The sequence below is a fragment of the Panthera leo genome, chromosome B4 (genome assembly GCF_018350215.1).
Source record: "Panthera leo isolate Ple1 chromosome B4, P.leo_Ple1_pat1.1, whole genome shotgun sequence".
NCBI lineage: Eukaryota > Metazoa > Chordata > Mammalia > Carnivora > Felidae > Panthera > Panthera leo.
The window spans coordinates 49036865-49181043 of record NC_056685.1 but is presented as its reverse complement, the minus strand read 5'-3'; the positions used below and the strand labels follow the sequence as shown (position 1 = coordinate 49181043).

Below are 144179 nucleotides of genomic sequence, written 5' to 3'. Positions count from 1 at the left end.
GCCTTACCTACTTAGAATTAGGTAGAAAAGACCAGCACCCTTACCATGGCCTACAAGGCCCTCCACCCACCTCTTCAATCTCCTCTCTCTCAAAACCCTTTTCTCATTTATCCTCTTGCTCCAGTCAACCCCTCCAGGTAGCCTTTGCTTGCTGTTCTTTCTGGAACACTTTTCCTGTGGATCTTCCCAGGCCACCTCCTTTTCATCATCCAGGTCTTTAGGTAATATACCTATAGTATCTTTGAAAACCAAAAAGCAAAGAGAACAAAGTCTGAGAAAAACAACAGACTATCCAAGGACTTGGAGACAACTGCACGAGGTGTAACATACTCATAATGAGAATACCTGAGGAGAAGAAAGACAGGAAGGAACAGAAGAAATATTTGAAACAATAATGACTGAAAATATCCTCAAATAATTATCAGACACCAAACCACAGATCCAGGAAGCTCAGAAAATACCAGAACAGTACACCTAGGCATATCATTTTCAAACCAGAGAAAATCAAAGATAAAGAAAAAAATCCTGAAAGAAACAGGAAGGTGAAAAAAATCTTACCTATAGAGGCACAAAGTTAAGAATTACATCTTTCTTCATCTTGACATTACTAGTAGCCTTTCCATACCAGAAATTTGCTAATTCCCTATTGTTGGATTATTGCTGGGTTTCTTAGAAAAATATTAAATGGCCTTGAAAATTCTGGTGCCAACCATGTACATTTCCTTTTCTTCTTGTGGGAACATATCTAATATTGTCAAGGGTCACTGTGCTCTTACACTAAGAAATTTGCGTATTTGCACTGTGGTAAAATGAGTCACTTCAGCAAATCCTTTGACTAGAGCTTGTGCAGTTTATGAACTGTGTTCCTTTTTAAAAAAATATGTCTTCATAAGAAGTCATATGAGTGACAAACTCATCTGTTTACCTTCTAAATAGGGCAATAGGAAGGTGTAAAAAAATTTTATCATTTTACCCCAGGAAAGTTTTATCCCAGTTTTACCCCAGGAAAGGTAGCCTGGTCACATCTGCAGATGTAGAACTGTGTCATCTTTCTATCTCTGCTGTCTTGCAGGCCATGGAGGAACAATGCCAGCTCTGCATGTCTGGATCCTTTGGACTTTTAAGTCTCTCACCTTGAAGCAGATGGCTAAAGGCAGTGAAGTCTGGAGCATTATTTGGGCACTGAGTTGGATAAAGAATAAAGGGCACATGGAAACCTTTCATGAGCCTCTGTCTCTTGAAAGATGGAAGTCTCTGTCTCATTACAATTAAAAGAAAGAACCAAGGCTCAGTGTGGTTCATGCAGTGGAGTGATATCCAAAACCAGCAGAACCTAAAACGTGAGCATTTAGGATTTTTTTTTTTTAATATTTACTTATTTTTGTGTGTGTGAGAGAGAGAGACAGAGCATGAGTGGGGGAGGGGTAGAGAGAGAGAGGCAGACACAGAATCCGAACCAGGCTCCAGGCTCTAAGCTGTCAGCACAGAGCCCGACACAGGGCTTGAACTTGTGAACCACGAGATCATGATCTGAGCTGAAGTCGGATGCTTAACCGACTGAGCAACCCAGGTGCCCCTATGTTGTTTTTTAATCTTTTAATCATTATAAACAATACGACAATAAATATTAATATGTGGTGTTTATATCTTTAACATTTGTTCAGTTATTTCCTTAGGATAAATCCCTAAAAGTGGAATTTCTAAGCCAAAGAAAATGCTCTTTTACAATCATTTGGCACACATTGCCAAAACACCCATTTGAAGGCTATACCAGTTCATATTCCTACCAGTGGAACATAAGAATGCTCATTTCCTACATCTTTACCAACAGTGGGCATGGACATTCTTTGTAACTTTTGAAGAATTAAATGTCTAATATGAAACAGATCATGTTGCTCCTCTACTTTCAAATCTCCAGTTTCCCCATTGTCCATAGGAGTCAATTTCAAACTTTTAGGTAGCAGGACCTCTTCACGGTCTTAAAAATTATTAAGTGCCCTGGGTGGCTCAGTTGGTTAAGCGTCCAACTTCGGCTCAGGTCATGATCTCACAGTTCAGGGGTTCGAGCCCCATATTGGGCTCTGTGCTGACAGCTGAGAGCCTGGAGCCTGCTTTGAATTCTGTGTCTCCCTCTCTCTCTCTGTCCCTTCCCTGATCATGTTTTGTCTCTCTCTATATCAAAAATAAACACTGAAATTTTTTTAAAAATAAAAAATAATAATAAAAAAATTATTAAGGGCCCCAAAGAGGTTTTATTTACATGGGTTATATATATTAATATTTGCTATGTTATAAATTAATATATTATTATATTTAAAGTTAATATAAACAAAAATTCGAATTTTTTAAGTCATTAAAAATAAACCCATTATGTGTTAACATAAATAATATGTTTATGAGATAACTATTTTTAAAAAATCCACTAGTAAGACATATGGTATTGCTTTACATTTTTGCAGATCTTTTTAATCACTGGCTTGAAAGATATTCTATTATAGTAGAAGCAGAAGTCTCATATCTGTTTCGGCATTCAGTTGGTTGCAATATTGCACATCATGTAGCCTTTAGAAAACTCTCCTGTACACTCATGAGAAAATGAAAATGATACAAGTAAACAATGTCTTAGTATTATTGTGAATGTATTTTTGGCTTCATGGACCCCCTGAAAGGTTCTTAGAGACCCTAGACAGTACTTAGAGAACCATAAAGTCGAAAGGATCAACTCTAACTCTTTAGCATGCCCCAAGTCCTTTCCTCACTCAACCCTAAACTTTCCTCGATTATTCTCTCTGTCACGCTCATTCTTACCACGATACAGAATTCTGACTCTTTCCCAAACACATGAAGCATTTTCAGTTCTATACGCTTTCATAAATACTGTTCTCTCTTCTAGGAATGCCCGTCCCTAGTAGTTATGTTGAGATTCGAGGGAACCCAATAAATTATAACCCTCCCCAAGCTCTTAATAAACTAAGACATAAAAGAAAAAATCAAGCAGAGAGAGGACCAAGTATCACTTTTATTACCAATAGGGCTGATTGCAAAGAAAACAGCTAGCTTACTATATGGCAGCAATGAGCTTCTTGATATCTACCCCCAGAACTTTACAGATACACCTGCCCAGATGCAGACAGGGCAGGGCAAAACTTCAAGCCTCCAACAGTCCCCCTGCTCCATTATTACATTTTGAGAAAGGAGAAAAGGCTCACTTCTAAGAGGAGAAAGGAGAAATGTGTGAGCTACAAGCAACCTGCAGTTCCTTATCTCAGAGCCAACAAGTAGCTACGTCACTCTGTCTTAACTGGAGGAAGAGGACTGAGGGAGAAACTGGGAGAAACTAGGGGGAGTGGTGTGGCTTTCTTTCTGTGAAAGAAAATAGTGGGGAAGAAACTTGCCCCACTCCACTTCCGCACACACACCCCACAAACAAGCTCTATCTACAAAACCCCTTCTCACACTCAAACGTTACCAAATGGGTGACACTTTACCTTCCTGACATATTCTCCTATCTGCTTACATAACATTTTGTGCACATAAATAAATTCAACAAGTGGTATTAAGACTATTACACGCAAGGCACAAAGAATACAAATACAAGTAAGGTACTATTTCTGCCTTCAAGAACGTTGGGGAAATGATACCCATGACAGCATCTCTCATGTAGCTCTCAGATTCTTATCCCCTGCATTTATTCTGTCAGTATATTCGGAAGTACCAAGTACCCAGGCACCCTTTCTCTATGAAATAATTCACACGTGTCATTGCACCATCTGAAATCTGTCTCCATCATTTGACCCTGACAAATCTGTACTCAACTTTCATGATGCCCCTGAAATCTTTCCAAACTACTCTTGCTTCTTATCAAGTTCTAGCCAGACCAGTGTCACCAGTAATTACCCCTCAAACCTAACAATCCATTTTTTTTATCCTTCCCATTTCCATGGTAATTCTATACTTGGGTGGATGCCTTCGTGTGTTTGTGTGTTTTGTATTTATAGCTATAATGGCAGAAATGTGCAGTAGCACAGCTCATTATATGAGGATTTGGAAAGAACATGGGTCAAATCCGAGATCCTAAGACCCAGCAATAAATATAATAAAAGCCTGATATAATATGTTTAACCTATAAGGAGGGCACCATTTCTGTCCCTGAGCAGCTCATTAAAGAGATTCCACTACTTTGCTGTTTCTCCCCATCGCCATGACAGCCTGCAAACTCCTTGGGAGCACGATCATAGGCAGGATGGTTAGAGTAAATGACTCTTGGCGGGCCTGTTTCACCCCCTGAGATCCTATAATTCTGGTGAGTTTCCTCTTCTTGGAAGTATGGCACAAAAATGTCATTTTACCAAAGTACCCAGCACGCAGTCTGTCACAGTAGTTAAAAGTAGAGGTGCTGAAACCATGAGTAACTGGCTTCAAATCCCAGCTCTATGTGTGACTTCAAAACAAACCATTTCTCTATGTTTCCATCAAATCATCTGTAAAATGATAATCATAATCATACCTGCCTCATAGGCATGCTGTGAGCATTAAATAGTTAATATATATAAAGCCCTCGGAACAGTGCCTACAACTTACTAAGTGTACAATTAACTATCAATTACTCGTTAGTATGAGCAGATATGTGTTCGGAGAATTCTACAATTCCATGAATTCCCAGTAACTTAAAATATACATTTAATGGGCACTCAGGAAGTTCTGTAGACTGATCTTGGGGCTGAATTTTATAGTCTTATCCAAATTCTTTTAAATACCCTGTCTCACTAAAATTAAAAAAGAAAAAGTTCAGGGGCGCCTGGGTGGCTCAGTCGGTTGAGCGGCCGACTTCGGCTCAGGTCATGATCTCACCGTCCGTGGGTTCGAGCCCCGTGTCGGGCCCTGTGCTGACAGCTCAGAGCCTGGAGCCTGTTTCGGATTCTGTGTCTCCCTCTCTCTGACCCTCCCCCATTCATGCTCTGTCTTTCTCTGTATCAAAAATAAATAAACGTTAAAAAAAAAAAAAAAAAAAGAAAGAAAAAGTTCAAATTAGAAAGGCAGTTTGTCTTTTCTGAAAACTGATTCCCAGCATATAGACCAGGTATATATATGCTCAATCTACCAATGAAATCCTATTATAAGACCATGTTTGCATAATTCTATTTGAAAATATTCATATCCATTTTTAGAGCTTCAATCAAGCATTTACACAATATCTGTAATATCTCTTCTTTGCAAATCTTGCTGTAGGTGTGTCAAATGTTCTAATCATACCACCAGGTACAGACACTGACTGCAGTTTAAAAGATATAATCAAAGAACATATTAAATAGTTCCATAAAGCTTAAAAAGTGAAGCTAACTGTCAACCATGGAATGGCTTAAAAAGTGGGTAAATTTGGCACATTTGCTCTTAAGTCATTTTAAAAGCATTAAAACATATTTCAAAGATTTCAAACACACAATTATTTTTCTGCCACTCGAAACATGAAATAAACATCGCTTTAAAAAGATATGTGTTTTTTTACCTATCAAAACAAACAACTTAATGAATAAAAATTGTTTTCCCAAACCATTTTTCATACATTTGCAACTCATCCAGTAAATCCCAGGTCTGAAATTACAGAATGGCAAAATGTATCACTGTCTGTCCAAATTAAAATGCAAGAAACTCAAGGTGTGGTTATCCTATGAAAAACTACTCTAAAAATATGTATCACTTTGGAACTGCATTCACTAGCAAAACTGCACTTTTGCCTGCGTGGATGGCATTATTTTATGCTTATTTTGGGGATGGTGTTATTTTAAATCATATCTTCCCTGTATTTATCCAAAGTTATAATTATCTTTTAAATTAAAAAATAACTCTGGATCACCTACTCTTTATAAGGTATTTAGCTGGATAGCATAAGGAGAGTTCAGCTGGTTACAATAAGCTTACCCTTCAGGGTCCCCACTTAGGGAGGTCAGAAAGGTAATGCAAATAAATAAATCAAGTACAAGACTATCTGCTCTGTCCCTGTCCCTTTACAAGTTCCAGGCCTAGTGTGTAATCATGATGAAGGCTTAGACCTCTGTCCTAGACAACTCTTGTTTGAGTTGTTTGCCGTTGCCTCCAACTTCTTATTCTACAATCTCTTAGTTTAAAATCTGTTTCCCTATACCTACCCCAGGCTGGTGCATTTGGTAAAAGACATACTTAAAGCCTCTTTGTTGACTTGGATTTTTCTCCACTCTTGAGTCCCAGACTTGCAAAGCTCCAGGTAAGAGCTGTGCTGCTCATTCTGCATTGTAGGACTGACACTACTTAGCCTAGACCTCTCCCCATTCCTTCCTTCCCCCTCTCCTTACAATCTGCCTGGCATAGAAGGGAACTCAGAAAAAAATACTAGACAATAATTTTATTATAAAAACGACATACAGAATGATAGAAACCAGTCACAAGCTTGAGAAATGGCTGCTCATGTGGCATCTTTTTTGATGCTGCTTAGTGATGGCTTCAGTGATGCCCCGTAGGAAGAACTAGAGCAGAAGCATGTTTATACTTATAAAAAAGATTAGATTTTTATTACCAAAATAGGATATGTTTAAATGTGTGATTTTCTACCTTTTTTTAAATAGTGTAATGATGATGGTAGAGAGAAGAACTGGATCTTTTTTTAACAGTTTTCTACATGCCAGACACTTTCCAAGTTCAGTTTCATCTATTATCTCCTTCCATATTCCAACTGGAAAGATGTTTTATCTGAGAGGGAATACTAAATAAATGCTAGCTGCCGGAGGCACTATAGCTTCAACCCCCCATTTGTTGGCACTGTCCGGTTTAAAATTATTATTGCTTTTGCTAATAATTTCAAAGTGACTCAGAATTTAATTCACCCCAATGAATAAAGAAGATATGAGATTTATATATATATTATATGATATATATGTATATATAACGAAATATTACTCAGCAATCGAAGAATGAAATCTTGCCATTTGCAACAACATGGATGGAACTATATAGTGCGTTATACCAAGTGAAATCAGTCAGAGAAACAAATATGCGATTTCACTCATATGTGGAATTTAAGAAACCCAACAAATGAACATAGGGCAAGGAAAGAACTAAGATGAAAACACAGAGGGAAGCAAACCATGGAGACTCTAAAATACAGAGAACAGGGAGGAGCCAAGATGGCAGAACAGCATGAAAGTTTTTTGTGTGTCTCGCGTCCATGAAATACCACCAGACCAACACTAAACCATCCTGCACACCTAGAAAACTGATCTGAGGATGAACACAACAATCTGCACAACCTGAACCACAGAATTCGGCAGGTATGCGGCACAGAGAGGTGAACTTGGGGAGCGAGAAGGCACGGGAAGGGAGGTGCTTTTGCGAGCAGAGAGAGGACGGAGACTGGGAGTGGGGGGGCAGAATACGGGGAAAGCACCCCTCCCCAAAAGCAGCTGGAGAGAAAGTGGAAAATTAGAAACAGACACAGGGACTAAAAAGGGGAAAAGGAGAAATTTTAAATTCCATTAAGACCGTAAACAAGGGGAGTGCAAAGTCTCCAACTCCGCAGCTCCATACCTGGCAGTGCTCTGGTAGGAAGGGCCAATCCCCAGGAACAGAGTGGGGTCCGGGAGGTTCTCAGGCCACACGCGGAAAAGCAGTTCCACTGCTGGAAGGATGTTTGGTAGACTGTTGAAGGCACCTGGTCCCAGCAGACCCCAGAGAACGGCCACATTCACTGGTGCTGGAACAAGGGCGTTAAGGGTGAAGCCTGGTGCCAGATGTGTGTGGTGATTTTCCATAATCCCTGAAACGCTGCTGCTACACTGTTTCGCAAACTTTCTCAGGCAGGCTGGCACCTGGCCGCAGTCTCAGGGCACTGGCAGCAGCAGAATCCAGCAAGTGTTCCTGGGTGCAGCCGACATCCGGCCATTGTTCGTCCATTGCTCGGTGAGACCCTCCCGCAGAGGGGCGGAACGGGTCAAAGCCACAGTCCTTTGGAAGGGGCCAGAGAAAACAGCCGCATGTGACACAAAACTCGGGAAAGAGGTTCTGCCTGGGGCCAGGTCACAGACAGTGAAAAAGCGGGGAGTGGACGAGAGCTGAAGACAGAGTACGGGTGCTCGATTGCTGATCTGGGAGAACAGACTGGGTCTGTTTTCACCGCTGGCATCATTTTCACCGCTCCCGCGCATGCTCCCGCGCATGCTCCCGCGCATGCTCCCGCGCATGCTCCCGCGCATGCACACCTACACGCACCTCAACACTCCAGCCCAGTAGACTAGCAGCACCATCTAGTGGAGAATGGAGCTGTTACACTGAGCCCCGCCCAAATGGGCCAACCTCGCTCTTCAAGGACACAAGTCTCACCACCTAATTAGTTTATGGACTATAAAGCACTACATAGTCTGACTTCTAGGGGAAAACGAAGTAATTTCAGTCCTATTTCAATCTGTTACCAGGTCCATCTATTCAATTTTCTTTCTTTTTTTTTTCTCTTTTATACTTCTTTTTCTTGAAAACAGAGAGAAAAAATTCATTTTTATTTTCAATTTTTATTAAAAATATTTTTCTTTAATTTTTTTACTATATTTTTTAATGTTGTGTAAATTTTTTCAAATTCTATTTTACTTCCATCATTTTATTTTAGTCTACTACAGTGTATTCACTTTTCAAATTTTCAAACAATTTCTTTTTTTTCTTTTTTGTTTCTTTTCTTTTTCTTGAGCACAGAAAGAGAAAAAATTCATTTTTATTTTTAATTTTTATTAAAAATATTTTTAATTTTTTTCTACTATATTCTTTACTTTTGTGTAAATTTTTTCAAACTCTATTTTACTCCCATCATCTCATTTTAGTCTACTTCAGTGTATTCATTTTTTAAAATTCTCAAACAATTTCCTCCCGCCCCCCCTTTTTTTCTCTAATCTGTCAAACCACTTTCAACACCCAGACCAAAACACACCTAGGATCTAGCATCATTTATTCGATTTGTGTGTGTGTGTGTGTGTTTAATTTTTTAACTTTAATATTTTTTCATTTTAGTATTTTTAATTTTAATTTTTCTACCTCATTAATTCCTTTTCTCCCTTCAAAATGACAAAACGAAGGAATTCACTCCAAAAATAAGAGCATGAAGAAATGACAAGCAGGGATTTAACACAGATACAAGCAAGATGTCTGAACCAGAATTTTGAATCACGATAATAAGAATACTAGCTGGAGTTGAAAATAGATTAGAATCCCTTTCTGCAGAGATAAAAGAAGTAAAAAATAGTAAGAATGAAATTTAAAATGCTATAACTGAGCTGCAATCACAGATGGATGCAGCGGCACCAAGGATGGATGAGGCAGAACAGCAAATCAGCGATACAGAGGACAAACTTATAGAGAATAATGAAGCAGAAAAAAAGAGGGAGATTAAGGCAAAAGAGCACAATTTAAGAATTACAGAAATCAGTGACTCATTAAAAAGGAACAACATCAGAATCATAGGGGTTCCAGAAGAGGAAGAGAGAGAAACAGGGGTAGAAGGGTTGTGTGAGCAAATCATAGCAGAAAACTTTCCTAACCTGGGGAAAGACACAGACATCAAAATCCAGGAAGCACAGAGGACCCCCATTAGATTCAACAAAAACCGACCATCAACAAGGCATATCATAGTCAAATTCACAAAATACTCAGGCAAGAAGAGAATCATGAAAGCAGCAAGGGAAAAAGAGTCCCTAACCTACAAGGGACGACAGATCAGGTTTGCAGCAGACCTATGCACAGAAACTTGGCAGGCCAGAAAGGAGTGGCAGGATATATTCAGTGTGCTGAATCAGAAAAATATGCAGCCAAGAATTCTTTATCCAGCAAGGCTGTCATTCAAAATATGAAGGAGAGATAAAAAGTTTCCCAGACAAACAAAAATTAAAGGAGTTTGTGACCACTAAACCAGCCCTGCAAGAAATTTTAAGGGGGACTCAATGAGGGGAGAAAAAATGAATACACACACACACACACACACACACATAAATAAATAAATAAATAAATAAATAAATAAATAAATACCAGAAGAAACAAAATTTACAAAGGACTGGAGAACACCACCAGAAACTCCAACTCTACAAGCATCATAATGGCAATTAATTCATCTTTCAGTACTCACTCTAAACATCAATGGACTCAATGCTCCAATCAAAAGACACAGGGTAACAGAATGGATGAGAAAACAAGATCCATCTATATGCTGTTTACAAGAAACCCACTTTAGACCTAAAGACACCTTCAGATTGAAAATAAGGGGATGGAGAACCATCTATCATGCTAATGGTCAACAAAAGAAAGCCAGAGTAGACATTCTTATATCAGACAATCTAGACTTTAAAATAAAGACTGTATCAAGAGATGCAGAAGGGCATTATATCATAATCAAGGGGTCTATTCACAAAGAAGACCTAACAACTGTAAACATTTACACACCAAATGTGGAAACACCCAAATATATAACTCAATGAATCACAAACATAAAGAAACTCATCCATAGTAATATCATAATAGTAGGAGACTTCAACACCCCACTCACAGCAATGGACAGATCATCTAATCAAAAAATCAACAAGGAAACAATGGCTTTGAATGACACACTGGACCAGATGGACTTAACAGACATATTCAGAATATTTCATTCTAAAGCAGCAGAATATACATTCTTCTCCAGTGCACAAGGAACGTTCTCCAGAATAGACCATATACTGGGACACAAATCAGCCCTAATAAGTACAAAAAGATCGAGATCATACCGTGCACGTTTTCAGACCACAACACTATGAAACTCGAAATCAACTACAAGAAAAAATTTGGAAAGGGAACAAATACTTGGAGACTGAAGAACATCCTACTAAAGAACAAATGGGCCAACCAAGAAGTTAAAGAGGAAATTAAAAAGTGTATGGAAGTCAATGAAAATGATAACATCACAACCCAAAACTTCTGGGACACAGCAAAGGAGGTCATAAGAGGAAAGTATATAGCAATCCAGGCCTTCCTAAAGAAGGAAGAAAGATCTCAGATACACAACCTAACATTATGCCTAAAGAAGCTGGAAAAAGAACAGCAAATAAAACCCCCAACCAGCAGAAGAAAAAAAATAATAAATATTAGAGCAGAAATTAATGCTATCGAAACCAAAAAACAAACAAACAAAAACAAACAAACAAAACAGTAGAACAGATCAATGAAACCAGAAGCTAGTTCCTTGAAAGAATTAACAAAATTGATAAAGCACTAGCCAGTCTGATCAAAAAGAAAAAGGAAAGGATCCAAATAAATAAAATCAAGAATGAAAGAGGAGAGATCACAACCAACACAGCAGAAATAAAAACAATAATAAGAGAATATTATGAGCAATTATATGCCAATGAAATGGGTAATCTGGAAGAAATGGACGAATTCCTAGAAACATACACACTACCAAAACTGAAACAGGAAGAAATAAAAAATTCAACAGACCCATAACCAGTAAGGAAATCGAATTAGTAATCAAAAATCTGCCAAAAAACAAGAGTCCCGGGCCAGATAGCTTTCCAGGAGAATTCTACCAAACATTTAAGGAAGAGTTAACACCTATTTTCTTGAAGCTGTTCCAAAAAAATAGAAATGGAAGGAAAACTTCCAAACTCATTCTATAAAGTCAGTATTACCGTGATTCCAAAACCAGACAGAGACCCCACTAAAAAGGAGATCTATAGACCAACTTCCCTGATGAACATGGATACAAAAATCCTAAACAAGATATTAGCCAACCGGATCCAACAATACATTAAAAAAATTATTCACCATGACCAAGTGGGATTTATACCTGTGATGCAGGGCTGATTCAATATCTGCAAAACAATTAACATAATCTATCACATCAATAAAAGAAAGGACAAGAACCATATGATCCTCTCAATAGATGCAGAGAAAACATTTGAGAAAGCAATACAACATCCTTTCTTGATAAAAACCCTCAAGAAAGTAGGGATAGAAGGAGCATACCTCGAGATCATAAAAGCCGTATATGAACAACCCAATGCTAATATCATCCGCAACGGGGAAAAACTGACAGCTTTCCCCCTAAGGTCAGGAACAAGACAGGGGTGTCCACTCTCGCCACTGTTATTCAACATAGTATTAGAAGTCTTAGTCTCTGCAATCAGACAACACAAAGAAATAAAAGGCATCCAAATTGGCCAGGAGGGGGTCAAACTTTCACTCTTTACAGATGACATGATACTGTAAATGGAAAACCCAAAAGATTCCACCAAAAAACTGCTGGTATTGACTCATGAATTCAGCAAAGTTGCAGGATATAAAATCAACACACAGAAATCAGTTGCATTCCTATACAACAACAATGAAGCGACAGAAAGAGAAATCAAGGAATCGATCCCATTTACAGTTGCACAAAAAAATGGGATCGTAAAATACCTAGGAATAAATACCTAGGAATAAATCAAACCAGATAGGTGAAAAATCTATACATTGAAAACTATAAAAAGCTTAAGAAAGAAATTGAAGAAGCCACAAAAAATGGAAAAAAAGATTCCATGCTCCTGGATAGGAAGAACAAATATTGTTAAAATGTCGATATTACCCAAAGCAATCTACATATCCAATGCAATCCCTATCAAAATAACACCAGCATTCTTCACAGAGCTAGAACAAACAATCCTAAAATTTGTATGGAAAAGACCCTGAACTGCCAAACAATCTTGAAAAAGAAAACCAAAGCAGGAGACATCACAATCCCAGACTTCAAGCTATACTACAAAGCTGTAATCATCAAGACAGAATGTTACCTGAACAAAAACAGACACTCAGATCAATGGAACAGAATACAGAAACCAGAAATGGACCCACAAACGTATGGCCAACTAATCTTTGAAAAAGCAGGAAAGAATACCAATGGAATAAAGACAGTCTCTTCAGCAAGTGGTGCTGGGAAAACTGGACAGCAACATGCAGAAGAATGAACCTGGACCACTTTCTTACACCATACACAAAAATAAACTCAAAATGGATGAAAAACCTCAATGTAAGACAAGAAGCCATCAAAATCCTCAAGGAGAAAGCAGGCAAAAACCTCTTTGATATTGCCCACAGCAACTTCTTACTCAAAACATCTCCATAGGCAAGGGAAACAAAAACAGAAATGAACTATTGGGACCTCATCAAAATAAAAAGCTTCTGCACAGCGAAGGAAACAATCAGCAAAACTAAAAGGCAACCAAAGGAATGGGAGAAGATATTTGCAAATGACATATCAGATAAAGGGTTAGGATCCAAAATCTATCAAGAACTTCTCAAACTCCACCCAAAAAAACAAATAATCCAGTGAAGAAATGGGCAAAAGACATGAATAGACACTTCTCCAAAGAAGACATCCAGATGGCCAACCGACACATGAAAAAAAAAATGCTCAACATCCCTCATCATCAGGGAAATACAAATCAAAACCACAATGAGATACTACTTCACACCTATCAGAATGGCTAACATTAAGGACTCAGGCAACAACAGATGTTGGCGAGGACGTGCAGAAAGAGGATCTCTTTTGCATTGCTGGTGGGAATGCAAGCTGGTGCAGCCACTCTGGAAAACAGTATGGAGGTTTCTCAAAAAACTAAAAATAGGGGCACCTGGGTGGCTCAGTTAGTTGGGCGTCTGACTTCGGCTCGAGTCATGGTCTCATGGTCCGTGGGTTTGAGCCCCACATCAGGCTCTGTGCTGATATCTCAGAGCCTGGAGCCTGCTTCGGATTCTGTGTCTCCCTCTCTCTCTGCCCCTCCCCTGCTCATGCTCTGTCTCTCTGTGTCTCAAAAATAAATAAAACATTAAAAAAAAACCCTAAAAATAGAACTACCCTACGACCCAGCAATTGCGCTACTAGGCATTTATCGTGCAAGGGATACAGGTGTGCTGTTTCGAAGGGACACATGCACCCCCATGTGTAAAGCAGCACTATCAACAATAGCCAAAGTATGGAAAGAGCCCAAATGTCCTTTGATGGATGAATGGATAAAAAAGATGTGGTATACATGTACGATGGAGTATTACTCGGCAATCAAAAAGAATGAAATCTTGCCATTTGCAACTACGTGGATGGAACTGGAGTGTATTATGCTAAGTGAAATTAGTCAGAGAAAGACAAAAATCACATGACATCACTCATATGAAGACTTTAAGAGATAAAACAGATGAACATAAGGGAAGGGAAACAAAAATAATATAAAAACAGGGAGGGGGACAAAACAGTAGAGACTCATAAATATGGAGAACAAACTGAGGGTTACTGGGGGGGGGGGTTGTGAGAGGGGGGTTGGGCTAAATGGGTAAGGGGCACTAAGGAATCTACTCCTGAAATCATTGTTGCACTATATGCTAATTTGGATGTAAATTTAAAGCAATAAAATTTTAAAAAATAAAAAATAAAATACAGAGAACAAACTGAGGGTTGCTGGGGGGGGGGGTGGTGAGTTAAGTGGGTGATGGTCATTAAGGAGGGCACTTGTTGATATGAGCAGTGGGTATTATAAGTAATGAGTCGCTGGGTTCTACTCCTGAAACCAATACTACAATGTATGTTAACTACCTTGAATTTAAATAAATAAGTTAAAAAAGAATTTATATTTACCCCAAACACGGTTAAGAACTCTCCTTATTTTGGGGCGCCTGGGTGGCGCAGTCGGCTAAGCGTCCGACTTCAGCCAGGTCACGATCTCGCGGTCCGTGAGTTCGAGCCCCGCGTCAGGCTCTGGGCTGATGGCTCAGAGCCTGGAGCCTGTTTCCGATTCTGTGTCTCCCTCTCTCTCTGCCCCTCCCCCGTTCATGCTCTGTCTCTCTCTGTGCCAAAAATAAATAAAAAACGTTGAAAAAAAAATTAAAAAAAAAAAAAAAAGAACTCTCCTTATTTAAATGTAATTGTTTTAAATGTAACATTGTTACAAATTCCAACTCATGGCCTCAGTCAAAGGCAGCAGATCAAAACAGGTGGTCCACTTGGGGCGCCTGGGTGGCGCAGTCGGTTAAGCGTCTGACTTCAGCCAGGTCACGATCTCGCGGTCTGTGAGTTCGAGCCCCGCGTCAGGCTCTGGGCTGATGGCTCGGAGCCTGGAGCCTGTTTCCGATTCTGTGTCTCCCTCTCTCTCTGCCCCTCCCCGTTCATGCTCTGTCTCTCTCTGTCCCCCCCCCAAAAAAAAAAAAAAAAAAACGTTGAAAAAAAAACAGGTGGTCCACTCAAGGGAGGCAGATCCAGAACTTCTAAGGATTGATGGAGATAGGTGGTGTATGGACTCACAGCAGGCGTTTCCCTGGACCCAGTATGGCATCAAAGAAAAGCAGAGAAGATAAGGCTAAAAGAAAAATCATACAGCAACCCACAATTTGCAAGAAGCAGCCTATAGTTGAGACAGGGCCGGACGACAGGACTGCATTGTGAATAGCCCTAAAGCCACTGATCTCTGGTAGCTAGGGAGAAAAATTCATTCAAACACAGATTTTGTGACATAAGGAACTTATGTGTCTTAAAACATCAAGAATCCCTGCCAGCATAGAAAATGGACATGCCATCTCTCCCACACAAACATCTGGCAAGTACCTGGTCTAGAAAAAAACCCAAAAACCAAAAACCAAAACCAAACAAACAAAAAAAAAAACTTATCTCATTCAAAAATAAACATCCATGCAAAGCTACACCAGGAAAAAAAGAGATCAAACAAAGATAAAATGGAAGGCAAAGAACACACAACAGAAAAAAAATTTTCCATAGAACAAACAAAAATTTGGAGCCAAAAATATTGCCATAAACTTGAAAGAAAAAAGACCTAAACAAAGCTCCCATACCTATAAAGCAAGAGCCCATATTGGATATACAAGAGCTCAGGGAAGATACTGCAAGACAACAGAAAATGAAATATGATTTGGCAGAGTACAGGAATCAAACATTTCACTGGCAGCAGCCAGAGTTTGCTAAAAACATGGAAAGAAACAAGTATGGCAGGAAAAGAAAAAGTGAAATTCAATGAAGTAGAAAAAAGAATTCAGAATTATAAAATATTAATAGCTAGACAAGACAGTTAAAAAAGTCCTTAACATATGCAATAAGTAAAAACCTAAAGAGGTTAAAAATAATAAAATAGGAAAAAAGTTAAAGATATACTTCAAAGGAACTTTTCAGAAATAGAACTCATGCCTCTGTAGACTGAAAGGACTCACTCTGGGAAAAATTTACATAACACATTCAACCCTGAATCATGTTTTAATAAAGTTGCTGGAACTCAAAGAAAAAAGCTGTTGTGCATTAAGGCAACAAGTTCAAGTCGGATTATTATTTTCCACAGCAATGTTCAATGCTAGAAGGCATTGGGGCAATAGCATAATAGCAAAGTCCTCCGGAAATAAAGTATGCAATCCAAGAATTATACACAGCCAAAGACTCATTAAAGTATAATGAAAATGAACATTTTTTGAGCTTGCAAAAACTCAGGGAATATACCCTACGCCCTTCCTGAAGAAACTACTACAGGCCAAGTTTTGAAAAGCAAACAGAGAAGTGGAGTACTGATCCTAAGCACCGACCTCATTTAACTGTAGGACTGAAACTAAAATAATTGTAGAAATTATGGTCACAGAACAGAATTTCAATGTTATGAACTCTAATGGTGTAGAAATAATATAGTCAAGATTTGGAGGGGGAGAGGACAGATGGTGGGTAGTAATGTCAATATGCTGATTTTCTCATCTGGTAGAGCAGAGGATAGAAAGATTATTGAAGCTGATAAATCATGGAATAGAGCGGTAAGTACATTTCAAAGTCTAAAGAATATGATATGAAAAATTATATGATCAGCAAGAATCAGGTGAGTTTGGGAAGATAGGGGGAGGAAGTGGAAAACCTGATTTCCTCATTACCCATGATAGGAAGTCAATAGATAGCTGTCTAGAGATATAGAAGGGTCGCTGTCATATATTGCTAGTGAGAGTGACTATAGGAAGGTTTTCATAGGGCTTCTCTAGCTCTGTTGTGTGGGACCAAAAGACAAGGGGCAGCTTTTGCAGAATTCAACTCACAAGAAATGGAAAGACCGCTGAGGCACAATGAATCCTTTCCTAGCACAAAATATGAACTGTGTTTCAAGTACTACCTTGTTATATTGTAGTTGACAACTGTCATGATTAGTGACCATCCAACATCTTTTTTTCCCAAATGTTTTTATCTGTTTTTGAGGGGGAGGGGACAGGGGCAGAGAGAGGTGGGTGTGTGTGTGGGGGGGGGGGGGCGGGGCAAAGGATCCAAAGCAGGCTCTGCACTGACAGCAGGAGCCCAATATAGTGCTCAAACTCACGAACTGTGAGATCATGACCTGAGCTGAAGTCAGATGCTTAACCGACTGAGACACCCAGGTGCCCGCCATCCAATATCCTTTGAATACCATGTGCCACTTTCCCCAAGAAGACCAAACTTGCTTTCCCAGCTAAAGTACAGGCATATGACTGAGGCTCCAACAATAGACACAACCACATAGGTCTTTGACGCCCAAGAAAGTAATGTGAGGAATCCCTCTTGGGCCACTGGGATAAAATAGGGCTCCATCTTCCAGAGACAGCAAAGGCAGCAGGTTCCAGTAATCCAGTGCCCAGGGGTGGTAGCAGTGTCTTCACCAGAGCAGTTCTGAAGAGTGATTTGGGCATTATTCCTAGCTGGAGGCCTTCTAGGTAAAGGGGAGTTCTGTTATTTGCAACTATGAACCTTGCCTGATAATGCAGAACACACACTTAAAAGCAAAAAAACAAATTTAAAACATCCTTTAGTTTTAAGAAGACCAAGGACCTAATGTTTTCATTAGCTCCTAGTCCAGAGATCACTTACCCAGTAGCTTCAAATTAAGAAGCCAAGTATCTGTGAAATGTCCCTTCCCTAGAACATTTTATCCATTTTAAATATAAGTTAAAGAATGAGCTCTGTTAAAACAGGTCTTAGTTTTATGTGCAATTACACTGGAAATCACCAAAGTCAAAGCATTCCAAATGGGTAAAATCAAATACAGCTGAATCTTACTACCCTGGCTTGCTGAAATCCTTTGGAAGATTTTGTGGATAATGATTCTAAACTCATCTAAAATGTTTATCCTAGGCTCCAAAGCTTGCGTTTAAGCCCAAAGTAGAGTCAAGTTCACTGCCTACTGTGAAAGGATTAAGGGATAATGTCATTTCCATTGCTCCCTCCTTGTTCTTGGCTACAAAAAGCAGAAAAATATACACATTTATCCTGCAGTTTCATGATTAAGAAGCACTGCAGCTGGTGGATATTACTAATGAAAACATGCATTTACTTTGGAATCTAGGTATTGAATACGAGGCTTTCTAGTCCAGTGGTTCTCAGAGTGTGGTTCCTGGGCAGTAACATTACTTGGGAACTTCCTGGAATTACAAATTCTTAGGCCCCACAGCCAATGCATTGAATTGGTAATTCTGGGGGTGGGGCCCAGAATTCCATGTTTTATAAACTGTCTTGGTGATTTTCATGCATACTAAAGTCTGAGAACCACTTTCTTTGGAAGAACAACTAAACCACACCAATCAAAGGAGAATCTACTTCTGAGAAGGGAAGAGAAAGATGTGCCTCCTTAAGAACACATTTCAGAGTATTAGAGTTCTCCCTAGAACTCTCATGTAGCATTTATAAACTTACTTCTCATGTAGCATCAACTCATTTCTTCTTCTGCAGAGGGGATATAGGACTTTCTGTTACTATGAGCAAATATACAACTTTTCCTGGGACCATTAGACATCAAGTACTCTTCTATTTTCTCCTTGGGCTAAATAATCCTAGTTCCTTTCACCTTTATTTATAACCACTTATCACTTAAAACTCTTCATCATCCTTCTCAAACTCCAGAAAAAAGTAAAACCTCATTTTACCATTCAAGTGGATTAAAACACATTTTCTGTCATTGAACCATAGAAAATAATGCCACAAAACCTAGGTTTCTATTCTACCTATATTTTAAAGTAGAAGATGTACTTCTAAAAAAGAAATCAAATTTTAGGTCCATCATTTCAAGATATTCTGATTCCTCCCCCTCACTCTATTCTTCCTAAAAAAAATTAAAAAAAAAAGTTTTAGTTCATTGTAAGGTCACTAAGTATTTCACATATATTACATTAAACATTCTGATCCTCATTTGCCCTATTAAATAAGAATTGACCAGATGGATATTCCTCTGACTCTCTCTCCTGAGCAGGTTTTAGTTAATTAAAAATGATTATTTTTACTACGTATTTTATATATTGGCCAGATGTTACCTGTGGTCATTTCTGGAAAGGATCATTTGGTGGTGGTTATAAAATATATATTTTCCTTTGGGAAGCAAGCCTCTTGAGCACGATCAGGAAAACAAATGTAGAAATTGATTTCACCTCATACCTTTTTCTTAGTGCCAAAATGGGCATAATGTTTCATTTCCTTAGAAAGTACGATCTATGCAAATTCTTTCTTCTATCTCCACTCTGGCCCTATTTATGTTGGGTCAAAAAATTATCAGGTTAGTAGAAGAAAAATTAATATTGGTTTCTGTCTGTACTGGAAGTGTAAGTTATTTTTTCCAAAGAAACTGATTTGGTTTCTATAGATTTGGTTTATGTAAGACATCTATATATGGCATAGCAAACTGTTCTGCTCCAACAGGACAGAGACTGTTAGATCTCTGTGTATAGAAGATGGGACTTTCAGATAGTATATCCAACAGTTTTGGATTTTCTACAGGTCTCCTTAGAAGCTATTTTTCATGCAAACTCATTTGCCTAAATTTCCCGTTAGTGCTGAAATAATCTAGAATGAGGCAGAGATACTGTAATTATGAGATTGTTTTGTGATTGCACTAGTCATTTTCTCCCCATTTGTAGACAAACCAGAATCAAAACAAGCCCCTCTCTTTTTTGTCCTTAAAAAAATAATAATAAACACAATAAAGCAACATTCAACTGTTTTTTTTTTTTCAACTTTCTTTTTTAGAAAAAATTTCAGTGCTTGAGGTCACCCAAAGTTCAGAAAGCCTACTGGATGAAATTAACCACACCATCATTTGGGCTAAATGTAGATGGGTGGTCTTCTCAAAAACACCATTTAGAAGATTATTAAGAGTCAAAAGTGAGTCTTTTTAAAGTCTGAATTTCACACACTGACAAAATATGTTAGGTGTGGCAGGGTGTATAAACAAGAAAGAAACTTTCAATTCCAATGCCCTGGCTATGTTTTATAAAATATTTCATGGCACAATATGGACCTAAGGGGGCACCTGGGGGCTCAGTCAGTTGAGTGTATGACTCTTGATTTCAGCTCCGATCAAGATCCAAGGGTCATGGGATCCAGCCCACCCTGGGCATGGAGCCTGCTTAAGACTTTCTTTCTTTCTTTCTCTCTCTCTCTCTCTCTCTCTCTCTCTCTCTCCCTCTGCTCCTCTCTCCAACTTACAAGTTCTCTCTCTCAAAAAAAAAAAAAAAAGAATAAGAACTGAAATAAATAACAATATGGACTGAAGGTCTAGTCTCAGCTCTGACTTTCTACATGGTCTTACTTATTAAGTGACTCCCCCACATTGTTTCTTTTCTTACATAAAAAATGACAGAAATACATATACTCTAAAGTCTCTTGAAGCCAACAGATTATATGATTCGTTGTTTAAAAAGTAACTTTAAGGCCTAATATGGTTTACTGAACAACTGGGACAATTAGGGTGGGGGTTGTTTTATTAACTTAGAGGCTTTAAACACAAGACCTGGCCCTCACTTCCTGATTGTTACAAAGCATCTGCTACCTATGTTCTGAAGTACACAAATCTGCTCGTAGTAAATCACAGTCACCTCGAAAATGACCTCTTCCTCTTATGTTTTCATAGCAATCAACATTTACTAGGGTCTTTGCATTAAAGTCATCTGTGTTACATTTGATTTCAAGAGCCAGGTAAGGGGCAGACATTCCTGATGAAGAGCCTGATAGTCCTTGGAATAAATTGTCCCCCAAAATATTAGATTATGAACCTTTAGATCAGGCCATGCTCATCAGCCTCTAATAGGTTTGAGGGACTCACAGTCTTAATTTCCTATGTGAATCTATAATTGTCCGCAGGGGTCAATTTCAGTGGACGCCTCATATAAATTAGAATTGAAGATAATGATGCCTGTTCACTTGATCAACTAAAATGACCAGCTGGGTTTAATGGGAGGAAAACAGAAACCCCTGTGAAATTGGAATAGCTTCAAAGGTGATAGAATGTAATTATTTTTCTGCAAAGTTTCTTCTCTAAAGGTGACTGGCCATTGTGCTGTGGGCACCTGGGCTGGTATGTTATGAAGGTGGATATGGTATTCAGAGCAACCAACCGTATCCAAAGGCGTTAAGTTAAGAGTTAGCTTTCTGCTAAGGCAAGGGGGAAAGCGGATTTCTTCTCCGTTCTTATTTTAGTCATTTCATTTACGGTTGGAGAGGTGCCGTGGGGACTTGCCTAATTGATTCCCGAGAGGCAAATCCTAATTTAGATTGCTCCAAAAGTGTTTTCTCTTTATAGCCATAAAACATTTTCTAGAATTTGTTGTAATTACCCTCAGGGTAATATAATTTTAGGTCTGAAAGAACCTTGATGTCACCTGCCCAACCCCTTTCTTTTATAGATGAAGAAGCTGAGGTCCAGAGATGTGAACTGACTGAACCAAGGTCATAGAGCTAGAAAGAGGAAGAGGCTGGCTAGAATTCAGCAATGGGATGAAACCGAGACGGGTGCCCAGTGTGGGGTTTCCCACTTACGAGTAGCTGGAGACTCGTTCAGGGAGCATAAAAGATTCTCTCTATGAAAATCCCCATTTAAGAAGACGTAGGCACTATAATTCGGTAGAGGTGCCAGCAAGCAAAAATGGCAGAGATGGAAACCTGGAAGAGACAAAGAGCAAAGGACCGAGTAGACCACAAAGTAGATAACCATCCCCAGAGTGGACAGTGAGCTCTGTGTGTGCTGAGGGACAGCGATACATGGCACGACTGCACAGACTCAGGAGCCAGACTGTCTGTCCGGGCTTGATTCCTGACTCTGCTAATTTTGAGCTCTGTGATCTCTGACAAGTTGCTTAAGCTCTCTGTGCCTCAGTCCCTCATCTGTATAAAAGGATGATAATATCAGTTCTGTTTTCGGGATGAAATAAGGATTAAATACATTGATCTATGTAAAGAGCTTAGCACATATTAAATGCTCCGTTAGTGTTTGCTGCTTTTTCTCCAATCACGATGCCAGAAAATCTTAAAAGTTTCAGAATATATACATAAGTTGTACTCACTAATAATGTTACTAAGGTGCTTTATGATATAAATATACAAAGGCTCTACTAGAGACATTCACAAAGTCATGGATAAAACCTTTTTGTATGTTTAACGGATTACTTGTTCAGTATGTACTATTAGAATTTATAGTTCCTTTCCAAAACAATAAACTACAGAGATTTTTTAAAAAGGCAATAGCCATAATGTCATATAACAATGACAGACGTTTCGTTAGCAAAACAATTAATAAAAGAGCGTATCTGTTGTAAAAATTAAAGACAGATTTTCATGGCAGGAAATTAGTGTCAAGTCAGTGAGTCCTGGAGTCATTAGAGTACAGCTGGCAGCTCTGGAATGCTCCATTTTCTTTGGCTAAAGCACATTTCTTGGGCAGTTTAGCATTTTTTTTCCCCTTAGAATTTAATGTCATCAAAGTTATCATTAATATTTTACTCAGAATTTTTTAAGAGGAAATCTTCACAAAATTAACAATGCAGATCATTAAGTAATTAGAACCATTTCAGATGTGCCTGAAAAGAATACCACGTATGGATTAGTTGTTTTTTCCTTTTATTTTTTGAATTAAATTCAGTGAAAGCTTGAAGGGAAAAAAAACAAACAAACCGTCAGTTACCTATTCATTCCCTCATACTTTAAATAATTTTAGCAGTTATGTAGAAAAACACATTTTAAACATCGTTGTAAAGAACTTTTCTGGAATCGGTCTGATTTAGGACATAGGAAGATCGTGATAGGCTGCATATCTTCCAGTCACATGATGGTAAATCTGTGAGGAAAATCAGAATTCAGTTAATTAATAATGATTATATAGCATATATATCAGTTAATATTTACACTTTTAAATAATAATTAATAATTTAATTGATGTTTCATTCTAAAGCCCTACATTATTATGCACTTCAGCAGACTCTGCAGTCAGCCTCCTTCAGGTGCAGGTTTGCTTGGAAGAAAACAGAACTTTGGGTACGATGAGGTAAATCCGATGAATTCTTATCTCTAGTTCTCATAGCCCAGTAGGGGTTATTCATTTCTTTCTCAAAAACACACTTGCCAATTTGTGCCAAGGACAACGGATTATTACTCACCTGCCTCTCGATGTCAGAAAGCAGAGTACTGGCACCTATTCGAAAGAGTTCTGGCGTCAGCCATTCGTCTCCTAGCTCTTCTTTTATGAGAGAGAGCCAGGCAAGGGAATCCTTTGCACTGCGGATGCCTCCTGCTGGTTTAAAGCCGATCTAAAAGGGAAGGTGGGAAAGAGAACAATGTTTGTTACTGGAGTACTTTAAAAACTGGTAGCGCATTAATACAGGGTCTTGATTCTCTTTCTCTCTTTCTCTCCTTCTCTTTTTTAAAGTCTATTTCACTTTACCCAGCAAAAGAGCTTAGATCGCTGGCTCACGCCCATTCACAGTACAAAATGACTTCTCTAAGATTAATGGGAAGAATGTCACTGCTTCTGAGGAGACACTAATGAGCGTTAATAACCCTCATTAACATTGCACTTATTGGAAAGTCATAAACCTCAACCATCTAAACTATAGCTGTGAACTGGGGATAAACAAGAGAGGTGTCAATAAACAAGGAAAACAGATATCACAAAAGCCCATTCATTCTGCATTTCTACCAGTGAGCCTGGCTAGTCACCTTTCAGCCCTTCATCCTGAGGTGCAAAAGACACACACATGTATTCAAAATAAGAAGAGGGAATCAGTGAGGCCACACTAACCAAACTGGCAGCAATCAGGAAGGAGTGTTGACAGTTGTTTTCATCAATGTAACTGCAGGGACTTTCTTCTAAGTTGTAAGTAGAAAGAGTTATATAAAGCAGCCAGACCACTTAAATAAGTGCAGCAGAAAAAGACAGTGTAGGAACTCTTCACAGTTCAGTAGTCTTTGCAGGTGAACATAAAACAGCACAAGTCAGCCAGTATCTGATGTTTACAAATGATGTCCCCAAATCCATTAGAAATGGATAAATGTGTTCTATAAACAGTAAAACCTGCTTATCTGGATTTACTGGTCTCCAGAACTCGAATCCAGTAGTGTAGAGTATCTATAGATGGGAACAATCAAGAAAACACTCTATGGCCAAGTACTAAAGCTCAGGCATTTAAACACTAAGAGCTGTTGATTCGATAGGTAGCACCAACACGGGGTTAACTGCTAAAAGAATGCTAGAGAAGGGAGATGATAAATGCAAGGTCCCATAATTTACCCAAACTAGAAGCCTCAGAGTTAACCTAGACTCCGCCATTTTCCTCACCACACCAAACCCAATCAATCAATGGTCAAGTCCTTAATCTTCTCTCCTTAACTTCCATATCTACCACACACACTTCCTCTCTGCTTTCACTTCTGCCGTATTAGTTTAGACCCTCATTCATTCTCATATGGAATATCGGTCGGTCTCCTTACTGGTTTCCCTGCCTCAGGCACACATGGCCACATGACTAAGCAGCAGCTATACACTGATCCTAACCCTATCTGTCTATTCCTCTGGAGCCCAACTGGCTCTGAAAGAGTGCAGGGACATGAGGCGAGTGGGGGAGATAAATAGGATGAGATTATTTCTTGAGAAGAAGCCCCCAAAATCAATTAGCTTATATTAGCATACATGTTAATCATAGGAGCATTTTTGTCAATTAGGCAGTGCTGCATATAGATTTTTCCATATAGTTCAGTTGTGTCAGCAAGTCTGTTTGGCAATGTTTCTAAAGAGAGGTTCTAGCATAAGTTTATCCTTTTTTTTTTAAGGGAGAGAATATGGAAAACATAAATCTGCAATGAAATCAGTTATGAAATATTAAACCTCTGCTGCTCAGAGTGACACTAATCATGGTCTGGAAGACGGCCCATCACATTTTAAAACTCCCCTTAAATCAATGATGTAGAAAGTTTACAGTCTAACGGCTGCCCAGGCAACTTGTCAACAACCTGAAAGGATGCACCTGATTTGTAGACCGAGACACAGATCCTCACCGTGTGAAATCAAACGTGATTATAATGACTATGATTTGACTTGTATCGGTCCACTGTTGATAAAACTGGGGTGAACTTTGTTTGTTAGCTGAGGAAAGGGTCAATACAAGTAAAAGAAAAGTACTGGAAGACAGTGAAGTGTCCCTTCTACTGTACACTGACCTAGGATATTGAGCACTTAAAACTTCTACTGAAATTCTTTGCTTGTTGTCTAAGAGATCTCCTGGGAAGGGACTTGTTCATTTTGTATCCCTGTTAACACAGGTTAACATGGCACATAGTTAACCACTCAATCAATGTTTATTGAGAACACAACAGGATTGGGTCTCTAATGGTGAGTTTTAATCCTGACTCTGGAGTTTATGAGACACACAGATGCCTGAGGATTACTCCTGATCTAGAAGTTCTAGGGATGAGGGCCCAGGCATCGAACATCTTATTTTGTTGTACTTTGGCACAAAATAGGAACTACTGGTCTAAATGAATAGTAGTGGTCTCAGGTGGGAGGGCCAAAGAGAGAATTCTCTTTTTTAGAGCTAAACATTTTTTTTTTTTTTTTAATTTGGATCAATGCAGAAAGGCTACCAAGTAGAGGTTACTCAAATTGAGTCAACTATCATAAGTAAGGTCACAGTAGACAGCATTCTTATTTGTACTTTTTTAAGATATGAAGTTATTCTGAAGGAGAAAATTCTGGAAGAAGTTCATTTCCTCTGAAACCCAGAACATTCTGAAAAGGGGCTCCAGTTCCAAAATGAACTGAAGGTACAGTGACATATACAGTCATCACATCCAGTTGGCACAGGATTAAAGGTCTTTTTTGGGGGGGTTTCCATTCAGCAGTAATCCAGAGATCAGCTTTTAAAGATGTCTTCTGAGGAAGGGACAGTCTCATTACAAAACAAAACAAAATAAAACAAAACAACCTTTCTCTCCAGTGATATAAAAAAAAAAAAAATCCTTTGAGATAATTTGCAGCTAAACAAGCAACTTGAAGCTAAAAGGAAAATCCAAACTCATTTTAAAAAAACACCTCATACGCATTTTTCTTTTTAACTTCCTATGTTTCAAAAAAATATGTATTATTTTTCGAAAAGCTGACAAAAGCTAGCACATACCCTCCTCAGCTTAACAGTCTTCCAAAGAGCACATCCAACTGCCATAAAACGCAAAAATGGATATTTAATTCAAGAGCTATATAACGTCTAGCTACCTTTTCCCTGCTGTTTCACAGCATTTCATTATTTTGTTTAATAAGTTCATCTCCTCGAGAATTTTCTCTTCACCTCATATTATTAAAAGTAATAAGTTTTTCTGGACCGGGGGTTTCCCAACAGAAAAACCAATTTATGTGTGTCCTTCAATAATGACAGGAAAAGATTATTTCCCATTATATTGCATACTTTTCATATCACCACCACAGCTTATCATTCAATAAATGTTACTCTGCAATTCTTTCCATTCCTCAAGGAAGTTTAATTTCTGCATTAACCTGTTTTCGCTGGCCAACGCCTTACCAGAAAGCCTCTGTGTTGCAGCAGAATTAGTTCGTTAAAGAACCCATTTAGGAATCTCTTGTCAGTGATAAAATTGTCTTCAGTTAATAAAAGGACATAAAGTGAGTTTACATCTTGATCACACATACTTACTCCCACACTCACACTCACTTTCTGCTAATCGCACATTTTTCTCCATGAATGTGTTCTTTTGTAATGAAAGGTAAATTAAACATTTATCTTAATAAAGGTAACTCATTCACACCTTCTGCATATAAAGACAGTTTTTGTGGCTGTAACTAGTATTATAAATAACATTATCTTTACTCCGAAGAAAGATTTGCTGGCAATAATATACCTTGTTTCCAGTTTTCCAGAAGAAATCTCTAATGGCCCGTAGCATTACTATAGCTACCGGGAAAGTGGCATTTACTGTTTCTTTTCCAGTAGAGGTCTTAATAAAATCTGATCCTAAAACAAAAGGAAAAAAAACCCTCTATGTTAATTAAAATTTTATTTTTTACACATCTTAGTCAGCGGAAGAAATGAGTTGTGTACATTTTTTTCCTGAGGAACACAACTTTATTTTTCATTAGCTATCTGAAAAATTAAGAAGAAAATCCCTCTTTAAAATAATTCTATCCATACTTTCCACCCCTCCCCCCCCTTACTAGAAGATGCATGGAATTAAGTACCGAATGGATTCTGATTCCTAGGGCCCTTGCCTCCATCTTTCCATATCATCAATTAAAATCAAGTTGGTTTATTTAATGCATAACTAAGATGAATAAAAACAATTTTATGCCCTGTGCTTAATATCATTTATCACAACACTTTACTACAAAACTGCAGTGCCCACTCATTTTCCCCTCATTTTCTTATGCTCGACAGAAAGTACTCAGTACGGCTCTGACCACGCAAGAAGAATCACCACTAGCTTATTTGTACCGCGCTGTTCAGTAATGAAAGCTGTGTATCTTCCAACGAGATTAGGAATTTCACGAAAGACATCAACTATTTCATAACCTACAAATACTTTAAACAACTTTCTGTCTCTCAAATGCATCCTAAACCTATTGATGTAGTTTAACAGAATAGCCCAGGAGACAAAGAAATGATAATAACAGTTAAGATTCACTGTGTGTTATGCACTATTCTTTATTCTAGGTGCTTTACAAGTAATAACTCAGTCATTCCTCACAACACCTGCATAAGTTAAGTACTAATATGATCCCCATTTTAAAGGACAAAATTGAGATACAGAAAGGTTAAAATGGGGCTCCTGGGTGGCTTAGTTGGTTGAGTGTCTGACTTCGGCTCAGGTCAAGATCTTAAGGTTCATGAATTCAAGCCCCATGTCGGGCTCTGTGTTGACAGCTCAGAACCTAGAGCCTGCTTCAGATTCTGTGTCTCCCTCCCTCCCTGCCCCATCCCTTCTCGCACTCTGTCTCTGTCTCTCAAAAAATAAAAAGTTGAAAAACAATTTTTTTTTAAAAAAAGAAGACGAAATGTTAAATAACCTGCTTGGGGTCACACAGTTAGTAAGGGGACGGGGTAGAATTCTAACCAAAAAAACACAGCTTAACCAATATTATAGTGTCTCCAAGAAACTTACCTAGGGTCACAAAGTCAGGTAGCCAAATAGGGATTCCATCTTTAATGTGGTTATCTAACCTTGAAATACTCAACATGCCCACAGACCAGCAGCATGGGTACCATGGGGGTGCTTGCTAAAAATGCAGACTCTCAGGTCCTACACTAGATCAACTGAATCAGAATCTGAATATAAACAAGGTTCCTAGGGGATTCCTGTGCAAATTCATGGCTCTAGCCCACTGAGTCTGTGGGACCACAGGTAAGGCTAATGTCTGGGATTCTCCCAAGGTGCATCAAAGAAGTGGTCAATGGAAATGTTGGAAAGAAATGGCTAAAACTTTCCCCTTTAGTTTCAAATGGAAAGATACTTCCACAACTATTCTGTGGATGGGAAGGTTCAAATTGACACACCTTTGTAAACACACTGTGTGTGCGGCACAGTGGAAAATATAACAACAAATAATTCAAGCCCTTGCCCTCAAAAGCATACATTCTAGGTGCAGGTGGAAATGAAACATAAATCCTGGGTAATTACTTGATAGGCTAGAAGTCAGAAGACCTGGTTTTACCTCCTGAACCATCTTGCCTATAAAATACGCCTGAAAATTCTTACTTGCTTCACAGTGTTCGTTATACAAGGAATTAAAAGAGACAATCTATATGAAAGCGCTTTGAAAACTCTCAAGCATTATACAAATATAAATGAATCAAAGACTTAGGTAGGGTTTCAATGTGTAAAAATGTGATAGAAATTCTGATTTATGAAAGCGGTCATCAGAAGCCTTTTTTTTTCCTGTGGGTCTATAGACCCACTGGAAGAAATGGAGATATATCTGTCATGCATGCATTTATCTAACGAATATCCACTAAGCACTTACTATGTGCCAGACTCTGTTCTAGATGCGGAAGACAGACCACAAAACAAAATAATAAAGTTCCTACCCTTGTAAGCAGATTTTCTAGAGGAGAAAGACAATAAACAAATGAATATAGAACAAATGTCAGTGGAGGTAAGTGCTATGAAGAAAAAAGCAATGTAATGAGGTAGAGAGTGATGGAGTTGGGGAGAGGTAGCCATATTTAAATAAAGTTATCATAAAGGCATCGCTCAGGAGTGATATTCAAATACAGACTGAATGAAAGGTATCACTGAAAAGAACATCACAAGCAGGGAAACAGCAAGTGTAAAGAAAGGCCCTTAGGTAGGCATGAGCTGAGTTGATTAATAAATGAACAAATGAATAGGACTACAGAACCAACGTGTGGTCACTACCACCCCAGAAAAAAGACAACCAAGGAGAAGAGATTAAAGCCTCCAAAAAATAGATGTAAGAGGTGAGGGGAACATCTCCAAAGAATTCACAATGAGACCAAGACCAAGATGTGATTTCCTAAAGTGTGACATTGTCTTCTGATTCACTAGAAAGCTTTTGGGTACAACACTGGATATCATGTAAATTCTTTCAAGCATCTTAAAAGATTATTAAGATAAAAGTCCAAGGCCACATTTGGAGGCCTAAAAAAAGCTATGGTCACTTAAAAATCACACAATTTAAAGTTAACCAAAAAAGCCAAACTCCTTTGAAAGAGTCTGGAGGTAGGATAAGGGAGAAGACTCTCCTCCTAACATATTTGGGAGGAGCAGAGCAGAATACCTATCATGATAGCAACAAAAGTCCAGGAGTAGTAACAGTGGCCTACACATAGTGTCTGTCTCTCATTCTTGGTTGTACGGTAAGCACATTTGAGGGCAGGTGCTATATCTTTCTATGCACTCTGTATCCCCAGAGAATGACACACAAGCAAGGCTCAATAAATGAATTTTGGATGGATGGATAGATGGATGGATGGAAGGAAGGAAGGAAGGAAGGAAGGAAGGAAGGAAGGAAGGAAGGAAGGATACATGGAGGGATGGAGGGATGGATGGATGGATGGAAGGATGGATGGATGGATGGATGGATGGATCAAGCGGTAAATAGAGGGCCACAGCTACCAAGAAAAAGCAATCTACAATATTTCCTACCTTTAACTGACTAATGGGAAAGGAAAGACAGTTTTGAGTTTCATCCCAGTTCAGGTAACAAAACTGGACAGGTGACTCAGAAGAATACATTATTTTATTTATTTTTAAATGAATTTTAAATTTTAGAACAGATCTAAATCTACAGAAACATTGTAAAGCTAGTACAGAGAATCCCCATAAACCCTACACCCAGTTTCCCCTATTATTAAAAACTTTTATCCATATGGTACATTTGTTACAATTAATGAAGCAATATAGACATATTGCTATTAACCCAAATCCCTATTTTATTTAGATTTCCTTAGTTTTACTTAGAATCCAATTGCACCCAGGATAGTATGATGTGTACATCTGTCATATCTCCATGGTTTCCTCGTGGCTGTGACAGCTTCTTGGACTTGCCTTGTTTTGATGACTGTTAACAGTTTTGAGGAGCACTGGTCAGGTATTTTGTAAAATGTCCCCATTTGGGACTTGTCTGACATATCTCTCATTTTGATTAAACTGGGGTGATGGGTTTTTGGGGAGGAAGACCACAGAGGTAAAGTGCCATTCTCACAGTATCACATCAAGCGTACCTACCATTGACATGATTTACCACTGTTGATGTCGACTGTAAACACTTGGGAGACACTTGGGACAAACACTTGCCACGTTTGTCCACTGCAAAGTCACTCTCTTTTCTCTACTTTCCATACTGTACCCCTTGGAAAGAAGCCCTTATGTGAATCCCACACTTGCATGGGAGACTCGCCTGCTCCCATGTACATATTTATGATCATTTCTAGCAGTACAGACTCGGAGATATTATACTTGGGTTTATAATCCAGTTCATTATTTTCTTGCTCAAATGGTTCTACCTTTGGCCACTGGGAGCTCTTTCAGTTGCTTCCTATATACCTTTGACACACCTCCACCATGGAGCATTTTTATTTTTTAAGCACTTACTCTGGTATTGCCAAATGCTCCAAGCTCATCTTTTATGTTTTCTGCCCCAGTCTGAGAATAAGCCCTAGTTACTTTTATTAGAGAATGGTATTAGAACCCACCCCAAATCTTGGTGCTAGGCATACTCACTGTTACTGCAGGGGCTTGTTTCTGGCTCTCTCAGCTGCCTAGCAAAGAAATATACATGTGTATACTAACCCACTTATATATACACATCTATTAATAATTCCATGTTTAACTATATTACACTACATATGCATAATACTGATGTCTCCAACTCAAGACTCATCACCACATGGATCATTCTAGCCCCTTCCCCCTCTGGAAACTGCCATTTCAACAGTGAGGAACCTGGCACCTACCATCTGTCATTCATTTATTTAACTGCGCACATCCAGTATCCATGTGGAGCACTATCAGAATTGTTACCCACACCATGGGAAATAACTTTATCAACTACTCCACGGTGCTAATGTGCAGTTTCATTTGCCTTTAGCCTTACAGCCCACCCTCATTTATAGTGTTATGTGGGTCAGCACCTTTCTTCCCACCTCCTTTAGTAAGGCTGTTTCATACATGTGTAACATAGATTCTTTGCTCAGAGCCAGCATTCTATCCTGGAATCCCCTAATCTCCTAAATTATATATATATATTTTTATCTGTATACATTAAGGGTCACATTTTGTGAAGCTTCTAGTGGTTCTGACAAAAGTGCAGGGTCATGCATCAACCATTACAGTATCACACACAACACATTCACAACTCTGCTTCACATTTTCATCTTCCCCCACACGCACTGGCAACCACTGATCATAAACTATTGGAACAGTTTTGCCTTTTCCAGAATGTCATGTATTGGAATCATCCAACCTTTCAGACTGGCTTTTTCACTTAGCAATATGCATTAATAAAATGTTTTAATGTTTATTTATTTTTGAGAGAGGGAGAGAGAGAGAGAGAGACAGAGACAGAGACAGAGAGAGTGAGGGAGGGGAAGAGAGAGAGGGAGACACAGAATCCAAAGCAGGTTCCAGGCTCTGAGCTGTCAGCACAGAGCCTGATGTGAGGCTTGAACCCACGAACTGTGTCATCACGACCTGAGCCAAGTCTGACTCTCAACTGACTGAACCACCCAGGTGCCCCAGCAATATGCATTTAAGATTCACTGGTGTCTTTTCATGGCTTGATAGTTCATTTCTTTTTATTGATAAATAATATTCCATTGTATTCATGTACCACAATTATATTCATCCACTCACTTATTAAAGGATATCTTGGTTGCTTCAGTTTTGGGCAATGATGAATAAAACTGCTACAAACACTCATATGCAGGATTTTGTGTAGACATAAATTTTCAAATAAGTTGGGCAAATACAGAGAGGGCAACTGCTAGATTACATGGTAAAACCACATTTTGCTTTGAGAGAAACTGCCAAATTATTTTTCAAAGTAGCTGTATCATTTTGCACTCCCAATAGCAGTGAATGAGAGTTCCTGATGCTCTATATCCTCACGAGCAATTAGTGTCATCAGTTTTTGAATTTTATCCAGTCTAATAGGTGCACGTATAGATTACATACATATTTTTGTCAGATTATACCTAAGTATTCAATTTATGGATTGCTGTTACAAGTGATAGTTTTTTTGAGTTTCAAATTCCAACTGTTCACACTGCTGGTGGATAGGAAAGCAATAGACTTTTTATATTAACCTTGTACCAGGAAGCCTTGGTAAACTCACTTAGTAGTTTCAAGAGTTTGTTAGCCTGGGGGGGATTTTCTCCACAAATGATGATGTCATCTGCAAACAAAGACAGCTTTATATCGTTCTTCCTGTAAATTTTTTCTTGTGGTTGTCGTCACAAGTTATAACAAACTTGGTATCTTAAAACAATAGAGATTTATTTTCTCGCAGTTCTGTATGGCAGAAGTCCAAAATCAAGTTGTCCACAGGGCTGAACACCTTGTGGAGGCTCTAGGGCAAATCTGTTCCCGAACTCGCCCCGCTTCTTCTAGCTGCCAGCATTCCTTGGTTGCATCACTTTGACCTCTGCCGCCGTCTTCTCATGGCCTTCTTTTCTGGGTATAAACCTAATCACCCTCTACTTCTCTCTGATAATAACATTTGTGATGGTATTTAGGTCCCACTTGGATAATCCTGAATAATCACTTCATCTCCAGACTCTTAATCATGTCTGCAAAGGCTTTTTTGTTTTTCCCCAAAAAAGGTAATAGTCAGATTCTGGAGATGTGGTTAGACCTCTAGGAGCCATTATTAGCCTACCACACCTCCCAATTTGTATTTATCTAATTTCCTTCTCTTATCTTCTTGCAGTAGGTAGGGCTTTCCAGTACAGTGTTGAATAGGAATAGTGAGGGAGAACACTCTTGCCTTCTTCTTAGGGAGACCTTTGGGGATAGTGTCTAGTTGTTCATACATGTGTTAGCTAAAGTTTGTAGATTTTCTTTACCAAGCTAAGAACATTCCCCACTATTCCTAGTTTGATGAGAGCTTTTATTATAAACAGATGTTACAATCTGTCATATGCCTTATCTGTGATAATTGATATGACCATATGATGTTTCCTCTTTAGTGTATTGATATGGTCAATTACATTACACTGAACCAGGCTTGCATATCTGGAGTAAATCCCCCTGTGTCGTGGCATATAATTCTTTCTATACATTGTTGAGTTCATTTTACTAACATGTTGTTGAAGATTATTTTTTTGCATTATATTCAAGAGTGATACTGATTTATGGTTTTCCTTTCTTGCAATGTCTCTGTCTGGTTTTGGTATTGGGGTAATGATGGCCTCACAAAGTGAGCATTCTCTCTTCTTCTATTTTCTGGAAGACATTGTACAGAATTGATATTCTTTCTTCCTTAAATGTTTGGTAGAATTCATCAGTGAAACCATCTTTAGTCAGTGCTTTCCTTTTTGGAAGGGTTTAATTTTTCTCTAATAATTTATTAAATTATTAAATAATAAAATTATTTTATAATATTCTAGAATTAAAATACAGTTTTATGACATAGCTTATAACATAGTTTATATAAATATATACTTACATATTTACTATTATATATAATATTTACAAAATAAATTAAAATTAAAATTACTTCTTTGATAGATACAGGCTTATTTGGGATTATTTCTCCTCGCAGGTATCAATCCAACTAAATCAATAATCACTTTAAATGTTAGTGGTCGAAATGCACCAGTTGAAATCAGAGATTGATATGAAACAAGACCCTTCTATATGTTGTTTATAAGAAATCCACTTGAAAAATAAAGAATCAGGGGACACCTGGGTGGCTCAGTAGGTTAAGCTCAGGTCATAATCTTGCAGTTTATGAGTTCGAGCCCCTCGTCGGGCTCCATGCTGACAGTATGAAGCCTTCTTGGGATTCTCTCTCTCTCTCTCTCTGTCCCTGCCCTGTTTAAGTAGGCTCTCTCTCTCTCTCAAAAATAAATAAACATTAAAAAAAATATGAAGATTCAGAAGGTTAAAAATAAAGGGATGGAAGAAGATATAACATTAATCAAAGTAAAGCAGAAGAACCTATATTAATTTCAGACAAAGCAGACTTAAGAAAAAGGAACATTATCAGGGATAAAAAAAGGGTTTTACAGAATGATAAAGGGGCCATTTCTCCAACGAAACATAACAATCCTAAACATGTATACACCTGACAATAGAGCATCAAAATATATGAGGCATAATCTGGAAAGAACTAAAGAGAGAAGCAGACAAATCTACTATTATAGCTGGAGACTTCAAAACCCCTCTTTCAGTAATTGATAACTCAAACAAGTAGAATATGAGCAAAGATGTATTTCACTCGAATAGCTTTATCAGTCAGTTACCAATTATCATGATCAAACTGACATGTATAGGAAACTAAAAAAAAACAACAGTAGACTACATATTCTAAAATTCAGATAAAACATTCATCAAGATAGGGCTTTTTGTCTTACTTTTGTCTTTATTTTTACATCTCTTTTTCTGCCTTCTCTAGCTTTAATTGAACATTTTCTATAGTTCCATTTTATCTCCTCTCAGCATATCAATTATACTTTCTATTATACATTCTTTTAGTGTTGCCCTAGAGTTTTCAATATACATTTTTAACAAATTTAAGTCTATCTTCAATACTATACTGCTACTTCAATACCATACCGCTAGATACTGGGAGGTATCTTTTAACAAAGTATTCCTAATTCCTCCTTTCTATCCCATCCATACAGGATTAAATGCCCAGTACATTCTTACTATTATTTTAAACAGTTATCTTTTAGATTAATTGAGAAAGAAAAGTAATTTTATTTTTCATATATTCTCTTCTGATGTTCCTTTTTTTATATATAGATCAGAATTTCTGACATATATCATTTTCTGTCTCCTTGAAGAACTTCTTTCAGCATTTCTTATAGGGCAGTCCTGCTTGGCAGTGAATTCCCTCAGTTATACATGTCTGAGCTCCTTCACTTCTGAAGGATAATTTCACTGGATATCGATTTCTTGCTTGGGTTTTTTTTCTTCGAACACTATGAGTGTTCATTCTATAAGTACTTTATTCTACTCACTTCTTGCTGACATGGTTTCCAATGAGAAGTCTACTGTAATTATTTCCTTTTCTTCTATAGGTAAGGTGTTTTCTTTCTCTGGCCTTTTTCAAGATTTTCAATTTGTCTTTGTTTCCTTTGGTTTGAATATGATATATTTAGGTATAGTTTTTGGGGTTTTTTCCCCCCATATTTATCCTTTTAGGTGTTATCTGAGCTTCCTGGATCTGTGGTTTGATATCTGTCATTAATTTTGGAAAATTCTTGGCCATTAATTCAAATATGTTGTCTGCTCCATTTTCTCTTTCTTCTTCTAGTATCCCAATTATATATGTATTACACGTTAGAAATTGTCCCTCAGTTTTTATTGTTTTTCTAAATCTTTTTTTAAAGTTTATTCATTTTTGAGAGAGAGAGAGAGAGAGAGAGAGAGAGAGAGAGCACACAAGTGGTGGGGGGACAAAGAGAGAGGGAGAGAGAATCCCAAGTAGGCTCCCCACTGCCAGCACAAAGATGGATGCAGGGCTTGAACTCATGAAACATATCATGACCTGAGCCAAAACCAAGAGTCAAATGCTTAACTGACTGAACCACCCAGGACCCCACTGTTTTCTGTTCTGTTTGTTTGTTGTTGTTTTCTTATCCTTTTATCTCTTTATGCTTCAGTTTAGGAGGTTTCTTTGGATCTATATTCAATGGTCACTCATTGTATCCAGTCTTCTCATGAGCTCATCAATGCAGTCTTCATTTCTGTTCCAGTGTTTCTGATTTCTAGCTTTTCCTTTTGAATATTTCTTAGAGTTTCTATCTCCCTGCTTACACTAACTATCCTTTCATGTTGTCTATTTTCTCCATTAGAATTATTAACATATTAGTCAAAATTATCTTAAATATCTCTGATAATTTCAATATCTATATCATGTCTGAAGCTGGTTCTGATGTTTGTTTTGTCTCTAGAGACTGTGTTTTTTCTTGGGTTTTAGCATCTCTTGTAATTTTTTGTTGAAAGTCAGTATGACATTAGGAACAGACCTTTTGTGTCAGATTTTATGCTAATCTAATCAGGAACCAAGCTGTATTTTATGTTTGCTGTAATCACCAGTGCCAAAGTCTTCAAGCGCCATCATATCCTTGTTGTGGTCCATCCTGTTTACTTTGGGTTTCCTAAGTGTTCCTCCTCAGAGAGAGTCTCTGTCTTTTAGCTCTGTTATCTACAATCCACTAATTACTGGAACCCTGTTGGTGTAGTGATAATGTATAGGGGAGAACAAGTATTTCATAATCCTATGGTTAAACTTTTAGTGGACCAATGTGCCTAGATTGTACCCTTCACAAATGTGTATTAGCTTTTCTCTCCTACTTTGATGAGGCAGGAAGAGTGAAAGGGAAATGCCCTCCCAGGTGAGATAAAACTCGAGCAAATTCTTTTGTCCTGGAGAGCAGGTCTTTGTTAAGGAGAATGCTCTGTGTATATTTTGCAAAGATTATCTTCCCCTTACCCTGTGATAGCCAAGAGAAGAAACTTCTTGGCTCTTCACTGTGAGAACCTGGGGTTCCATGAGGTAAAACCCACAAATATGCCAGCACCCTGTGCAGCTTCTAACAAGTGGTCAAAAAATTACCACTTAAAGAGGACCTGGGTGGCTCGGTCGTTTGAGCGTCTGACTTCGACCAGGTCATGATCTCATGGTTCTGGAGTTTGAGCCCCACATTGGGCTCTGTGCTGACAGCTCAGGGTCTGGCATCTGCTTCGGATTCTGTGTGTCCCTCTCTTTCTGCCCCTCCCCAAGTCATCCTCTGTCTCTATCTCTCGAGAATAAATAAACATTAAAAAAAATTTTTTTTAATTACCACTTAAGTGTTCTTGCCAGTTTATGGCTCTTGCAGGTAAGTAAGCAGATCTTAGTTGACTCTCAGGAGTCGCTCTCTCCATATATCAGAGTGGGAGTTTGCCCTGAGGCCTAAGTTCTTTGCAAGGTCTGGGAAAAGCCACTGATTTTCAGTGTATTCATCTTTTTTTTTTTTCTCCTCCAAGAGCAGAAATGACAACTTCCAAGCTCTTTACATGTCAGGAAGTTCTTAAATATCAAGACAAGCCTTTATTGTCTAGATATCAGGTATAGATAAAGATACAAATTATATATAGTATTTAAGGTGTTTCAGGTACATGCCAAGTAACTTATGGTCAACAAAAATTGGAAAGGCCTGCAGAAATTCACTTTAGCTAAAATGATAAATGAAGGCTTCACGGAACAGATAGAATTTGGTATGAACCTTGAAGAAGACATAAAATGTAAAGACGAGAGGGCAGAAGAAAGAGTACAGCCATCAGAAGAAACACTGGAAGCACAGAAGGATGAGACACATCCTTAAACGATAATAAATGGATCCATCTAAGGAAACTCTGTGAGGGACAGGAAGCGTGACAGATGGCAGTAGTGATATTTGGGGGTAGGGGGTGTCGATGTGTGTTTTAGAACGTGTAACTTTTAGAGTCTGGGGTGTGTGGGATCTCGTGACAACAACTGAGAGTCAGAGACCACACAAGAGATTAAAATCGCAGTTCGGGCATACAGCTATTTCTTTATATCCAGGACTATGACCTAGCTTTAATTACACAAAATACTTCAGAAAGTACATTAGTATTTTACTACTGTCAAAAGAACAATGGATTTTCCAGTGGGACTAAGTGGGCACACACTTTTGTTTTACTCCTTATTTTAATATTGCTTCCCTTGCCCCTCCGCTAAAACAAAAAATTACCATAGAGAAATAAATGCTACATTTCAAATTATCCACATCACAGAGCACCATAAACTCTCCTCAGGGCTCATGTAAATCCAACATTAACCAAGCTCACCTCTGCTCAGCTTTGGGGGAAAACCCTTATGAGAAAATATCTCACAATTAAAATAGCTATCCATATAAATGTTCCTCCATCAGTGCCCACAATTTCAAGGAAATGACTAAACTAGGAGATAAAAGGCCTGAAAAGTCAAAAGCAACACATTAAATAGACTAGAATTCAACTGTGGTTAGTTGAAATTAACATTAATAATAAATTCATAGAATTACATTCAATTGTATTTTTTTATTTTCTTAATCTGAAATCTCTAGCACAATACTTTTTTTTGTGGTCTAAAGCAACTCAAAGCTTTTCTAAGGCCTATAATTACAAGTCTCCATGGTACAGTTTCATTAAAAACTTTCATTAAATAACAGCTGCCCTTGTATATGGTCTTCTAATCAATTTGGTCAAACAGAATGACTTCTAATCAGCTGTTGATAAAAATAGAAGATGAAATTTTAATTCTAATAGATTAACCACAAACTCAAGACAGTCTTCAAAATCCATCTAGCTCTATTCTCCAGTGGATTTAATGACTATTCAGCAACTCATTACTAAATAGAACAAGATGAACATTTTCCAGTTCATTAAAGAAATGTACTATGTATTTTTGCATTGTCCTCATGATTCGTTACAGGGAGTCTTAATTACAAGATAATGGATAATGGTTATTAAATGCAGACTGCAGTAATGAAGCTCTATTCATTTGCGAACCTCAGAGACTGCAAAGAGAGGAAAATAAAATTACTAGCTTCAAAAGATTAACGGATCAAATTATTATTCAATTTTGAAAATCTCATTCAGACTTCATAGAAACAAGAAGAGATTAAAAACTAGTATTAAGACCACAGTAGTACATTAAAAAAAATAATATCTTAAGGCTATTACTGCATAATAAGCTTCAGATGTGATTATTAGAAAAACATATAGCTAACAATGGGAAAACATACATTTTTATTTCCTGAACAAATCTTATTTATGAGATAGGAAGTTACTAGTAGGATCTTAAAGACAGTCTTGGTGAACACAGAAGATACATGCTCCTGTGTTACAAAAGAACAGCACAATGGAAGGTATTATTAACATTTTATACTTCGTTAATGAAAAATAGGATTTAAAATCAACTGCTGCTTGAGAAAGCTTGTCATTAAGTGGAATTCATGCCAACCCTATAATAAGAGCTTCTGGGCACATTATTCATTAGCACCATGTTTTCTATCGCTCTCTAAGAAACTACCTTAAAGTTAGCAAGAGAGTTTTGTATGGTAATTCTGGTAATTCTGACACTAATTTATACTTGCAATCTGCAATAGGACTTTTTTTTTTAAACAAATATAATGTACAAAAATATGAAGCCCCAAATTAAAACACATTCTTTGATACTGTATTCTTTTGATCAACATAGGCTTGAAAATAATTTGGGGTGAGATATCAAGATCCAGTGTTATGACTTAAGAACTGGCCAGAGTAAAGATGGAAGCAGAAAGCCTCTGGGGAGGTATCAATATGATGCTAATACTCAGTCTGGAGACAATTAAACCCACAAAGACAGCCTTACAAGATCCAGGGATAATAGCTAACTTTATGAAAAAGGGGGTCGGGGGTGTTTCCTAAAAGAGAGAGGAAAAGCTGAAGAAGGAAAGAAAAATAAATAACACGTGCTTTCTCAGTTCTTTCCTTTGATCTAAATAGTGAGCTCTGAAAATACTCCTCAGTTGGTCTAGTCCGTCACGTGAGAAATGCAACAGAACATCGTAATTAAGCAGTAAGGCATGTTCAAGCAGACTGGCAATCAGAAAGCAATCACAATCTCGGAGTTAGGAAATATCTCAAATACCCCAAGGGTAAGATTAGTTCATGATAACCACATTCTTCGCAGTTGCCTTCTCCTCAATAAAAATAAAAATGTGGCCATTTAAAATAATGCAGAACAGTATAATTCAAATGGAATACAAGGTGGGGACTCTGACTATATAATCCTTGGTAATTGACAGTAATGTCCCTGGGAGAATTTTCTAAACCATTATGTTAACCATACAAAGATGTGTGTTAGAACTGCTTGACACAAACAAGAGTCCCTGAGTTATGTCTAATATGACAAGAAGTTTCCTTTCACTTCTAAAACTTAGGTTATTTGAAATGAGTTTCATAACTGTAATAATGCTGCAGATGACGTTCCAATCAATGCAAACAGCATCTCTTTTAGAGTGAATTCAAATTGTTTAATCTTTCAAACAACTCTAAATGGTTTTTGTTTATTGTTTTGTTTTTTTATTTTACAAGTTCGGAAAAAGAAAAGGATTATTTAACTCAACTGTTTATGAGACCATATTGTCAGCATTTTGGACTAAGAGTCAAACTGAGACACAACAGAATGTTTTCTAAACCTAGCTCTATGCCTCCTCTAATTTTTAATATTGCATTAGTGCTCCTGAGGATATCTATAAATATCTACATGAGTTAACAGTTCAGACAGGAGCTCCCCATGGGGTGCCTGGGGGGCTCAGTCAGTTGAGTGTCCGATTTCAGCTCAGGTCATGATCTTACATTTGAGGGATCAAGCCTGGTGTCAGGCTCACACAGAGCCCGCCTGAGATTCTCTTTCCCTCTCTGTCTCCCTCTCTGCCTGCCCCTCCCTTCTCAAAATAAATAAATAAACATTTATAAAAAAGAAAAAAAAGAGCTCCCCCAAATCATGCTACACTTCTGAGTTCTCATCTCTCCTCTTCCCACTCCCCCTTTTGAGTAAGGGTATCAGGGAAGGAGAGCTGGGACAGGTGAGCCCCAGAAGGTCTGAAACTAAAACAAAGGTTCTCGGAATTAAGATAGTGGGGATGGTTGCAAAACTTTGTGAACATACTAAAAATCCCTGAACTGTATACTTTCAAGGTGTTTATCTTATGGAAATTTTATCTCAGCTTAAAATAAAAAACAAAAGGCAATGTGTTCATGAGAGAAAACGGGGGAAGGCAAAAAACTAATAAAGCGAACTCTACATAAAATTATCAATTAATTGACAAATCAAGTATATATAATCAACTGTACCCTTACCCTTTTCTTGAACACATTTTAACACTATTCCTAGTCCTCTCTGTAAGTGGTTCCTATTAGCTGCCAAGTAGGACATCCACAATCCAAGCCTCCTAACTGTCATCAACGATTACAATATAACTGTAAGCTGTTATTAGTCTAAATAAATATGGCATCCATTGATAATGCTTCAGCCCGTAGGTAAAGTTAACCAAAAAATACAGCATTTATATTCAAAAGCCTTAAACAATCTAAAGCATTACTTTTAAAGGAGAATACTTCAACAAACACATCATTACAATTCCTTAAAAATATTTTTGAAGAGTGGTATCAACACGGAGAGTATCATGCTGGCCAAAGAGAGAGAGAACTTTAACGAAAGGACCTTTCAGGACGAGTTCAATGATGCCTGGTGGGGGCAAGGTGGGGGATGCTGAGACTCTGCCCTTGCACAGTCTGTAGTTGCACTGTCTCATACAGTACTCACTCACCGATGTGGCTACTGAATATTGCAAAATGGTTAATCCAAACTGGAATGTGTTAGAAGAGTAAAATGCACAAAGGGTTTCAAAGCTTTAGCATACAAAAATGGAATGGAATGTAAAATATTTCTTAATTTTTATATTGATTATACATTGAAATGAGATATTGTGGATTTACTGGGTTAAACACAATATTCTATAATTACTTTCACCTATTTTTTTACTTTATTAATGTAGCTATTAAAATTTTTTTAAATTATGCATCTCTATTAGACAGCACTGGTCTAGAGCCTCAATGAGACACCAAAGTCTGTAATCACTCTGAGTAGGCTACAATTTGATGTCCTTTTATACTAATATCCTTTACATGTTGGTTTGCATTTATTTAGGGGGGAAAAAAAGGCTTACTTCTGCATAGGGGTAGAACAAGAAGATTTCTGGTGACAGCACTTAACTATTCTCTCTCATCCAAGCAATTCAGCTCAGCCCCCAAATTTGAATCCTCCCTCAGCCAAACAAAAGCTCTGTAATTAACTAAACCCACCTTTATTAAAAAGTGTACACTGGGGCGCCTGGGTGGCTCAGTCGGTTAAGCGTCCGACTTCGGCTCAGGTCACGGTCTCGCGGTCCCCGAGTTCGAGCCCCGCGTCGGGCTCTGGGCTGATGGCTCGGAGCCTGGAGCCTGCTTCCGATTCTGTGTCTCCCTCTCTCTCTGCCCCTCCCCCGTTCATGCTCTGTCTCTCTCTGTCTCAAAAATAAATAAACGTTAAAAAAAAAATTAATAAAAAAAAAAAAGTGTACACTATCCATTTGGAGAACATAAGAGCATGTCCCTGGAATGTCTTATACCCAATCCTGGTCACATAATGTACAGGAATGCTAGCACATGCAATTTTCTCTGCCTGGAACATTTTCAGTGGTTTCAAGGCTTCTTGTGGATTAGCACCCAAGGAAACTGGCCAGCTGGCCGGCCCTTCATCCTGTCTGTGATTGACCTTGCTTTCAGTTTTCAAACACAGGACTAACTCTAAAACTACACTTACAGACTCATGACTATTTATGACTTGTGCTCACAGCTCTGTGTTCAAATCGACCCAGCCGTTCTCTTTCCCAACCCTTCAATATCCTATTTATCTACCGAGTCCTACTATGTGCCAGTACAGTGGTATATCTATAGACACAGCAGCGTGTACAAGCCAAGGCTTTCCTCTACAGGACTCTGTACCATCAGAGGTGACACTGACTTAGCTATATAAGTTACATTTGCTTTCTCTTAGTCTGGCTACTTAAATTAAAAAAGAAAAAATCTTTATCTGTCTCCATCACCTTACCCTCTGTTTTTCAGAGAGCTTGTGGCATTGCCGAGAAGACAAAAATAAGATTCGTGAGATGAGGCTAGCACCCTATGATCAAACAAAAACACCAGAAATACCCACAGGCATTGTTATTGTGTAGGTATGATGGTTTGGATAAAATAGTAAAGTGTTTTAGAGTCAATATAAAGTGAAAACATCGATCTGTAAACCAAGTTACTGATGACAAATACCTCAAAATCACAATGCTTTCCTTTTTAGCCAGCCCCTGCAGCCGAACGTACTGATGTAGGGATTTACTATGTTAAGCAAATGTCCTCTGTTGATATGGTCCTTTTAAAGTCATCTTATCTTAAAATGACACAAGCATATCTAACATACTCTTTTTTCCTTCACATTTGCGGGGAGGGAAGGGGGAGATGGAACTGCAATACAGGGTAAAACGTGATTTGGTATCACTATACTTTGGCAAAGAAGAGTAAAATGAAGAAGCATTTTAACAAAATAACAAGCTAGATATGCTTCAAACAACTGAATTTCATTTTGATTGTGCTTTCTATTGTCACTAGCAAGTTTGGAATATATAGTATATATTAACATTAAAAGTCAGGTATGCTTGTGTGGAATCTATTAACTTGAGAGAAAATTACTCAAATTGAAGAAATAGCTGCTTAAAATGGATTTAGAAATACATTTTACTGAACAAAGCAAGCTAGAAAATTAGTCTACTTTATCAGGATTAGAAAGTGCTATGAATTTTAAACACAAAGCTTTTAAAAACAATGCAGAGCATATTTGAGATTATCATACCTCAATGTCATCATAAATCTTTTTTTTTTTTCCAACAGTTGATGATAAGTATGTAGAGTTACTTTTTACAGTGACCTGTCTTTCATAAAAGAAGTTGTGTTAATTTTTCTGTGGGGAGTTTTATCTCTTGGTGATTGTTTCTCTGTACCTGGAGACTCGTATCACATGCATCCCATTAGCAGATCTATAGATGGACACACCTTGAAAGGCTCTGAACAGAAAGTATTTACTGTGTGGAGCTCTCAGGCTGGCCATCTGGGTTACTGCACTTACCACTTACCAACCACTTACAAAGACAATGCTGCCCTCTCTCCTACTGTTCACAGTTTTCACGTTAAAATTCTGTCTCTATTTTTCAACCAGTCCTGCCTTCATTTTTATCTTTATTCCCCCTTTTCATTCAGCCACCACCAGAGGCCTTGATTCCTCAACAAAAGAGGTATGTACTGGCAAAAGAGAAAGTGTTAGAGCCCCCGCAAATCTCACCAATGGGTAAGGGTCTATAATCAGAGAGGGTCACCGCAAACTTTTCCCAGGTCGTGTGCATCACTGGGATATTAGAATCATTCACAATTCCTGAAAACACTTGAGGCAAGGAGAAAGGAAGGAAAAAGAGGTTTGTCAACGAGGCAGAAAGAACAGTCCTGAGCTAGACTCTGCAAAAGCCATGAACTAATGCAACATGCTTGCAAGCTGGATCCATTTTGAATATTAACTAGAACTCATCTAGGATCTCCCCGGATGTCACACATTTTTTTTTTAAAGCACTGCCTTGCCAATGAATATATATGCCTGTACTTCCCTCATAGCAGAAAGGTTGTGAGTTCCTTTTCCAAAAGTAAATAGAAATAGAAATAACATATAACCATACAGTAATGATGTATATTTCAGACAAATAGCTTACACTACACACTTAATACGGAGGTTTTATCTGTCTCTCGCAGAACTTCCTATTACAAAACTAATAGGTTTGATTAAAAGGCTATTCATTTTTAGGAGATTTCCCCCCCATCAGAAAACAGAATATAAATAGTTTCTTAACATGTATAAGTTAGGTCTTTACCTACCTTCCTTTTAAGCCTACATTTAAAATTTTTGATACATATTTAATGTTTTTAATATTACCTATATAATTGCTTTAAGTGTGGCATTTATTTCCTCCCTCTAAAGTACATGTTATATCATAGATATAATTTCTCCCTGGTATTTCAGGAAGCTATTAAATGTCAAAATCCAAAGTGAATACATAGGTAACTCAAAAATGTAAAACCTCATGAAGACAAAAATTCAGCTGTTAAGTTTATTACCAAAAATAGGAAATGGGATTCACAATGATAACCTATAAGGTAAAATGGCATTTAAAAAACTGGGTTAGAGACAGTTCACAGTGTCAACTTATGTTGGAGATCCATTTACTTGTGTTTCTGTCATAAATATCACAAATTTACTCTTGATAAAGAAGATTTTCTGGGTTGACCTGGCCTAGTTTTTTTTTTTTTTTTATATCCTATACATGGAAACTAAAGAGCACAAAAATTTAAAATTTTTTAAGCATGAGGAGCTAAAAAGTGTTGTAATACGGAATGGGCAGATAAGACAGGTTTAATCAGGGCATTTTTCATCTCAAAACCTCCAACTGGTTAAAGAATAAAACTTTAGGATCCATTCGCCAGGATCTGCATCTAATCTAATATTCCACTGTTCTCTTCTGCTGTTCACTCTAAAGTATCACAGACTCTAGCTAACTCTTATGATGATGATGGTGCTGATGACAGTAATTACCAGTGGTAGTGGTAACAGAATAGGCCCCCCTTTCTGAGAACTCACCAAGTGCTTGGTTCCAGAGAACACTTTATACATCTACACTCATTCCATCTTCATGATAACTTAAAGATCAGTACTCTTTTATTTTTTTATTTTAGAGGGAGAGAGAGAGAGAGAGAGACCAGGGGGAGGGACAGAGGGGGAGAGAGAGAGAGAGAGACAGAGTGACAGAGAGACAGAGAGACAGAGAGGGAGAATCTTAAACAGGCTCCACGTTCAGCATGAAGCCTGATGCAGGGCTCGATCTCATAACCCTGAGATCATGACCTGAGCCCAAATCAAGAGTTGGATGTTCAAGTAACTGAGTCACCAGATACCCCTAAAGACAGGTTCTCTTATCATCTCCAATTACAAATGAAAAAAACAGAGGGTGCAGACATTGAGGCACTCATCTATGACAATTTGTAAGTGTCATGAATAGAATTTGACACAGCCTTTTCTAAGCCCAGGCCATACTCCTGTCCTCCCAACCAAGACTAGTTACTGTTTTGCAAAAACACCCTCTACCGTATCAACTTTGTACTCTCTATTCTTTCTCTCCCTCTCAAAATCTTATCTGGCCCAGTTCCCTCCAATATGAAGTGGCATTGGGGCACCTGGGTGGCTCAGTCAGTTGAGCTTCCGACTTTGGCTCAGGTTATGGTCTCACAGTTTGTGGGTTTGAGCCCCGCATCAGGCTCTGTGCTGACCACTTGCTCAGAGCCTGGAGCCTGCTTCAGATTCTGTGTCTCCTTCTTTCTCTGCCCCTCCCCCGCTCATGCTTTGTCTCACTCTGTTTCTCAAAAATAAATAAATGTAAAAATTAAAAAAAATTATAATATGAGTGGCATTAACACTGCTTTCTTTCTGTTTTTTGAATATAACATGATGACTGGAGCTATGGCAGCCATTTTTCAACCATGAGGGAAATGCCAAGAGAATAACAGGTATCAATCCTGACACTGATGATGAACTAACTAGACTTCTCATTATGTAAGAAAAATAATGCCTTATTTATTTAAGTCACTGTTGTCAAGTTCAGTGCTGTTTGCCGCCATCCAGAATCCTAACTGATGCAGCCTCTGGACTATTTAGTTTTGCTCTGTTGACCTAGAAATCCAATGGTACACTATATCTGTTAATTTCCCAGAGGCATCACTCTCCACAACCATGACACAAAGTATCACATCCCCATACACTCTGCTTTGCAGGGCTGAGACTCTTTGTACTGCTTTGCAGTACTATATACTGCCAGCTATGCTCATCCAAGCCTCTAACTTCCCACTCCATCTACACTGGTTAATCAGACAGAAGTCAGAATCCAGTGGAATAAAATGTGGAAGGAAAAATAGCAAGTAAAAGGGGATTCAAGAGGGGCACGTGGGTGTCTTGGTCAGTTAAGCATCTGACTTTGGCTCAGATCATGATCTTGTCATTTGTGAGTTTGAGCCCCACGTCAGCCTCTGGGCTGACAGCTCAGAGCCTGGAGCCTGCTTCGGATTCTGTGTCTCCCTCTCTCTCCGCCCTTCCCCTGCTTGCACTCTGTCTCTCTCTCTCTCCCTCGTTCTTTGCCCCTCTCCCCCTTTTGCGCTCTCTTAAAAATAAATAAACACTAAACAAATTTTTTTAATTATAAAAAAGGGGGGATTCAAGAAAGCTGTTAGGAATTACTAGGAAAAGCCGAAAGTGAAAAGCCACAGAACAGCAGAGATTTCTTAGAGAAGCAACCATCCGAGAGACTAGTGCATGAAGCATCTATATACACCAATCTGTGTGAACAAGTTATTGAAGAAACAGGAAGGAACTGTTTTACCAACAGAAAATATAAGAAGCTCTACCAGTAGTAGAAAATGGAGGAAGAAACTAAGGCACAAGTCTTTCTTTTTTTTTTTAAGCTAAGCGAAGAAGCTACAAGGCCAGAATAAGTTGAGATATTTCTACACATGTCTGCCCCTCACTCCTCGGCCCAGTCCCTCACTTTGAGGGCCATGACTATCTCATTCATCATCGTGATATTGACCACGTGAGCTAGCACAGTGGTCATAGTATGAACTTAATAATTACACAATCCAAATGAATTCCGTATTAGTCAAGCTTTAGTGAAACATAATGTCCACGTTGAACACAAATGAACTCTTCAATGATTCCACAGCTGCCTACTTGTATAAACAAGCGGGTTTTTACTTAATTAATTCCTTTAATCAACACTTACATAGCACATACCAGGTGCTGGCCATTGCCCTAAGAGCTTTAAAAATAACCTGACAAATCTTTAAAAATAAAGCAGTTATCTGATGCTTCAGGATCCAAATGAGGCTATCTTGCTGAGAAAGTCTTAGAGTAACATAGGGAGAAAACCATATTTTTAAGGCTCAAGTACTCAAGAAGGAATCTTGAGAAATCCTTGATGGCAGCACGGGCTTATGCTTCCTGACTCTGGGACTCTTTCCTCGACCTATTCTGTCCCAACTCAAGTATTTGTGGCTGGCTGCTGTGTGCTCAGCAATAACTAATAAGCTTCCCTGACTGGAAATGGCTCCATTTTGAGAGAGGCAGACATATGTGCTAAGTAGCATGTACAAAGCGCTAGAGAGGGGAAGGAGAGTTAGGAAATACCATCAAGGGGCAATGACAGAATGGAGTTCCCAGGAGGGTATGATGGAAAGATGTGAGTGGCTGAGGAGAAACCTCAGAGGAACAGTGATTGGAGAGAGCAATTTAGTTCCAGGACATTCTAAACTAGGGCTCCTCACTAATTGGTAAAATTTGGGTTTTGATTACCCGATTTTAGTCCTAGATTCAGTCAGTTCAACTGAGCAAATTTATATTAAATTTCTTCTACTCTCCTTTTCTAAGTTATTTAGTCAAAATATTAACACAAAATATTTTGATTGGCAACACTGCTCTCAGCCCAGGGAGAAAATTTTCTCTTTTCTTGGAAGAGTTTCTGATTTTGGTTAGACAAATGACCTGACTTCTCTTCACTGGGAGGGAGGGGAGGACAGGGTGAGGAAGGGTTTGTAACCTATGGTTTCAATTCAATGAATTTTCTTTAATCAAATATTTTCACAAAGTCCATATCTAGTTCTCTTCACCTGTCAACTAGTTTTGTGCAAGTAATGTTACACAGTTACTAAATGTATTACTTCTTTCACATAGATTTAAATTTTAACAGGCTTAAACTAAGGACTAAGCATCTAATCATGGAATTTCATACATTAGCCCCAGGAACAGGAAGGGGGCAATTTTGCAGAGACTGCAAGGGAGGTGTTCTGTACTTGGACCCTTACAATGGCATGCCTATGCTTCTACAGCTACGTGTTAACTGTAATACTGTCTGCTTAAAAATTTATATTTCTAGGGGTGCCTGGGTGGCTCAGTCGGTTAAGCATCCGACTTCGGCTCAGGTCATGATCTCGCGGTCCGTGGGTTCAAGCCCCGCGTCGGGCTCTGTGCTGATAGCTCAGAGCCTGGAGCCTGTTTCAGATTCTGTGTCTCCCTCTTTCTCTGACCCTCCCCTGTTCATGCTCTCTCTCTGTCTCAAAAATAAATAAATAAATGTTAAAAAAAATTAAAAAAAAAATTTATATTTCTACAGACCATAATCTTCTATGTCTACAGGACTTGACAGAACCTAATGAGTATTCTTTGGTTCAAAATTAATAATGATACATGAGGAAAACTTTGCCATATTTTCAAATGTTTGATGTGATGGACTTAAACAAAAATACACAATTTTCCTTTTTGTAAACATACAGGGTCTTTTCTAAACACATGTGTGCTATGAATGTCTTGCTGGGATATCTATTACATGGTATCCCCAAAGCTGTGTGGCCATGAGACCCTTTTGTAAGAAAGGTTTTCATTGGCACACTGTGCCAAGGAACACAATTTGAAATCACTGTTTTAGCTGAAAAACTGTCCCCAAATACACAACCTTTCTTTATTCATCTGGTTAGGGGCAACCTGGTCTTTAGAATAACCTTTCAATTCTGGCTGTACTTTTCCAGTATTCCAAATCATCCAAGGCCATGTATTGTTGAGTTCATTACACTGGCTACCTAATGAAAATGTGTTATGAAGCAGACTGCATGAAAAGGAAGAACACAATCTTTTAACTTCTAAAACTCCTTATTTTAGCAAAATTTTATTTGAACTTTATAGGACATGAAATCAAATCCTCATTGCTGTTTCTTCTTTAGTCTAGTTATTTACAGACCAAGTCTTAAAATAGGTTCATTTCAAATTGTCAAATTATCAAAAGGTTTCTAACCCCTTGCACTAAGATGCACACATACAGAGATGATCTTTATAAATCTTGATTTTGAAAGCTCCCACGGTATCTCCATCTTAATTTATAGTAGGATTTCCCTTAGTTCTTAAAAAACATTTTTCATTAACATAATCCCGGTTAATTTTTGAAAAAAAGACTGTAACAAAGAACTGAAGTCCCACTAAGTCATTTGTTGCCGTTATACAGAGAATACATCTGCAAATGCCCTCATTCTTAAGAGGGGACACACAATTGCAACAACATGGATGGAACTAGAGAGTACAATGCAAGGTAAAATCAGTCAGAGAAAGACAAATATCACAATTTCACTCATATGTGGAATTTAAGAAACAAAACAGATGAACATAGGGGAAGGGAAGGAGAAGTAAAATAAAAACAGAGAGGGAGGCAAACCATAAGAGACTCTTAAATACAGAGAACAAACTGAGGGTTGCTGGAGGGATGTTGGGTGAGGGGATGGGCTAAATGGGCAAAGGGCATTAAGGAAGGCATTTGTTGTGATGAGCACTGGGTGTTATATGTAAGTGATAAATCACTAAATTCTACCCCTGAAATCATTATTACACTATGTCACTAACTTGGATTTATATAAATAAAAAAAGAGGGCATTGTATGAAGAGGGCATACAATTTAACAAATTACAGCGATTACTAATAAAAATTTAGGAAGACGGCCAGTTCTCTTCCTATGTCAGAGAATACAGCCTCCCCTTTCCTCACTAGCTTCATTTTTTTCCCCAATTGATTAACAAAAATTGAGAATTGTGGCATTTAAAAGCTATTTTTTATTAAAGATTCCATGAGGCATGAGACTTCTAGATTTACACATTAAAGAAAAGAAACACGGTTTCGTAAGGGAACAAGGTTGTCAGCAGTTAAAGCTCTTTTAGTTTAGTGTTGCCTTATGTAACGTCTCTGGGGGAATTATGTGTGCTTTTAATTTTTTCTCTGTATTTATATTTTGAATACTTGGTTTTAGATTCAGATTTAAATGATCTACATATATGAAACTGCTAGTTGACTACAGCAATAAACCAGTTATATTTTTCTACCTTCAATTATTAAATTGAACGGTTTAATACCCAAGTCTCCAACCTAGAAGTGGACTGCATTCCAAAAGTTTATAAATTCATGGCTGCCTGGAAATCAAAATGTACTTCTCCAGATAAACAATATTTCACCTGATAGTAAGTCCCAGGCCAGCACCCCAAAGCATGTTTTACCTTTACTGAACCTGAGTTCTACTAACCTTCCTAAGCATTATGCATAGCAATTCCCCTAAGAAAAGAGAGGAAGGGCCAGCCTACATCTGACCGTCCATCTCTACAACCCAACACCTCTATCATCTGCCAGGTTGGGGATGAATCACTCTGACCTTCAAATTATCAATGGGGTAATTTGGACAAGCAATCTCTAGATGATGAGGCAGAGAAGGGCGGTATCCAGGTTTGTGGGGGAGTGGGTGGTGAGGGCAGCTCTGAGGAGCAGAGGCATTTCCAAGTTCTCTGGCAACATTCTTGCTAGTCCCTGGTCATGAAGAAGAGCCACATTTATGTCAAGGTTATTAACACTAGGTACCACCTAGTATTTCTTTCTACATCCATAATTCCTCTAGCAAATAACCTAGTATTTCTTTCTTTTTTCTAAAATTTTTTAATGTTTTTATTTATTTTTGAGAAAGAGAGACAGAGCATGAGAGGGCGAGGGGCAGAGAGAGAGGGAGACACAGAATCCGAAGCAGGCTCCAGGCTCTGAGCTGTCAGCACAGAGCCTGACGTGGGGCTCAAACTCACAAACTGCGAGATCGTGACCTGAGCCGAAGTCAGACACTTAACCAACTGAGCCACCCAGGTGCCCCCCTAGTATTTCCTTCTACATCTATAATTTCTCTAGCAAACAGTTTAGAGTTTATAACCTTGTTGTTTAATGTGCCCCGTAATCAACCTAACTTTATTTAATTGGAGCTATTTGAGGCACTAAGGAAAGGGATGTTTAGTTCAAAAAGCCCACACTGGGATCTCCTTTCTAAGCTCCCAGAACACCCAAACTCTCAAGAACTTTGCTGCCAAATGCTTCCCTCTCCAATATCCCAGCTGTGGTTGTCTCTGGGGAGGAGGCAGGGTGGTCACCCTCAGTGTTCTCTCAACTCATTATATCGCCCTCTTAGGAAATTCTTCCTCCAATACCATTTACTCTTTTCTTGGCCTTCCTAGTTGCATTCCCCACTTACTACTCTACTAACACAGGGACTACCATGTGATAGACACAAACTCAGGCAGATCCTCTGGAAATTGATGAGGTCCAGGGATCCCATACATGTCTAGATTACTCAGCCATGGCACACCTTTAATAGCAACAAATACATCACACAAGACCAACACCACAAGACTATGGCTTTACAAGCACCTGTCTCCCTCTCTTTGTTTCTTAGCATGAATCTCTTTCCCATCTCTATGGGAGTCCCTCTTCTCTCGGAGCAAATTGTCTTGAATTAAAACCCTGAACTTTTCCAGTCTACCCCTGAAGGAACAACTAAAGAAAACAGTTAATGGAAAGGGATGGGTATAAGTGAAAATTATATTCAACTATAGGAAGTACCTAATCACCTCTTGGGAATCTGGTTAAAAAGCAAGGTGGGAAAAAATATAGCATCAGCCAGGCCTGGGTGTGTGCTTATGGATAGGAGATGAAAATGAGAAACGTACTTCAAAAATAATTTCAGCAGAAGAATATATTTAATAACTACTCAATTTAGAGAATACCATCTATAATGAAAATGTCTCAGCTGTTTCAAGGATTTTTTATTTTAAATTTTTGAAAGGCATTATAGTAATGAATACTATAACATGCAAACACCAAGAAAGGTCGAAGAAAATCTGCTTTTTAATTGCCTCAATGATCTAATCGATACTCCTAGGCAGAAACCTCAACGTCTGTGAATGCAACTATAGGTAACACTACAAACTCTGAGGTAATTTATATGCTTTTGCTTTTTATTAAAAAATAAACAGGAAAATTTTAATTATTCACTAGAATGTTAATATCAAACCAGTGTGATAGCAGCTAACATTCTACAAACAGCCTTTTGCAGGCTTTGTGTGACATGGGTGATCTAAATTCTTTCCAATTTCATTGACTATTCAGCGCCTCTTCTGCTGTCCCTGCCCAATTTAGCAGCTTTGTAGCATCGGAAACTGACTTTCGACGCCCCAGTTGATGATAAATTTTTTACAAAATGCATCCTATAACATTCATTCTTAGGCCACTAGCAAAGCAAAGCATCACCCCGATAATTCAAGTAAAAGCATGGATTTCCTTTTCCTCCTCTCCATTTTGCTTTATATGCGTTGTCTTGTTCATGTGTTCTAAATAGAAAAATAGACTCTCTCTCTCTCTCTCTCTTTCACCACCATAATAACCTTAATCAGATTTCCTTAAGAACACTATTTTTTTTCCTTGTTACAAGAACAAAAAAGTAGACGAAAAGTGGTGAGACTCTAGCACATTCTGTAGTAAGCCAGCCACGGAATGAACAGGTGGAGGTCTTCTAAGGGGCAGCAGAGACTTGGTTCCTGGGCTGGAAGGGAGCCTTGCTCGTCTTGAACTCCCTACCCCGGGGAAATGGCACCATTATGAGTTATTGCAGTGAGGGTGCAGAACGACACCATTAAGAGTTGTTTTGTTCTATCCCTCCCCTGCTCAGCACAGAAGCACTCGCAAAACACTACTCATTCTGCCCCGAGTGTCTCTCCCCAGCCGTCTACCCCTCTTCATGCTCACTGCACTATCTCAATTCAGTGCCACGTGATGATCAACTAGACGGTTATAACAGCTTCCTAACGGGTTCCCTGTCTCCAGCCTAAACACAGGGCCCAAAGGCCATGTTCCTAAAATGAAAATCTGAGTACTGCTCCACTACTACAAAGTGTCTGGAGTAAGAGTGTCTTACTGATCTTTATCCCTGGTCACAGGGATGTGTCACCTGACACATAGGGGACTTCAATAAAGCCTTCAATAAAGTAAGAGTGTCTTACTGATCTTTATCCCTGGTCACAGGGATGTGTCACCTGACACATAGGGGACTTCAATAAAGCCTACCGAATGAATAATTGGATGGATAAATTACTCAACCATTCATTTCTCAGGCTAGAAACTTTCCAAGGGTCAAACTTACCCTACTTGCAAACAGAAAACCCCAACTCTTTAGCATGACATTAAGCCCTGAGCAACTCACCAACTGTATCCTCTCCTATCCTGCCACTTCTCCATTAACTCTTCATCCCAACCATACTAGCTTTCTCACCACGACATGCCTTGCACATGTCTGTGTATAAAAAAGCATGTGCTGTCTGCCTGAAGTGCCTTTCCTCTACATCTATCTGCCCTTGGCAACACCTACACAATGTCACTTGCTTTGCAAACCCTTCTATGACTCTCCAGAGGTTAGCTCAGCTTGTGCAGTGCTTGGCCGAAGTGTTCCTATGGCTCCCAACCTGTTCCCAATGAGGCAATCATAAACCCTACCTTTCACTCCCTCATCAGACTAAAAGATACTGTCAGTGTTTTGAAGGGATGGGGTTATATCTAATTTTTCTCTCCCCTTTCTCTCTTATCATTCTCCCATGTGCAGAACAGCATCTGATAAACATTACTGTGCTCACCAAATACTTATCTCCAGGATAGGCCAATTCAAGAGAAAGAAATGTCCCCAGGCACCAAGACGGCAGAAAACCTTAGCCCTTCTCTTCTTGACTAGCCTCCGTCCCTCTCCCCTGCTTGCTCAGTCCTCCCTGCAGACCTCACCATCCCTCAGCCCTTGGTCTCCTTCCACTCTCTGGCACAGCTTAGAATTGGGGAGTCCCCAGTCAAATCCTACACCTAATACATTAAAGGTGGAAGGAGGAGAAGCCATGTGACTACTATCGAGGTGGTGAAAGGAATAAAAATGTTCTTGGAGTCTTAATTAAAAGCATAAATTCAGGGGCGCCTGAGTGGCTCGGTCAGTTAAGCATCCAACTCTTGATCTAAGCTCAAGTCATGATCTCACGGTTCAGGACCCGCACTGGGCTCTGCGCTGGCAGTGCAGAGCCTGCTTGGGATTCTCTCTCCCTCTCTCTCTCTCTCAAAATAAATAAATAAACTTTAAAAAAATATATAAATTCATGTCCTTCCACAACCACTGTTTCATGTTTTAGTTAGGACCTATAGAACTATTGATACAGGGCTGACCACTTATAATCTTGTTTCTATGGGAGTGCAGGCATAGGGTTCCAAACAAGCAATCTGCAAAGTAGCCAGCTGCTAGGACAATAGATTTAATTGTGGGCTCTCTATGCTCAAGGATATTCCCACTCTAGAATTTGAATTTCTCTCTCTAAATAATTTCTAAACTACCAGGGCGAGTAGAAAGAACTCGTCTTAACATCGGGGAACCCCGATTTCAGATAGAGGTTCTCATTCCTGCCTAGACAGTAGGAACACTCAAGGAAGTTTTAGAAAGTACTAATTCTTTTGGCTCCATTCAATACCAACTAAAATCAGGATCTCTGGTGGTAGGATCTTTTAAATGGTTTATTTAAAAAGCCCTTCAGGAAATCCTAACATACAGACTGGGTTGAGAACCTCCTTCAGGACTATTTTGCCTTTAGGATATTTGTCCCTGGATAAATTCCTTGTGAATTTGACCTTTCTGGGTCTCGGTTTTCTCACCTGTAAAATGAAAGCTTTGAAGTTAATGAAGCTTCTTTATACTTTATAATCCTTTCCAGTTTTCAAAGCACTTACAACTCTTATGAGTTAACTTTTAAATGTTTAGTTGCTCTATTCCTCTCAGCTTATCTGACAATGTACAAATCAAGGAAAAACAGAGATGAATTTGTAAAGACCTTTCTGTGACTTAGACAAAAGGAGTTGCAAGCAAAATTCCAGTTTTACAAGTGCGTTTCCCACATACTTAACCGGAGAGGACACAACTTATATATACAATTACTGAATTTTATGGATTGTTTCGAGCCATTATGTTAAATTTTTTAAAACAGAAGGGAGAAAAGTTCCATACTATAATATTTCACTGCCTCAGATACATAGCTACATCATTCTAAACAATGACTTTTTTTTGTATATGCTTCCATTAAAGTCATGACTGCAGAATAAGCTGATGATTTCAAGAACGCCCCCTCACTCCTTAAGTCTTTTTACTGAATAGCTTGCTGAGCAATTTAACACACAGGGTCCCTAATTTCTTCATTCTAGTGATGGCAATATAACCTTTGTCTTGCTTCAACTGATTTTTCTCTCAGCCAGCACATCTTCCCAAGTTTAAAAAGAATATTTTTCCCATTTATTTGGCTTATAAAGTAAACCTAGAAACCTGCAAATACTTTTTAAAAAGCAAATAGAGAAATATTCACCCATGCAGAAGAAAACAGAACGCAGGAGAATCGCTTGCTCCATTTTATAATATTATGGTACATTGTGTAGTCTTGTGTCAGTATTTATTATCAGTCATTTAGTTTATGATAGAGAATAACTTTTGATTACTGATGCTTGTAGTATTACTCACTCTGTCTTGGACTGTTTGAAGATCTGTATTTTTATTACAAAGTCCAATAAAAATAAAGTGAAAAACCCATAGGTCCCAAAACTGATTCCTGGCTTGTGCTGTATGTCACTCCTTTCCAATCTAAAAAGTATTTCCTTCTACTGTTAGTCTCTGTCTCTTGCTCATAAGCAAATTTATCTCCTAATGCCTCATTCTTTATTTTAGCCATTAATCTCCCATTGAGAACCTTACCAAATGCTTTTTGCAGATAAAAATATTTAATATCTACTAGATTTCCCCTATCCACAAAACCATCCAACATTGCTTAGAGGGAAAAATCAATCTTTTGTACCTGAATTTAAGTTTGCTGGTTTGACTCAAAAGTATTTTTTTTCTAACTTCTTCAGGTCTTTACAGGAAATAACAGAATCAGAATCACAGCACAAGAACCCTATTTCTCTTTGTGATGGGTCGAGTCTTGTCCCCTAAAAGAATATGATGAAATTCCAACCTCTGGTACTTTAGAAAGTGACCTATTTGGAAATAGGGTCATTGCAGACATAATTCATTAAGTAAAGATCAGGTCTTGTTGAGCAAGGTGGGGCCTTTAAATGAGTGGTGTCCTTATAAAAAAGGAAGAGACACAGACAGAAATACACATGGCCATGTGATGATGGAGGCGGAGAATGGAGCGATGCATCTCAAGGATTGCCAGCAAACACCAGAAGCTACAAGAGGCAAGCAAGGATTCTACCCAGCAGATTACAAAGGGAGCATGGCCCTGCAGATACCCTGATTTCAGACTTCTACCCTCCAGAATCATGATAACAAATTTCTGTTTTTTAAGCCACCCAGTTTGAAGTGGAAACCCAGGAAACCAATACACTCCTCTTTCATTTTTGCATTTGGGGCCCTGTCTATACTGGATTGTAATCTACACTGAAATTTCTCACACACATGTAACAGTTGTGTGTGTGTGTGTGTGTGTGTGTGTGTGTGTGTGTGTGTGTACACAATATGTTTTTCTCTTCTGCACAGGATCATACTGAACTCTGAAACAGCAAGCATCTCTAATCATCACTGAGCATCACATATGTTAACAGTAGTTTCATCACAATGCCATCCAGCCTCTGTGCTTTGAACATCTCCTACCTCCTGATGTGGCCCCTCCAAGTTCTGGAAAATCTGGGCGTTACAAAACTCTGCCTTACACCAGGTCAAAATCCATCCTTCCATAACTTCTAAAAGTTGGCCCCAATCCTCCTATCTTGGGATAATCGAGAACAATTATCCTTTTCCATCCTTTTTGTATGGACATATATAAGTATTTGAATACAGTATCACAACCCAGTAATTGCATCTTCCTAAATAAGATGCCCACTTTCCTTTCAATCACTCTTCACGGGATGTTTTCAATGCCCCTCATCCTATGCTAGGACATCCCCCCACCTATGCTCCAATACCACTGCCATTATCCCATACCCTTTAATGTCACGCCCTCCGCTCCCTCATTCCCAGACTATCCCCAGCTTTGGCATCTCTCCTCCTTCTTCATCGGGTGGATAAGAGAAAGGTCCACTTTCTCAGCCACTCCCTAGCTGTCCTCTCGACACCCAGGTAGGGGAATCTGAAAATAACCAAGAACTTTAGTGCAGAACTCGAGTAGAAGTCATTAAATCACGACTCTATTAATGTTCCCAGGGCATCATCATGGGACCATCAGCAGAGCAGGTAAACACGAAAAAACTGCAAACTGCCTGAGGGGAGGGTGTTCTTGGCACCCTTCCTTTCCACTCCAACAAGGATTTACTGTGGGCCTATGGGGCATGGGTTCCTGGGCTTTCTTTCATTTCTTTTAGGTTTATTTCATGTCCACCACCCCCTATAATTTTTCGCCAAATACTGTGCCTCTCTATTGTCCTTACTTCCTCTCTGTTGTCCTTTGCTTGTCAATAAAAAAGTGTAGCTCAGCATATAAATCTCATTCAGGGACTCTAGACATACCTCTTGCCCCCAAAGATTAAACATGGCTTATACATAGTATCTTACATACAGAACAATTGCAGGGTTGAGAACGGGATTGTGCAGTAACACCTGGAATCTAGAGTCAAGAGTCCAGAATTCTGCCACTTCCTCAATGTGTGGCCTTGGTCTAGTCACTTAACTCCTGGGCTTTAGGTTTTCAGTCACTGAAAGATGATAAGGTACCTTCCCTAGTTCCCTCTTAAGACAATTGTGAAAAGAATCTGTAAACTAGTGAGGTGCCTGGGTGGCTCAGTCGGTTGAGCATTCAACTTTGGCTCCGGTCATGATCTCACAGTTCATGAGTTAAAGCCCTGCATCAGGCTCACTGCTGTCAGCACAAAGCCTGCTTTGGATCCTCTGTGCCCCCCCTCTCTCTGTCCCTCCCATGCTTGTTCTCTCTCTCAAAAATAAATACACATTAAAAAAAAAAAGAATCTGTAAACTAGTAACTTCACATGATTTATTAATCTTTAAATCATTTGCTCCTTCAATAAAATGTGTATCAAGTACCTACCTGGTGCAATATGCTGAGAGACCCATTCAAGGATTCCAATTGCCCAGCATTTAAGAGTTTGCTAATAGATCAGTCACTACCTGACACAGATATTAAAGAATAAATAACAAAGGTGAATGTGGTAGGGAGTAGACAAATGAGTAACAGAATCTCAGAGACATGAGCCAAATAGCTACAGGCCTCTATGTCATGTACCAGAATTTCACCAAGACACGAAAAAAAAGCCCCTTAATGTTTGTTTTAATGCAAAATATAGATTTATTTAAACACTGAGTTTTTATACATGTTGCTTACAAACATCTATTGATGCCCCCATGCCTGACAGCTGAACCTATTAACAAGCACTTCTGAGGCACTTACTATGCACTAGCTTCTGTGCCCAGGAATTTTCTCTGGGTAAGCTAGGTCTGGAGAAGGCAGTTATAGGATTTTGGAATAAGGTGCGCTACATTTTTAAAAATCTCACACAGTAAAATTTTACACAGACTACTATACAGCACATAAAAAACTAAGCTTACAGGATTTTTCTTTTTTTCCCTAGAAGCCCAGCCATGAAGAGGCAAAGAAATACTTCATGGTTAAATGTATTCTTCATTTCTTTAAAACAATACATGTATACCAAAATGGACCATCAGAAGTTCCCGAGCTTCTGGGAGGTCAGAAAACATGGCAGTTTCTCCCTCCTGCTGAGCTCTCTACTTTGCACTCAACAAAGTGCAAAGGGGATGCATGAATACTGAAGGTGGGTGGGTGGGTGGGTGGGTAGATTTGAGGGGGTAACCTTTCTGAAAGCTTTGCTCTAGGGGAGCTGCATTTAAATTTGCTCCCTGGGGGCACCTGGGTGGCTCCGTCAGTTAAGTGGCTGACAGTGTGGAGCCTACTTGGGATTCTCCTTCTCCCTTTTTCTCGGCCCCTCCCCCACTCTCTGCCTCCCTCTCTCTCCCTCCCCCCCCCCCTCCGCCCCCATCTGACCTTGGCTCAGGTCATGATCTCTGGGCTCCTGGGTTCCAGCCCCACACTGGGCTCTGTGCTGACAGCTCAGAGCCTGGACCCTGATTTGGATTCTGTGTCTTCCTCTCTCTCTGCCCCTCCCCTGCTCAAGCTCTGTCTCTCTCTCAAAAAAAAAAAAAAAGAAAAGAAAACATTAAAAAATTTATTAAAAAATAATAAAAAATGAAATGAAATGAAATGAAATGAAATTTTAAAAATATATGCTCCCTGAATGAGATGGCAAGTTAATTGGTTTTAACCCTATAAGTGGTTTAATATTCAGGGCTACTTTAAGGAACTGTAAATCAATTTATATTTTAAATCCATGAACTCTTAACCAAATACACGTTTATATTCTTATGCCTTCCCCAGTGACTAACTTTCAATTGTAGCATACCTTTCATAAATTAAATGTTTTTCCTGTGAAAGGCAAGATCTTATTTAAAAAAAAAAAAACCCAAACAAGAAAACCAGGCTGGATCACCACAGGAGTCTAGATGTGCCATCTGGATCGATACTCCTTGAGTATACAGAGATTTGCAGCCCAAGATGAAGGACTCAGTGTGACTTGTGACAGTCTTTAGAAAGCTCAATCCACACTGCCCTTTACTCTATTTGATTCTTATGTAAATTTTTAAAAACGGTTTTTAAAAAGTTTTATATGTTACTTTGCTACTAATCACAGCATTTTTTTAGGGCTTTGGTTTCCTTCAGTCATAACAAGTTTCCCACTGTCTATTTTCTCCCCTTCATTTTATTTTTTTAATGGCTTCCCTTCTATTTTCTTTTATTTCTCTGCTTCACCTTATTGTTTCTGATTTACTCTGATCTTATTGGGTTGAATTTCAAATATCCCCTCCCTTGGTTCCTACTTTTTTCGTTTTTGATTTCCTATACATTACAAAATTCCAGCCAAGTTCAAAACTCATTTTGCATTCCTTCACGGTCTGCTTTTTCTCGAGCCCCATATTTTTGTGTTAGTACTCTTCCCACAGATCTTCATCAGCAATTCAAACCTGATGACATTATGATTGCATCTTTAGTGCTTTTCTACTCCAACCTTATTTATCATGCCTGCATTATTTCCAAAGATAAGGTCTAGAATAACTTCAGAGCGGGGCTTGTTAGCTGTTGCATGTGTGTGAACAGTCCACCGCTACTGAAAGATAAAGCCACTTTTCTACACTCTGGCATTATTCTTAATGTGTACGTTTTCAGGGCTGAAATCCCTTAGCAGTAGATTGACCTGCTTTAGACTTCTCTTTTCTACAAGCATGTTTCCCTTTCTATCTTACTTCCTATCACTTGTTCTTGGATTGTTTGATGAAAAACTATGGCTCTCGTTTCTCTTTCCTGATTATATTCCCTTCAAATTGTTTACTCCTACCTCTCCTCCTCCTTTATTTGTATCTCTCTCACCACATTTCCAGTAATGTCAAAGGAAGATCCATTTTCTTTGACCAAAAAGCCAAGGCAGGAAGTTTTTTTTAGTCCTTTCTTGGCCCTCGAGCTGCCTTAGAATCCTCACAAACCTTTTATAGGTCATACCACTGCTTAGATCATCTGAACAATACTCAAATACATAATCTCTTTGTCAAAGGTATAAATTATCTATCTTTTTGTTCAATTAAAACAAGATTTTGAGCTCAAAATAACATGTCCAAACTCTACAAGGTCGTGGCACGTGTAGAAAGAGGAGCCTAAATTTTCAATTTCTATTTTGCATGTTTTTCCTTTTCCTTCTTTCTTTTTTTTTTTTTTTTTTAATGTTTATTTATTTATCTTTGAGAGAGAGAGAGCAAGCCTGGGAGGGGCAGAGACACAGAGACACACACACACACAGAGTCCGAAGCAGGCTCCAGGCTCTAAGCGGTCAGCACAGAGCCCAATGTAGGGCTCGAACCCAGGAGCTGTGAGATCATGACCTGAGCCGAAGTCAGACAGACGCTTAACTGACTGAGCCACCCAGGTGCCCCTACTTTTCTTTACCTCTATCTTTCTTTCCCATCCATTCATTCGTGTATTTCAAAAATTTTTTTAGGCTCTCCTAGATGCCTGGAATGGTAGTAATCACAGAGGAATATAAATAAGTACGATACAGCCCCTGGCTCAGAGGGGTTCATAGTTTTGCAAAAAACTCAACAGGTGAAACAAGTGATGATGATACTGTGTGACAAATGCTACTAGTATTTACAACTGTCCTAGGAGCACAATGGTATGAACAATTAAGTAATTCTGCCCCTAGAGGATCATGGAGAGATTTGACAAAGTATGGAAATTTTATTTAAATCTTTAAAAACACCTAAGGGAAGGAGAGAAAGCTGTAACAGACAGAGGAAATGATGTAACCAAGACAGAAGTATCTGGAATGTTTCCAAATATCAATAATGACCACACAGCATCAGCACAAAAAATCCTTTTTAACTGATGTTTTCATTTTTCCATGGAAAAGTACCTACCTCATAGAATTGGTGTGAAGGTTAAATGTAAATATACATAAAGCACTTAAAATAGTACCTGTTACACAGTAAATGTTCAAGAAATGTTATCATCTATTATTGTTGTTGTATTGTAGATTATATTACATATATTTCATCTCTTTGAAAGGTTTTCTTTCTTTTTCCCCTGGTTCCTGGTTTGGTTCTGGATCATTGTGGCTGCTGAGGAATCGATCCCTAGTTAAATGGCATTTTATTACGAATCACATCTGAGAGCTAAGGTGGCTGCTATAGTTTCCAGAGTAAAAGAAGTAGGAAATATGACAAATAGCCATAACTGAGAAATGTAGCATAAAAAAATTAACTGGACCACATCTAATGGTGATTCTCAACTAATCAGATTTTCACACCTTTCTTTTTTAAGACAGAGCCAAAGTTGACAAAACAAGTTCCTATCTAACAGTCACTGAACAATCCTACAAACATATTAATAAGCTTTAAGATCAGTACAGAATGGAATCCAGCTCAATACATTATATCTCCTACAGCTATGCCAAATGGTTCTGAAAAAGGGGTAGTCTGAAGAATGCCTTGTGATAGTCTAGGGGGAAAAAAATGCCATTATATTTCCTTCCTGACTGAGGTAGTATGGCATAAGAAGGTACGCTGGTATTTTTTAATAACCTGCAAAGTACTTACTTTATAATGCAGCCATACACACTACTTAATTTGAATTAATAATCAGATTAATTTATTCACTTAAGGTTATAAACTGTGCAAATAAAGAACAGGAGTCCGGGTCTTCTAACTCCCATGACCCATGGTGCCTTCCTCTAAAACATTTAAAAGACTCCTAAGCAAAATTAAACTAAAAGTAGGCTACTAAGCATTTAGTTGACCAAAAATGTGAACACTTTGGTTAACTAACTTTTTATTTACAATGATATGTGATACCAGACTTACACAGTTACATATCTGTAGCCTAGTCTCCAGAGAATTCTGCAATAATCTAAATGGCTATCCATATTACAAGATAATTATTATGAATGTAAATGATAAAATACCTTTCCTTTTGAGATTTCCATGCTAAATTAACGAGAAAACAAAAGCCATGAAGAATTACAAACACGACAGAATAGATGTTACCAGATTTTGGAATAAAATATAAAAGGCAACTATTTTCAGGCACTGGAAAACTGGCAGTTCAAGATATAAACCCTGAGATAATCCAGACATACAAATTAGCTGATAAAGACTTGTAATCAACTGTTAAAAAAATATTCACAAGGACTTATAGGAAAACATGACCCCAATGAGTCAAAAAATGTTGAACATCAGCAGAGAAATGAAAATCCTAAAAAAGAATTAAATGGGATTTATAAAACTAAAAATGTACAATAGCATAAATTTCACTGGATGGGCTTAAAAGCAAATTTGAGATACAAAATAAAGGTCAATGAACTTGAAGTTCCATGTAAATTAGCCAATCAAAAGTACAGAGGGAGGAAAAAAGATTAAAATTAAAATTAAAATTAACAGGACCTCAATAACCTGTGGGATAAAATCTAACACTCATGTACTTAGAGTCCTAGAAAGGAAAGAGACAAAATGGGTAGAAAATATATTTGAAAAATAATTATAAAATGTCCAAAAACGGGTGGAAAACATCAACCTACAAATCCAAGAAGCTCAGCAAACTAAAAACATGATAAATACAAAGAAGACCACATTTAGGCACATCATGGTCAAATCAGTGAAAAACAGATTAAGAGAAAATATTGATTGACCGTAGCCAGAGTAAGATGAAACATTACAGGAAAACAAGAAAAAATGGACTTCCAAGAAATGGAACGACGTGTTTAAAGCACTGAAATAAAAGTAAAACTGTAACCTAGAACTCTATATTCAGCAAATGATCCTTGAAACTTGAGTGTGAAATGAAGACATTTTCAGCTGAACAAAACCTAAGAGAATTAGTCACTGGCCGACTTACAGGAAGGAATAAAGACAGAAATGATATATGTGTGAGAAAATATAAAAGATTGGTTTGGTTAGTTTTCTTTTGATTTAATTAAAAGCAAAGGACTGTTAAAACAAAAATTGCATCATTTTAAGGAGGCATTTATAAATAGGTGGATGAAGAAGAACACCAAAATAATTCAAAGGACTAATGAGGGTGTAAATGGGACTGTTATTAAGGTTCTTACATGAAGTATAAAGTAGAATATCAATTTTAAGTAAACTGTCATTAAGGGATGCATATTTGTAAGTGCTAGAGCAACTACTTGAAAAGTACAAAAAGGCTGTAGGTAAAAAGCCAATAGAAAAAAATAAGATGAAATGCTATCAAATATTTCATGAACCCAAAAGGTAGCAGGAAAAAAAATGGATCAGAACAAATAGGAAACTAATTGCAAGATGACAGACTTAAATCCTGTCATGTCAAAAATTATGTGAAGTGAAAATGAGTAAAACACTCGAATTAAAAAGCAAAGATTCTCAAAATGGATTAAAAAAAAAGACTGCCTATAAAAGAGAGTTTAAATATATAAATATATATAAGACAGGACTAGTAGCAGGGACATACTAGTAGCAGGGACATAAGAGGGACATACCTTAATAAATGCACTAATTCAAAACCTAAACATAACAATCTTAAAAGTGTATATGCTTAATAACAAAGCTTCAAAATACATTTAGAAAAAACTGACAAAACTAAAGAGATAAGTAGACAAATCCACAATCATATTTAGAGACTTTAACACCCTTATCTTGGTAATAAATAGAACAAGTAGACCAAAACAAAATAAAACAAAACCAGACCTGAAAAATACAATCAACCAACTTGACCAACTCGATATTTACAGAACACTACCACTAATACCTGCAATATTATATATAATATATAATGTCATGTATATGACATTATTTTCAAGTGCACTTGAAGCATATGCTTAACTACACCATAAAATGGCCTATAAATTTCTTTAATTTCAAAAGACAAAAGATTCTTTCAGATTCTCTCAGAGCATAACATAATTTTAAGTTATAAGTCAATAACAGTAAGATATCTAGAAAAGCATAGAATACTTGGAGGTTAAACATTCTGTTGATTTCTCTCTTTATGTCCGTTAATATTTGCTTAATGTATTTAGGTGCTCCACTGTAAACATTTATTCTAGATAACACTCCAATAACATTCTAAATAACAAGAGAAATCACAAGGGAAATTAGAATTATTTTTAACTGAATGACAATGAAAAAAAAAACAAAGCAAAAAGGTGGCTCTTTGAAAGATTAATAAAATTGGCAGACCCCCAGCAAGACTCTTTTCTATCAAAGAAAGAAAGAAAGAAAGAAAGAAAGAAAGAAAGAAAGAAAGAAAGAAAGAAAGAAAAGGAAAAGAACAACAGGAAAGAAAACAAAATTGACAACACCAGCAGTAAAAAATGAGGTATAACTACAGACCCTATAGACATAGGGATATTATACACTTGATGTCAATAAATTTGGCAACTCACTTTATTTATACAATGGAATACCCCTAAGCAAACTCCTTACACACAGAACAACATAGATAGATCTCACAGCTATTATCTTGGGGATGGAGGGATAAAAAGCACAAAAGAGTGTATACTGTAGAACTATATGATGTTCTTAAACTGGCAAAGCCAATCTATGATGATAAAATCAGAGCACTGATAGCAGCTGGGACAGAAGGTAAAAAGGCTGGAATCTGAAAGCAAAGGGGCACAAAGAATATTTCTGAGATGATGGAAAATACAGATTGTAAAAAGTCATCATATCATACACTTAAGAACTCAACGTGCATAAATTTACCTCAATGAAGTTGATTTTTAAGGAAAAAATAAATAAAAAATACCAAAGAAGTAGAGCTGTAACTGATATAAATGTAAATTTAGTCCAAAATTTTTAATAATTCTTCAAAACATACTTTCTATCATATACCTTCTTAAGACAAGAGGAACCATAAACTATGGGCCAGGAAGTATGCTGGATGTTTTCACTTGCTATTACCTTGCAAAGGTCCTAAATGGTACCTTGAGAGACAGCAGTGTTACAGCTGATAAAGCAGTAACCCTGGAGCCAGAAGACCTGGGTTCAAATAATGACTATATGTTATCTGTTAGACAGATATATGACCTAAAATATGTATAATATGTGACCTAAAACAAGTTACTTTTTAAGTTTCTTCATTACCACAGGGTTGATGTGAAGATGAGGGAATATTATTTTAAAGTATCTGGTAAAGCACAACACAAATACAAGTCTTATTACCAACAGTAAGTGCTCAACAGACACCGATTAAAAGAAGAAATGAAAGAGATAAATAACAATGTGGGCAGGGATATAAGCAGACAGGAAAAGACAGGTGAGAGCATGTTCCTACTCACACTTTTTTCTGTGGATGGGTAGGGTGGAGAGTAGAAGAGGAGCTTTCAGACATGTTCCCATCGTGAGCAGCACTGAGTAGGGTAGGGTTGGAATGAATGAATGAATACACTTTTGTTGTGACCTGGATCACAGCATTCTAGGCTAGCAATCCATTGTCTTGGCAGGGAGCATGAGTCACTGACCAGGACTCCAAGGGGCTTCATCCAGGATCATAAGGGTTGCAGTGACTCATCTCTTATTGTGGACCTCTGAAATGCCAGTATAACAGATAAAGTGTTCCAATCCTCCTTATCCTTAGATTTTCATTTTGCTCTAAATGAGACAACCAGAGCAGACGTCATACAAAAAGACTGGCAATGAGCAGAGCAACAGCTTCACGAACACCTAGCTGGCTGATTTTCAGTAGAGTTCCAAGGAACAATGCTAGGTCTGACAGTACTCAAAAAGTACCCGAGTATAAAAATCTAGAGGGTGACTACAAAAGAGGCCCAGATTGAAAACCTGAGAAGTCACGTATCTTCACCCAAACATGGAGCCACTGGTAAGGCACTTAGAAATTCAATACTGTACTCAATTAGGATATGTCATCTGACTGAGGTTTCAACGGAATGCTATGGGGGCAAACAGAGGAGGTAATGAACCAAGTAGTAGGGGAGGAAGCAGTATTAGGGGAAACACTCTTGAAAAAAAGTGACACCTCTGCTGAATCCAAAGATGTTAAGGAATTACTTGGGCAAAAGGCATTCCGGGCAGGAGGCACAGCACGTATAAAGACTTGAAAGGTCTGGATGGTGCCATCTGCAGGGCACAAGGAATTGCATACAGCTGGAGAATATGTTATGAAGGGAAAATGAGGAGACTATAGAGGCACAGGCAGGGTCTTAAGAAGGACCTTTTCTTAAAAGCAGCCTGAAGGAATTTATATTTTACCTTGAAGATGAAGGGAAGCCACTGAAGGATTTTTTTTTTCAAGTGAGCAGGCCAGGTGCCCCTGGTGGTGACCCTGGCCCTCAGAAAGTGATGTGAGAGTGGAGGGGGGCAGTGTAGAACACAGTGTCTAGTGAAGGCCTGGTGTGTGTGTTGTTTCTCATTTGTATAAGTGAACTACATTTCCTTCACATCTTGCTGAAGAGAAGGCTGCTCCCTCCATCACCTCTTCTCCTCATATACCCTACACCTTCACATTGTCTTATGTTGTAAAAGAATCATTTGGTGGCAAGATTACATTAAACCCACTGGATTCTCAGGTGCCCTGCTGGCAAATATTAGCTCAAGTCTACAGGTGCACAAGTATCTTTCTTTGTCTCCGATAGGGTTCGGAGACAGCGTAAGCCACGGAAGGATTTTAAGCAGGCAATACCAAAATTGAATTAACATCTTTAAGAGATCATTCTGGCAACAGTGTGGAACACAGATTGGAAGGGGACAAACACGGAGACAAGGGCAAGTATTTAGGAGACTGGAGTGATCCATGTGGGGGATGGCAATGGCTGAAGACAGCAGAACTCAGGATGGAGTGAAGATGTATTAGACATGGTGAAGAGGCAGAGTTCTCAAGACTTGTCCACTGGTTTACGTGAAGATGAGGAAAAGAAGGAATCAAGCTGGACTCCCAGGATTCAAGCTTGGATGTACGAATGGACAGGCCTGCTGTTCACGGAGATGAAGAATAAGTTCAACCTGCGCTTGAAAGTATAAAAAGCAACGATACTGCACTATTTAAAAAGAAAAATTAACGCAAACAAAAGCACATCTCTGGGAAAAATCAAACACTTAAATTCACAGAGAGGAATAAGTCAGAGTTAAAGAAATTCCTGTCTAACATATGTTGATGAATGAATAATCAAAGAATAACAAGAAGGCAATTCACTAACAAGAGAGCCATCTACTGCCTTCCAAGGATAGTGCAGAGATGAAATGCCACAAAAAAATGTGGAAGAAAGCCAAGTTTGTGACCACTTCACACTGTACATGTATTCACAAAATATCTGACCCTTCCCACAAAAATTTCCAAGCAGTTAGCACTTTTTAGCTAACAGCCAAATCTTTTCACTTACTTATTTCTCCTAAAAACATCAATTCAACATATATCATCCTTTGAATATAGAACACTTACCTGCCATCATTGCTATCATACTGGCTTTATAGACATTAGTAAGAGATCCAAGTTCTCCTGTTGCTAAGATGGTTTTGAGATGAGCCTCCCCACAGGTCTTGCGAAACTGACGAATCTCATCATACAGGGCTGGGGAAGGAAATAATTGAGGCAGTTACAAAGCAGGCAAGTGATAACATAACTTGGCAGCCATTTGGAGCTGGTAGAACCCATCTCAGATTTAGGAAACATAAAACATTTGTCACTTTCTAAAAATCACCCCAATTTATTATCGCCTAGAGCATTCTGTTGCCATTCACATCCTGTTACAAGAAATGCTTAGTTTGCTACCATGAAACTTTCTAAGCCCCTGCCCTAGGTCCAGAACCATGCCGCTTTTTAAATTATCATTATAATGACATGCAAATTACAAATAATTTCTACCTCTCCCATATGTTGGTTACTTACAAGAAAAAAAGACATTTATCCACCATACATATGGGGGTGTACCCCTCTGCAAACTGAGGAAACCTCAGGTCCTTATTAATTCTTCCATTCACACATAATAAGTTCTCCTGTTAGAATATAAAGCAGGCCTTTTCTGAGAGCTCTGCTAATGACAATGAAGACATAACAGCTTTCCCCACTCGCTGCCAGGCCATGTATCTATATATCTGACTAAAAAGCACTGAGCCTAGCCAGGTATGCTGGATGTATGTGCACAGAGCCAGTTGTAGAGGGGCTCCCAGGTGCAGCCTTGAATCCATTAACCCCTGACCCCAGTACCAAATCTGGCTTTTGAGGGATCCACTTGATACCCTGAAAGCAGATTTTTGAAAAATATACATGTAAAAAAAAAAAAAACAACTATCCTCATAACAAAAAGAAAATCAAGGGGGAGAACATTTCATATTCAAAAAGAATTGACAGAATTTTAGTAAACAAAATCAGTATAATGAGTATTAAATTTTTGAAAAATTATTTAACATCATCTTCTGTCATGACAGCAGTGGGTTTTGGCTCTTATCCTGTATCACGTTGGCTGCATTCATTCCTTGAACTTGGGCTATTACTACACGATCAGGACCACCAGCACTTTTTTTGTTCCTTTGCGTGTGTGTGTTTCATAGGAAGTAGTTCTACGAGCGCATGGACTACACTGAGCAGGAAAGAAAAATTCGTACTAAGGTTAGGGTTAGGGGAAGTGGTTTTTAATGTGGAGATGAGACTTCCGTAATTCACTGGTTTACTAAAGTGCATGTAAAACACTAAAAATTGGTCACAAGTCACCAAACTCAGTCAAAATCGTGCAAGTTATAACACAATGAAGAAAACTTGCCTTCCCGATCCTAGAAAATCTGAACTGAACTTGAAGCTCCAAGTGAAAAGTGAACACAAATAAAAGCAAAAATTCCACTACAGGATGCTTGGTAAATGTTAGAGTTTGTCCCCGTCAAAAGATGGCACCCACAGAAGGTTTTTCAAGAAAGGGCTAAATACTTTCACAAATCCCTAATAATCAGTGGTTTTGAGCATTAGAGACGATCTGAGATGCCACACCGCCTACCTCACCCTGCCCATCCTACCCAAATTGTGAGAAATCATCTCACCCACACATCCCATATGACAACATGTGTGAGAATGGCATAGACAACAACGACTACGTGGCAATAACAATTTATATTCTTTTAACTCAGGGAATGAATCTTGGATGGAATGACATTTCCCGAGTTACTGAATCTGAAAACAGGAAGTTGTTCTCTAAGAATTACTGACAAGGAAATCTCTTGATCTAAAAATTCAAGAATGGTACCCCAGAGTTAACTTGCGATTTAATTAATGACTTTTCTTCCACAGTGCAGCGTTGCCATCAAAAGCAGGCTGGCGAGTCAGACAAATGTGGATTTAAAACCCAACTGCATCTCTTCTTGCGTGACCTTGGGCAAGTAATTCTCAGCCTCAGTTCCATCCTTGAAGTGTCAATAATAATACTTACATTATAGAGTTATTATGAGGATTAAAAGGGAAGATATATACAAAGTACTCTGCACATTGTCTGGCTGATTGCAAGCACTCAAAAAGTGTAACCATTATTCTTAAGCTCAGAAACCTAGTGAAATGAGTTTTAATTAAGTGTTGTGTGATAAAAGCCAAATCTTATTCATGGCCTGACCCAACTCCTTGTACTGCACCAAAATCTTGTTATATGGATTAGTGCTTAAAATCAGTGAGTCATCAGATAAGGCTTGAAATGTTTTATTACAACATTTGTTAAAGTAAAGTTTGATCTGTACAACAAAATTCTTAAAACATTGATCCCAATCATATTTAAGAACAAAACTATCAGCCTTTTTCTAAAGAGTATTACCTTTTGATATCCAGTCCATTTCTTTACCTACAGTTAAAGTTAATCAGAAAAAAAAAAAAAAAAAAACCATGTACTTTACGACTCAATTATCAGCCACCTGGAAGTTATTATGCCCTGTAATCCATGATCCAAACAGAATGAACCCAAAATAGTCATCAGCACATAACTGGATTTAAACAAATAAGTAACCAGTGCCTTCTCATTCTTTAACCACCAACTCCTCAAATCATTTAACTGACCTATCTCACCACATAACAGGGTCAAGTTTTTCTGAGAAAGTATCTTAATCTTTAGAGTTCAACTACTGAAGTTGCTTATCATTTTTTTCTTGTTACTATTCTGCCCAGAGTAGTAATTCAATCAAAAAGCACCCTGGACCTGTCCTTTGGAAAATGTGGCCTGGACTCCGAACAAGCAAATGCTTCTATCTGGGCCTCTGAATCTTACTGAGTTACGCAAAGATGACAGAGCATTCAAGATGTTCATTAGTATTACTACTGCGACATCCTCAATGGCAGCAGATCCGAGAGTCCCGTGGCCCCGTGGCCCCGTGGCCCCATGCCAGCAGCACGGTACCTGTGCTGGCCAGTGACGGCAGCATCAGAAGTGGCCCCGTAACCACACTTCCCCCGGCACATCCAGCTGTATTCTCTGCTCCCCAGTCTTTCATGGACCTGCCTGTTTTCCAAGCCTGGTTCCCCAGGCTTCTTACTGACTCAGTGAGCTATTCCATGTCCTCCTAACAGATGCCTTTTCAGTTTAACCTAATCTGAACTGGTTTCATTAGTTTCAACTCGTAATTCTAGTATAACAAGTATTTACTGAGAAGTCTGGTATGGTGTGGGACAATAGCATTGGTGCCACACTGCCTGGGGTTCATATTCTAGCTTCAACACGAATTTGTTGTGTGATTTGGGCGATTAACTCTTAAACTCTCAGTTTCCTTTCTATAAAATGAGGATAATTGAGGTATGCACACCTCATGGAGTTATTTCAAGTATCAAATAGACTAATATGTATAAAGTGCTAAGGATGGTGTCTGGGACATGTATCAATGCTCAAAAACTGTCAGCTACTTGTTTCCCTGTTGCTGGCTTTGGTGGTGGTGCTGTTGCAGTCGTTGCTGAGTGCTTATCAGGTTCAGACTTATAGCAACTTATAAAAGCAGAGGACACCATGATCTAGGTTTCTTAAAGAACATAAACACAACCTCTTTGGGGCCTAGAAAGCAGGCTGGTGGGGAAATGTTTATTACATCATGAACATTTTTTTTTAACTTGGAGCCCATGCTCCCAGACTCCTGGGATAAGAGTTCTATTACTTGCTGGTTACGTAAATTTACAGGAATCATTCAATTTTCCTAAGCTTGATCACTTAGGGAGCCTCAGTTTGCTCCCATATTTTTGTGATGATGAGATAAAACAGTATATACGTTTAGAATGGAACAAGGCAATTAGTAGGCGTTTAATCATCCAATACTAGATTTCCATATTTTTTCTTACATACTTCCAGAAATGCAAAAGTAACTTTGAAAAACAAAACAAAGTAAGCACTGTCTTAGTAATTATAGAATTTAAAAATTTAACATATAAGAAAAACAGACCACTTCACTCCAACACAAACGACAGAAGCCACAAATAAGCATTATTAGTGTCCAGGTGTTCTAAGCACCTTGGCATCACAGTGACAGATGACATATGCAAATCAGAGTAACATGATGGAGGGGCCTCTGGGTGGCTCAGTTGGTTAAGTGTCCAACTTCGGCTCAGGTCATGATCTTGCAGCTCATGGGTTCGAGCCCCGTGTCGGGCTCTGTGCTGACAGCCCAGAGCCTGGAGCCTGCTTTGGATTCTGTGTCTCCCCCTCTCTCTGCCTCTCCCGCACTTGTGCTCCGTCTCTCTCAAAAATAAATAAACATTTAAAAAAATTTTTTCTTTAAAGTAACATGATGGCTGAGGTGTAACTGTCAATCCCAAATCATAATGTCGTTCAACATACTCAACGGTCACTTACCTTTCAGTATAAATGAGCAAAACAATGGAAAACCTAATGGGTGGATTTTCCTCCACATTAGCGGGAAAGGACAGCAGGATGTGGATTTATATGATTGCTAGTGGAATACACAGTGGAGGAAGAAATCACAGTGGAATTAACAAGTTCAATAGATCCTCTTTCCAAAAAAAACTCTTCAGGAGGAGTAGCTACTCAAAAAAATGAGAAACCCCATAAGTTTTCAAAGCATCTTCCTGCAAAAATGCTCAGTGTTTTCTACACATCATTTAAACATCCCTGTGGGGTAGCTGGTAGTTAGCTTCACATTTCATATACAAAAAGTGAAATGTAGAGAGATGAATGAGTTGCCTAAAATTTCCTCACACTTTGCTGCCTTTATCCCCCCACATGCATACACACAGGCAGCTACATGCATGCTGTCCTTACAATACGTTCTCAAGGACATGAACTGAAGAACTTAGCACAATATAGTAATCAACACCTAGAACCTAAAGGGATGTCAACTCTCATTTACTTCAAATTACTAACATTATAGATGAACATTATAAACCCAAAAGCTGATTTTCATTTTTCTAGGGAAAACAAAGTTGAGGAAACTGAAAAGTTCTAGGATAATTCAGAAACATAAAACAGTTAATTCTGTACGATTTAATATGCTAAAAAGACCTATAACTTGCTCTATAAGCCTTCTGGTTAAGATCAGAACAGCACATTCTGACATTATGTCGTAGAGAAGTTCACGTGTCTGAATCCGGACTTCTCCGCACTTGCTTGCCCACTGATTAGCCATGTCACTTGGGAAAGTTACGAAACCTCTCCAAGCATCATGTTTCTACTCAAGATTGAATAGAAGATCTTTACTTTGAGAGCTCAAACACATCTTAAATCCTAGAAATAAATGTAAAAAAAAATTATTTAAATAATCATGAAGATAATAGATTATTTTTCTCTTGGTTCCACCTTTAATAATAAGCAGATATAAAAATGAAGACAAACTTTAATTTGCTCTAAAATGTTACACTGTTGTAATTACAACAGCTTCTTGCTATTGGGTTAGAAAGAGGATTTGGATCTCTACTTTGTGGGAGCTCTCGGCCAGAGAGAGATGGGGAGCAGAGTAGTCTCATTTGGTCACTACCATGAAGGGTGGGGGAAACTTGAGACTGGCACATCACTGGGGCCTTGAGAAACTCCAGGTTAACATGCTGCCAGATCAGGGTTGGGGGGTGGACATCCTCATCAGTGAGGACTGGGAATTCTGGAGGACTTGGTGAGCTCAACCACCCTGGGTGCACAGTACTAGACGAGGGAGACAGCCTATGTGGTCAAGAGACTGTTCCACACATGGAAATTGATCAACTAAATAAATATACTTAGGATAATGGGAACAAGATTTCTCATGACAAGAAAGAGGGACACAAATATAGAAAGGGGAGTGGGCAAGAATAGCCATTTGATGTTGGCTTGTGAGGAAATCATCAGTGTGAACCCATAGTTTCTGATACAGATAGATTATAGATAGATGGACAGACAAATAGATATAAATGCACGGTATTTATATGTGCGCATTGTGTATATGTGAAAATTCATGCATTTCCTACATCTGTCCACTGAGAAGACCTAGAAACAACAGCCTTACAGCAGTGAGCACACCTAGCACCCAGATCTTGGTTTCTAAAAATCAGTCTTCACTAAAAGAAAGTAGACCTCCTTGGAAAAATGGCCGATTCCAGGGCTAGCACAGAAAAAAAGTTAAAGATAAGCCTGAAATATCCATGATAAGAATTCAAGGAACTTCTTGAACATGTCAAAGAATAATATGAACATGTCAAAAGGACAGAAGAACAATCTAACACAGCGCCTACTGGCCAAATCTGGGATAATCTGAATATCAATAATAAATAATGACAGTAATGGATTATAACCAATTGAGTCCAATAGGACTCCATGAGCTCTTATAAACAGAAAGGAAAAAAAAAAAGTAGGAGAGGAGAAGGTAATGCTAACTAGTAAGTATAGAAGAAATGATGGAATTAGAAAACCACCATTTGACAAATATCAGAGTAATAACTGAAGAATTATGAATGAATGCTAAAACTACCGAATAAAGTTAGATGAGGAACAGGATATTAATACAATCTCAAAATATCTCCATTCATTTCTGTATTAATTACTTGTTAAAACACAAAATACTGGGGCACCTGGGTGGCTCGGTCAGTTAAGTGTCCAACTCTTGGTTTGAGCTCATAGTCCATGAGATCAAGCCCTGCATCAGCCTCTGCGCTGACAGCATGGAGCCTGCTTGGGATCCTCTCTCTCCCTTGCTCTCTGCCCTTCCCTGTGCTTGCATGCACTCTCTTCTCTCTCTCTCTCTCTCTTTCTCAAATACATAAACTTTAACAAAAAACACAAAATACTTATTAATTTTATAATGGAGAAACTTGCCAGAAAGCATCTTAGCCAATTAAAACTTAACATCCTCAATAATGGGACAAATGCACATCTTAGGACTCCCGACATAATGCACTGAGAAGAACTGAGCAAAACTTCTGTGGTATTTCTCCCCAAAATATATAACTTGAATCTAATCATGAGAAAAACATCAAACAAACCCAACTGAAGCACATTTTGCAAAATAACAGGCACCTATTCTTCACACTCAAGGGAAGATTGAGGACTGTTCCAGAGTGAAGAAGACTAGAGAGACATGTAACCATTGATCCCAAAACTAAGACCATTTTTGAGACAATCTGCAAAATTTGAACAAAGTCTATGGATTTAATGGTAGTATGCTATCAGTGTTAATTTCCTGATTTTGATGGTATACTGTGGCTTGGTACAAGTGTTCTTGTTTTTAGAAAATATACACTGAAATATTCATGACTAATGGACCAATAGGTCTGCAATTTAATCTCAAAAAATTGAAATAATTACACATATATAATTTAATAAACACACACATGTATACACACAAAGATAATGAGAAGACAAAAGGCAAATGGGGCAAAATTTAATAACTGTGGAATCTCAGTGAAGAGTAAATAGTTCTGTGTACGATTTTTGCAACTTTTCTGTAAATTTAAAATTACTCAAAAATAAAAGTTAAAAAGATATTTCATATACTATTGTGATTTATTTAGCATCTAGATATTTTTTCTTATGGAAGGGTTTTCAAGATTATCAACTATTCTATTTTTTAAACAAAAAATATTTGATTATATATGGTACATATTGCCTGCTTTTTCCCCTTGAAATATCATAGACATCTTTCCATATTAATAAATATAGGTTTGTAGCACAGTTTTTAATGGCTACACAATCTTCCCCTACATGGTCATAAATAATTTATACAATCATTTTTCTATTATTGGATACTTAAGGTTTCAGATTTTTTGCTATTAGGAACAATACTTCAGTAAACGTCCTTATGGTTACATCTTTGCATACATCGTGACCTTATTCCCTAGAGCTTTCATTAATTTTTTTTCTGCTCACCTACTCACATGTAATCCATGTTCACTGTTAAAAAATTCAAACAGTATGGAAACTAAAACTTCTCCATTTAAAAAAAAAAAGAAAGAATAATTCTTGCATGTAACAGAAAAATAATAATCTGGAAGACTATTATAAAAGATGACTGACAAATGAAAATGGAATTCAAACACCACGACTGCAAATTAGTCAGAATAATGCAAAATATAACAAAACACATACACCAGAGAAGTGGCTGGCATAGTGATGTCACATTAAAAACCTGATAATAAATGTTTTGACTTATAATGAGGTTTTCAGGAGTAGCAAAAGTGGGTGTACTAGAAACCCAGGATATATTACATTGTAGATGCGTAATCAATATAGTAGCAAAACCAGCGGAGGAGTTGTCTCCTGTCTGTCCCCCCACATCCCTCCCACTACTGCCACACTGAGGAGGAGAAATGGAGGTCGTAACCTGACCTTCTGCTCATCATTCCCAGCTGAAAAACAAGTGAGGCTGTGTTGATGGAGCGTGTTCACTGACAGGAGTCAGAGAACTTAGCCACACTGGGAAAGGCCTGTGTGATGAGAATGTAGATCCAAGGAGCAGAGGGGGTCACACTGCATCTGTTTCAAGCAGCATCCAAAAACGGTTGACAACTGGCTCTCCCTTCTGCCTCCCTGTGTCAGCAGGAACTTGCGTCTACAGTATTTTACTTTTCTCTATTCAAAAGTATCTTGTTTCTCTCCAGCTTCCACCCATAAGGGAAGTATATTCTTAATCTTGGGGCACCTGGAAATCCATAAAGTTTTCTGGGAAAGCACTGCTATAGACAAAGAAAACTGTGTTAGTAAAGCTTTTGTGAATAGAAATTATGATTTAAGTAAAAACCCAAGTGTTTAAAGCCTATGCTTCCTATCTAAAAGTCATAAAGTAGTTTCCTTTTATATTTCATGCTACTCAAAGGCACTTAAAAAATAATTGTTAACGAATTATATCTAAGCAATTATTTTTTGAGTACCAGAAAAGATGTTCAACACTGCACATGAATGGCCTGAAAATATCTCTTAAGATAATTATATGTATAGTAAAACACTTAATATAAAGTGTACAGCAACCTTTTAAATTAAAAAAGTCACAAAATGTTCAAGAACAGTTTTCATCCACCAAGGCAACTAATTAATCTTGTAAGACTAAAACAGAGATGAGCTAAAATGCCAGGTAGTAAAATAACCTATAAGAGATAAAACACACACATTTTGGTCAATACTATTTGAAGTTTCAAAGAATCATAGCCTAAAAACAAAAACCATAAAAGCATACAGCTGCTATAAGTATCTCCAGCATTTTTCTGTTATAAACAACCCCCAAAACAGAGAAAACACAGACTATAGATTATGTGATTCCTCCTCAAACAGTGTCTATAGATTTAGAAATGGCTTTTCTCATAAGATATTCTGATTAACAACTCTACAAAACAAAGAACAATTCCAATTTCTTTTAAGAGATGTTCTTTCTACCATCCTTCTTGTGTATAAATCAGCAAATAAGAAAAATAAATTGCTGCCAAGATTCAAGATGTTCAGGATCCACTTCATAAGACAGAATGATAGACACTGTGGCATTGGCCCCAATATTTCATTCTCTCCCCCCAAAACTCTTGATGGCCTGAGATATGTACTCCACAAACCAGGTTTAGGAGAACAAATCAGGACTGACGAACTGAAGAAGATACAAGGGGGATCTAGATACAGGACACAAACAACATTTCCAAGTACGACACTGAACACACTATGCTGAAAAATGTTACAGAAGAAGCCACCTTTGGGGCGATGTCTGACAGTGCTCTAGTATGGAATAGAAAGTCAGCTGTAGGTCTTGAGCTCAGAGAACTGGAAGATTCTTGAACAAGGCAGAATCTGATACCATTTCAATGTCACTGGTAATATATTAAGGTAAATACATGCGGCAGAGAGAGGTCATAAAAAAAGTAAAAAATGAACACCTCTATATTTACAGAGCATGGAATGCATTTAATTTTCAAAACCTGTTCAGTAAGATTTATGAGATGATGAACCCCTTCTGGTGAATGCTTTCTTCAAAGAACTGTTTAAGAAATGCAACTTCGATGTCGACTTTAATATCATCATGAAAAAATACCGTATTATAGGTCCTTATCTAGGGAATAATACTCCCAGACAATGAAAACGCCAAATATAAAATCACAGGCCATTATAGCTCTAAAGGACTGTAGAAATCATTAAGTTTTATCCCCTCATTGGTAGCTTATTTAAGTGGAGGCAGAGAGAAGTGAAGTGTTTGCCCAAGGACTAGGTATAAATTAGCGAAATTACAAAGACTAAACTCCAAGTCTTTTAGAGTTCTACTTCATTTACTCAATACGTGTACTATTACGGTTACTTCCCTTGACAACATACTATGAGCATCAAAAGGAGGAGAGGGAAAGAGAAGAAACTGCAGCTGGCATGGAGGCACTGATTCATCTGGGCCAGGCAATGGATGGTCAATTTACATTCATTATCTAATTTAATCCCCATTACAACCCTGTGAAATAGATGCCATTATTCCTACTTTACAGAGAAGGAACAGAAGACACAGAAAAGCAATGTGGCCAAAAGCTACTAATGGTAGTGCCAGGATTCCAACCACAGTCTATCCAGTGCAAAGACTCTGCTCTCAACCCTTCCTGGTCTCCCAGAGTTATCCTCCCTTCTTGTTCCATGGTATATTTGTTCTGGGTAAGCTCTGGGTCTGACCACCTCCAGTGATGACTGGCTTATATGCTGGCTGGCTGGCTGGGTGCCCCTGCCTGTCTCCTAGTCCAGCACAACATTCCAGGGAGAGGAAAGCCATCCTTTTCCCGAGAGCATAAGAGGTAGATGTACTTTTTGGCTAATCTTGACAGAGAAAGAAACTCTTTATCCATTAAGCCTTCTATTATAGCCAACTGCAGATCCAGACTAAATAGAAACACCCAGGGAATACTATTTGTATTAACTAACCAATATATAAATTCAACAATGCTTCAATCATCCTGCACCCAAACTATGTGGAACCAAGAACAAGAAGTATTTTTTTTAAAAATAGATGTGGGGCGCCTGGGTGGTTCAGTCAGTTAAGTGTCTAACTCTTGATTTCAGCTCAGGTCATGATCTCACAGTTCGTGAGTTCAAACCCTGCATCGGGCTCTGCATTCACAGCACAGAATCACAGGGATTCTGTCTCCCTTTCTCTCTGCCCCTCCCCCTGCCTCTCTTTCTCTCAAAATAAGGAAAAATAAACTTAAAAAAAAATAGATGTTTCAAGTTAGTGATTCTCTACAACTATGGGATGGTAGGGGAGAGGGTGGAACCAAAATCACCTGGGGCAATTTTCACAGTAAAGAAGCCTATCCCCTCAGTCCAACACCCAACCCCAATAGTACATATACTCAGGAGGGATATTCTAGGTTCCAGGAAGAGAGGAGTTCGGGCAAGTAATCTGAAAGCATTTTGTCAGGTAATTCTAAGAACCAGCATAACATACCATATATACCCTATATCCAAGTAAAACTACTGTCCTGAGGGATAAGTGAGATGGTGTACGTTTCTATGCCCGGACAGGAAGGACTAAAGGAAGTACAGGCAGGGAAAGACAGAGTACTATAAAGAGCAAAACAGGATCTGACAGTAAAAAGCTTACCAGAAAAGGGCCAGGCGAAACAACAAGAACAAAACTTTTTAAATAGAAGATATATGAAGAAAAAAGGCACAGGGGTCTGAAGTGTTAGCTGTGGGGAGGATCACCTCCAGGGTTTTCAGCAGCCAGAGAGCATCACTGTGCTCCAGAACAATCCAATCACTAACACCACAGTTTGGAAACTAACCTGTATTTAAGAGAAAGTGTTCAAATCAAATACTTTTTAATGGATTTCTTTCTAAAATGGCTAGATTCTCTGATCTGATCAAGATTCAACCGTTCTACTTACATAAAAATGACGCATGAAAAGCAGCATGGTTTAGTGGGGAAACTGAGCATGAGTTCTGGAGTCAAGCAGATGTAGGTTCCAGTACTTGGGAGGTTTTGTGGTCTTCAGTATAGGGAATGTGGCTGAAATCGGAGAGGTCAGGAGGTTTTCAAGGGGGAGTGTGCAAAGTGTGAGAAGTTTGAGAGCTTGTTGGGACCTAACCTGAAGACCGCCAACACTTCAGGGATGACGGAGGAGAGAGAGGACCTTGCATACAAGACACAAGGACACAGGAGTCATCAGAAACTTGAAGGAAAACCTGAAGAATTTAGGATTACCAAAGCCAGGCAAAAAGAGTGTTTCCAGAAGGACTGTGCACTGTGTCAAATGCTGAACAGTAGAGCTAAACAAACAACTGCAGAATATTCCCTGGGCATGGGAAAATAAGAGGACATTGGCATCTTGATTAGTACAGATCCAAGGGAAACAAGTAAATATAACTCTTTTAAGAATTGTAGCCATGAGGGAAAGAACAGAAAGGTAGACTTAGCTGGAGATGAGGGGGAAGGTTGACATGTGAGCATTTTTTTAATGGATAAGAAAAGCTTACATTATGTTTAGGTGTTGATGGGAATAGATCGTAGAGACAGATGAAAGATACAGGAGAAAAAAATGGTCAACAAATGGAGTAAGGCCTCTGAAAATGTGGGAGGATATGAGAGCCACTGCACAGAGGAGGGACTGGACTTAGGAGGAAGGAAAAGGAGGAACAAAGGAAAGCAGAGCTGATGCAAGGACCTCAAGGGAGACCCTGTCTACTGGTTTCTATTTTCTCTAGAAAGGAGCAGGTAGGTCTTCTGCTGAGAGTGAAGGAGCCTCAAGATGGGCAGAAGAATTAGAAGCTTGAGGAGAAAGAAACGTTAAATTGTCACCAAAGAGAATTAAAGAAGAGGAATACAGGCCCCCCTCCAGTCTCTTTGAGTTCATGCCCGAAACTGTGGACCCTGTGACCATGAGCACTGATTAGGATACAGTCTGAATGGCCAGGTTTAAAAATGGGACTCTTTTGTGCTTTAACCAGGGTCCTACACACCTCAGCGCACAGAGAGGAGAGGAATCTAGACTTGAACGTTTGAACGTATAATAGCCTCACAGACATTTCCATCAGCAAATTCCAAGAAATCAACTCTAGGGGCGCCTGGGTGGCTCAGTCGGTTAAACGTCCGACTTCGACTCAGGTCACGATCTCGCGGTCCATGAGTTCGAGCCCCGCATCGGGCTCTGGGCTGATGGCTCGGAGCCTGGAGCCTGCTTCCGATTCTGTGTCTCCCTCTCTCTCTGCCCCTCCCCCGTTCATGCTCTGTCTCTCTCTGTCTCAAAAATAAATAAACGTTAAAAAAAATTTAAAAAGAAAAAGAAATCAATTCTAGGCTCATATTTTAGTAAACAGCTAATATCAAAGCATGACACTGAAAAATACAGTACATAATCAAATTGAGGCAAATTAAGACAAAATACCGCAGTGAAAAAAAGGCCTCAGTCATTGCAGGTTTCTATTTAGAATTAAATTTCCAGTATTAAATGTTCCTTTTCAATTTGTTTTGGGTCAAGAGGTTATTAACACCATAAAAAAGTTAATAGGAAAGTATGGTCTAGGACAAAGATGTGTTATTATATTTTACATGAATGCCTGTTATTAGGAAATTATCAGTTCCTAAAAACAACCATTCCTAGTTCATTAAGGGACAATTACATCAAAACTCATCTCCTATTATATTTTATTCCTCAATTAGTATTCTAGAGACAAGAGCACAAGTTATAATAGAAACCATACTTCTATGTCTACAACTGTTAAATAAAAGATATAGGACATACAGTTTTTTTTTATCTAACCAAATCATATAGTTTATTTCCAAATTTGTTTTAAATATTATGTTTATTCATTTTTCTCCTCTTACCCTGGCCCAAAATCTTAATTGAAATCTATGACTAGAAGGAAACAAGAATTAATATATAGGGACAAGAGACATCTATTTAAAAGCCTGGGTGGCTTAGTTGGTTAAGCATCCGACTCTTGATTTCGGTTCAGGTCATGATCTCACCTCTCCACAGTTCATAAGATCATGCCCTGCACTGGGCGCCATGCTAACGGCACAGAGCCTACTTGGGATTCTCTCTCCATTTTTCTGCCGCTCTCCTGTTCACATGCATGTGCACTTTCTCTCAAAAAAAAAAAAAAAAAAAAAGAACTTAAAAAAAAATGTTTGCAATTGGTCAAAGCTCACATGAACCATAGGAAAAGGAACAAAAATCAAAAGCACAAAAAGACATTTGTGAACTGTCAAGAATTTAAACCTGGCAAGGATTAAAAATGTTGATGAAGTATAGTTGGGAGTACAGGGCAACAGGAATGGCTTTAACATTTGTTCTAGATCATTCAGAACTGTGGTATCAGTGACTGCATCACAGTGATACTCTCAGTGCTGCTAAGATCTCTGAGATGACCTGCCCCACAGCTAATGGCACTGTGCCTTTTGACTTCATGTATCTTTTTATTTAAATATTTGTGTTACTGTTGTTTCACCTGGCCCTTTGCTGTTAAGCTTTTTACTGTCAGACCCCGTTTAGCTCCCTATGGCTAAACTGTCCTTCTCTGCCTTCTGTCCTTCTCTGCCAGAACTTCCCTCAGTCCTTTCCGTCTGGGCACAGAAATGTACACCATCTAACTTATTGGGAATGTTAATATTCTAAGCTAAAAGACTACATTTTCCCAGCTTCACTTGCAGCCAAGATGGCCACTGACTCAATTTGAGCCACGGAGGTGTAAGCAAAAATGGTGTATGAGATTTTTAGGATAGGACAGCCCTTCTTTGCTATTATCTAGGAAATGAGTGGAAAGACAGGAGCTTCAGGAGCCATCTTAGAGAATGGCGTGCCCTTAAGCATGAGAGCAGAAGCCAGACACTTTGGAAGTAGAAGAAAAAAGTAGCATAGGTCACCCCTGAAATACCTACCTCTAGACTTTGTACAAGAAAATAAATCCTGACGTATTTAAACTACTGACTGAATCTTTGCCTACTCCATAACCAAAGCAATTCTTAATGAATAAACAATGGAATTAGGATTTATAGATGTTAGGGGCACCTGGGTGGCTCAGTTGGTTAAGCGCCCGACTTTGGCTCAGGTCGTGATCTCACAGTTTGCAGATTTTGGACCCCGCATCGGGCTCTGTGCTAACAGCTCAGAGCCTGGGGCCTGCTTCAGATTCTGTGTGTGTCTCTCTCTCTCTGCCCCTCCCCTGCTCATGCTCTCTCTCTCTCTTTCTCACACACACACACAAATACATAAACATTAAAAAAAAAAAAGGATTTATAGATGTTAAGTTAGATGGACTGATGGAGAGAAAGAAGAGTACCTGGGTGGCCCAGTCAGTTAAGTGTTCAACTTGGCTCAGGTCATGATCTCACGGTTCATGAGTTCGAGCCCCATGTCAGGCTCTGTGCTGACAGCTCAGAGCCTAGAGCCTGTTTTAGATTCCGTGTCTCCTTCTCTCTCTTCCCCTCCCCTGTTTGCATTTTGTCTCCCTCCCAAAAATAAATACACATCAAAAAAAAAATTTTTTTTTAAAGACTCACAGAAAGATATCCAAGAGATACTGGCAAGTCCAATAAGTAGGTTAAGAAAAAATACATTAAATATAATCCTACTGTTTACTTAAACTTTGAAAAAGGGTGTCAGTTGCAGGACGTCTGGGTAGCTTTGTTGATTAAGGATCTGACTCTTGACTACAGTTCAGGTCGTGATCTCATGGTTCACAAGCTGGAGCCCCGTGTCGGGCTCAGTACCGACAGTGCAGAGCCCGCTTGGGATTCTCTCTCTCTTCTTCTCTTTCTGCCCTTCCCCTGCTTGTGCGCTATCCCTGTCTCTCTCAAGATAGATAAACTTAAAAAAAAAAAAAGCTTTAAAAAAATTTTTAGTTGAACTACTTTTATGATTCTTTTGAAATAGAAAATTGTACTTATTTTAGCTATCAACCATCTCTAGTATACAAAATATATTTAAGGCACAGGTCAAATCTATTTTTTAATATTTAATTATAAAAAGTTTGTTATTGAAATGGGTGATGTTTTTCATAATTGGTGCGATAGTAAATTATGAATCTCAAAGGTAAATATAATAACCCCTAGGAACTATGTGTAAGAATAGCAGGAATAAAGCAGACTTCGCAGACTTACTACTAATCCCACCTCCACAAAATCCACAAAGATTAACATAAAAAAGGGAAGTTTCCTCCACATATTAAACTCTGCATAAATGACTTGCCTAGAGTGATTTATGTATTGAGTAATAAAATACTGGAGGACAGAATAAAAGTTAACAGTCTACTGCATAGAAATAACCACTCACCTAAGCACTCAAAGGGATCTAAAAAGTTCACATAGGTGGGCAACTGTCTAGGATTTGTGAGGGGAACAAGGATGAGCAATACCAGCCGTGTTTTCTCTGAAATTCGCCTTCTGATCCAGTGACTTGTAATCTAGAACAATGACTTCCAAAACATGCTGCCTCTTTTCCAATCGTCTCCATTTCATTCACTAGGACAGAACTAGGCCTCCCTCTTAGGTAAGGACTTGCACATACCTTCCCACTGGCCTGTCAGCACCAAGGTCCTGTTAATTACCACATCAATTTCCGTAGCTCCATCTTCCACAGCCAATCTGATCTCTTCCAATCGTGTTTTTAAATGAGTCTGTCCAGCCGGAAAGCCAGTGGCCACTAGTAAAGAGAGGGAAAAAGAAGGAAGGAAGGGAGGGAGGGAGGAAGGAAGGAAGCAAAGAGAGAGGGAAGGGAGGAAAAAAGGAAGGAAGGGAGGAAGGAAAGAAGACAAATTTTAGTTGGTTTCTCAACAAGGAATTTGATACAAAAACACAAAAAACAACAACAAACAGCATTTAGACTAAAGCATTAATGACACTAAAGAGCTTCACGCTTATGTTGCAAAGTGAAGTGTGAAGAAATAGAAGGTCATCTCATATAGCGTTATTGGTATTAGGATAAATATTAGTATTGCATCGTCTGGAAAACCTGAAAGTAAGTTGCTACAGTGATGCTCATGAGGGGGCTCTAAGTAAATAGATACTAAGAGAATATGTTATCATCACACCGAGTCATAAAACAGTAGCTGTCACCCTGTCTTGATGGACCCTGGTTAATTATGGATCCTACTCCTAATCAAGTTGGCTATCATTGTATTCTTGATTTACTCACTCACACTTACAGCTGTGGTAACCAAATTGCAGTATAGTTTTTTCCCACTGCCTATCTTAAAATGAATAGCTAAGCAGATGAGAATAAAGGGAAGAGACAGCAGGAGGGAAAGGTACCTAATTTGTCCACAAAATCGGGACAGGGGTGAGGTGGGAAGAACAGGACCAAGTACAAAACAAAAAACAAAAAACAAAAACGAAAAGAAAATACAGCCACACTTCTGAAAACCTATTATATTTTTTACACGTGCATCATTAATTCCATTTCTATGACTAAAGATAACCTTTTGTATTTCCTTGATGTTATTAAATTCCTTGGGTCTGCTATCTTACAGGAGAGCACGTTTCCCTGTTGTATAAAAGAAAAGCTGAATTGACAGAAGCTGATGAAAAATTAAGGCAGCTGCCAAATACTGTGGGAATCCTCACAAATGGCTTGTATATCACTACTGTATACTATGTTTCTTTTGATGTATCCCTAATAAAATAAATTAATCATCTTTTTAGACTCCTTTTTCAAGGCCCCAGGATATTCCTCTTAACATCTTCTAAAAGTACAATCTAATTTTATATCTGTCCATCCATATACTCACACACACTCAGCTACACAGAAGCTTTTAAGACTCTTCTTTCCTTCATGCCAAGTCCTACTGAGTCTCTCTTAAGCCAATAACTCTTGAACATACCCTCTCTACTTTATCTCCCAGGCTTTGGAGTGGCTCTCCTCACCTCCCACAGGGACTGTGATAAGTCCCCCTAACATCCTGTCACCCCTCCTTAATGTGTCCAGTACCATCTCCTGACCCACTACAGCATAAAGCTGATCATGACATAACCTCTTCTCAAAACCTTGCAGTATGTGCCCCATCACCAGAATGAGCCCAAAGGCCACTGCCGAGCCTAGTTTCCCTATGGGATCCGGCCTTGATCTACCTCTCCAGCTTCAACTCACAGAGCCCCTTGCCCCCTTGCCCCAATTTAGACCCAACAACTGCAAGCCATGTACAGTTCCCTGAACACGCTCCTGTGCCTTCACACACGCTAGTTCCTCTGTCTAAAATCATTCGCTAACTCACCAACACGCCTCCTTACCCTTTAAGACCCTATGCAGCTATTAGCTCCTCTATGAAGAATCCTCTTACTCTCTGTCACCAACCTCTGCAAAATAAATCACTCCCTGCTCAGAGTTACAAGTGTAGCTTCTGCATATCTCTATTAGCATATTTTGCATACATATAATACTATATATCCTGCATGATGATGTTTTAAACTTGATTATTCCTCCTAAACAACTAAGTTTCCTTAAGGACCGGGAAACACTTCTGTATTCTTGGGAATTCACATGGTCAGCTACTTAGCAGGCAATCAGATACTGAGAGAATGAGTAAATACAAATAATTAAATAGATAAAACTAATTAAAATAATATAAAATTATATATAAAGCCTCCAGGAGTTTTGAGGTGAAGAACCGGAAACAGGTTGAGAGACAACAGCAAAGCCAAAACAATTTTACCCGAAGCCACGGGGATGGTGGAGCCGGCTGCCTTCAGTGCTTTCACAGCATCACACACTCGTGCGGGATAAACACAAACGGCGGCTGTAGTAAGGCCTATGAAGAAAGAAATCGTAACAGCCTACTTTAGCGGAAGTTCAATTTGTACAATATGCTTTTAATTATTATTTATACCACCACACTGGCAGAAATCAAAATGGCAGGAAAAATAACTCCCCCATGACGCTGCACTGAATGAAAAAGTTTTAGGGGCGCCTGGGTGGCTCAGTTGGTTAAGCATCTGACTTCGGCTCAGGTCATGATCTCACGGTTCGTGGGTTCGAGCCCCCCCGTGTGCTGACAGCTCAGAGCCTGGAGCCTGCTTGGATTCTGTGTCCCCCTCTCTCTCTGCCCCTCCCCTGATCTCTCTCTCTCTCTCTCTCAAGAATAAATACACATTAAAAAAAATTTTTAATAAAGAAAAAGCTTTGACTTTCCACATTCCCTTCCAGGTCTTGACAATATGGGTCATTTTCTAACTGTTAAAGTCATGGAATAAAATAATCATGATGCTGCTCTTTGAGGATAATATAATACCACTTTTTAAAAATTCCTAGGGGCGCCTGGGTGGCTCAGTCGGTTAAGCGTCTGACTTCAGCTCAGGTCACGATCTCACAGTCCATGAGTTTGAGCCCCGCGTCGGGCTCTGGGCCGATGGCTCAGAGCCTGGAGCCTGCTTCCGATTCTGTGTCTCCCTCTCTCTCTGCCCCTCCCCTGTTCATGCTCTGTCTCTCTCTGTCTCAAAAATAAATAAACATTAAAAAAAAAAAATTAAAAATTCCTAAATGGTAAACATAATGGTCTTGACTCAGTGACAATATTTTATTTCATGTAGATAACAAAATCCAGATTTCTACAGCAAACAGACAGTGGATGAAAAAAAAAATGGACGTGAACCTTACAAGGTAATATAGCAAAATGACATTTAATTGATCCTATTCCCTCTGTTGCAAGAAATAATAATATCTGAATCTGGAGCCCTTATTTGGAAGAATAAGCTCTTAAATCTAAAAAAAATCAAATAAAAATCAAATAGCCAATATAAAACAAAACAAGAGCATAAGACTCATATGAAGTTGTTACTTTTTTCAGCCCCTCCCTCAAGGCTGTTACTTTTAATAACTTTGTATAACAACACCTACAAATAGGTGGTGTTTTTATTGTCAACTCAAAAGAAACATCATAAATATTTTTCAAAAGCTGTGGCGTTATAGGTCTACAAATTATCTACAAATTACTTGGGATAAAACACCAGCATTGGACCAAAGCAGCATCTCTAGCTGCATTCATTACAGACAGGCACTCAGGGATCATGAAACATCTCTCCATGAAAAGCTCCTAAAACCAGCCCAGTGAGTGATACGCACATCATCCCGGAAATGCTGTTAGCCTTCCAGATCTCGGTTTCCTCATTTAGATACAGAGGATCAACTCTCAAAGAAAGGTCTCCTCCTTTCCTAAAATGTTAACATTCTAAACTTACGGCAACTTTAGAAAGTCCTTTCTTTCATGTATACTAAGAGAGTGAATATAACTTTTTTCAAAAGATCTAACCTAATATACGAGCATGCAATATTCCCCATTTGCATTTTATTCTCAAAAGTATTTCATTTACTCACAGAAAATACTTTATGTATGAGATGTGATTATTAAGTAATGAGACTGGCTTTTGCACATGTGGCTAGGGAATGAGAATCAGTATTTTAGAGTCACTAGATAGAAAATTTCCCACACTGAAGAAGTAGAAAGAAAAATAAAGAAACTCTCTACCAGCAACTTTAATCCATGATGGGAAGAACTGACCTAAAAAAGAGATTCAGATTCTCTCCCTGCTGTTTTTTAGAGAAGAATCTCAATTATATGCTATGTACACAAATCTACCAGTGGATCTTACTGCTATTACCATTTAAGCAGCTGAATCTTGTCTTAAGTCCTCTTAGATTTAGTAATTAGTACTGTAAAGGGGTAAACACAGACAGATTATACACAACATTACCTTTATCATGCACATTTAAAGCTTTTAAGAGATCTTCCCGGATTGGATACTTGGCTTTATAACAAAGCCTTTGAACGTTGGAAGATGTGTCATCACCTGAGAGTGTAGTAAGATCTATAAAGGTAACAGCTTTCAGGAGCCAAGCAGCCTGGTTTAAGAAAAGTAAAAAACAAGATTAAAAAAAAAATCGTCAACAACCCAGTTAGTTAGCAGGAAATCATTAGACAAACATTTGTGCTAAAATCTGACATCTACACTGTTCTCAGGCATGTCATTCTCTATATGATATAGACATTGCTCAACAGGGACCAAAAAGATGAACACTGCAGAGAACAAAATAAAAGAGGGGTACGGAGTAGTCTTAAAACTATTTTTCCTTCCGTAGCTATCTCAAAGTGAAATCCCTAATAGAGCAAGCCTCCCCACATCACACCTCCCCATCTTATCCACCAGGAGCCCTGATGGCTACCATGATATGAGAGAACTTGGGAATAAGAGGATCTCTATCTGATATTTCTACCTCCACCCTTGAGATCTAGGATGAGACATTAAAAAAGAAGTCTCTAATTTCTTTGCTGTTTTTTTTTTCACTGTATTCCAACCCCATTTTTAAAACAATATTCATAGTTTGTAATTCATTCTAATGAATTTCCTTTTATCTTTCAATTAGAATATTTCCAAGGATGAGTCAAATGAGAAATGTCACCCTAAAGGATTCAATGGCAATATTTTGCCTCACTTGAGAAATGAATTCTGAATTCCTTCTAGTCCTGTGATCCACAGCACATCTTTGGTCAGTATCCACTGAAGGATATGCTGACCACAAGTACCCCATGAAACATCACTTTTTGAATTTTGGAAAATGATTTATGAAAATTAATAGTGAGGTAAACACGGTGGTCAAAGAAGGTCAACTTTTATGCCTAAGGTCCTCAACAGCAGACACACCAGGTTTAGACGTTATGGTTTAAAAATTAAAATAGAAGACAACCAAAGAAGGTATGTCTAAGGAACTGAATAAATGTGTTGAGGAAATACGCCATTTAATTCACCCATGAATAAAGATGCCTCAAATTCATTTGCGGCTTTGCCACTCAAGAGTGGTAAGATGTTTAACTTGTTCGGATAATGTGCTATCTTTCTCCAACCCATCATCATCATATATGAATTATTAAAATAAGTCATGGACAGCTGCAATCTTTTAAGTTTAGATGCATCTTGAGCAAAATTCAATATTGTGGCCTTGAGGGAAGAGACCAGGCATTGTAAACTACAGGAATAGAATGCTCAAGAAGAAACCTTACTTGCCACTCCTTTTTCACCACTCTGCGAGCCTGGATTTGCTCTGCACGCCTCAGAACTGCTGGTTGATTCACTTGTATTTTGGAGATCCAGCTAAGGTCTAAAGGGGAAAGAAGAACACTTCTTTATCAAATATATTCACCTATTTTCACGCAGTCCTTGAAAGGATATATCATTTTGCATCGAAGCTCTTATAAAGCTTCTGTTTCCTTTTTGCACAATTACAAATCAATAGCCTTGTTGAAAGAAGCTTGGTCATGAAAAGGCATACTTCATGTAAAATCAAGTACAGGAGGAACCGGAAGAACTTGTATTGATTCATTACACAGACATATCTAACAGAGGAAAATGTTACATTACTCCTGCCATGTGCCTCACATCTGACGGCAAAGGCTTATTTGTAAGTGCCCCGTCCAGGAGAACAAATGATTAATAAACTACCTAGTGAATTAATGTTGGGGCTTAAAGGAACCCTTGATCACTACCCCCTACTGACAAGATTAGTCTCTACTAGATGCTGATATGATATATCCCATTCTTTCGTCAAAGGAGACTATTTCAAAATGTATTAGAAATTACAACATTGATAGAACAGAAGTTTCAAAAAGGGAAAGAAAGAAACAAGCTGTTCAAAAGTCTGGGAGACATCTTTATTGCTTCAGTTTTGAAATGCTCTTTCCTACCTCGATCCTACCCTCCATCTTAGTTAACTGTAACTCCTATTTTGAACCCAGCCTACATGTTAGCTTTTGTGAAAACACTGCCGAGCTCCTCAGATAGAGCTAACATTTTGGATACAGCTGTACTGTACAACTTGTATTCAGTTCAGCCAGGAGTCATGGTAAATTGGTCTCCTATGCTCACTGTACTGTGAGTCATGATCTTATCTTTGAGTATCTAACACCAAACACAGGATGGTGCACATGTATTTCACTTTTATCCACCAGCACTCTGTATAACAGAGGTGACCTTAGAGTAAATTGAGCACACACCCATTTACCTTCTGTAAATAACCTCACTTTTATATCCCTCCAGCATCTTCTACCTTCTATAAATAACTTCATTTTTATATCCCTCCAGCAACTTCTTCTTAGAAGAGGCTTAAAAAAAAACACAGTGGGAAAGGTTATTCATTAGGAAATATGTCCCAATTATCCGTGATTTTGCTTCCTGCAGTATCAGTTACCTGTGGTCAACTGCAGTCCAAAAACCAAAGATCCTCCTTCTGAGGTACCAGAAGGTCAATAGTAGCCTAACACTAGCTCACAATGTCTGCATCATCACCACATTTCGTCTCATCAGATAGGTATTTTATCATCTCACATCATCACTAGGGTGACTACAGTACAATAAAATATTCTGAGAGAGACCACATCCACATGACTTGTATTATAGCATATTGTCATAATTGTTCTATTTTACTATTACTTATTGCCGTTAATCTCTTAGTGTACCTAATTTATAAATTAAAAATTCTCATAGGTGTGTATGTATAGGAAAAAATATGGTATATATGTAGGGTCAAACACTGTCCACAGTTTCAGGCATCGACTAGCGGTGGTCTTGGAACATATTCTCCATGGATAAGAGGGGACTACGGTACACAATTCTCTACAATGTGATGGGGAAAACCGCTGATTGCATACTGCACCACATAACAACACAAATAATAATAATAAAGCATTTGCATCTACCACAGAGATAAGACTATGTTTCTACAAAAAAAAATTCTCTCATTTCCAATTGATTCCTCTTATCAATATTAATGTTGTAGAAATTCGAAGTGCGAGTTTGAGCGATTAATAATGATATACTTATTTAAATATCACTGAATAAAGAGCAGAGTCTGGGTGCTTTTTTTTTTCAATTAAACTATTTTGTTAGCCGAAATCATTTAACAAAACAGATTTTTAACATTTCACTCCATCTGCTCCTCAAAGACACTGTGTGTTTTCCTCCTTGTCTACTGAGCCAACATCACAGAGAAAATGGGAGTCTAAGGTCAAGCAAATGAAATCTGCCTCTTCTTCCCTACACAGAGATGGGTTCTAGGTAAAGCCCAAAGAAATAAGACCAGACTGACACATCAGACTCATCCTAATCATAAGACCTATAAGAACCCCTCTATACCCCAAAACAGGGGAGATTCTTAAAAAAACAAAAACAAAAACTAGTAACGGTGATTAGGTTTGTGGTAAAGATCGTTTCAGGCAGATAGTAAAACCAATGAGGCAAAGAGTTGTGTGAAATACAGGGCTCACCACCAAGCCACTGTTGGCAGTGGCCAAAAGAGGGAAGCCTATGCTGGTGGGGCAAGGCTTTGAGGGGCCGTCCTTTATCAGTCATGTGACACTTCTGGAAGCCCCTCCCCACCTCTTCTCTACCACTACCACCAATGGAAGCACTGCTACTGGAGAGAGGTCCAGGACGCTCCATCGCCTGGCTGCCTCTGTCCTCATATGACCCTCTTCTCCCTCTCTGCTCCTCCAACCCTGTGGTACAGCGTTTCTAAACTATCAGGAGTTCACTGGCAAGCCTGTCACGTTCTGTCTCTGGACCTGTGCATGCTGTCTGCTCCTTCTGCCCTTCATTATCTTGCCAATACAGTGAACTCCTACCCAACCTTTAGGACTCAGTTCGAATGCTACTGTCTCTGTGAACCTTCTCTGAACCATACCAGTTGAGCTACTCCTTTGTTCCTTTGCACTTAAGGCTACTCTCTAGTCTACCGTTAGCGCAGACCCCTTCATTCTGAATACACTGATTTGCCGAAATGTTCACATTCCCCACAGATTTTTAAAACTCCAAGCCAAGTGCCTGACACATGGCGGCATTCAATAAATAAGCCGAATGGTTCCCCGACACCAGCCATGATCGAATTCTGAGCAACACCATTCCCAGTTGCTTTAAAACAAAATGAGTGTTTGCTTTTTCCCCCCACCACTTTACTGAGGTATAAGTGACAAATAAAAATTGTGTATGTTTAAGATACACATCTTGATGTTTTGATATGCATATGCACTGCGAAATAACCACCACAATCAAGCTAATTAACCTATCTATCACTTCACACCATTTTCTCTTTTTCCCTTTTTTGTGTGTGCTGAGAACAATTAAGATCTGCTCTCTGGGCAGATTTCAAGCACACGATAAAGTATTGTTAACAATGGTCACGTTACCGTACACTAGATCTCTGGAACTTATTCACCTTGTATAATGGAACTTTGCACCCCAACTGTTTCCAATAAAGGAACTTGGGAATCTCCACAAGAGAAGTTGGGATTGAGGCATGCATGGAATACCTGAGGACATCCACCTTAAAAACTAATTTTTAGTAATATTACCCACCAAAGGTTAGAACCCACAGGGCCTGCTCTCATACTTCACAGACATCACTTGCCAGAGGTCCCTGCAAACCACCTACTGGAGAATGTAATAGGCTAACTTCTCTTGCAGTATCAGCCTCCACTGTTAAAAATATCATTAGTGGTCATAAAATTATCTGGCCCCATATTTAATCCAGCCACAGAATTTGCCTCTGTGACCTCCCATGGTAATGAATTATATAAGTGACTATCTCATTTTATTAGCACTTAATTTGCTACTCTTTAATTTCATCAAATAACCCTTGTTCTCATATTATGGGGTCTGGGGAAAAGAAAGGACTGATTGGCCTTTGTTATGTCCTTCATAATTTTTAATATTTTATTCGAGTACCCTTTAGCGTCTCCTTTCCGGGAGAAGTGATTCTAATGCACACAATCTCATCAGTACCATAGAATCTTCTCTTACGGGGCCAGGAGGGGTTTCAAGTGCACGTGCCTTTGGGGAGAATCGACATGAAGCCATAATTGGAAGGCGATAATACTCTTTTCTTAAAACTCTCCCATGAAAAAATGCCCTACTGTGTCTCTTAGTATGTCATTTGGGTGGCTTTCAGGCCCTTCTGTCAGTTATAAATTTATTCTCAGATACTCTTCTCACAATTTTTTATTATTGTTATCTTTCCTGTGTGAAGTCTCAATGGAGACCAATCATTTTCCTTACAACTCTACCATGTGGTCTGTCACTTCCACGAGTGCTTCCCTGGATGTTCTCGCACTTCTTCAGAGTATTTCAAATGGTAACTCTGTGAAAGGAGGTTTATTTGTATTTTGATTTGACCTTTGTTCCTAATAGAGAAAAATACATTGTGATAGCTTAGTAGAGATTTTTTTTCCCCCAAATTTGGGAAAAGGAAGAAAGACTAAATTTCCCATGCTTTCTTTTCATTCTTTTCTGTTTATTTCCAGTTCTAATTTGCAACTTCCCAGGAATCAGCCAGACCTTTCCATATGCACAAGTGCCTAGCACAAAAATAGTTGCTCAATAAGGCTCTTACATCACAGTAAATTTATAAAATTTTTAAAAATGTTTATTTATTTTGAGAGAGAGAGAGAGAGAGAGAGAGAAGGAGAAGCAGAGAGAGAGGGAGATAGATAATCCCAAGCAGGCTCCACGCTGTCAACACAGAGCCCAACAGGGTTCAGTCTCACAAACTGTGAGATCATGATGTGAGCCATAATCAGGAGTCGGTTGCTTAACCAATTAAACCATCCAGGCGCTCCACAGTAAATTTATTGTTTACCACAGACCCTGTAACTGGTGAAATATCAACTTGACCATGTCTAGTCCTTTTTTTTTTTAATGTTTATTTTTGAGAGACAGACACAGAGCATGAGCAGGGGAGGGGCAGAGAGAGGGAGACACAGAATACGAAGCAGGCTCCAGGCTCTGAGCTTTCAGCACAAAGCTCAACACAGGGCTCAAACTCACAAATCATGAGGTCATGACTTGAGCCGAAGTCGGACGCCCAACTGACTGAACTACCCAGCAGCCCCAACCAGGTAGGGTCTTTTAAACTCAGCCTTGGAAAAGGGCAGCTTGGCTAGAAAAAAAAAGAGCTTTGGATGTTAGTGCATGCCTGATCCATCCAAGCTCATAAGATACTCAACTTATATAAATGAGCAGACTCAGCCTTGCCCACTTCCTAAGCCAAAAATATACAAGAAAGACTGGAAGCCCCATCCTTACTAGCAGGTAGGAATAAGAATTAGCTTTCTTCACAAAGTCTACTACCATCCAATAAGCCCCCGGTAAGCTCTCTGGGGCATCCACGCCCCCACTGGACATGAGCCAACTTTTCCAACATCCTACTGTGTAAACCCAATTCTCAGAGCCCAGATAGATGATCTAAAAACTAAGACACCCGGGCTCAGTTGGTTTAGTGTCCAACTCTTGATCTCAGCTCAGGTCTTAATCTCAGGGTCATGAGTTTAAGCGCCACACTGGGCTCCATGCTAGGGGTGAAGTTTATTTAAAAAAAAAAAAAATAGAAACCAAGACACCAGCAACTTAGAACATATATTACTACTAGTCACAGAGCCTTACTACTATGACATCTCCCCAGAGCCACTCTGACCCTAATCTTCAACTCCTATCCCACATACATTCTCCATTAAGACCACTCTTTAGGTTATTAATCCAAGTCCAGGTGAATATTAAGTTTACTACACCCTCTAAAATATTTCAACTTAGGGGCACATAGGCAGCTCAGTCGATTAAGCATCTGACTTCAGCTCAGGTCAAGATCTCACGGTTCATGGGTTCGAGCCCCACATCAGGCTTTGTGCTGACAGCTCAGAGCCTGGAGCCTGCTTCTGATTCTATGTCTCCCTCTCTCTCTGCCCCTCCCCTGCTTATGCTTTGTCTTTCTCTCTCACTCTCTCTCTCTCAAAAATAGATAAATATATTATTTTAATTTTTAAATAAATAAAATACTTCAACTTAGGTTTCTGGCATCAATCTGACATGATCTGCTAACTTGTTCCTTCTTTACCAATCTAGAATATTCTCTGCTTACCCTCCTGTTCCCTCTGGCTTTCATTTCTAGTATGTATTGTATCCATAGCCATGTGGGTTATAACATTCTTTCAGAACACATCACAGTGGAAGAAAGTCTGGGCTCACATTATAAGATACATGTGCTCTTGTACTGGCTTCACATAGCAGCATCCCATTGTGATTTTAAGGTCTCCCCATTTTCTCTTATCCTTCATCCCTCCTTAAGACATGAGCCCTTTCCCAGCTATTGCTGCTCTTTACTAAGTAATTTCTCCCAATTATTCTTCTTCTCGATTCATCAGCTATTGCCTGTAGGTTAATCTAGACACCAAAAGGAGAACCTAGTCACTTGCTCTGGCATCAAAAGTACTGTTTGTTGCGGTCTCCAGTCTCCCTGTTTCAGATCCACTTGTTCCAAGGATGCCCATAACCACTCAGTGACTAGCCTCAAAGGTTCAACAGCTAGGGGTGGCTGCAATTATGTAGCCAGAGAGCCAGAAGCCCTTAGAGGAGTGAAGCACCCAAATGCAAGTCCTACTACCTCTCCATTTAGCCTGTCTGGCCTGTAGGCACTGTGCTACACGGGGTGAGAAATGCAGTGGCATGAAACAGGTTGCTGCTATCCTGAAAGAGCTTTGGGAATAAAGTTACAGACTGGCAAGATCTGAATAATATAAAAAATATGGGGACATACGTTGGCTTTTAACCAACATTTCCAAAGAATCAGTTAGGAATCTTTCAGTTTTTAAAAATGACAAAAAACTGACTTTGGTGACTGGAACAAAAAGGGAAGGATGGTAAAAACTCAGATAACTGAGAAGAGATTGGAGGAACAAGCTCAGAAAAGAGACAGGAACCAAAGACAACAATACAGAGCCAAAACCAGAACAACGACAGCATTTAACAGCAATAGCCTGGCCAAGATGTCACAGCAGCTGCTGCGGACAATGACACCACCACTTAATCTAAGTCACTCAGAGCCTCAAGTTCCATATAAAAGCATCCAAAGCCTGAACTATGCATGACTGTGGGTGGCAGGGAAGAGGAGAGATCCATTCCTTCCTCTTTGTGCCTCCCTGATGGAATTGCCCAACACTAAGAGGACAGGAGTTAGTTGCTGGAAACTCAAAAAAATTATAAATTTCTATGACAATGGTCAGTAAGTTTGGGACATGCTACATGGGTTAGTTTCTCTTAGAGATACATAAAGCATTTAGCACATTAGCCTCTACAACAAAGTCCCACAGGAAAGAAAGACTCTTGGATTTTCTTTAATTCAGCATTTCTCAAACATTTGACCACAAAAGGCATTTTCCCTGTAACATACACCTACCACAATGGCTGGGCAATAAGTCAAGTTCAGAGGAAGGGAAGGTCAGAGCCAGTTCATCCAGCTGGCTAAAAAAAAACTCTTAGTAAATAAGTGGAGATGAGAGATTGACCCTAAAGCAGAGGTTTTCAGTCTGGAGACATTTTTGGTTGTCGCAGCTGGTGGTAGGAAAGTGACACTTGCATCTAGTAGGCAGAGAGGCCAGGGATGCTGCTAAGCATCCTACAACGTACAGGACAGTCTCTCTCAGTAGTATAAGTGCCTGACACTAAGCTTTTGATTGCTTAGGCATCCATTTCAGGACATCTGTCCTGAATAAACACATCAGCAGCTGTATGACACTGCTACTAACAAACCAAGCAACAAGGAGCTAGACAGCCCCCCCACACGAAGGTCCCTCTCTCAGAGAGCCCTGGGTAACCTAGACAACCACCTGAGTCACCTTGCTTCCCCTTCTCATGCTCCAATTCTTGCTCTTTTGCTTTAAATTAGCCAATAGAGAGAGAGCCCACAAAACCCTAGACACCCACCCTGAGACCCTAAATAAAGACACAGGTCATCGCTTGTGCACGCACACTTGCTCTCTCTCTACCTGAAACTACACAGTGCGGCCCTCAGGTGTGCCGTGTACTCTCCAGGACCTGTGAGTAATAAGTCTTGATCCTCAAAGTTCCCTGATGATTTTTGCTGAAATGTGCCCTGCAGCTGTGACAAGAACAGGAAGAGGTGGCCCACCCACAAATAGGAGCCCCAGTAGGGGAACTGTCTATGGAATTTGCCACAAATGATGTAACCAGGTGGGCACTGCGGGCATTCCTAACCAAGGCCACTACCAGTAACAGGCTCAGGACCAACAGCACGGTCCAATAACAGAGAGTAACTGGCCCCAAACGTCAATAGTGCCAACGTTGAGAAAGCCTACCCGAAGGATGGGCAGGATCAAGAAGAAAAAAGTGGAACCACTGAAGGTTTAAGGGAAATAGAGTGTCAGGAGTAAAAGCAAGTTGGCTCTACATGATTCACTGTGGCTTATTTATAAAGCTTCTTAAGTACCAGGCTAAGGAGTCTAGAGCTGTGCTATCCAATCAGTAGCCACTGGCCACATGTGGCCATCCGAGCATCTGAAATGTGGAACAGTCCAATTTGAGATATGCTTTAAGTATAAAATACTCAGCAGATTTCAAAGATTTAGCACCAAAATGAATGCAAAACATCTATGTAATTATGTTTTGGTATTGATTATACACTGACAATATAATATTTGGGTTAAATAAATATTTGGTTAAATAAAAAGTTATTAAAACAATTTTCACCTGTTTTTTACCTTTTATAATGTGGATTCTAGAAGACCTTAAATTACTTTGTGTTGTCCGTTGTATTTTTTTTTTTAAGTTTATTTACTTTGAGAGAGAGTGTGTGGAAAAGAGGAGCAGAGAGAGAAGAGAGATAGAATCCCAAGCAGGCTCTGTGCTGTCTGCACAGAGCCCAATGCAGGGCTCGATCTCACAAGCAGCAAGATCACAACCTGAGCCAAAATCAAGAGTCATACACTTAACCAACTGAGCCACCCAAGCACCCCGCACATTGTATTTCTATTAGACAGCACTGGTCTAGACTTTCTCCTGTAAGTGATCAGAGCCTCTGAAGATTTCCAAACTGGGCTGTAACAGAATCAAAGAAGTATTTTTTAAAAATAATCAGCATACAGAATATGTCCCATAGAAACGCTTACACAAATAGACAAATACAAGTATGAAAAGGTATTTATGACAGTATTGTTACAAGGGGTACCAAGATCCATGACTGGTTCAATCAAATATAGCAGATCCATAATACAGAATATGATCCAGCCATTAAAAAGAATGAGGTAGATCAGTAAGTACTGTCATGGAAAACCGATCATGGTGCATTACTCCGTGAAAATAAGCGACCCGCACAGCAGTGATTTTCTAAAATAAAAATGTTTACAAAAACAACAATACAAGTATAAAACATATCTCTGTTGGTACATGTGCAAAAAAAGTAGAATATATACCAAATTGATAGGAGGGTCTGTTCTCTTCAGAGCTAGAATTATATAAAATTTCTACTTTCTCATGTTGCAGTTCCATAAAACTGAAAATCTTTACCAAGTGCAAGCTTTATCTTACTGAGCAGTAAAAACAAACTACATTAAACTCTTTTGAATTACGAGGCACACAAGCAGGAGTGTGCAGGACAGGTGGAGAGAGACTACAGTAGGTAAATCAGTAAGGTATCTGTTGCTGTAGTCCAGACATCAGCATCGTAGGACGCCTCCCTGGGGCATTTCACACTCCAAACCTGTCGTGACCTACCTTGCCACTGAGCTCTTCCACAAACCCAGCCTGACATGGCTGTATGATGCCAGGTGGAAGGGATAACATCAGAATGCCACCATTACTGCTCCCGTAGAAAAGATCACCAAAACATTAGCACCATAGGCCACCAGACAGAACCTGATTATTATATAAATCCTTTATGATACTAATATCACACCTGGGTGAGACAGGCCCACACCGGCCCACCCATAGCAATGCCCTTCTGCATAGTTAAGGAGTTTATGGGGCCAAAGATCCAGACTTTCCCTGATACCACATTCTCTTTCCAGTCCATGTGCAGGTACACAGGACCCCAGAATTCCTGGACCAAATGGCATTAGGCCTGCTCACAGAGTGTTATATAGGGGTCTCCGTGCCAAAGTCGATAGCTTAAACTTAAGATATGAGACAGATCAGGGACTTTGCTCCTAGAAAGTCTGGTCGATACAAATCCATCAATGGATTACATTTATTCTTTCATTCAACTAATAAAAAGGGAGTACACACGATGGTGCCAGCACTGCTTGAGGCTCTGTGGATTCAGCAGTGAATGAAAAAACAAAATCCACACTCTCACAAAGCTTCTTCTAATGAGATAAGACAAATAAACGTATAAATATATGTTGAACACATTATGGAACGTATGTTACATAGGATAAGAGAAAGGAGAATGCAGGGATGGGCATGCTCAGGGAGAATTTCTGGTATGAAAACAACGGAACAGAGCCCCATATTAAATAAGGAGGTGAGCAAAGAGACCATCAACCAGGGGAAACAGTGTTGTAGGCAGAGAGCGGAGCAAATGCAAAAGCCCTAAAGCAAGAGCGAACATGTCATATTTGAGGCAAAGCAGAGACACAGGTGTAACTGGGGGATGGTAAACAAGAGGACTGGGAGTGGTAGAGATAGTAGTCAAAGAGGCAGGCATGGACCAGGTCATAGAGTAAAATGTTCTCCACACTGAGAGCCATGACCCATGGACATGTCATGAAATCAACTTTGTCAGCTACAACCAGTATTTTTTAAAAAGAAGAAACAAAATGGAAGACATCAGGACACCTTATATACAATACAGATAAGGGTCATGTACAGACATTTTGTTTCAACATATGTACATATGTAGGCATGTACTACATGGCTGTAATATAAAGTACATGGCCTGTTGTGAAGCATGGCCCGTAAGGTTTGAAAGCCCCTTAAGAAGGACTTTTTCAGCACAGAAAAGACTTTAGATGTGAGACAGGAAGTCTTCAGAGAACTCTGTGTGGAGGAATGAAATGATCTGATTTAGATTTACATTTTAGGAGGTCCCTCTGGCTGCTGTGGGGAAGCTAATAGGAGGCTCATGCAACAGCAGGTAGTAGCTTGAACCAGAACAATGGTAGCGGGGAGGAGAGAGTGGTCATAACCTCATCAGTCCACTGACTGTACCATTTCGGTCTTCACACTTTGCCTTCGGACAAATAAGAGCTGCCTATTCTCTGGTGCCATCTGGAGAGTAAACAGTCCAAGAAGAGTTAGTATTCTAGAAGTGGCTGGAAGGTTCACAGAGCACAAAAATCAAGGAAGAATTCCTTCTGCGCAGTACCCACAAATATCCTCAGCTAAGTGTCTGTGTGGAAAGTTCACAGACTGGAACAAACCATCAGAGCTGATCCCTCTGCATCCACGCTCTGACCACTGGAGTAAAATCAAATACTCAGCACAATGAGGTCCATCTGCTGAGCTTCTGGTCCTCACTAGAGTCAACCCGTCATCCTAATTGGCTCAGGACACACTCAGTTGACACTCCCTGTCCCATCCGGTTTAGCATTGCTTCCATATTTCATTTTTTTAATAAATAAAATATGGGCATGTGGGTGGCTCAGTTGGTTGAGTTTCCAACGTTTCAGTTGGTTGAGTTTCCAACGTTTGATTTTGGCTGAGGTCATGTTTCCAGGGTCGTGGGATGGAGGCCCATGCAAGGTTCCGCACTGAGCATAGGGCCGCCTTGGGATTCTCTCTCTCTCTCTCTCTCTCTCTCTGCCCCTCCCCCCTGCTCACATACACTCTTTCTCTCAAATAAAAACATAAAATAAAATTTTTAATGAGCAAAATAAACCAGGCTGGGTTTCAGAGACCCCAGCTTCTACCGTATTCTCCAGTAATCATGTAAGAGGAAAGTGTAATGAACAGAGATCTCACTCGAATATGTACTTCACTCTGTAAAGAGACCACAATTCGACTCTTCCCCCATCTTCCAGACATAACAAAACTAACACTCCTGGAATGCAGGACATTCACTGAAAACTGAGGGTACTTGGGACATCTGTGGCTACCAACAGCTAACTCCTTCCAGTCTTGGGTGGTGGTAGGAGAAATACACAACACTCTTGTGTCTCTGCAGTCATTTGAATCTAACCGGCCAGTTGTGCCCTGGCCTGGGCCCAAACCCACAAGAGACACAGACACACCATACCACCAGTCAGTAGGGCATGAGAAGTGTGAGAAACTGTACGTTAGGCAAATAAGGAACGTGTATGGGGAATATCTAGATTCCTGGAGGAGAACTAACTGAAAGCAATGTTTTTGTCATTTTTTACATTTTGTAAATCTAAAACTATTTAGGGTTAGTCCTTTTTAGTTTGAAAAAATCTATTAGCAACAATGAGCTCAAAAAAAGTATGCTTAATGAAATATTAAATTCTGAACTTCCATTTCTCCGAAAAGCCGATGATCTGTAATTTGCACAAAATGCTTTTCAACGTTTACAGTGTGCCAACATAGCTCTACAGAGATGTCACTCACTCTAAGACCCAAATCTGCTAAAAAGCATCTTTATACATACTTCAAAAATTAGCTTATGTTAAGAAGCCTGTGCTTAAAGATGGCTTTTTAACACGGCCTCAGAAGATGCAGTTCCATAAAGTTCTGAAGCATGACTTTCCTTTTAGATAAAATGAGTATGGATGGTCCCCAAGTTACAATGGTTCAATTTACAATTTTTCAATTTTACAGTGATGCAAAAGCAATATGCATTCAGTAGAAACCATACTTTGAATTTTGAATTTTGACCTTTTCCCAGGATAGCGGTATGTGGTAGGATCCTCTCTCATCATGTTGGGCAGCAACAGCCACAGCTCCCAGTCCGCCACGAGATCAGGAGGGTAAACCACCCATACGCTGACAACCCCCCTGCACCCATAACAACCATTCTGTTTCTCGCTGTCAGTACAGGATTTAATACATTCTATGACTACTTGAGGGGCACCAAGGGCCCTGAGGGGCACCTGGGTGGCTCAGTGGGTTGAGCATCTGACTCTTGATCTCAGCTCAGGTCACGATCCCAGTGTCGTGGGATCGAGCTCTACATATGGCCCCATGCATGGAGCTTAAGATTCATTCATTCATTCATTCATTCTCTCTCTCTCTCTCTCTCCCCCCCTGCACCTCCCCTGCTCACTCACTCTCTCTCTCTTTCAATAAAACACAATAAAATAAAATAAAATAAAATAAAATAAAATAAAATAAAATAAAACAGGCTTTGTGTCAGATAATCCTGCCCACTTGCTAATGTAAGTGTTCTGAGCATGTTTAAGGTAAACTAGGCTAAGCTATGATGTTTGTTGGATTCGGTGTATTAAACGGATTTTCCACTTACAATATGTCCAACGTATGATGCGTTCGTCAGGGCGTGACCCCACCATATGCTGAGGCAGATCTGTACTCTAAATACTGCTCATTTTTAATCCAAATTTCCCAGCGTGTGTATAAGAAGTAGAGCAGTGGTTACTAAGTTGTTGGCTCTAGAAGCCTGACTTCACAAACAACTAGAAAATACCAGTTTTATATCAGAGTCACGGGTGCTTCAAAGAGAAAATGTGTTAAATTAATTCAAGTATTGGCTCATTTTAAAAATCATATTTATCAAATCCAAGAAAAAAAATTGAGAAGTCTATTTTGTTGAAGGTAAAACATCTGACATCATGGTGACCCCCACTGTAAATTCAGTTAAAGAGGATGGTGTTGAACACATCATTATTTGATTTTGCAACGATAACATGGGTACAAATTTTGTTGGAATATACTATTATGATAAAGACAATTTTCTCATTAAATTAAGAAATCTATGGAGCAGAAAGATACCTGGATATGGATGTGACAGACACATAATTTACAGTTTCATCCAAATAAACTTCCACATTGTAACAAAGTACAAGCTGTAGCTGTCAAATTTTAAATATTTCATATACACACAGAATAAGTGAACTACCTGATCTTTCTGAGAAAGCTGATGTTTAATTAAAAATAAATACTTCTTCCCGGCAGTATGCACATTCTCTTTACTGATCATCATCCGATGAATATTAGAAATATTCATCTTACTCTTGGAAGAGCAAGAACTATTTTGTCAGTCAACTAAGCTGATGTACAACTAGCCCTAAACTATTCTATAAACAAGACCTTTGCATGGTTTTTGGCTTTACTGTTTTTCAAAATCAGTTGAAAATCTTTATAAAAAAAAAAAAACCCGTTAAATAAATAAAACACCAAAAGCCTCCAGCTTTTGAAACTTGGTGAACCACTAGCATGGGTGACAATTGTTTGTAAATATTGCACCCAGGAAGACACTAAGATTTATCACTACAAAAGTAAAGACAAAATTTCAACAAATTAAATGAGGGCATTTCAAGTAGTAAATAAGGTGCTTAGTTTTAAAATTCTAAAGCTGCACTTTGGAATACCACAACTTAATCTGTTTTGAGTATCTACTGCTGTAAAACAAATCACAACAAAATGCCATGGCTAAAATCAGCAACTCTTTTATTATTTCTCCTGATTCTGTGGGTCAAGTGGAGCTGGGATGTGCAAAGTGGTTTCACTCATATACCCAGTGCCTTACAGAAGGCAGCTAGAAGACTGGGCTCTGCTGGGACACTAGATGGCCTTCTCTTTCTCCATGTAGAGCCGGAACCTCTCCCTCTCCAAATGCCTTCTCCAACAGGGTAGCTGAACCTCTTACAAGGCAGCTCAGGGCTCCCAGAATCATAGAAACAGCCAGTAAAGCATCACTTCTGAAAAACTATTGGTTAAATTGAGTCAAGGGCAGCCCGAATCAATGCTGTAGGTGACATGAATCCCAGAAACCTGGTCCATATTTGGAGACTAGTTACCACAAATTCCTATTTTAAGTTGGTTACACTTATATTCTGTACTGGAAGGAAATGAAATTGAGAAGGTTTGAGATTTTACAATATTTAGATTTAGCAACACATTCCAAAGAATCTTAAGCAGAGACATCTTATTTGACAAGTTCTGTCTTATCAAATTACATATTATTTTGTTTGCGATGGAGGCAAAAATACATTAGCTGTGAAACTATTTGTGCCAAAATATTTATGCATTTCAGTTTTTAAAAAATGAGAACTGAGAACACCCTCGACTTACAGAATTTGCTCTAAGCTTACCAGATATCTCACCATCTGTAGAGAAAGGATGTTCTCAATTAGAAATAATATGTTCTACAGAGAAGAATCAATTGAAGGTGTCAAGAATTTCAAATTTAAGAAAAAATAAAATGCAACTTTAAAAAAATTAGTGAACATTGTAATTATTTAAAAAAAATTTCAATGTTCTTCAAAAAACATTTTCAATGTTCTTCAAAAAAATATCAATGATAGGGGCACCAAGGTGGCTCAGTTGGTTAAGCGTCTGACTCTTGCTCAGGTCATGATCTCACTGTTTGTGAGTTCAAGCCCCACATCGCTGTCAGTGCAGAGCCTGCCCAGGATTCTCTCTCTCTGCCCCTCCCTCCACCTCTCAAAATTAAAAAAAAAACAAACTTAAAAAAAAATACCAATGACATAATAGATTGATACAGTTAAGAAACTCGTTAAAGCAGGGCAATAACTCAACTTATGTTGCTTTATAATGCTGAGGTAATTAAAACGAATACATTTTTTGGCTTTTTTTTAAATTTTTTTTTAACGTTTATTTATTTTTGAGACAGAGAGAGACAGAGCATGAACAGGGGAGGGTCAGAGAGAGGGAGACACAGAATCTGAAACAGGCTCCAGGCTCTGAGCTGTCAGCATAGAGCCCGACGCGGGGCTCGAACTCACGGACCGCGAGATCATGACCTGAGCCGAAGTCGGCCGCTTAACCAACTGAGCCACCCAGGTGCCCCCATTTTTTGGCTTTGATGTACATTAATATATTTTGTTTTAGAATGAATTGTTTTTTAAAAGTTTTTGAAAAGAGCTATTTACTCTTGAATAGAAGATCCACTAAAATATAAAAACAAAGTCAGTTGATAAATATTTTTTAATTATATATCATTTAAAGTATTTTAGCACCCCTTTTCACTGTCTAAAGTATCTAGCTTGCATGCCAGGTCACCCCAATCAAAAATCCTACTCTACGTCAGCCTGGGAACTTTCCCAAGCCTTTCAATCACAAAAGCTCCCTCTGGACTCCACTGGAACCTTAACAAATAATATACGAATACAATTCTTACCTAAATCAGTCACTAAGTATTTAGGTGTTTACTATGCATCAGGCACAGGCATGTAATCTAGTGGTTATGTTGGATTGTTTGTTGAATTGTCTATTCAGATGCTGTCAACAGGAGAAGCTTCCCCAAAGCCAAGAGACTCAGACCATTTCATTAGTATACAAATTTCTACCTCCCCCCACCCAGCTCCCCATCACTGCACTTAAGTGACACACAGCCAATCATCAATAACATTTGAGGAATCAATCAATGATAAACACAGAGATTATAGAGAAAGGGGACTGGCAGTTTGGGGAAGCCTTGATACACTAGAACACAGTATTTCAGCCATTCACTTAACCAAGATTCATCGCATAGCTACTATCTGATGAGAAATCTTTTGTGGAAGAAGTGTTAGCATCTGAGGGGAAGGAAGAAGAAAACTGTAGGACTCAACAACACAAAGAACCAAATTATAAACTACACCACTTTGCCACACTTAACGAAATAATTGATACAGGCAAGCTCTGCTGGGACACTTGGTGTCCTTCTCATTCTCCATGTAGGGCCAGAACCTCTCCCTTTCCAAGTGCCTTCTCTAACAGAGTAGCTGAACCCTCACAAGGCAGCTGAGGGCTCCCAGAATCATAGAAACAGCTAGGAAAGCATCACTTCAGCTGCACTCTATTGGCTAACGTGAGCCAAGGGCAGTCCGAATCAATGCTGTAGGAGACATCAATCCGAGACCAGGATACAAAAGACACTGATTGAAAAGTTTGTGGCGAACTAGATGTTCACATGGTATGAAAGTATCACCTCATACATTACTTGCAGGTCAAAAGGGCAAGCTAGAAGCACAGAATTGGCCAATGCAGCTGCAATCTCCTTAAACAAATGATCAAACTTAGTATCACTGACAGCAGGATTACCAGGCATTCATTATGAGCCTCATGATATGACACAATATATTAGCATCACTTATGAAGTAATCTTACCAGAACTGTTTAATCTCAATCTAATCAGATTTTAAATAAGTGATTGCTAATTTTATATATCAACTTTGGGCCATGGGGTGCCCAGGTATTTGTTCAAACATTATTTCTGGGTGTGTCTTCTAAGGGTGTTTCTGGATGGGATCGACATTTGAATCAGTAGCTTGAGTACAGGAGGTTGCCTTCCCCAATGTGGCTGGGCCTCATCTGATTCGCTGAGTAGAATAAAAGGCTGAGTAAGAAAGAATTCTGTCCACCTGACTGTCTTTGAGCTGGAACACTGATCTTCTCTTGCCTCCGGACTTAGACTTAGACCAGAACTTACACCACTGGCTCTTCTGGGTCCCAGGCTCTCAGATTCAGACTGGAACTTACACCATCTACTCACCTGTCTTGGACCTTTGGACTAGGACTAGAAGTTACAGCATCGGTTCTTCTGGTTCTCAGCCCTTTATACTTGGACTGGAACTGTACCTTGGCTCTCCTAGGTCTCTAGCTCACTAATTGCAGATCTTAGATTTCTCAGACCCCATAATCATGTGAGCCAGTTCCTTATATTAAATCTCTTAATCTGTATCTGTATCTATATTCATATACCTACTACTGATTCTGTTTTTCAAAAGAACCCAAACTAATGTATGACTTCAAGTTAAAGGAAATACAGAAGAGAGAAAAATAAGTTAAATGACATCAGGAGGAAATAATCAGATAAACAAGTTAGATAATCTCAAATCATCAAACTCACGGCAGTAAAAGAAACAAGCGCTGCTCCAGATGAAGGGAGACAAATACAACAACGGAATATAATGCATGGTCCTTATTTAGATTCTGGCTTGAGGGGCGCCTGGGTGGCTCAGTCGGTTAAGCGTCCGACTTCAACTCAGGTCATGATCTCACGGTCCGTGAGTTCGAGCCCCGCGTCGGGCTCTGGGCTGATGGCTCAGAGCCTGGAGCCTGCTTCAGATTCTGTGTCTCCCTCTCTCTCTGCCCCTCCCCCATTCATGATCTGTCTCTCTCTGTCTCAAAAATAAATAAACGTTAAAAAAAAAAATTTAGATTCTGGCTTGAACACATCAGTTACAAAATACATTTGGGTCCAACCGGAGAAATTTAAATAAAGACCTGGTATTAGATAGTATCAGGGAATTATTTCAAATTTGGTTATTGACAATGATATTATGATAGTGTAAGAAAGTACCTTTATTCCTTAAAGACATAAACGAGTATTCACAAATGAAATGTCATGATGTCTACAATTTTAATTTAAAATATTTCAGAAAAACATTGCCAAAGCACACTGTAAACCATTAATGACAGTTGCGTCTAGGTGACTTGTATCTATGGGTGATTTTACATTAGTCCTACTTTTCAGAATGTTTGAAATTTTTAGTAATTAAAGGAAACTATAAACAAAACCAAGCTAAAATAAATAACATAATGAATAAGGGAAACCATGATGGTCAGCCTCCAAAATTGCCCCCAGTGATTCTTGTCTCCTGGTATTCATGCTTCTTCCACAATGAATAGGACTGACCAATAAGATACTGTGGAAATATCAGTGTGTATTTTCCAATATTTGGCAATAAAAGACATTGTGGCTCTTGCCTTACTATCTTGGATCACTCTCTCTGGGAGAAGACAGATGCCACATCACAAGGACACTCAGGCAGCCCTAGGGTGAAGTCCACATTAACAAAAAGCTGAGGGCTCTCACCAGCTGCCAGCACGAACTTGCAAACCATGGGAGGGAGCCACCTTGAAACTAGATCCCAAGCTCCAGTCAACATTTAGGTGACTGCAGCCTTGCCCGATAACTTGACTGCAATCTCATGAGAGACCCCAAACCAAAACCACACAGCTAAACCACTCCCAAGTTTCTGACGCACAAAAATTATGAGCTAATAAATGTCTATTGTTTTAGGTTGTTAAGTTTTGGAGCCATTTATTTCATAGCAATACATAACATACAAAAACCAATATGAAAAGTTACCAATAGTAAACAGTGTCACAAGTATAAAATGGCAAACTAAAATTTTTTTTTCCACACAACTTTAAAACGTAAATATTTCACACTCCACCAATATAAACATATAAATCAAACCATACTAAAACTCATTTGTATGTGTCTATAAAAACTATACATTTAAGACTAATACATCTCATTGTGTGTGTATATATATATAATATATATATTATATATATATGGTGTCTCACAGTCTGCATGCATGTTTGCATCATCTTCACACACACACACACACACACACACACACACACACACACACACAAATTCATATGTTGAAACCTACTCTCCAGTGTGACAGCATTTGGAGGTAGGACCCTTAGGAGTTGATTAGTCATGAGAATGAAGCCCTTATGAATGGGATTAGTGCTCTTATAAAAGAGGCCCCAGAAAGATCCCTTGGCCCTTTGCCATGTGAAGTTAACAGTGAAAAGACAGCCATTGATAGAGAAGCCAGTCTTCATCAGACTCCAAATTTGCTGGCACCTTGATTTTGGACTCCCCAGCCTCCAGAACTGTGAGAAATAAATTTCTGTTGTTTATAAGCTGCCCAGTCTGTGGTGTTTTTGTTATAGCAGCCTGGACAGACGGAGACATATTTCCATTAAATTTATTTTTTTATTTATTATTTTTTTAATGTTTATTTTTGAGAGAGACAGAGACAGTGTGAGTGGGCAAGGCATAGACAGAGAGGGAGACAAAGAATCTGAAGCGGGCTCCAGGCTCCAAGCTGTCAGCACAGAGCCCAACGTGGGGCTTGAACTCACAAACCGTGAGATCACGACCTGAGCTGAAGTCGGACACTTAACCGACTGAGCCACCCACGTGCCTCTCCATTAAATTTATTTTTAAAAAAATTAGTGAAACTCTGGGAGTCAAACAGCATAGTGACAGACACCCATGTTTTTAAATTCAGCCTAATTTATTTACAAAGCTTATCTATTTTTTGGCTTTTCAAAACTTGGTGTCCATCAGTTGTGTTTCTAAACTGTCTTCCAAAGAGCTCCGTTAGCATTGAAAATATCATGTGCTATAATAAAACTGGTGTCAACCAATGACTGACCTCTCTGGGGGGTCAGCTTTTCACCATGCACTGTTTTTACTATTGTTTAAATATGTTCAAAACTATGAAAAAAGCAATACGTTTTACTCTATTGGCATTTTCTTAAACTCTTAAGGGAAGCATTATGAAAAGGTTTTTCAGAAACCAAGTATTTCTACCAGGTTCCCAGTATGAAGCATTTCATTAACTATTTCAAAGAACTCTTAACCTGCCAGATTGGAACTATACAGTTTTCCTCAGCAATCCGCATATCAAAGCTGTTTGAGAAATGTATTCTTGGCTTGAATCGAGAAGTCAAAGAAAGAGGCAGTTAAAATATCCAGCAGTTTCCCACCTATTTCATTTTTAATTTACTATAGTTCCAAGTGAGTTTACTGTAAAACTTCAACAGTACGATGGTAATAATCCAAACCCAGAAGCTATCTACTGGGGCCTAATACTAGATTGGCAATGATGGAAATTCATAAGCACATGGGGTATCAGCTCTGGGTACACAGCACTACCCTGGAAAAAAGGAAATCCCCATTCTGGCTCTGTGATATGGGTCATCATTGGATTTGAAAATGGGAAAACAGTTTTTAAGAGAACAAACTGAGGGCTGATGGGGGTGGGAGGGAGGGGAGGGGAGGTGATGGGCATTGAAGAGGGCATCTTTTGGGATGAGCACTGGGTGTTGTATGGAAACCAATTTGACAATAAATTTCATATATTAAAAAAAAAAAGAAAATGGGAAAACATGGACAACTGTTTATGAAGCATTTACTCTATGACAGGCCCTCAACAGGTATCTTATAATGTTTTATCATAGTATAGCTGATTAGACGATGTGTCTTCTGTGATAAACTTATCCACAGGCATCATTCAATTAATCTGAACAGCAGGCATGACAGTGCAGAACAAGGCAAGAGACTGGGTTCCAGCTCCAACTCTGTCATAAGAAGAAGACTAGGCAGCCAGAGAAGGGTTCAACAAGCCAGCTCATCCTAACAGATTAGCAGAAATTAACTACAGGTCCAAGAGAAGGAAGACATTTCAAATACTGTGTATAATGTGAATGAAGACCAATTCAGGAATGGTTATAGCCTGTTACCAAAACAATCACAAAGGCAAAGAGGTGTGGTTGGGAATAAATAAGTGGTTGCATAGGTAAGGTCACGTCATAGACATAAGACACTGAAATTCAGACACAAGACACTCCAGACTTAAAATACTGGACCACTGTTAATTTATTTAATCAGTTGGTATATATGATAGAATGGAAAAAGGGGAAAACTACAGTCAAATTTCTCCCAGTTCTGTAGAATAAACACTTACTTCTTTAAAAACCTGGGAGGGAAAAACTAAAGCTTAGTTTAAAATGGTTAAAAGAGGGGTGCCTGGCTGGCTCAGTCAGTACAGCGTGTGACTCTTGATCTCGGGGTCATGAGTTTGAGCCTCACACTGGGTGTAGAGAGTACTTAAATAAATAAAACTTTTTTAAAAATTAATTAATTAAATAAAATGGTTAAAAGAAAAAGGTAAACGGGGAAAAAACAGGGCCAAATGGGTAGGCTCTTTTGCTTTCGATGTCAAATTATAATGTCAAATGCAGACGTAAATCAAATGGGGATATTCTGAAGGGATATTCTGAACAAGTATAACTTAGAACACTTACATGCATTCTCTGGGTGGGGCAGAGCGAGGTGGCTGAGAAGGCAGGAGAAGCATTCTATGAAAGACCCTGAGGTGAAAGAACTCAAATTTAGTTCAGGAATAATCAAACGTTTTTTTAATTTTTATTTTGTCTGGAGAATCAAGTACAGAGAGACAGAAACAAAGGCTGAAAGACAGGCTGGGAATGTATCATGAAAGGTGAAGATGGGCAGATGAATACTAGATTGAATCTAATGCAACAGACAAATGGAAGACACTGAAAGTTTTAAACCCAGGAAGTGTAATACTAGTGCCCTAGTATTCTAAAGGCAAATTCAAAAGTTCTTCAAGCCATCTACTTAGGTATAAGCAATGGCTAATCTAAGTTTCAGTATCTCCTTAAAACTACTCTAGTTGGCCAGATTACCATTACAAAACAAAAAACTAAAATGGTACCTGGAAGGCAAAGTCAACAAAGAACACAGATTAACAAGAAAATTTATGACTAATGTAAATATTCAACTTTTCATAACAAGTCAAACTTCACATACCCAAGTTAACAAATTTAAATCCTGACTCCTAAACAAAACTTTCATTTGGGCCCTCAATGCCTTAATACATATCTGAAAAAGACATGGTATCGATTAACCACCATCAGAGGTATTCCCTTCAATCTACAAATTCCCTTAGGTATTATATCCCTGGTCCTATTTTTCTGATTACAACAGACTGACACCTTACTTGCTCCCCCTCTCCAAATAATACTGACACATCTATTCAAATAAATTTATAAGCCCTCTACCTAGAACACTATTCCTTCTATTCTCACAGAGCTAGCTCCCACTACCCATCCATGGGTATCAGTTTAAATATTCTCTATGAATCTCTCCTTGATGCCCCATATACATTATGTGTCCCTGTTAATGTGTTCCCTCAACATCCTGTACTGCTTCTGCTGTCAAGAGTAGCACAGAGAAAAATAGAAGGAATAAATGAAATTTGATATTCAGTGTTACTAACCTTCCCTACTCAATTCTGAAAACACCAGCAGTTAGTTTTATGTTCACCTATGCAAAAGACCAGATGATTCAATTCTGCAGAAACTGCTCAGGCCAAGAAAAAAGACCCCCAGACACTGAACTTGGAGTCTCGGTGAAATGGCCCAGCAATATCACCCTATGGCTTATGAGTCCCATCCATGTCCAGAACGCTTCTAATAAGCTTTTTACTGCTACAAAGCTTGGAGGAAATGCACAAGACAACCCTCACTTCTGAAACCAATTATAAGCTCATGGGGAATGGATCCCCAAAACCACCTCAGATTTGATAATTTACTAGAAGGCTTACAGAACTCGCTGAAAGCTACAAAGCTGTTATACTCATGGTGATGGTTTATCACAACAAAAAGATATGGATTAAATTCCGCCAAAGGAAGAGACAGAGGGTCCAGGAGGGTTCCAAACACAGAGCTTCCAGTTGAACAAAGGACAAATTTGCTCTCAGTGGAGCAAAAGACAGTGTTAATACCTCCTGGTAGTGACATGTGAGAATATGTACAGAGTACTGCCAACCAAGGAAGCTCACCTAAGCTTTGACGTCCAGAGTTTTTATCGGGGGATGGTCACAGAGATGTGGTTAATTCTCAGGGGCTGATCTCAGTCTCCAGCCCCTCTGGGAGTAGAGCTGATACCACTTGACCCAAAGTACTCAACATGAACCACATTGTTAGACTATCTGTCATGGCCCAAAGCCCCAAGTAAATACACTATGAGGCAGGACATTCCAGGGCTTAGGGTGAAAGAGAAACCTCTTTGGACAAGACTAAATTCTTTACTACACAAATGTCTCATTCGTAAATATGAATGGACAAAAAAAGATTATCTGATATATGAGGAAAGCTTCAAACACAAAAGATACAGCATAAAAACAACTGGAGGGGAGTAGAGAGGAGCGAGTGGAGGGCACTCAGAAGAAAACATTGCAGGAAGCAGGAGAAAACTTGAAATTAGAAAGCTAAGGAGCTCTTAGAAATTAAAAATGTTATGTCAGAAATGAAAAGTCCACACCACCAAAGCACATCGCTATGAAATTTCAGAATGCTAAAGACAATGAGAATATTTTTTCACCTTCCAAAAAGAAAAATGAAGATCACATTACATAATGGGGACAAGAACAGCAGCAAATTTGTCAACGAGAACACGGCATAGAATCCAGAATACAGGAGACTGCTGGCGAAGACAATGGAATAGGAAGATCCTAAGCTCATCTTGTCCCATGGATACAACCAGATAACGTCCACATCAGTGTAAATAACCCAGAAAACGACCTGAAGATGGGCAGAACAGACTCTCCACAGCTAAATGTAGAGAAGAGGCCACATCAAAGAGGGTAGGCAGACTGCTGGACTGTCCTGAGGAAGGAGAGACATGCAGGTGCAGACAGGGGAGAGAAGCAGATCTGCACACCACGCACATATGGGGAATCCCAACCAGGAAGATGAATCCCCGTAACATTCGGCTTTGGAAGCCAGAGAGGCCTAATTTCATGAGTTCTTACAATCAGCAGGGCTTAATGTCTGGAACTTTAAAAATCTGTGGGGTCAGCTCTGGGAGAGTCAGAGAGCAGGGTGTGGGAGGAAATGGAGTCCTGCCCCTAGAGACACAACACAACAAACAGCCCCTGGGGAAATACAACACGGAAGTAGCAGTATGAAAATGACTAGGACATGTGAGAGGGAAATTTCTTTACTAATCTGAATGTGTGCTGGAGAGGCTTCTCCAAGAACTACAGACTTCTTGAAAGACTTCTCTAAGAACTAAAGAGCTGACGGTCACCATTTCCCTCCCTCACCCCCCAGCCTAGACACATGGACACCCGTAGGAACCAGGCCCAGCCACTACTCTCCACCTAACTTGCTGCCCTCACATACCCCTGTGCACACACCTCCTGCAGCCAGGTCTCTCCTCCAGGTTCCCTCCCACAGCAGACCCCTGCAAACCTTGCTAACATTGTGCACCCCACCCCCATATTCTCCCGGGGACTCGCCCTTCTAGCCTCGTGGCAGTTTTCTAAAGTGAATCTAGGTCCTCTTCCAGCAGGCCTGTACAAACCTTGCTAACACTGTGCACCACAGGCCAGCTTTCTCCTGTAGACCTGCCCCTTCCAATACATCCTTGGCCACGGCCCATTGAAAGTGGTGCCATAAGCAGGGTGAGAAATGGTGCCTGGAAATGTGCGAGCAGCCCCGACAGGAGCCAGCACCACTCCAAAGTGAATCCTGCCCTGGAAAGAAGGGAACATAACCATACACACCTGTCTGACTGTGAACCCAGAAGTGGGCTGGGGCAGACATCTGGTCTGAATGCAGGCCCTGCCCACCAGTGAATGCTTCTCAAGAGACACCACAGGAAAAGCACCCTACAGTTCAGTGCTATTGCATTTCTGGAAAATGCCGGGTCTGACTCAACTCAAGCCCAAGGTGGTCCCAGACTGGCCCACTAACACCACAGGGATAAAACCTGCCCACAAGAGGCAAAGACAGCCACTGCAGACAACTGGACTAAAGGCAAAAGTGGCTTAGCCAAAACAGCAGGGTGCACACTACATGAGAGACACCCCTATGCCACGTTCCGGTGAACAAGGGACACTGCACTCCAGGGTACTACAGGATCTCTTCTTCATAAGGCCACTACTTTCAAGAGCAGAAGACGTAGCTGACTTCTTGAGGAGAAGAGAAATGAGAAGACAGAGGAATATGTCCTACATGAAAGAACAGGACAAAAATCACAGCAAGAGAGCTAAATGAAACAGATAATATGCCTGAAAGAGAATTTAAAGTAATGGTCATAAAGATACTCACTGGACTTGAGAAAAGAGTGGAAGACCTCAGTGAGACTCTCTACAGAGTCAGAAAATGTAAAGAAGAACCAATCACAGACAAAGAACTCAATAACTGAAACTAAAAATATGCTAGATGGAATACATAGTAGACTAGAGGAAGTAGAACAGATCAATGACCTAGAGGACAGAAAGTCATCAAGCTGAGCAGGTGAGAGAGAAAAAATAATAAAAAATGAAAGTAGACTTAAGGAAATCAGCAACACCATGAAGCATAATAATATTTGCATTACAGGAATCCCAAAAGGGGAAGAGAGAGAAAAGGGGGCAGAAAAATTATCTGAAAAAATAACAGCTGAAAAAATTATCTGAAAAAATAACATGAGTCTGGGAAAGGAAACAGAAATCCAGATCCAAGAAGCACAACAAAATCAACCCAACGAGGGCCACACCAACTCACACAATAATTAAAATGGCAAAAAGTACTGATAAAGAGAGAATTTTAGAAGCAACAAGAGAAAAGAAAATAGTTACATACAAGAGAAACCCCATACAGCTATATGCTGATTTTCAGCAGGAATTTTGCAGGCCAGAGGCAGAGTGGCATGATATATTCAAACTACTGAAAGAAAAAAAAAAAAAAAAAAAAAAAAAACCTGCAGCCAAGAATACTCTATCCAGCAAGACTATCATTCAGAATAGGAGAGATAAAGTTCCTAGACGAACAGAAGTTAAAGGAATCATGACCTACAAGAAATGTTAAAGGGGATTTTGTGAGTAGAAGACCATAAGTAGGAGTATGAAAAGTAGGAAGCACAAAAGCAGTAAAATTAGGCATATTTATAAAAATAAGTCAAGGGGCACCTGGGTGGCTCAGTTGGTTGAGCGTCTGACTTCGGCTCAGGTCAGGATTCCATAATTCATATATTCGAGCCCTGCATCAGGCTCTGTGCTGACAGCTCAGAGCCTGGAGCCTGCTTCAGATTCTGTGTTTCCCTCTCTCTGCCCCTTCCCTGCTCATGCTCTGTCTCTCTCTCTCAAGAATGAATAAATGTTAAAAATTTTTTAAAAATCCGTCAAAAGATTCACAAAATAAAGGGATGTAAATAAAGTATGACACCATATATCTAAAATGTGGGGGGAGAGGAGTAAAGAATGAGTTCAAGCTTAAGTGACCACTAACTTAATATAGATTGCTATAGCATAACATTATATACCTAATTCTAACCACAAATCAAAAACCAGTAATAGATACGCAAAAAATAAAAAGAAAAGAATCCAAGTATATCACTAAAGAAAGCCAGTGAACCATGACAGAGAAGAGCAAGATAAGAAAGGAACAAAGAACTACAAAAACTACCATAAAATAAGTAACAGAATAAATACATACCTGCCAATAATTCCTTCGAATGGAAATGGACTAAACATTCCAATCAAAAGACACAGGGTGACAGAATGAATAAAAAAGCAAGACTCCTCTATAAGCTGCCTACAAGAGTATTGTTTCAGACATAAAGACATAAATAGATTGAAAGTGAGGGAATGGAAAACCATTTACATTGCAAATGGAAGTGAAAAGAAAGCTGAGGTAGCAATACATATATATATCAGACAAAATAGACTTTAAAACCAAGACTGTAACAAGAGACAAAGAAGGACACTATATAATCATACAGGGAACAATCCAACAAGAAGATATAGCAATTGCAAATATTTATGCACCAAACATGGTAACACCCAAATACATGAAGCAGCTAGTAACAAACCTAAAGGAACTAATCAATAGCAATACAATAATACTACGGGACTTTAACATCCCACTTACATCAATGGATAGATCATCCAAACAAGAAAAGAGTGGCTTTGAATTACACATTGGACCAGATGGATCTAACAGACATATACTGAACAATCAATCCTAAAACAGCAGAAACAAATTCTTTCAAGTACATATGGAACATTCTCTAGAATATATCACATATCAGCCCACAAAACAAGTCTCAACAAATTCAAAAAGACTGAAGTCACACCAGGCAACTTTTCCTACCACAAAGCCATGAAACTAGAAATCAACCATAAGAAAAAAACTGGAAAGAGCACAAATACATGGAGGTTAAATAACATGCTAATGAACAATGAATAGGTCAACCAAGAAATCAAAGAGGAAATTAAAAAATCTATGGAGTCAAATGAAAATGAAAACACATGGTCCAAAATCTTTGGGATATAATAACAAAAGCTGTTCTAAGAGAGGTTTATAACAATACAGACCTGGCTCAAAAAGCAAGAAAAATCTCAAGTAAACAACCTAACCTTACACCAAGGAGCTAGAAAAAGAAAAAAACAAAATCCAAAACCAGTAGAAGGAAGGAAATAATAACATCGGGGGGGGGGGGGGGGGGGAATGAAACTAAAAAACAACAGTTCACTGAAACCAGGAACTGATTATTTGAAATGATAAACAAAATTGATAAACCCTTAAACAGACTCAATAAAAAAATGGGGGGGGGGACTCAAATAAATAAAATCAGAACTCAAAGAGGAGAATAACAACACCACAGAAATACAAAGGATTATGGGGCGCCTAGGTGGCTCAGTTGGGTGAGTGTCCAACTTCAGCTCAGGTCACAATCTCGCTGTTTGTAGGTTCGAGCTCTGTTTCAGGCTCTGTGCTGTCAGCTCAAACCCTGGAGCCTGCTTCAGATTCTGTGTCTCTCTCTGCCTCTCTCCCATTTGTGCTCTATCTCTGTCTCTCAAAAATGAATAAATGTCAAAAAAAAGAAAGAAATACAAAGGATTATGAGAGAATATTATGAAAAATTATATGTCAACAAACTGGACAACCTAAAAGAAATGGATAAATTCCTAGAAACATATAATCCCCCAAAACTGAAGCAGGGAAAAATAGACAATTTGAACAGACCAATTAGCAGCAATTAAAAAAAGGGTAATCAAACCAGTAATCAAAAATCTCTGAACAAACAAAAGTTCAGGACAAAAAGATTCACATGTGAATTCTACCAAATATTTAAAGAAAAGGTAGTATCTGTTCTTTTACTTTTTAATTTTTTTTTCTTAACGTTTATTTATTGAGAGACAGAGAGAGACAGACCATGAGCATGGGAGGGGCAGAGAGAGGAGGAGACACAGAATCTGAAGCAGGCTCCAGGCTTTGAGCTGTCAGCACAGAGCCCGATGCGGGGCTTGAACTCACAAACCACGAGATCATGACCTGAGCCGAAGTCAGACGCTCAACCAACTGAGCAACCCAGATACCCCTATTCTTTTAAAGAAAGCTCCCAAATTGATTCTATGAGGTCAATACTACCTTAGTACCAAAAGCAGATAAGGACACTACCAAAAAAGAGAACTATAAACCAATATCTCTGATGAATATAGATGCAAAAATTGTCAACAAAATATTAACAAACAAAATCCAACAATACCTTAAAAAAATCACTCTGCATGATCAAGTAAGATTTATTCGTAATCAATCAATGTGATACATCACATCAACAAAAAGGACAGAAACCATAGGATCACTTCAATAGATGCAGAAAAAGCATTTGATAAACTACAATATCCATCTATAATGAAAGCCTTCAACAAAGCAGGCTTAGAAGGAACATACCTCAACATAGCAAAGGCCATATATGAAAAATCCTCAACTAACATCATGCTCAAAACTGAGAGATTTCCCTGAAAATCAGGAACAAGACAAGGATTTCCACTCTCATCACTTTTATTCACCATAGTACTAGAAGTCCTAGCCATAGCAATCAGATAAGAAAAGTAAATACAAGGCATCCAAATTCATAAGGAAGAAGTAAAACTTTCACTATTTGCAGATGACATACAGAAAACCCTAAAGACTGCATCAAAAACTACTAGACCTGATAAATGAATTCAGCAAAGTCACAGAATATAAAATCAATTTACAGAAATCTGTTGTATTTCTATACACTAATCATGAAGCAGGAGAAAGAGATATTAAGAAAACAACTCAAATTACAACTGCACCAAAAATAATAAAATACCTAGGAATAAGCTTAACCAAAAAGGGGAAATATCTGTACTCCATGAACTATAAAACACTGATAAAAGAAACTGAAAATGATACAAATAAGTAGAAAGATATCCAATGCTCATGGACTGGAAGAATAAATATTGTTAAAATGTCCATGCTACCTAAAGCAATCTACAGATTTAATGCAATCCCTCTCAAAATACCAATAGCATTTTTCACAGAACTAGAACAAACAATCCTAAAACCTGTATGGAACCACAAATAGCCAAAGCATCTTTAAAAAGAAGAATAAAAATGGAGGTATCACAATTTCAAATTCCAAGATACACTACAAAGCTGTAGTAATCAAAAGAGTATGGTACTAGCAGAAAAACGGACACATAGATTAATGGAACTGGATAGATAGCCCAGAGATAAATCCACAATTATATGGTCAACTAGTTTCAATTTAATTTCAAAGGAAACAAGAATATGCAATAGGGGAAAAGACAGTCTCTTCAAATAAATGCTGCTGGGAAAACTGGACAGCTACATGCAAAAGAATGAAACTGAACCGCTTTCTCACATCATAAGTACACACACACACAAAAAAAACTCAAAATGGAGTAAGGACCTAAATGTGACACCTGAAACCATAAAAATCCTAGAAAAGAGGACAGGCAATTTCTTTGACATTGGCCATAGCAACATTTCTCTAGATATGTCTCATGAGGCAGGGGAAGCAAAAGCAAAAATAAACTATTGGGACAACATCAAAATAAAAAGCTTTTGCACAGCAAAGAAAACAACAGATAAAATTAAAAGAAACCTACTGAATGGGAGAAGATATTTGCAAATAACATACCTGAAAAAGAATTATTATCCAAAGTATATAAAGAACTTACACAATTCAACATCAAAAAAAAATCCAATTAAAAATGGGCAGGAGAGGTGCGCCTTGCTGGCTCAGTCAACTGAGCATTTGACTCTTGATTTCAGCTCAGGTCATGATCCCAGAGTCATGGGATCAAGCTCCATGTCAGGCTCTGTGCTGAGCATGGAGCCTGCCCGATACACTCTCTCTCTCTCTCTCTCTCTCTCTCTCTCTCTCTCTCTCTGTCCCTCTGCTCCTCTCCCCTATTCACTCTCTCTAAAATAAAATTTTTAAAAAATGGGCAGAAGACATGAACAGACTTTTCTCCAAAGAACACACACAGATGGCCAACACACACACGAAACGTCACTGAGTGATGCTCAGTATCACTCACCATAAGGGAAATAAAAATAAAAACCAGGATGAGATACCACCTCACATCTGCCAGAATGACCACAATCAAAAGCAAAAGAAACAACAAATGTTGTCTAGAATGTGAAGAAAAAGGAACACTTGGCCTCTGCTGGTGTGTCCACTGTGGAAAACAGTATGGAGTTCCTCAAAAAATTAAAAAAAGAATTACTGTATGATCCAGTAATTCCACTATTGGGTATTTACCCAAATAATATAGAAACACTAATTCAAAAAGATATACGCACCTCTACATTTATAGCAGCATTATTTACCAAGCCAAATTATGGAAGCAGACCAAGTATCTTTCTCTAGACAATGGAAAAAGAAGATGTCAGGGCAGCTGGGTGGCTCAGGCAGTTAAGTGTCCAACTTCAGCTCAGGTCATGATCTCAGAGTTTGTGGGTTGGAGGCCCACATCAGGCTCTCTGCTGTTAGCACAGAACCTGCTTCAGATTCTGTCTCCCTTTCTCTCTGACCCTCCCCCACCCATGCTCGTTCTCTCTCAAAAATAAATATGTTTTTAAAAGGATGTGATACAACACACACACACACACACACACACACACACACACACACACTGGACTATTATTCAGCCATAAACAAGAATGAAAATCTTGCCATCCTCAACAAAATGGATGGAGCTAGAGAGTATAACGCTATGGTCGATAAAAATGTATACAGCTATATACACATAGACATATGGTCAATAAAAATAAAATAATATTTTAGGAGTGCCTGAGTGGCTCATTTGGTTAAGCATCCAACTCTTGAATTCGGCTCAGGTCGTGATCCCAGTGTCGTGGGATAGAGCCCCACATTGGGCTCTGTGCTGAGTGTGGAGCTTGCTTAAGTTTCTCCCTCTCCCTCCCTCTCCCTCTCCCTCTCCCTCTTTTTCTCTTTCTCTTTCTCTTTCTCTTTCTCTTTCTCTTTCTCTTTCTCTTTCTCTTTCTCTTTCTTTCTCTTTCTCTCTCTCTCTCTTTCTCTCTCTCTCTCTCCCCCCTTGGCCCCTGCTTGTACTCTTTCTCTGTCTCTCTAAAATAAAACAATCAATAAAAATAAGATAATACTTTAAACAAGAGAAGAGGTGAAGCATTTTATAATTAATCAGGATGAATACCAGCAGGCTTTATATTGTGTGACAAAAGGGTATGGGGAATATTGTTTACATTTCTCTTGTTTTCTCAAAGGAATCTTCTCAAAGCATTAGCTGACCAAAAAACTCAGGTGTGAGAGTTTGAGCCCAAGATTGAAACCAAAGAGCCAACCTCACCTCAATGCTTATAAACTACTGGTTATTTATAAATTCCTTTTCACTCTAATAATTCTCCCAAGAGATGTGCTATCAGGGGCACATCCCACATTAAGGATCACTGTTTGTCTCCCAGTAATTCTCTATGTTGAATCCTGCTATTTCTTTTTCCCTCTATTTCAGAAATGTCATTAGCAACCATTATACTCCTAAATGAGGCAGCTTTTCCTTTCTTACAGACCATCAGGACTTACATTCTAGGCTTAACATATGGACTTATACCATGACTGAAATATCACTGTATCCCAGATGCTCTGCTTTATAAGGATAAGAGAAAATATCTCAGAAACAAGATGACAAAAAGTTCTTTACAGTTTCTTTTACTTTCTACCTGGCCTATCCTTCACCTTTATGAAATGGATGCACTCTATCCACCTAAATCAATTATTGGCTGTTCAGCCTCTATCTATGCTTATGACCGTGTCAGGCAAAGCAAGTTAGGGATCTACATGGGTTTCGTCCGTGCTTGTCAAATTCAGAACACACACACGTACGCGCGCACACACACACACACACACACACACACACACACACAATTTACCAAACATTGCTGTGCATTAATCCTTAAACTGACAATACCCTTTAAAAACTGTCCTCTAAAAAATCACTTCCTTCATGCTTTTCAGCCAAATTAACATCTTAAACAAAATTGCTGAGAGAGAAAAATCTCCCATATCACAAGACATTTCATTGCCAAGATCTTGGTTTTACTCCTATACACTCTCATGAATGTACACCATAAGTTACTAAACCATGTCCGGATTTCCAAATATACAGTCTTTCAATTTAACATACTCTGGGAAAACTTCTGATAAGAGTTTCTCCAAACCCCTAAATGTGCCTAGTGTTCAGAATGAATCATTAGACCTTAGAGAAATTCACCAAGAAGCTAGACAACTGTGGCCCCCTGTTGGGTAAAGATTCAACTCTCAGTTCTTTGAGAAGATTTGATCAATTATTCCAGGAGCTAAGAGCTGCCAAGAAAATCTATTTAACACTTTCCTCTCAGTGAGAGAGTAGATGACACACTTTCCTAAATTAAAATTTGAAAATGTGCAAAAAAGCCCTGCTACTTATTGAGTTCATATTGTAAGTCAATAAAAAAGACGCATAAAGCAACTACCCGTGCTGCGTGTTGTGCTAGTCTTACAAGAGTCTGGGGGATACTTACGTGTTAAAACAAACCTGTAGACAATCTGTCCCATCAAAAATGTAACTGGAATGCTACAGAATGGAACTACAAATAATAAGATTGATTTCATTTAAATTTAAATAAGCATGTTAAGCTCAAGAAAACATAGAATAAATATGTTAATGGAACCTAGAATTTATATAAAACCTATTCTTATTTTTCCTGAGACCGATTTCACCATTTGCACTGCCTTCCACTCTCACCACACACTCAACGTCCTTCCACTCTCACCACACACTACTCATGAATTTAAGGTACTATGTGACCTCTCCCAGGAACATTTAAGTTTTACCTCTATGGTAAGATATAGCAAATTATGAATGACAAATTTTATAAAGGGTATTAAATTATTTCAAAAATTTATGAATTTATATTATTCCTACTTAATCTCTTATGCAAATATTTTTAAATGACCTACTGAGAACCACTATAATCTCGCTATTGAAATTTGTATGTTTGAATTTTGAAGCCCATGTCTACTTTTACAAAAAAAAAAAATATTGCTATTCTTAGGTGAATGGCATATAAGTACTTGTCTATGATTATTTACCTAAAATGGTCATAGAGTGGTACCAAGGGGACTTACTGAACAAACACCTACTCCATAGTCTGGGTATTGATCAATTTCCAAAGATTCTGATTACAGGAGAAAAAAATAGAAAAATAAAAGAATTTGGGATGAATAAATTACCATCTGGGTGAAAAAAACCCAGTGATAACTACCTTTTGTCACATTTCCATATGGAGGAAAGCAAATCACTATGAAGGTATTGAGTACACATGTAGTTTCAACCCCGTTACATGCCAGCACACTTGGGCTCCAGCTGCCCGAGACCCTTTGAATCTCTCCCTCACAACCCCTTGTTATATTCCAGTCAACATATACCCTTGTTCACAATGAGTTATTCTTTAGCTTTAGGGCCAGAACTTTCCAACACCTCTACTGTATCTGTGTAAAAGGAAAAGTACTTAATTCCTATTGTGGCTCACTTTGTTCCAGGCACCATGCCAGTTGCTATACGTGTAATACCTCATTTAATCTCCACAATTATTCTATGCCCTAGCTATTACCCACCATCACTTTTATGCACTTTTATTTTAGGTGTGCAAACTCAGAAATCACAGGTGGACAAATCAGAATTTGAATCCCAGGCATTCTGACTTCAAAGTCTAACTTCCTTTCCCCAAAACAGCTCTATTTAATGAAATGGGTAACCATCAAGCATATGTTTATTTGCAAAAAAATTTTAATCTGAGCTACATCTAGAGCTACAGAACCAAATTCTCAAACTTGAACAAGAGATCACCCTTTGAACTAAATGAACTAAGTGAACATTCAAAGTGAAGTACGTTTTGAAAGGAAAATAAAAACTAAAACAAGAGAAACATTTCTGGTGGAGCTATCATATGTATTAAACAAGCCTTATATCATCTCCTCCCTACCTTTTGATTTGCAGGAAATACCAAATGTTTTCCAGATCCCTACTTACCACAGTCTCCTGCTCTCTGGTAATGCCTGTATCTGTGTTCAAAAAAATATTTAAACACGCAGAAGGAGCTTGGCATGTAGGTGTACCCCTTAAACAGCAGGCATCTAACATGTGCTAAAACACCCTGACTGTAAGCAGACAGGGCTTGAGTTGATATTGTCTTCCAAAACAAACAAACAAACCCCCGCTACATTATGGAGCACAATGATTGCCAACACTGCCTGGGCATATCTGTTCAAAACTGAATTTGAGCGGTATTCACCACCTGCTGGGTGCTGATTCAAAAAACTCCGCTTCCCCCAGCACTTCATCCCTTCTGTAATTTCTCCTCAGGAAGTTCTTTCGTGGCACAGGTTTTGACAAGGTGGCTGATTTTCCCCGTGCTTTCAGATGCTCTGTGACAAGTCACCAAAAACTTTACAGCACCACCACCCCTCCTTTTACAAAGTCATTAGACGTGCCAACTCAGAAGTTGGTCTGAGTTCGCTCTACAGTAACAACTTGGCGGCCACGTTCATCTGGAAGCATTCCCCCTGGTGGTGCACCACAGGAACACGGGCTTCCTGCAGCCTGCTCCTGGGGGGCAGGGGAAACCTGAAGCTGTCATGGGTGTCACATGCCTGTGGAAGTCACGTGCCTGTGTCAGCTCTCTAGGGAAGCTGGTTCCCGTCCAATTCTCACAGAGAAGGCTACTCCTGTCTGCAGGCAGGGTTTCACAGCAGCACATCTAGAAGACTGGAGATTTTACTTAAGGTCAACTGTACAAAACACAGAGCAGCCGGAAGACAAAACAGCGAGATCTCAGGTACGCAAGAAGGCTCCCCATCACCCAATATTCCCTATGGGTAAATAATTCAAATTGCACAATTAAAGTATCATTCCTTGGCATTTATTAAAGCTACCTTTCCCGGGGAAATGTAGCCCTTTATCTCTCACACATTAGCAGGAAGTGAATTTTCTGTTCTCCTCCCAGACAGCATGTGAACAAGGGGAAAGGCACCCTCAAAGTACACACCTCAGGGGTGGGAAAGGTGTGCAGCAAGAGGCTGTTGCACCCAGAGGCAAGATTTCCCCTGCCTCATAAGGACTGTCCCTTATGCCAGCTGACTCTGGTGATGATCCAAAGAGGCTGCTGTAGGCCCCTGGCCTTTTCCTGTTCTCACTGCTTGCCCACGGCATATCCAGCATACAGTACAAAATGCAAATAGACAGACTTGAATTTCAAAGTAATCATTTTTGTTTTAAAATCCCTCAAAGAGGAAGAATAAACAAGACATTTTAAAATTATTAATTAAAATAACATTTGAAAATTAGCTATAGATTTCCCATCTCCCTTCAATTTGGGTTTCCAGTTAAGACAGGTCACGAGCAAGTGGTCATATACGGAAGGCGTGGTGTTATCAACAACAAAAAATATAAGTGGAAAAAAATGTTAAATAAGTCTATACAGAAATAGTGTAGTTTTCAGGCTAAGAGGAGTTTCTCAAGTCACACAGACCAGGGTTGAGTTCTAAGTCACCACTCTGTTGCTACATGTATGGCTACAGGCAAGATGCCTTACCTCTTAAAATTCAGACCCCTCATTTGTAAAATCAGGGTGAAAACAATACTGACTACATAAAATTGTTGGGGAAAGTAAAGTACAGGCTACTCCATGTACTTAGCGCAATGTCTTGCATATGAAATACTCTGCTCTGAATGATACTATTTTCTGAAATAGTATTTTCTGAAAATACTATTTTCATTTCCCTTTGAAAATCTTTTAAGTAAATCAATTTTAATTTTGTTAGCATGACAACGATCAAGTAATTTTGTAACAACAGAATGTTTTTCAAGAGATAAATATCAAAGTAGTGGGGGTAAAATGGCATGATGTCATTTTGAATTTTAAGATACTACAGCTAAAGATGAAGGCTAGTAAAGGAAGTGTGACAAAACTGATTTCTATCGAAACTGGGGGACAGGTAGATGAGTTCATCACACTAACCTCTCCACTTCTGTGCATGTTTGAAAACCTTCATAATTAAAAGGTTAAAAAGAATGGACTGGTCCATCAATACATATTTATTAAGAATCCTCCAGGAGCCCAATATAGAACTGATGACGTAAGATAACAGTTAACTATTACTTTAAACAAAATCACACAGGCAGGCATCAACTTTACCTTTCTGGTATGATGCCAAGAATCAAAGACTGAGTAAAGGAAAAAGTTTTGATCTGTGAATAGGGATTCTACAGCATCCACAGATGGTGTTTATGCCCACTCATCAGCAGAGCCCCAACAGCATTTCTCCGACAGGGTTCCTCATCTGAACCAGAGAATAAAAAAATGATTTGAATGACTATTTTCTCATTCCTCCCGATGGAGAATTAGTACCCTTCTAGAGACATCAGAGAGAAGTTAATTCATGATATATAATTGATGCCTTAGGTCAGTAAGACTTCATTCTGTTGCAGAATCCCAACTACAGAAAGCTGCTGGCACCCCCACTCAGAGGTTTGCTCTTAGTTTATTCACATTTCCACTAACCTTGATGCTCTTGTTTTGAGCATACTGGAAACAGCAAATCAGAAGGTGGAAATCTCTATAGCAGAAGACTGATCACAGGAGAGAAATTTAAAAGTTTATCAAAAATGCATTCAGGAAACCAAAACAGCAGAGCAGCCTGGCCACCTATCCAGAGGGAATTGCTCTAAAAGCCCCACAAGTCCATAATATTTACCGAGTACTTACAATATTGAGTACTTACAAGGAGTTACATGCTTGTAACAGTAATACTCCAAGTCACAAAAACTATTAAATTCTACTCCGTGTACTTTTCCTCAGACAGGGACTAAACCTTCAGAGTTCTGCTGCTCCATGGGACATTACTGGGCAACTTTTATTTCCTTCTTCATATTTATAAATTTTCAAAAACGTCTGTAATGATTGTGCATTACATTTATAATTAGACAAGAACATATTTTTTAAAAATATTTATTTATTCTGAGAGAGCGTGTGCGCATGGCAGGGAGGGGCTGAGAGAGGGAGAGAGAGGGGATCCCAAGCAGGCTCCATCCACACTGTCAGCATGGGCCCAATGTGGGGCTTGAACTAATGAACCATGAGATCATGACCTGAGATCAAGAGTCGGATACTTAACTGACTGAGCCACCCAGGCGCCCCTAGATAAAAAGATACTTAATTTGGGGGCACCTGGGTGGCTCAGTCAGTTGAGCTTCTGACTTCAGCTGGCTGGAGCCTGCTTCGGATTCTGGGTCTCTCTCTCTCTCTCGCTCTCTCTCTCTCTGCCCTTGCCCTGCTTTCTCTCTGTCTCTCTCAAAAATAAATAAACATTAAAAAGTTTTTAAAAAACTGATTAAAAAAAATAAAGATACTTAATTTTAGGAAAATTTCACTCCAGGTGACCTGAGTTTTAAACTTTTTAAGTCATTCCACAGTGATCCATTCTCCAAAATTCACAGATAGGTATGCATCTTAGGTATTGCCCTTGGTATTAAGGAAAATGTGATCGAAATGGTGAGAAGAAAACTTGTAGAGAAAAAATCAAAATAATTAAGTGTTAACAGACATCTATTAAACACGATGGACAAGTTTTCAAGAAGCGGGTAGGGGGTCAAGCTTGACCTCGAAGGGCAGAGGTGGGTAGAGGTAACAGGAACAGGCCAAATGACCCAGGACCCTTAAAGAAAGAAAGAGCAGAAGTGTTGGACTTGGCACAGTAGGGAATAAAAAGCCACTGTAAGTTCCTAGAAAAGGCAACAATGCTTCTTCTTCATTCATTCATTTAATAAACAATGATAATAATAAATTACTTACATCACGAAAAATACTCTTGCACATGAAAGGAGGGATCCAGAGACCTAACAAACACAGATCCTACCCTCAGACAGGTTATTAACAAAGTATCACTACGACATACAAACACAAGAAGGATATCAGTAGGTACGTAAGAGAAGGAGAGGACCTTGGCAGGTGAGTGATGAACAGTCCAGCAGAGGAGACAAAGAGTCTTCACAGAGGAGATAAAATAATGAAAGCAGTATTTGGGGAAGATTACTGGAATAATCTATTCCATCTATTAGTCACTCCTCAAGTTAAGGTGATCTAACTACATTTCTCATTGACTACTGACACTAACTCTGCCACATAGGCATCGGGTCCATTTTACAGATGAGGAAAACTGAAACTCAAAGAGATGGAACTACTTGTCAGGGCTAAGATTCAAACACAGGTGTCTATGATTCCAAACCCAAATTACTTCTAGAATGCCGTACATATAATCATTAGAGTGAAAAACATTTACTTAATTCAACTATATGACATATAATTTTTACAGAATTTAACAGACATTTCTATTTCCAGTTCTTGTGAGAATTCCCACCTGGCTAAACCATCCACTACTTCCTGACAGAACTATTTGGCTATCCCCAGTAAGTCTTTCCTTTGACTAAAGACAGTGATTGCATTAATTTAAGTAAGAGTATATACTTCTCTTGAAATGGAAGTACATCTTAAGGAAACCAAATAACCCAAATAGCAAATCTGAGAAAATAAATATAATTTGTGCTGTGTGCAAAAACAAAGAAAAGGTTTGACCAAATAGAGATTTTCCTGGGGCAGATAAGACAGACCAGAGGTGGAGAAATCAGCAAGGAGGCCACTATTGTGATTTAGGTGTGTAATAGAACAAGCCAAGCTTAGGAATAAAAGAGAAAGGGGTGAATCCACAAGACATTTTTTATGGAAGAAACAGTGAGACTATAATCAATACTCTGCCATGCAGAGGAATAAGTACAAAATAAAAGGCTCTGTACATAAAGATTTATGAAGTCAAGATGTACGCTCATGAAACATCTAGAGAGAAAGAAAATATATAGTTATTATGCAACTATGTTCAATCATCAGAGAAAGGGGGAAGGAGGAATGCACACCAATAACTGGAACTTAGAGCCTCAGAAGCCAGAGAGGACTGTGATGGCCAGAGGAGCCATAAAAAGGTATGAATTCCAAGCACAGGGAACATCATGGACCTACAATTCCACAGAACAGTAATTCTAAGTAATGATCAGAAGACTCAAAGAAGTCTTGTTAGCATCGATGCCTATTGTCTAGACTCTACATGCTAATCACTATGTCTCACAGTTTCTCTATATTACGTAATCATTAAGGCACTATGACAACCAAACATAGTATTCATCCACAGACTGAAGTTTTTTTTCTTCCTGGACTCAGATCTATGGAAATGTTTTCACTCATAGAAATCCATTAGATCTTTGCCGATATGAAGATATTTCCCACAGTATTTTTAAATGATTATCTAAAGGTTAAGAATGTAATGTTGACTGGTTCATCCTTTGAAACAGAGCAGCTACATACCCTGATGATGAGCAAAGTTTGCTTTGTGTACAGCAGTGTGCTTCCCCAGTGATGTTTTAGTTTGATTAAGGGAAGTTTCTCAAGGGCAGAGCCTCCTAACTTCATTGCTCTTGTCTCTTTCACAAAGACAGGGAAAGTACGGAGAAGGTACTCCATATATATATATATATATGCCTGCTGAATGAAAGAATTTGAAATTATAATAATGATCGCATCCTGAAGAGTCAACAGTAGAAAAAAAAAAAAGGAAAATAAACTCTGCTTATAAAGATAGAAGGCTAAACTATGTTTCTTGTTTCAACTTTGGAAAACTATCAGAAACATTGAGGTTTCTCTCTGCATACTGAAGGGAAAGAAAAATCTCCCCCAAAACATCAAAATGTACACAGCTCAAGCTACTTTGCCAAAACAAATATGAGAATCATCACAACCTACCTTCCCACCAAATCCACAACACAAACTTAATAATCTTAAAGGAAACATGAATGTGTTCTTTTTTTTTTTCCACTAGAAAATTAACTAAATCACTCTTTCTGTTAGACCATCTCGCATCTGTACGCAATGAGAAATCTTTAGGCTCTGTCCCCTCCAGTGTCGGAGACCATGGAGAAGATAAACTCATGTCAATTTCCAAAAATCACCATGAAGAGTGCTTTTAATTCCCATTAGTCACTGGCATTGTTTGAATAAAATAGGCTCCTCTTTAGACACAATGCACTTTTCAGTTACCTACCACCTACCACCCACTTTATTGCCTAACCCTCTTGATTTTTCCGATATGCTTTCATTCTCATTTTAATACATTTCTTCACTTCCTGAATCAAAACATAAAAGGCTAATTTCTCCTAAAATCTGCTTATAGAAATGTTGCTAACCAAATATAAAAAATATCATAAAGAAATTAATTAGGGGCGCCTGGGTGGCTCAGTCGGTTAAGCGGCCGACTTCGGCTCAGGTCACGATCTCGCGGTCCGTGAGTTCGAGCCCCACGTCGGGCTCTGTGCTGACAGCTCAGAGCCTGGAGCCTGTTCCAGATTCTGTGTCTCCCTCTCTCTCTGACCCTCCCCTGTTCATGCTCTGTCTCTCCCTGTCTCAAAAATAAATAAAACGTTAAAAAAATTTAAAAAAAAAGAAATTAATTAAATATAAAAGTGACAGACAGGATTTGTCAAAAATAATATATAGTAATTAAAGATTCTCTGAATCTCCAGTTAATCTGGGTCACTCTATAATTTACTGCAGGGTTCTGAATCTGAAATGTCCTTAGGAACCCTCTGAGGAGCTTGTGAAAATGAAGAGTCCTGGACTCCTCCCCCTACAATGGACAGTTAAAGCTACTGAGCAGCTCAGAAATCCTCAGATTCAAGGATCTCTACGTTGGAGACATGGGGTGCATACCTTAAGCATGCCAGATACCTAGTTTAGTGTCAAATGTTAGGCACTTGAATGAAATCACACACACACACACACACACACACACTCCTACCTAGTGGCCATGGGGGCAAGAATGTGACCACTAGGTGTTCAGTTGAAAAGCTTATCCAAATCTGGATTACAAAAGTAGTTAAATTGGATATTTTTACCAGCCATTAAAGACCACAATCTTGACATCATTAGCCACATTCCAAAAGAACCAAAGCACCCGTTAAGTGGCACCTTTTTAGGAAGTAATTACCAGAAGCCACTCTTATATCAGACTTTGCTTTAGGGGAGGAAGGCCTGACTCTACAAAGAGAGTCAGAAGTTGCAGCCAGTGTCTCAACATTTTAAAAATTCTGTATAGTTTGCTGGAGCGGAGATGAAACATTTATCCTTCTCTTGCAACCACTTTGGTTTCCAGGGGACTGACTCACAGCTGAGGCAGGCGGACGAGAGGTACATCCGTAGACACACACACAACACACACCAAAGTTAACTGAAAAATTTCAAAGTGCCTTTTTATGCCTTTAACTCAAAGATGAACACATTTCAAGGTGACCCAATCCTCAAGTGACAGACAGTGTTTTAAAAGGGCCAGAGCTCTCCACTTAAACAATTTCTAGTGACATGTTTAAATCGTATCCTCAAGGGCTCTATCTGCTGTCCTATTTACTAGTCTTTCTTTCCCGGCAGAGGCATCCCATTTTAAGTGAGCGCTTGAAGTTCGTCTTCCTTCCTAACAATTAAAATCTACGGGGCTTAGATGCTTTAAAAAAAATTTTTTAAGAGGCACCATGGAGAACTTTTAATTATTTAACTATACGACCAACCCAAATTATTACTTTGTAGGTTTTTTCTATTTATCAGAACAGTATCAGAATAATAAAAGATAGCCTCATCATCATGCTTACAAGCAAACGGTAAAAGAACTTATAAGGTAAAATCAAAGTTAGCATTCATAAAAGGATAATCATAACATTCACTGTGTATGCATTTTATATATAGAATAGGAAGGATTGTTTTCATCTTTCTTCACTAAAATATTACCCTTAGCCATTACAAAATGAGAAGATTACACTAGAAATCTAAAAATTGGGTTCCTATAGTTAATGAAACATGACAAGCTGGTCTTACTCAGTTCCTTCACAGAAACTACTCCCTGTCAAAAATACCCTTCACCAAAAAACCTCCCCTGAATTGTTCTGTATCTTTCCAATCCGACTACTTCTCTGTAATGATTTACGTGACTAACTCCCTTAGCTGACTGTGAGCTACAGGGAGAGCAGAGAACAGGTAATATTCACTTTGGTATCCCAGCTATTCCCATAAGCATCCAGAACCAAGTGCCAGGAACAGTGGGCACTCCACAGTTTGTTTTTTAAAAGACAGACTGGGTGGCTCAGTCTGTTGAGCACCTGGCTCTTGATTTTGGCTCAGGTCATGATCCCAGGGTCGTAGATGAAGCCCCACATCAGACTCTACGCTGACTGTGGAGCCTGCTGGAGATTCTTTCTTCCTCTGCTCCCTCCCCCACTTATACTCTCGCTGTCTCTAAAATAACAAAAAATAAAAAAATACAAAGAGACAAGAAAAAGAAATTTAAAAAACTAAAACCCCTTTGCTCTGATCACTTGGAGATCACTTCCAGGTCCCCACCCCGAGACACTCTGAGGCACATCAGCACATCTACATAAGGAACTTCCAGAGGAAGGCTGGTTTTAACATGTCATCCCATAAAATTTCTAATGCAATGACATCTAAACCTACTCTCCAATCTACCAAAGATTGGATATTTCCATTCTCTCCCAAGATAAACTACTTCTCTGAAACAAACTGCCATGGTTGAGATGTGGACCATGGGGCTGCCTGGCTGGCTCAATTGATACAGGCTGCGACTCTTCACGTCGGGGTCACGAGTCCAAGCCCCATGTTGGGTGTAGAGCATACTTTAAAAAAAAAAAAGAAGAAGAAGAAGAAGAGGAAAAGAGAAAAAGGTAAAAAAAAAAAAAAAAAAAAAGTGGATGAATATAAGAAAACAAAAAGCGCTTTGCCTACCTTTAAGATTTAAACTTTCATTCCAGGGGTGCCCAGGTGGCTGAGTTGGTTAAGCATCCAATTCTTAGCTTCAGCTCAGGTCATAATCTCACAGTTGGTGAGTTCCAGCCCCACATCAGGCTCTGACAGCGTGGAGCCTGTTTGGGATTCTCTCTCTCCCCCTCTCTCTCTCTCTCTCTCAATGCCCTTCTCACTCTCTCTCAAAATAAATAAATAAACTTTAATAAATAAATAAATAAATAAATAAATAAAATTTCATTCCAAATACTTAAAAAATTTTAAAATAACTTTGCAGTGGAAAACCACCATTACCAAAATCTACATTCTCCACCAAAGTTATGCTTTAGCAGGAGTGGCAAAAATGAGCTCCCTACATCCCTGATTCTTATCTAAGTTCTTAAAGGGAAAATAAAAATTACAATGCAAGAGGGCACTTGGTTATCACAATCCATTTAAGGTACAGTTTAGGTACATCTATCTAATTTCTTAAATAGACAAAAAAGTAACTGCTTATCACATTCGCAATTATTTTAATTGTAGACTTGGCTTGATGCCCAGCTCCTGAATCAGATGTAGGTCTTTGAAAGCAGGAACAATCTTTGTCCATCTTGTATCCAGGGTAATATTACCCAGTACACAATTCGTACTCAATAACTAACTATTTTTTGAATGAATAAATATGCTTCATAAAATACAAAATCCCATCATGGTTCTTGGTTTGACAACTAGCCAAAACTAATCTCCTTTATCTGTGTTTTAAATAAGTAAGTTGCCCTTTCTGTTTGTTCTGACTTGCACTACAGAAAAGTCTCCACAGAGAAAAATAATCTCTACATTCCTCAGTAATCACAGCCCCTGATCATTCTAATTGCGGATATATGCCTAAAACAACCTCTTATTAATGCGCTACAGAAAATCCATAGACTTGTCCCCATTCCTCCAAATTAAAAATCAGTTTTGTTACTTTTTTTCCTATTGTTTTTCAGATATAAGCTATTTGAAATTTTTCTTTCTGTACACAAAAGCTGACAAATACACAGATACAGAGTGGAAAGGTCTTAGAAGTCACCTAATGCAATATCCCTACTTTCCAGATGTCTCCAAAGAAAATCACAATTGAAATAAAGTCACACTGTCAACATGGTTCCTAAGCCTCTTGGGACAAAACAAATATCAACTTTAATGATATTCAGAAAAGAGGGAGGTGTACATCCACCAGCTCCTGTCTACAAAGAAAGGCCAAGGCAGAAGCCCCAGTTCTCCCAAGCAAGTAGTTCTAAATTCACTTGTTCATTCAACAGTTTTGTTTGAGGGCTTTCTGGCGTGGTAGACGCTATTCTAGGTGCCTGAGATACATCAATGAACAAAAAGAAAGATCACTGCCCATGCTGTACCTACACGTTAGGTAGAACTTTGGAGGCATCCAGGAGAATAAAGAAAAGAACATAGGTTCATTTTAAGAGAATGCGCAAGGCCAGAAGCAAACCTTAGCACCACTAGTGGTTCTCAAACTTGAATATGTTTCAGAACCATCCAGAGGAATTATTAAAAACTCGGAAGGCCCTGCGCCACCCCAGAGCTTCTGATTCATTAAGATCTCAATGGGGCCTCAAATGTCCATTGACAGATGAAGGGATAAAGGTGTGGTATATATATACAATTGAGTATTACTCAGCAAAAAGAATCAAATCTTGCCATTTGCAGCTACGTGGATGGAACTAGAGGATATTATGCTAAGTGAAATTAGTCAGTTAGACAAAGATAAATATCATATGACTTCACTCATATGTGGAATTTAAGATATAAAACAGATGAACATAAGGGAAGGGAAGCAAAAATAATATAAAAACAGGGAGGGGGACAAAACATAAGAGATTCTTAAATATAGAAAACAAACTGAGGGTTGCCGGGGGGCTGTGGGTGCAGGGATGGGCTAAATGGATAAGGGGCATTAAGGAGGGCACTTGGGATGAGCACTGGGTGTTATACATAGGGGATGAATCAAAGGAATCTACTCCTGAAATCATTATTGCACTATATGCTAACTTGGATGTAAACTAAAAAATATATATACATATACATATATACATATATATATGGCAAAAAAAAAAGTAGAAAAAAATATCTCAGTGGGGCCTTAGAATTTACATTTCTAATAAGCTCTCATCTAATGTAGACACTGCTAATCTAGGAAGCAAACTTTTAGAACCACTGACCTAGCTGGAAACAAAACGAGTAACCTGGCCAGAACCATAGGCTGCTTGACACCAGACCCAGATTTAGGGGTTTCTCCCTTCTAACTCCAAAATGGTCAAGTCTTTATGAAGATATACTTGCCCGCTTAGGGCAAACACTGCCCAAAGAAAAACGTTCTTTTAGCTCTATGTTTCAGTTGGAGAAAATCAGAAATAAATGCTTTAAGTATAAAAGACCTTAAGCAGATTGCACTGACCACTAAACACTGACATAAAAACTAACATTAAAGTTAGAGAATTTGTTCTTTCTTTCATGTGTCTAAATGCCATGATAAAAGCATGTTTTCCCTAAAGGGCTTTATCATAAGGGCCAGGTTCAGTCTCAAATGAGCCTATTAATTAAAAAAAAAAAAAATCTATTAACTAAAAGTATATACACTAAAATATAAATAAGTGATTGGATTAGTAACAATTTTAGTTTTTTTGTGCTAATTGTATTTTCTAAAATTTTTACAATAAACATGCATTTCTTTTGTAATAGGAAAGAGAATAAAAGTTACTTTCTTTAAAAAAGTGACAGTGTTCATTTAAAAAGACCTTTAATTAGAAAACTATAAAAGGCATTAGTTAATATGCAGCATAAATTAATACTAAATGATTTTTTTTCTTAGTACATAAATTCAAATAACTTATTTTACATTTTAAGTTAAATCTCTGTCTGGATTAATGATTAATATCAGTGAAGGAAAAAAATCCTTGAAATATATCTGATTTTATTTAAACAAAGAGAATAAAACAAAACCATGATCCTTTAAATAACTGCATAAAAATTACATTTACTATTATTCTACATAGCAATTGTGGGGTTTTTTTGTCATTTAGGATTTTTTTTAAGTTTATTTATTTTGATGGGAGGAGACAGAAGAGAGAGAAAGCAGAAGCGAACATGTGAGGGAGGGGCAGAGAGAAAGGGAGAGAGAATCCCAAGCAGGCTCCACACTGTAACCACATAGTTGGACGTGGGGCTCAAACTCATGAACCCCAAGTTCATGACCTGAGCCAAAATCAAAAGTCAAATGCTTAACCAACGGAGCTACCCAGGTGCCCCACAGCAATTTTTTGTCATTACTATTACTTTTCAACAAATGTATGGAAGTGATGGGAAATCTTCCAAGTTAAGAAAGCTTTGATTGTATTTCTTGAAAGAAAAATAAACATATAAGTTTTGGAAAAATAATGTTGTATCCTTGATGTGTACAAAGTTAAGACATCCATATCCCTGAAGATACCAAGGTAAGACCTACACTCCATCTCATACCCCATCCACCATCTATGTGGATCTTCTAATCTAGGGGTATTCCTTATTACTAAAGTCCACATTCCATAGATACAACTAGAGTTTATTTTATTTATTTATTTATTTATTTATTTATTTATTTATTTTTAGAGTTTAAAACATAATCTTCTGGGGCACCTGGGTGGCTCAGTCAGTTAAGCATGGGACTTCGGCTCAGGTCATGATCTCAGGATTCATGAGTTTGAGCCCCACGTCGGACTCTGTGCTGACAGCTCAGAGCCTCCTTTGGATTCTGTGTCTCCCTCTCTTTCTGTGCCTCTCCCTTACTGCTCTCATGCTCTGCCTCTCTCTCTCTCTCTCTCTCTCAAAAATAAATAAATACATAAGTACATAAATAAATAAATACATAAATACATAAATATATAAATAAGGCATAATCTTCTAAACAGCAATGACTAAAAGAGAATAAATCTGATGAAGAAATCAAGTGTCTTTATAAATCACACGTTAATGATTTAACAAAATTTCTGGACTACTTTTAGTCTAGAGTACTTAGAACAGTCACTTTTAAAGAAAATAAAGAGGGGCGCCTGGGTGGCTCAGTTGGTTAAGTGACTGACTTTGGCTCAGGTCATGATCTCACGGTTTGTGAGTTCAAGCCCCATGTCGGGCTCTGTGCTGACAGCTCAGAGCCTGGAGCCTGCTTCAGATTCTGTGCCTCTCTCTCTGCCCATCCCCTGCTTGTGCTCTGTCTCTCTCAAAAAAAAAAAAAAAAAAACATTAAAAAATAAAAAAAAAAAAAAGAGAATCTTAAAAAAATAAAAAAAATAAAAAAAAAATAAAGAAAATAAAGCACCTTATGTGTTATATACAATCATAGCTAATTTTCTGAAAATTAACCTCTAAAAATGTAATTCTATACAATATTACTATTCATTAACACTTATTAGGTACCCACAATGTACCAAACACTTTACATCCTCTCATTTGATCTCCAAACTACCCTATGAAGTACTATTACAACCATTTTACAGATTAAGAAATTTAAGCACAAGTGATTAAGTAATTTGCCCAAAGTCACACAGCTAAAGTGAAGAACCAGGATACAGATACCCCAGCTATGATACTTAAACTGAGATCCTTGACCTTCGGCTCTGATCATGGTTTTGCTACGTTTTGAATTATAAATTTTTCACATTTTAGGAAATCAGAACTAAACTTTTCACCCAGTAATATTTAATAATATCAGTTAAATGAAAAATACTGACATAATTCAGGCACTCTTACAAATCTCTGTACCTCTAAAATCATACACAATTTACAGTAAGTTCTACAGTACAGAGATCTGGCAACTTTTCCACCAGCATGCCTTTTTGGGATACAGCTGTGTTAAAATTATCTACAGAAATCCAGCATGCACAGGGACTCTACTGAGTGGGTACAGAGGTTTTTATCTTGTTTTGTTTGGGTTGCTTTCTGTTTTGGTTTTTTTAGTATTTTGGTTTGGTTTTTGGTTTGGTTTTGTTCTTTGCAACCAGAAAGCTAGAAGGTGAACGCATTAAGTTGGAAGATGAAAGTCGAATCCTTTGCTGTCTTCCGCTTACAACATAAGGCCTGGGTGCCAATGTGCACAAGAGTTCCTAAGTCTCGGAGGATCGGCCTTTGCTCAGGGTGCGTGCGGACCCGGCGCCACCCTTTCCCGCCCCGTCGAGCACTCCCGGCGGCCGACGCCCGGGCACCGGGTGGCGGCAAGCCCCGCGTTCGGCGGAGGGCGGGGGACGGAAGGCGATGGAGACGGGCGAGGACAACCCGCGGGGGCCTTACCCAGCTCCGTGCCCAAGTTGCGAGCGGACATGGCGCGGGCCACAGCAGCAGTCGCAGGCTCCTCAACGCCCAGCTCACCTCCTCCCAGCCCTTCCTGCGTCCCACCCCCTCGGCTCCGGCGCGCTCGCCCCGCCCCTGTCCCTCTGGGGGCGGAGCCGACGACCTCTGCCCCCGGGCCCTCTGCCCCCCCCCCCGGCCCTCTGCCCCCGGGCCCTCTGCCCCCCCCCCCCGGCCCTCTGCCCCCGGGCCCTCTGCCCCCAACCCCGGCCCTCTGCCCCCGGGCCCTCTGCCCCCGCCCCCCCCCCCCCGGCCCTCTGCCCCCGGGCCCTCTGCCCCCGGGCCCTCTGCCCCCGTCTGCTGCGCCGCGTAGGAATCCTGCCGCCCATCGCCCTGGCTCCTTCCCGCAGGTATGCGACTCGAGCCCTAGCTCCCGAAACAATGCCACCAAAACCCGTTTTAAAATGCTTGAGTTGCCAACTGCACTGAACAAAGACATTTCGAAACTTTTAACTGTAAGATTAAGTAACCAGAGGGGAGCGCATTCCTCCCAGTTACTGTCCGAGGGCAGAGCTCTGCAGCCCCATGCCTGAAGGGCAGCAGTGGTCCCTTAGCCTCGTAAGGGCGGCCAGCGAACAAACAAGGGTCCAGAGCACACTGGGACTTCTAACCTAGACCTCGTGAAAAAAAAGCAGATCAGTTGCCTGAAAAAAAAGGGGGTGGGGCTAGGAGTGAGAAGTCGGCTTTCTCAGCATAGCACTTGCAGTAATTAAGTGGGACAGTGGGCACATCAACTGCCTTTCTAAGGTTCATTTTCCTCGTCTCTAAGAAAAGACTTTGACGATTTCTTGGAGCTCTAAACTCTGAATCTGTAATACTAAGATTTTTTTCAGCCTAACTTTTCTGTAACCAGGAGGTTAAAATTGTCTAGAGTCATTCAACATAGACTACTAGTCAGCTCATCTCTACTCACCATAAAAGGCACCTCCTCTCTGCTGGAAGAAAGAAAACTCCTAGTCATGGCTTGTCCATCAGGAGCCAGTTACTGTGCTAGGTGCGTTTAGATGTATGATAGCATTTGAGTTTCAGAACAATCCTGCCAAGTATGTATTACATCTCATTGCTATACCTGCAGACACCAAGGTTCTGCGTAAAGAGGCATCCTGGGATACTGGAAACTGAGAAGGCTGGCAAAAGGCACACAAACCCCTTAATATACCAGCAATTCCACTAACAACTCATCTGTAAAATGGGGATGATCAAAATATATATGCCTTGCAAAGCTGTGTGTGTCGAGCACCTAGGAAATATTATGGCATATAATAGGTGCTCAACAAATGGAAGCTGTTAATGTTATTGTCAAGTTCACAAAACAATTATAGGACTCAACAGGAAAAGTAACCCCAGTCTTACTCCCTTACACTGAGCTGCCTCTCAGCTTTGTCAAGACATAGCTATTGCTCAGTAGTTTGAATGTGTCTAGATTCTAATCCATGTATAACAGCATGTTTTCCTTTATTTTTATTTTAACCCTCAAAAAGAGAAGAGCAAACCCTGAAAGTCTGGAGCACTTGCAGCTAGACCATCTGCTCTCAGTAGAACATAAACAATGTCACAGAAAATCAACATCAGCCAAGGCCATTGTAACCATGATGACACAACAAAAACAAGACCACTCGTACTCCTGTTTGAACACAGAAAAAACATGAACATGTCCAAAACACAAAAATGACAAAATGGCCCTTTTCCTGCCTAATATAAGTGTCACTTCTTTATCTAGCAACTTTAACCTCACCCCCTTCTTCTTGTATTCTAAATAAGAATTAAGATGCTCTGTCATAGAACACTTGGGGCAGCTGGCTGGCTCAGTCAGAAAAGCATGCAACTCTTGATCTCAGAGTCGTGAGTTTGAGCCCCACATGGAGTGGAGAGACTACTAAAAAAATTTTTTTTAATTAAAAAAAAAAAAAACAGAATTCTCACCACTTCCTGCCAGCATCCAACCCAGAGTAATGCTCTGCTTCCTTGAACCTTCCCCAAATCATGGAACACAAGCCCATTTCTAACACTCTCTGACACACCTCAGAGTCCTGCATGGTGAGTGTTCTTCCTTGTTTCAATAAATTAATAAATCCAAATTTATCCAACCACAGGTGTCTTCCTGTGATCTTCAGCTAGAGAGCACTGACATCCATACAAAGACAATAAATGGAATTCTGCTTTTAGGGGCAGACACAACTCTAAGCCAGATTCTAAGCCACTTATATACACCCACATGCAACACAAATTTATTAAAACAAACAAAAACTGTGAGATCCTAACTTAGTTAAAACACAAGAATCAGGGAAGCCTCCTACAGCTGACATTTCAGCAATGTATCTGACAAAAACTTCTCAAGGACTTTTTCTAAAATTGACATGTTGCTAATACTAATCTGGAATTAATCTCTACAGTTTGAAAGTATGTTAAACTTTCAGGATTCAGAAGGATAGTAGGGATAGAAGGCAAAAAAAAATGAGTTTCATTTAACTTTTTCTTTTAAGTGTTTGTTTATTGAGAGAAATAGAGAGAGAAGGAGTAGGGGGAGGTGCAAAGAGAGAGGGAAAGAGAGAGAATCCCAAGCAGGCTCTGAGCTGTCAAAGCAGAGGCCAACTAGGGACTCCATCTCATTAACCATGAGATCATGCCCTGAGCTGAAATCCAGAGTCAGATGCTTAACCAATTTCCAGATGCCTCTTATTTTATTTTATTTTATTTTATTTTATTTTATTATTATATTTTTTGGAGATGGGGAGAGATAGAGCATATGAGTGAGGGAGAGCAGAGGGAGAGAGAGAATCCCAAGCAGTCCGCACACTCAGCATGGAGCCCGTCAAAGAGCTCGATCCCACGACCTGGAATCATGACCTGAGCTGAAATCAAGAGTGAGATGTTCAACCAACTGAGCCACCCAGGCACCCCAATTTTTTAAGTAAGCTCTATGCCTATGCCCAACATGGTCCTTGAACTGACGACCCTAAGATGAAGAGTTGCATGCTTTACAGACTGAGCCAGCTAGGCACCACACAAAATAAGTTTAATGGGGGAAAATATTGCCAAGTTTCACTTTGTGAATATCATTTTTAAACTTACTGCCTTCTGAAACTTTTGAAGTATCCCTAGGCAAGGCTTCTCCAAGAAAGATCTGTAGACCACTATTATGACACTGGAATCTCCCAGGAGTTTTTCCTAAAGCAAATTCTAGGCTTTACCACAGCCCTACTGAATCATAATCTCTAGGATCATGGAATCCATATTTTTTTTTAAGTTTATTTATTTATTTTGTGAGACAGAGAGAGGAGGGAGAAAGAGAATCCCAAGCAGGCTCCTGCTCAGTGCAGAGCCCAGCATGGGGCGTGATCTCACAACCATGAAATCACAACCTGAGCTGAAATCAAGAGTCAGCCACTTAACTGACTGAGCCACCCACATACCCCTGGAACCTATGATGTTTATGCAACCTAAATGTAAAGAATCATCAACCTAGGGGCAGAGAAAGCTATACATGTCACCCTGAAGCTTCAGCCCAAATTGGCTCTTACATGAATAAAGTTATTTCAAGTATTGTATTTTTTTAATCCATGCAAATTTTGTCATTCTTTTTTTTAATATAAACTTTAAATTGCCAGATA

The 144179-nt window shown here is 38.9% G+C and overlaps 1 protein-coding gene across 1 annotated transcript; it reads right to left on the bottom strand.

Annotated features, from left to right (window-relative positions):
• Nucleotides 1–22891: 22891 nt before the first annotated feature.
• On the bottom strand, nt 22892–140647 carry DERA (deoxyribose-phosphate aldolase). The gene is made up of 9 exons (XM_042945907.1): nt 140512–140647; nt 91491–91588; nt 90187–90334; nt 88152–88247; nt 86012–86146; nt 69569–69697; nt 27170–27282; nt 23422–23571; nt 22892–23102 (listed from the first exon to the last, which is right to left on the bottom strand). Exons 1-9 carry the CDS (start codon nt 140540–140542, stop codon nt 23046–23048), a joined length of 957 nt encoding a protein of 318 aa, XP_042801841.1. The 5' UTR covers nt 140543–140647; the 3' UTR covers nt 22892–23045.
• Nucleotides 140648–144179: the final 3532 nt, after the last annotated feature.

Bases quoted from the DNA above. Each gene is read 5' to 3' on its own strand.
- DERA (XM_042945907.1), bottom strand. From the start codon at position 140,542: ATGTCCGCTCGCAACTTGGGCACGGAGCTGG. The intron at 88,248-90,186 runs GTAATGTTGTGT...CTTTCTTCATAG, and splicing joins TTTAAATGTGCATGATAAAG to GCCTTACTACAGCCGCCGTT. The intron at 69,698-86,011 runs GTATGTGCAAGT...TTCCTTCCCCAG, and splicing joins GCTGACAGGCCAGTGGGAAG to CCCTGTATGATGAGATTCGT.